Source organism: Eumetopias jubatus, unplaced genomic scaffold (genome assembly GCF_037043125.1).
Source record: "Eumetopias jubatus isolate StellerSeaLion01/CBP00866 unplaced genomic scaffold, mEumJub1_p1.0 scaffold_11, whole genome shotgun sequence".
Taxonomy (NCBI): domain Eukaryota; kingdom Metazoa; phylum Chordata; class Mammalia; order Carnivora; family Otariidae; genus Eumetopias; species Eumetopias jubatus.
Window position 1 is genome coordinate 3476077 of NW_028274817.1, and position 140585 is coordinate 3616661.

General features: G+C 51.9%; 7 protein-coding genes and 1 long non-coding RNA gene across 8 annotated transcripts in view; 3 read left to right on the forward strand and 5 right to left on the reverse strand.

The window, feature by feature from the left end:
• Window positions 1–1181, reverse strand: part of LOC114202771 (heat shock transcription factor, X-linked member 3-like) — a 1568-nt gene extending 387 nt beyond the window's left edge. Inside the window, exons 1-2 of the mRNA XM_088028610.1 lie at window positions 630–1181; window positions 1–201 (exon numbers count right to left, since the gene is read on the reverse strand). The exon at window positions 1–201 is cut by the window's left edge and continues 387 nt beyond it. Of these exons, the coding sequence (XP_087884736.1) occupies window positions 1–201; window positions 630–1118 (690 nt within the window). The 5' untranslated portion in view covers window positions 1119–1181. The remainder of the gene's footprint in view (window positions 202–629) is intronic.
• Window positions 1182–9920: 8739 nt separating this feature from the next.
• LOC148162961 (melanoma-associated antigen 8-like) lies at window positions 9921–14065 on the reverse strand. Its single transcript, XM_088028611.1, has 2 exons — window positions 13808–14065; window positions 9921–11017 (listed from the first exon to the last, which is right to left on the reverse strand). The coding sequence occupies exons 1-2, from the start codon at window positions 13983–13985 to the stop codon at window positions 9945–9947; spliced, it is 1251 nt and encodes a 416-aa protein (XP_087884737.1). The 5' UTR covers window positions 13986–14065; the 3' UTR covers window positions 9921–9944.
• Window positions 14066–16151: 2086 nt separating this feature from the next.
• On the forward strand, window positions 16152–19933 carry LOC148162962 (melanoma-associated antigen 8-like). The gene is made up of 2 exons (XM_088028612.1): window positions 16152–16741; window positions 18651–19933. The coding sequence occupies exon 2, from the start codon at window positions 18713–18715 to the stop codon at window positions 19784–19786; it is 1074 nt and encodes a 357-aa protein (XP_087884738.1). The 5' UTR covers window positions 16152–16741; window positions 18651–18712; the 3' UTR covers window positions 19787–19933.
• Window positions 19934–35887: 15954 nt separating this feature from the next.
• Window positions 35888–39664, reverse strand: LOC114203120 (heat shock transcription factor, X-linked-like). The gene is given in 5 exon segments (XM_028096526.2): window positions 35888–36568; window positions 37781–38013; window positions 38016–38365; window positions 39071–39141; window positions 39593–39664. Coding segments are annotated over 5 exon segments (1407 nt in total).
• Window positions 39665–39946: 282 nt separating this feature from the next.
• On the reverse strand, window positions 39947–74140 carry TMEM185A (transmembrane protein 185A). The gene is made up of 7 exons (XM_028096525.2): window positions 74008–74140; window positions 53933–54109; window positions 51655–51862; window positions 46608–46691; window positions 43348–43524; window positions 42692–42815; window positions 39947–41592 (listed from the first exon to the last, which is right to left on the reverse strand). The coding sequence occupies exons 1-7, from the start codon at window positions 74043–74045 to the stop codon at window positions 41348–41350; spliced, it is 1053 nt and encodes a 350-aa protein (XP_027952326.1). The 5' UTR covers window positions 74046–74140; the 3' UTR covers window positions 39947–41347.
• Window positions 74141–87622: 13482 nt separating this feature from the next.
• Window positions 87623–94091, forward strand: LOC148162963 (melanoma-associated antigen 8-like). Its single transcript, XM_088028615.1, has 3 exons — window positions 87623–88191; window positions 92273–92347; window positions 92528–94091. Exon 3 carries the CDS (start codon window positions 92549–92551, stop codon window positions 93548–93550), a length of 1002 nt encoding a protein of 333 aa, XP_087884741.1. The 5' UTR covers window positions 87623–88191; window positions 92273–92347; window positions 92528–92548; the 3' UTR covers window positions 93551–94091.
• Window positions 94092–113897: 19806 nt separating this feature from the next.
• On the reverse strand, window positions 113898–120561 carry LOC148162964 (uncharacterized). The gene is made up of 3 exons (XR_015769419.1): window positions 120502–120561; window positions 117755–117906; window positions 113898–114761 (listed from the first exon to the last, which is right to left on the reverse strand). It is a non-coding gene; the product is annotated as an uncharacterized LOC148162964 (long non-coding RNA).
• A 16248-nt stretch (window positions 120562–136809) lies between these two features.
• On the forward strand, window positions 136810–137828 carry LOC148162965 (heat shock transcription factor, X-linked-like). Its single transcript, XM_088028899.1, has 2 exons — window positions 136810–136929; window positions 137148–137828. The coding sequence occupies exons 1-2, from the start codon at window positions 136810–136812 to the stop codon at window positions 137826–137828; spliced, it is 801 nt and encodes a 266-aa protein (XP_087885025.1).
• The last annotated feature ends 2757 nt before the right edge of the window (window positions 137829–140585 follow it).

Below are 140585 nucleotides of genomic sequence, written 5' to 3' on the forward strand. Positions count from 1 at the left end.
TTCTCTGGGGCCCGCCTTGTCCTCGTTGCTGGATTCGCTGTGATGGAATCGTGGGGAACGTCTTGTCGCCGCCGCCACCTGCTTCTTTCTCTTTAGAGGTGTTGCACCGCTTCCTAGCCACCTGGTTCTCGGATCACCTTTCCTCTGAATATTCTCGAGCAGCACGGGCCTGTCTCGCTGGAAGTTGGAGTTGCGGTACATCTGAAACGAGATTCGTCCTTTTAGTCATTCTGGAAGGAAAGAATCGTGTCCTCTGCTGCCGCCGCCGCTGCCACGGCCACCGCGGCCACCACCAGGGCCACCACTACTCCCTGCCCCTCCCGCCCCCGAGGACATAATGGCCTAGATAATGGCCTAGCTCTACTATGGAGGAGAGGTCCTCTGAGGCTGCCTGCGAGGTTCCTTACGCCCTAGAGCCTGAGCTCACCAACGACACGGCGTGCATAGGTTAAGGTGTTCACGCACCTATCTGACGTTCCCTGGCTTCTGTCTAGGCATAGAGAAATACGTTACTAAAAGATTACTAAGAAATTAAACCCTTTCGGGAGATCCTTCATCTGGGTCTACTAGGAAGCTGTTGGAAGGACAGAAGACGGGGGCGGGGGAGACGCGAGGACTTTCTACTTTACCGTCATCCTCCCGTTCCCCGGGGCGCGAACCGAAGGGCTGTCTGGGCGTATTTTGCTGAACCCGTACAGGTTCATTAGGCAGATGAACCCCTTCAAGCTGTCAGTGTCAAAGATTCTCTCTGGGCCCCTCCGGGGAAGAATCTCCCTCTGGAAAAGCTCTTCATCGATGATCACGGTGTCGCCGTCGTCATTCCAGCGCACGGACGTGAAGGCGTCGTCCTCCACGATGCTCCAGAGCTTTCTCGGGAAGGAAAGCCCGAGAATGTTTTGTCCCACATTGGCGGCACCCAGGTTTGGGGCCTCTGGCTGTGGGTTGTCTTGGGGATCTGGATCTCGGCTCACAGCCGGGTCCTCGTGCTTCTCTAAAACCTCCCTGGAATCCAAATTTGGACCCAGGGAGGAAGTCGATGGGACCGCTGTGGGTGACTCTCCGTCACCAGGCGGAGCCAGCTTGACCGGGCGTATCTCGTCGGTACTCTGACTAGCCATGGCGCTAAGTCTAGATCAGGAGCATTTTCACCCCGAGACCGTCTCACTTGACTCTCGAGTCAGAAATGCCTTCGGCCGGTACAGGGGTGCCCCATATACACTGTCCCCCAAATTCTGGAGTCTCGTAGTCGGGCAACCGGGTGCCTGAGTCATCGCCCCCTTTATTTGTCATGTGATGTCACAAAGGCGGCTCTGAGCTGGTCTGGAGAGGGAGCCCTGGCCAAGTGTGGGGCAGGGGAGGGGTACAGGCCCCTAGCTTCTCTCTTTTCTACAAGTACACAAAAGTATGGTTTGAGTTCCCCAGGAAGGCTCCTGTCTACAACCAGGCACAATGCCTCCCGGGCCCAGGCCCTGGATGGGTAGAGAAACCACAATCCTAGGTGCACTCCCACTCCCTGAGGACCGGCGGCGGGGGGCGGGGGGGGACCTGTTGGTGGCCTCTCTGATTAGCTCAAGGGCCAGGCCCTGGTTAGCCCTGGCTTGGCTACCACCACGTCGGCCTGGGTCAGATGGGCCCTTGGGAGACTGTCTCTCTCAGAAGATGGCAGCCCCTAGCGGTCTGGTTGGCCTAGTCTCAGTTGGTAGCCCTCCCCCTTCTTCCTGCCCCCCCCCCGCACTTCCTGCTTTGGTCTCTTCCACCTGCTCCTGCTGGTTAGTTGGTCCTGCTCAGATGGGCCTGAACCAAGAACCCTGTTTCCTTGCCCCTGGGTCAAATTGTCCCCGGAGTAGGGCTGTGCGAGAGCAACGGTGAGAGCGTTGCTCTCGTTCCTCAACCTCAGTGTTACCCACAGCACCTCAGACACACTGCTAACCCAGAGCTCCGGCTTTGTCGGTGACTGGCCGCCGCCTCTGCCGAGCTTGAGGGTCTCCTGTTGAGCTCTGCTTGTCCCCAGATCTCATCCCTCGCCAGATCACGATGGGATTGTCTTTAGTCTCCGTTTGTTCCCTATAGGAACTGTCCTCGTGGCCCAAGATGTGCTCACTTTGGGGACACTTGTGCTCGCCCTTTGCACATGTCCTCCCGCGGACAGGCCGATTCAGCCTCCCTTGAGGCTGCCTCGAAAGCCCTCTCTCCTTTCTTCAGTGGAGTGGTTTGGCTTCAGCTCTCCCAGATTTCTGGCCACCCGCTTCCAAATTGGATCTCCCTTGGCACTTCCCCTTTTAATTACTTGATTTTGGGGTTCAGCATATAGTCTGTTCTGTGGAAACAAAGCATTTCACGGACCCACGGCCATGCCAGCCCTGCTCCCCTTGCCCCGAGCCCACCCCCACCCCTGACTCCTGTGGTCCCTCTCCTGCCATGACCTTGATGGTAGATACAGTGAGTAGTGTCGTTTGCTCTGCGGTTACTTTTCCAAGGGCCTGTTGTATACAGACTCACTCCCCAGGAAAACTCCTCCTTGTTTAGCTCGCCGTGACCAGAGGAAGCCAATATGCAGTATCTGGAAATAGAGGAGAGTCTGGGTGTGGGATGGGACACAAACCTAAATGAAAGTCATCTTCACCATAGATGAGAGGATGGGACGGTGGTTGGAGGGATACATGCTCCCTAGCCACCTGGACAGCTTTGTTCTCAATCTCCGCTCTGGTGCCATGGAAAGGCCCCCGCCTGCGAGGATCCTAGCTCCTTGAGCCAGCTCTGCCACCGAGGAGGGTCATTCGCCCTCTCTGAGGGTCAATGCTTTGTGTCTAAATGGGGAGCGCCAAGAGGGTTCGGGAGAGGGTCTCCCGGGGGGACTTTCCGTCCAAGGGCTGGGACCCTCGATGGAGCCCCCAGGTCTAGAATCGGGCTGGCTTCGTGGTCTCCGGGCTTCTTGACAGTTTACCAAGTGTTCATTCCAGAAGTCAGTGCGTGCTGTGGGGGCCTGCCACGAGAGGCTAAGGATTTACACAGGAGCTTAGAAAAGGGCCACCATTTAAAAGCCATTGGCGGCTTCTCAGAAGGGGGCTCCTAGAGTCTCTGGTTAAACAGCCCAGCTTCCTTCAGTTGCGTACCTAAGAATTTTCTCCTCAATGAGCTCTTTAAAGAACGAAAATGATATTTTGCCGTGGCCTTTGCGAGCCCCTGCGCTCTGCTGTTTACTTAGAGGGACCGGACCGTGGTGGGGGGGGGGGGACGTGGGAGCGATGACCAGCCGGGAACCCACAGTCTGGCGCTCCACACCGATCGGGCAGTGATTTGATTTGACTTGTTTTAGGCACTCTCAGGTCCTACGTCTGGTGTAGGACCGTTGCCTAACGTTCTTGCTCTCAAGTCCCCAAATCTCCTCTGGGGCTCAGCATCTAGGACAGCAGGCTCATCTTGTCCCCTGAAGAGGAAATAGCCACAGTGCCGTCTTCAGTCTAGTTGGAGGGCAGGATGGACATTTCAGCCTCCCTCAGCTAAGCCTTCTCAATCCCGGCATTTCCAACCCTAGGACCTGTGGCTGCCACTGCAGACAGTCTTTCTTAGACAGCTTCCATGCTCAAGACCCTTGGAGAGAAATGACTGCTCGTCGGTGCTCCAAAGGCCCCAGAGATGACCGGGGCGGGTGGCCGCCTTACGCGGGGCCAAAGCCCCAGTCAGGCGACTCGGCAGAGCACAGCTGAGGGGGCTGCGAGGACAGCCACCCCGAAGGGGCTCGCCACAGCTTCTGCGCAGCCCTGTGGCCATCGAGAAAGGGGCCGAGCGCTGGGCTATGGGGCCCAAGGCCCGGCGCCTCCGCCAAGCGAGCCTGGCTCTGTGGCCTTGCCTGCCGCCCCTGCCTTCGGGCCTCCGTCCTTCAAGCCGTCCGTTGCTCCCTGGGTCCCGGGAGCTGCCCCCTTCCTGGTCTCCATGCCCGGCAGGCACCGCCCTTCCCCTGCGGTTGGCTCAGGTCCCAGCCGAGGGGACTTTCTCAGCCACGGCTCAGAAGGAACGCATCCGTGGCTGGACACAAGCCGTGAGGCATACGTCGCAGGCCCGCCCTCTCCCGCCCCCCCCCCCCCCCCCCCCGGGCCCGCAGCCGCCAGCCCAGAGGCCCTCCGGCGGCTTTCACTCATGGTGTGTGGGGCACCAGCCCCCGGCCCCCGCCGCGGTGCCTGTCAGCACTGCTCTCTCATACACCTGGAGCTCCTGTCAGGGGCGGACCCCGAGCTGCCCCCTCCTGTGGTGCTGCCTCCGTGAGGCCCCCCTCTGGGGCCCGGGCCCCTTCAAGTCTCCCCTCCTGGCGCACCCATACCCGGCCCCCAGCTCCCACATGCAATCCCAGGCGAGATGCACCTGTCTCCCGCTCCAGACTAGGAAGGCGGTCCTTGAGGACAGCAGAGACCACCATGTGAACCTGGTCCCCGAAAGTTCTGTGCCCCCCAGCAGCAGCTGGGCGGGCTTTCGCGTCCTGGAAAACAGCTCTGTGTTGTAACGGGGCAGGAGGAGCCGTCGGCGAGGACACCCGCCTCACCGTGGCCGTGCTGAGCACTCCTGGGGTCTGGGCCATTCACTCGGGACCACGGTCCCTCGGGCAGGTATCAGGAAAGGCCCAGCCGAGGCCGTGGCAGGTGGGGTCAGGGGCCCAGGTTCCACCTGAGCAAGTGGAGCCAGGCCCTTCTGTCTGCCTTGAAGCCATGAAGCCTTCCCCCTCCCCCCCCTCCGGTACGCTGGGGGGGCAAGCAGCAAAGGACGCTTCCTGGTCTGGTGGTGTCACGTTTCTGTAGCGTCCGAGTCTCAGGGGACAAGGGGAAGCATGTCCTTAGAGGCTAAGCATGGCACGGGGCCGTCGGGTAAAACGTGCCTTTCTAGAGGAGCCACGTGCGAGCTTGGTTCCCAGCCAGCTTCCGTCCCTGGCTGTACACAGGGGGGCCCGGATTCTCCCGGTTCCCGCTGGCTGGCCCTGCGGCAGTCGGCCAGACGCGTCTCCTTCACGGACCTTCTCCCACCGGGAGCCGTGGCGTCACAGTCACTCCACCACGGTCTCTCTCTGCTGTGAACTCTGAAATTCGGAAACAGAACCCGTCTCCTGGCGCGTCCTGCCTGCTGGAGCCCCTGGAAAAGGAGGGCCACGTGGGAGGGAGAGGCAGCCTGCCGAGAGACAGAGACTTTGAGAGACTGGAGAAGCAGGGTTCAGGCCGTGTTCCCAAAATGAGCCAAACGGGTCCTGTGTGCGCGGGCCCCTAGGTGCTGGATTTCATCACAGCCGACTGCCTCCCGTCGGCTCCAACGGCCCCCGGCGCCCAGCTCAAATTTTCTTTCATGTTGACGATTGCCCCAAATGTAGCTCAAAGCGGCAGACTTCAGGCCATTCGGAGCCTGCCTGCTTGCCATACCCCACCAGGCCTCACGCCACGTCGGCTAAGAATACAGAAGAGAGAGCTTTGTGGTTCTCAGAGCCCCAGCCGGTCCCCCGAGCTGCTGAGCTGAGCCCCCTCCCCGAGCAGATCCTTCCCTGCCCTTTGTCCATTAGCCCACGGGGCCGCTGTAGCAAAACGCCACAGCCTGAGCGGCTCAGGCATACGGGACATCGCTCTCTCTCCTGGTGCTGGAGGTGCAAGGTGCCAACACGGTGCCAGCAAGGTGGAGTGAGAGCCCCCCTCCTGGTTCACAGCTGCCACCTTCTCACTGTGTCCCCTCCTGGTGGAAGGGGCCGGGGAACTCTCTGGAGCCTCTCGTACAAGGCGCTCCCTCCCATCCACGAGGCTTCCACCTTCTTGACCTAAACACCTCCCAAAGGCCCCACCTCCAAAGACCATCATGTTTGGTGCCTAGGATTTCAACAGATGTATCTGGGGGAGGGGGGCGGAACTCACTGAGACCGTAGCACTGCCATCCTGCATCGTGCCCCCCCCCGCCCCCCGACCGTAAGGCCCTGGGCAGTCTCACGCTGTGAGGGGGCTCCCCTGTAATGGGACTCCGTTCAGGCGCCACCCAGGAGAGCCGCTTGTGTGTTGCTGCCTGTCCTGGTCTTGTCCTCTTCCTGGACCAGCCCCCAATCCCTGGAGCCCCCTGCAGTTTGCTCATGAGCTCTTGGGACATCACAGGTCTGATCCTTAGAGGCTGATGTTGATCCAAGGCGAGGTGCAGGGTTTTCAGCCCAGCTCCGGGGGAGACGCGAAGGAGGGCAAGGCCAGAAAGGCTCGGGAAAGCGTCTGCTCGTCACGGGGACTTGGGCAGCCGCTGTCTGGCCTGGCAGTGTCTCGACTTGCTGCCCGAAAGCCACTGACTTTGTTAGCCCCCGAGCTCCCAAAGCCTAGTTGGCTGCCTTGCACGCTGAGCCCAAAGCTGCAAGCGTACACTGTGGGTGGGCCTGTTCAGCCTCAGCACCAGCTGTGCTGAAAGGAAGTCAGGCAAAGCTCCACGAACAGATCTTGAGCTCTGGGATCCTTGCAGATTTGGGACCCTCCCTCTGGGGTGGGGGGTGGGGGGGGGGTCCCAAATCTGTCCGCACATCTTGGGGGCCGTCCTGGACCGTCGCGGTCCCTTGCAGACGTGCACGATAGAGGGCCTGTTCTCTCCTGCGACCAAGGGAGACAGAGCTGCCCGGGGGCGTGGCATTTCCGACACAGACCAGTGAGTGCACTCCTGACTCGGGATGCCCACGGAAGCCGCACGTCCCCGGGGGGCCCATCCCCGGGACCGGGAGGCCTCCATGCGCTCTGGACAGATCCAACGCAGACCCCTGTGCCTTGGACTCACCGTGCGGGCCTAGCCTGGCTAGCTGTAGTCTGCAACAAGGACTGCCTGCCTGGGCCCCTCGGCCTGCTCCTGCTGCACCCACCAGGCGGTGAGGGTGTTCACCCAGCCTTCCCGGGAAGGCCTTGCTCTTTCCTCTCCCCCTCACGCGATAAACGATCGGGATGCAAAGGGTTATGGACACCCGTTTCAAAACCTGCTGGAAAGGGGCGCCGGGGCGGCTCAGTTGGTTAAGCGACTGCCTTCGGCTCAGGTCATGATCTTGGAGTCCCAGGATCGAGTCCCACATCGGGCTCCCTGCTCAGCGGGGGGGGACTGCTTCTCCCTCTGACCCTCTGACCCTCTTCCCTCTCCTGCTCTCTCTCACTCTCTCAAATAAATAAATCTTTAAAAAAAAAAAATGCTGGAAATTCAAGATGTCGTCATCCTGCCCACCTCTTGACAATGACGAGTCTTTTCGGTTCCCTTCTAGGACAACGCTGGTCTGTGAAAATGCTTTAGACCCTCTTGCACAGGAGCCCTGTAGACAAGAGGGCCTGGGGGAGAAGGGGGGGGGACGAAACAATGCAGTTTGATTACTGAACGGACACGCTGACTTTGGAACCATGGAGGAAAGACCAGCCCTACACCCGGGACGTGCGGGGCAGGGGGAGGGCTCCGTGATCCCGGTTTCCCAGAAGCGCGCCTAGAAGCTTGCCCCCTCCTGAGGAACGCTCCCGTGCTGCCCCTGGAGCGGCCACAAGGCGGGCAATCGAAACGGACAGCCGACGGCCGAGCCTGCGAGCAGCCGGACAGCAGTGTGACACAGCGGGGGTGGCTCCGGCAGCGCGGCCACCGGTCACCTCCCTTCTGCCATTCTCCACCCGGAGACAGCAGCGCGTTCCACAGGCTAAGGGCCCAGTCCTACCAGGCGGCCCACCCCACTCCTGCCCGTCGCAAGCCCTAGGCTCTTCTGGGTGCTCGTGACCAAAAGGCCCTAAAGCAGAGGTTCCCAGGACCCCGTCCGCCGGTGCCCTGAGCGGGCTGGAGCAGCTCACGGAACTCAGGCACACAACTCACTGACGAGACCCCCGGCTGCTTGCCAACGGATGTAGCTTGGGAATAGCCAGACGCGAGAGCTGCGTGGGCCACGGGAGGCGGGCAGGGGTGCGGAGAAGCTTGCATGCCCTCTGAGTGCGCCCCTCCGCCCGCATCTCCATGTCACCCACCTGAAAGCTCTCTGAGCCTGTCCCTTTGGGGTTTTATGGAGGCTCCCCCACTCAATCGGCAGCCCTTCTGCCCTCCCCCCGTGGTCAGGGGGTGGGGGGACTGAAAGGTCCCACCCGCTAACCCCCTAGCTGGTGCACTTGGCAATCAGGCCCCCTCCCTAGGTGCTTCTCAAAGTCACCTCAGGCACGTAACAAAAGACACCTTCATCACTCTCCAGGGTTTGGAATTGCAAGAGGGTTTGGGGAGCTCAGAGCCAGGACTCTGGACCAAGACCAAATATATAGGAGAAATGCATTTTGGTCATTGAATGCCCAACCATATATCTGCGTTATGAATCACATGAACGTACCTACATTTCAACTATCAGGAATCCTGTTGCCGTGAACATGGGTACACAGAGGAGTTTTGAGACCCAGCCTTCAAGACCTTAACTGTAGGGGCGCCTGGGTGGCTCAGTTGGTTAGACCGCTGCCTTCGGCTCAGGCCATGGTCCCGGGGTCCTGGGATCGAGTCCCGCATCGGGCTCCCTGCTCATGCGGGAAGTCTGCTTCTCCCTCTGCCTGCCGCTCCCCCTGCTTGTGCTCTCTCCCCCCCCCCTCTGTGTGTGTCAAATAAATAAATAAAATCTTAAAAAAAAAAAAAAGATCTTAACTGTACGCCCAGAATTGGGATTGCTGGCTCATACAGTCATTTCCATTTCTAATTTTTTGAGGCCCCGTCACACACTTTTCCAGAGCAGCTGTTATCGGGTTACGTTCCCACAAGGGTGTACAAGGGTTCCGATCTCTCCACAGACCCTATGTTGGAAAGGCAACAGAACTCTCTTTCTTGTGCTCACCATTTCTGAGGCAGTTGAAAGGCAGCAAACACCCTTCCTTCCTGTCACAGGGAGTGCTCTGTCTTCTCCAGGACCAATGGGTATTCTCAGAGCAATTAATCCATTTCAGACTCTGCTCCCACACCCGAGGCACCCCTTCTCCAAGGAGGACCGCTGTCATACCCCAGCGTGCCGGGGACCAGCCGCACAGAAGCCATCACGGGGACCAGGCACGCCCAGCCGCCAGGACTCAGGGCACCTCCAACGCAGTGCTCGCCCCGGGAGCCGCCCCCGCTCACCCTGCCTCCGTTTCTTCTGCAGAACTCAGGGCTCCCCTCCCCACCTTCCTGCCAGGACTGCGGCCCCTAGACTCAGTCCCCTGTGGCTGGGACGTGTCCTGCTTCTGCTGGTGTCCTCACTGCTCACGCCCAGGGCCTTCCAGAGAGCAGAGCTCAGCCCACGTGTGGGAATCAAGGAGCCAGTGAGCAGGGCTCCCTCTCTGCTGGGAGGACGTCTCCCCTCCACTCTGGAAGAACCAGGCCAACGCAGGAGCACACCGGTGCGTGCCTTTGGTATTCGCGGAATGATGGACAGGAAGGCATCAGAAGCAAGAACCAACAAACTTTTCCTTTTATTTCTCTATTTCCTGACCCCCATCCCTTCCCTCCTCCTTTCTTTCGCCTTTTCAACCCATCGCTAGACCGGTGCCCTGTGATTTTGGTCCGGAGCAGAAACGAGGAGGCAAGGGGTCCCAAATGGTTTCCGGGACATGACAAAACTCTTAACTCTTGAACTGGGTACGGACAAACGCTGCGGGGTGGATGTCACTCACACATTCAGCCGCTGAAACGGATGAGACCTTCTATGGCAAGGAACCCCACAGGGGAGCTTTCTCCAGGACACCAGCTCTGGATGTGGGAGTCATCCCAGGGAACTGCCCCCCCCCCCCGCCAACCCCAGGAGGCTCCTGGCCCTGCTTTCTGCTCCCACCCTCCCCGGCCCTGCACTCTTTACGACGCCCAGGGCTCTGTCTTCACGCACACGCGCGCACACACACACGCACACACGCCCCAGGGAAGAACCAACAAGCGGCCTCCCTTCACGCCCAGCACCATGGAGGAGAAGCTGCCGACCCCAGCGAAGCAGCCCCCAGGGCTCAGGCCCCCTCTCCCTCATCTCTCACAGCCTCTTCACACAGGGCCAGCGCGGAAGCCAACTGCCCAGGATTGACCCGGAGCAAATACTCCTCCATTTGCAACTGGCTGGTTTCCGCGTGGGCCCTGGGACCCCACAGGAACTCGTAGCGGGCAGGGTCGCTGCCGGGCACCTGCCGGTACTCCACGTACCCTTCCTGCACCCAGACCTTGGTGAGGAGCTCCCTGGGCTCCCCGTAGATGATGTGCTCCTGGCCGGCATACACCCCCACGAACGCCAGCGCTTCCCACACCTCCTCCTCGGGGGCACGGTCATCCTCCACGAGGATCACCCCCAGGACGTAAACCAGGAGGCCGTTCTTGGGCATGCCCTGCTCACCGCTCAGCATCCCGTCACAGGTGAGGCCCAGGACCGGGACCAGGATGTAGGAGTGGTCGCTGGGGTCCACTTCCTTCACATGCACGCCAAAGACCAGCTGCATGCAGTGGGAGGCCCGGCCCAAGATCACAGGGAAGGCATCCTGGGCGTCGTTGCCGATGACCTCCAGCATCTCCGCCTGGCTGGTGGGCTGCTGGGTGCGATACTTGAGGAGCAGGAAGGCCACCAGGTGGGCCGCCTTCAGGTGGAGTGTGGTTTGCAGCGGGGGCGGGGCCGCTCCAGGCTCCAGCCCAGGGCCAGAGCCCTCCTCCTCCGGGGCTGAGCCTGAGAGATCTTCAGACAGGCTCCAGGGAGCGGCTGCCCCGGCACTGGGCGGCGGGCAGGCACTCAGAGGGCTCTGGGGAGGGCTTGGAGACCCAGCGGCAGACCGGTCCTCTGGGGTGTCAAGGAACAGGGCAAAGGAGGAGGAGGAGGAGGACCTTGAGGAGGGGGAGGGAGAGGGGGAGGAGGGGGAGAGGAACTCCTCGGCCTCCGCAGCCCAGGACAGCGGTGCGGGAGGCAGGTGCTCGGCCTCTCTCGGGTCCTGAAGCTCTGCCTCCAACTTCTGGAGCTCCTTGCTCTCACCCAGAGGCATGATGACTTCCGTCTGGCGGCAGGCACCCGGTGCGGCCCGGTGGGCGCAGGCGACCCAAAGGCCTGGGAGAGAGACGGGGCGGGAGGAGCCTCGGCTGAGGAAGGGCCCCGTGGCAGCTGTGACAACGGCGACTCCGGGTCTCCGTGCGGGCACTCCCTGGCCTCACAGGGGTCTCTCCCCATGGGCCGCCTGTCCTCTGAGAGACCCAAGGGGGAAGCCAAGGCCTCCTCCCTCTGCCCTCTGACCTTAGGAGTCCTGCCTGACACCAAGGCCTTCGCCTCCCAGGTCCTGAGTCCCCTGCAGGAGGGAAGGAGGGGGCACCTCAGGGCGCAGACTGGGAGTGCAGCCCAGGGTCCCCGGGGGCAGGCAGGAGGGCTGGGTCTGACTCCAGGAGGTCCCCACTGCGGGATACCGGGGGGGGGGGGGGTCGGGGGGTGAGTGGGGGGGTGGTCCCCACTCGGCGCACTCGGGGGACTCACCTCTGCCCTGGCAGGGCCCGGGCCCCATCCCTCTGCTCGCCTGAAGCAAAAGCCTCAGCACAAGACCACACAGCCCTGAGCCTGAACAGAAGGACGGGAGGGCGGCCCCATCTGACCGCACTGCCCGGGGCCTCCCAGGTTCCCGGGGAAGGGGAGGCTGCCGCGTCCTTGACTCCTGCCAGGGCCCAGGATCCTGCCTCCGCTGACCTGAGTTCAGACCCTCAGACCAAGGCCTTTGCCTCCCTGAGAGCAGGGATCTGGAAGGAAGAAGGGGCTCAGCCCCAGACTGGCCCCGCACAGAGTTCCCAGGGCTGACAGTGGGGGCAGGCCAGGCTTCTGGGGCGGGTCCCCTCCTCGTTCTGGCAATTGGGGTCCACTCCCTTCCCTCGGGGTCCTCACCTGGGACTCCTGTTACCCAGGTGGGCTTCCTCAGATGACCTGATGCTGTCCTCTCAGAGCATGGTCCTCGCCTCCCTGAGAGCTCCCAAGAGCCTGAAAAGGCACCTTGGATACTGTGATTTATAAGTAAATGTAGGTTTTGCTCTTTGTCCACAGGCGCTGGCTCTCTGCTCTCAAACTCTTGCAATTTCCAAAGTGTGGGGAATGATAAATGTGTCGTTTGTTAATGTCCAGGAGGTGACTTTGGGCAGCACCTTTGGATGGGGGCTGGGTGCCAGGAGAACCAGCCAGGGGGCTAGAGGGTGGGAACTTTCAGTCCCCCCACCCCCTGAGCACAGGAGAGCGCAGAGGGGGGTAGCCATTGAGTGAGGGAGCCTCCATCAATCCCCAAAGGGACAGGCTCAGAGAGCTTTCAGGTGGGTGACATGGAGGTGTGGGGGAGGGGCGCACTCAGAGGGCATGGAAGCTTCTCCACACCCGTGCCCTCCCGTGGCCCACGCAGCTCTCGCGTCTGGCTGTTCCCGAGCTACATCCGTTGGCAAGCACCCGGGGGTCTACTGAGTGAGTTGTGTGCCTGAGTTCCGTGAGCTGCTCCAGCCCGTTCGGGGCAGCGGCGGACGGGGTCCTGGGAACCTCTGCTTTAGGGCCTTTTGTCACAAGCACCCAGAACAACCCAGGGCTGGCCAAGTGACCACCCAATGGTGGGACGTTCTTGTAGGCCCGAGCACCTACTCTGTGGGGAAGCTGCTGCTATCTCTGGATAGAGCCTCAGAGCTGCCTTGAATTCCTAGACTCTTTGTGGGCGGGCGAGACCCACTGTCGTGGGCAACGCCCCCTCCATCTTGCAGTTGGTACCAAAAGGCATCTCCACCACACGCGGTTGGTACCAAAAGGTATCTACACCACATCTACACCATATGCAAGATCACAAAAGGCTGGCTGTGGGGCCCGGCCCCCCTCTCCTGGGTTGGGGAGACCCTCAATCTCCGAGTAGGTTCCTCTTTCTTCCTGCCAGGGCCTGCCCTTCCTCCCGGCCCCCGACCTGAGACAGAAGCCATGTGCCCCTCAGACCAAGACCTCAACTCCCCAAGGACTCCCCACCTTCCGGCCCATGGGACAAGTGAGCATGCCACCTAGGGCCACCGCTGACTGTTCCTTCCGGGGCTGACACCAGGGCAGAGGTGGACTCTGTGCAGTCCTTTCTTTTCTGAGATGGGGGCGGGGGTAAGGTCAGCCCTCCTTCAGGGTCCTCGTACGGCTGCCTGGGGGATCCTGGGATCCTCCCTCTGCCGCCTTGATGTTTCCCACAGGCCAAGGGCCTCACGTTCCGGAGCACCCCCAGGCCCAACCATGCGGCAGAGGAGCCACATCCAGCCATCCCTGCTAGGCCCTCCCTGGGCTGAGAACGGGGAACCTGGACTCTCGTTAAGGTCCCTTCTCTTTCGAAGTGGGGGGAAACGTTCATACCCTCCATCCTCCCAAAGGGTCCTTTTCTTGAGTCCTGGCCGATCTTTGAAGTCTTTTCTCTGCTGACCAGGTATGGCTCCCTCTGTTGAGCTGAAATCAGCCCTCTGAACAGAATCTCACCTCCCTGACAGCGGCAGGGAGTGGGTGCACCACCCGCAGCCTTCCCTGCCTCCGCCCTCGGAGGGTGCCGAGCGTGGGAGAGTGGGGCCCACTCTGCCTGGATGGGAAATGCCCTCAGCATCCTTCAGGGGTGCATACTGATTCCCATCAGGGCCTGCCACTCTCCCTTCTGACCCACAGCGTCCTGCAGAGCACGTCCCTCAGAACCTGAGGAAAGGTGTGGGACGGCTCCTCAGGGTGCGGCCCAGGCAGCAGAGGCCTGAAGCCCCGGAGCTGACAGTGCGCTGCGTCGGACTTGGGTGCTGAGTGGCCCCGTCTGCGGTGGGACGGGCGAGCCCCTGGCTCCACGCTCAGAGCAAGTACCTCACCTTGACCACTGGCACTCACCTGCACCTCCCCTGCTCTGGGACCTTAGAGGCTCCTGCCTCGGACCTAGGCCTCCACTCTGAGCTCTGGAAGCCCCTGGAGGAGAAAAGCAGGTGTCACTTCGGGGTGCAGACACAGAGCACGGCACAAGGGCCCCAGTGGGGCAGGAGGGCTGGGGCGGACTCTGTGAGGTCCCCATCCGTCCAAGCTGGGCGGTCCCCTCCTTGGCCCCTCAGGGGACTGCTATTTCCCCTGGCAGGGCCTGGGCCCCACCCCCGCAGCCTGAGGCCACAGGGTCACAACAAGGCCACGCAGCCCTGGGACCCCACAGAAGGTAAGCGAGGGGGCCCACCTCTGCCCACGCCTGCCAGAGGTCTAAGGGCTCGTCTCGGGATCCCAGGGACGGCCAAGCTCGGGTGCCGGTCTGTGCTGGGTTGGGCGCACCTCTCCGTCTAGTCCTTGACCCCACGGAAGGCCTGGGAAAACTCCCTGTGTTGACCCGAGGCCACCCTCCTGGTGTCAAGGCCTCCTCCCTGGGAGACGCCAGAAGGAAATGTCAAGAGAAACAACTTGGCCCACCGATCGCCTGTCTCCCCAGGGCTGGCAGCAGCGGCAGGGTAGGCCCGGGCCCTAAGGATCCTGCTGTGGGAGGCAGCCCCTCATTTCTCAAGTCCCCATCAAGGACTCCTGTCCCGCCCCCCCCGCCGCCCCCCCCCCCCCCCCCCGGCCCCAGGCCCAGAGCCAGAGCCAAGGCCCCTGACTCCTCTGCTACCTGAGTCCAGGTCCTCAGCCCAGGCCCTCCCCTCCCTTAGACCAGGGAGCTGGAGAGGAGGAGGGGTTCAGCCTGACACGCCCCACCCAGGGTTCCCAGGGCTGCCAGGTAGGGGCTGCACCGATTTCGGGGCCATCCCCTCCGTGTCCCGAGGGGTGCGGTGGGAGCCACTTACCCCTCCCTCAGGGGGTCCCCACACTGACTCTTGGCAGGAGCAGGGACTCCTGTGTGTCTCCCAGGTGGGCTTCCCCAGATGACCTGACTGCAACCTCTCCCAGCATGATCCTCACCCTCCGAGAGGAGGGTGAGGAGGCAGCACTCCATGCCCTCCCCCTGCACCCCACCCAATTCACAAAGAGCTGAGATCGGGGTCGGCCCGTCTGTCCTGGGGTGGGAGTCCACTCTTTGTCCGCAAGGTGCTCCTGTTTACTTTCGGCGGGACCTGGAACTATCCCTTCTTCTAACCCCAGGATGCATCCTGCAGGCCAAGGCCACCCACCCGCTGAGACCCAGAGGAGAAAGTGGGGCCCTTACTTTTCTTGACACCTGGCCTGGCCTCGCAGGACTGACCACTGGGGCAGGACTTCATTGGGAACCCTGTGTCTGGGTGGGTGTCTGCTCAGGCCTCCCTCAGGGTCTTGGGACTCCACCCTCTGCTGACCTGAGGCCCCACTCCTCAGACCAAGGCTCACCTCCTTCAGACCCGGGCTGCAGACGTCAGTCAATACCTCAGCTGCTCCCCCCCACCTTGGGGCACATGGAAGAAGGAGCCCAAGGGCAACAAAATCATTGTCTGTTTCAGGCTCTATGGTCTTCAGCTCTCAGCCGGCCTCCCTCCTGGTCTCCAACAAGACGTGGGGCCCTGCCCTCTGCTGTCCCGAGTCCTTTCCCCTCTGACCGCCCCGCACATCCCTGAGATCCAAGGCCAAATTCGGGGGTGCGCCTCAGGCGGACGGCTGCTCCAGAGCCTCCCGTCTATGACTCTGTTCTGGGGTCCAGGGCCCCCTCAGTTCTCCCTCAGTGTTCTCACCTGGATTCCAGCAGGAACGGAGCCCTCCCTGCTGCTGACCTGAAGACCTGCCTCCTACCCCAGCCCCCAGCCTCTCTGAGACCCGGATGTGGAAGTCTGGACACGCCACTCGTCCTCCTCCCGCTCAGGGGCCTCCCAGGACTGATTCCCTACTGGGTCCAGGGTCCTTCATTCCTCCCTCTGCTCCTCACCTTGACTCCTGACAGAACCTGGGCCCTCCTCCCCCCGCACCCCCCCCCCCCGGCCTGCCCACTAGAGGCCCTGCTCCTTACACCAGACCTCCGGACTCTCTGAGACCCAGCACCTGAAGTCGGCACTCGCGACGTATCCCCATGGACCCCAGAGAGCTTCCGGGACAGACACTATGGCCCACCGTCTGGGAGACCTCCTCTGTCCTTCCCCAGAGTTCATACCTTGACTCCGGTTACTGCTGGGCCCTCTCCTCTGCCCACCCGACGGAGGCCCCGCTCCTTCCTCCAAGGACCCACCGCCTGGGAGACCGGATGCGAATATCCGGACTCACCACGTGCTCCCATCTGCCCCCCCCCCCCCCCCCCCCCGTCACGGACCTTCCAGGACCGAGGCTGTGCTGGGGTCCAGGGTCCCTCAGTCCTCCCTCGGCATCCTCACCGTAAAGCCCAGCAGGACCTGCGGCCTTCCCTCTGCCCAACGGAGGGAGGCCCTGCTCCTTCGGCCACGGCCCCAGCGTCTGTGAGACCCGGATGCGGAAGTGCGGACTCACCACGTGCTCCCATCCACGCCGCCACGCCCCCCCCCGTCACGATCTTCCAGGACCCAGGCTGTGCTGGGGTCCAGGGTCCCTCCCTCCTCCGTCTGCATCCTCACCGTGAAGCACAGCAGAACCTGAGCCCGGCCCTCTGCCCAACGGAGGGAGGCCCCGCTCCTTCGGCCACGGCCCCAGCGTCTGTGAGACCCGGATGCGGAAGTCCGGACTCGGCACGCCGCTCCCCTCTCCTGCCCCACGTAGCCCACCCCGGAACCCATCTGCGCCCCACGTGCTGGCACCCTACGGGACCCCTTCCTGTGGGGTCCGGATGTGACGAGCGCCGACTTCCGCCTCGGAGGCCTGAGAGACGCCGGGACCTCCGTGAGTGGGAGGACGGCCCTCGGTCGGGAGACGCCAGGCGTGCAGGTAGACGCACCCGTGAGGGAGCACAGAGTGCGGGGTCCCCCAGGAGCCAGGTCGCCATGCCGGCAGCCCCGAGCGACCCCGCCAGGGGACAGCGTCGTCCCGCTGAGCCCCTCCCGCCGCGGCCCGGGGCACTGGACAGGGGTCCCCAGATGGACGGGCCCGGGCCCTCCCTGGAGCGGGTTGCGGGGGGAGAGGGAGGACTGTGGGGGCCACTCCTCCCCGCTCAGGTCCAGCCACTCGGGCCCTGCCGCGGCCCGGCCCTGGGGGCCCCCCCGGGGAGGGTGGCCACAGGTGGGTGCGTCCGGTGAAATGCGCGGCGGGGGTCTGAGGGAGCTGAGGACCTGGGTCAGAGGGGAAGGGTGCCAGGTCGGGACGGGGCAGGGGCACAGGCAGCCCCAGGGAGTCCGAGTGGTGCCGGGGTGGGGATCGATCGGGGGCAGGACCGAGGGACTCAGGAGCCCAGGACAGAGGGGACCTCACCGAGGTCGGGCCCCAGGGTGAGTCCGGGAAGGCCGCAGGGCGGGAAGGGGCCACGCGGCCAGTGCGGCGGACTGCTGCATCCGGGTCTCCCGAGAGTCTAGGGGCCTTGGCAGAAGGGGCAGGGCCTCCCTCGGGTGGACAGAGGGCGGGCCCCGGTCCTGCTGGCTTCACGCTGAGGATGCAGAGGGAGGAGTGAGGGACCCTGGACCCCAGCACAGCGTCAGTCAGGGAAGGTCCGCCGGGGTAGGGGGGGATGGGAACACGTGCAGAGTCCGCACTTCCGCATCCGGGTCTCAAAGACGCTGGGGGCCTTGGCGGGAGGATCAGGGCCTCCATCTGGTCGGCAGAGGGGCGGTCTCAGATCCAGCTGCGCTTTTCGGTGAGGATGCAGAGGGAGGACTGTGGGACCCTGGACCCCAGCACAGCGTCAATCCTCGAAGGTCCGTGAGGGGGGGGGAGGGGGCGGCGGATATGGGAGCACGTGGTGAGTCTGGACTTGTATATCCAGGTATCAAAGACTCTGGGGGCCTTGGCAGAAGGGGCTGGGTCTCACACGCCTGGACAGAGGGCGGGCCCCGGTCCTGCTGGCTTCACGCTGAGGATGCAGAGGGAGGAGTGAGGGACCCTGCACCCCAGCACAGCGTCAGTCAGGAATGGTCCGCGGGGGAGAGGCGGGCGGGTTGGTAGCACCTGGTGAGTCCCGACTTGCACATCCAGGTCTCAAAGACTCTGGGGGCCTTGGCAGAAGGAGCAGGGCCTCCCTCGGGTGGGTAGAGGGCCGGGCTCAGGTCCTGCTGGGCTTCGTGTTAAGATTGCGGAGGGAGGAGTGAAGGACCCTGGACCCCAGCACAGCGTCAGACAGGGAAGGTCCATTGGGGGCAGGGGGGTGATTGGAACCCGTAGTGAGTCTGGACTTCCGAATCCGGGTCTCAGAGAGACTGAGGTGAGGGCCTGATGAAAGGAGCAGATGCTCACGTGGGCAGAGGGGAGGGCCCTGGACCCCCAGTGGCGGGGGGTGGCGTGCAGAAACCAGGGTCAAAACCTGAGGGAGGACCACCCCCCCTCACCCCCCCCCCCGGTGTCCCGCAGTGGGGACCTCCCGGAGTCAGACCCAGCCCTCCTGCCTGCCCCCGGGGACCCTGGGCTGCACTCCCAGTCTGCGCCCTGAGGTGCCCCCTCCTTCCCTCCTGCAGGGGACTCAGGACCTGGGAGGCGAAGGCCTTGGTGTCAGGCAGGACTCCTAAGATCACAGGGCAGAGGGAGGAGGCCCTTGGCTTCCCCCTTGGGTCTCTCGGAGGACAGGCGGCCCATGGGGAGAGACCCCTGTGAGGCCAGGGAGTGCCCACACGGAGACCCGGAGTCGCCGTTGTCACAGCTGCCACGGGGCCCTTCCTCAGCCGAGGCTCCTCCCGCCCCGTCTCTCTCCCAGGCCTTTGGGTCGCCTGCGCCCACCGGGTCGCACCGGGTGCCTGCCGCCAGACGGAAGTCATCATGCCTCTGGGTGAGAGCAAGGAGCTCCAGAAGTTGGAGGCAGAGCTTCAGGACCCGAGAGAGGCCGAGCACCTGCCTCCCGCACCGCTGTCCTGGGCTGCGGAGGCCGAGGAGTTCCTCTCCCCCTCCTCCCCCTCCCCCTCCCCCTCCCCCTCCTCCTCCTCCCCCTCCTCCTCCTCCTCCCCCTCCTCCTCCTCCTCCTCCTCACTGTCCTCCTCCTCCTCTTACTTTTCCCTGTTCCTCGACACCCCAGACACCCCAGAGGACGGGTCTGCCGCTGGGTCTCCAAGCCCTCCCCAGAGCCCTCTGAGTGCCTGCCCGCCGCCCAGTGCCGGGGCAGCCGCTCCCTGGAGCCTGTCTGAAGATATCTCAGGCTCAGCCCTGGAGGAGGAGGGCTCTGGCACTGGGCTGGAGCCTGGAGCGGCCCCGCCCCCGCTGCAAACCACACTCCACCTGAAGGCGGCCCACCTGGTGGCCTTCCTGCTCCTCAAGTATCGCACCCAGCAGCCCACCAGCCAGGTGGAGATGCTGGAGGTCATCGGCAACGACGCCCAGGTTGCCTTCCCTGTGATCTTGGGCCAGGCCTCCCAGTGCATGCAGCTGGTCTTTGGCGTGCATGTGAAGGAAGTGGACCCCAGCGACCACTCCTACGTCCTGGTCCCGGTCCTGGGCCTCACCTGTGACGGGATGCTGAGCGGTGAGCAGGGCATGCCCAAGAACGGCCTCCTGGTTTACGTCCTGGGGGTGATCCTCGTGGAGGATGACCGTGCCCCCGAGGAGGAGGTGTGGGAAGCGCTGGCCTTCATGGGGGTGTATGCAGGCCAGGAGCACATCATCTACGGGGAGCCCAGGGAGCTCCTCACCAAGGTCTGGGTGCAGGAAGGGTACGTGGAGTACCGGCAGGTGCCCGGCAGCGACCCTGCCCGCTACGAGTTCCTGTGGGGTCCCAGGGCCCACGCCGAAACCAGCCCGTTGCAAATGGAGGAGTATTTCCTCCGGCTCAATCCTGGGCAGTCGGCTTCTGCGCTGGCCCTGTCTGAAGAGGCTGTGAGAGATGAGGGAGAGGGGGCCTGAGCCCCGGGGGCAGCTTCGCTGGGGTCGGCAGCTTCTCCTCCAGGGTGCTGGGCGTGAAGCGAGGCTGCTTGTTGCTTCTTCCCTGGGGCGTGTGTGCGTGTGTGTGTGCGCACGTGTGCGTGAAGACAGAGCCCTGGGCGTCGTAAAGAGTGCAGGGCCGGGGAGGGTGGGAGAAGAAAGCAGGGCCAGGAGCCTCCCGGGGGTGGCGGGGGGGGGGGGGGCAGTTCCCTGGGATGACTCCCACATCCAGAGCTTGGTGTCCTGGAGAAAGCTCCCCTGTGGGGTTCCTGGCCATAGAAGGTTTCATCCGTTTCAGCGGCTGAGTGTGTGAGTGACATCCACCCCGCAGCGTTTGTCCGTACCCAGTTCAAGAGTTAAGAGTTTTGTCATGTCCTGGAAACCATTTGGGACCCCTTGCCTCCTCGTTTCTGCTCCGGACCAAAATCACAGGGCACCGGTCTAGCGATGGGTTGAAAAGGCGAAAGAAAGGAGGAGGGAAGGGATGGGGGTCAGGAAATAGAGAAATAAAAGGAAAAGTTTGTTGGTTCTTGTTTCTGATGCCTTCCTGTCCGTGATTCCGCGAATACCAAAGGCACGCACCGGTGTGCTCCTGCGTTGGCCTGGTTCTTCCAGAGTGGAGGGGAGACGTCCTCCCAGCAGAGAGGGAGCCCTGCTCACTGGCTCCTTGATTCCCACACGTGGGCTGAGCTCTGCTCTCTGGAAGGCCCTGGGCGTGAGCAGTGAGGACACTACCAGAAGCAGGACACGTCCCAGCCACAGGGGACTGAGTCTAGGGGCCGCAGTCCTGGCAGGAAGGTGGGGAGGGGAGCCCTGATTCCTGCAGAAGAAACGGAGGCAGGGTGAGCGGGGGCGGCTCCCGGGGCGAGCCGTGGCGGGGGGGGGGGGAGGCTGGGGTGATCACAGTGTCCCCGTGATTGCTTCTGCGTAGCTGGTCCCCGGGAAGCGGATCTGTGACTCTGGCCCTGTTTGGAGATGGGGTGCCTTTTGGGGGGGGGGAGGCATTTCCGAAATGGATAAGTGCTCTGAGCGGTTTGCTTTGGAGTCTGGAGAGGGCCGAGTACTCTCCTGTGGCAGGAAGCGTCAGTGTGCTGGGCCCTCGTCACCTGCCATTTGAACCCAGTGAAGATTTAGTGGCTTTATTCCTGTCATCTCCAGTGGTTCTGTGAACGACCGTCTCTTTGCACGAGGGAATGCAGAGGTCCCGGACGGCCCCGTTCTCCCTGGACTGGGGGAATCCCCGCTGTCTCCTAGGCCTTGAGAATTTATTTGGGTCTCCCGAGTTCCCCATGGCCCGTCCTACACAGTGGCTGGGTGTTAGTGGGAGGAAATGCAGGCGTCTCAGAGGTGTGAATGGAAGAGAAGCGCCAAAGAGGAATCGAGTTGCTCTTTTCCTGTTACTGGGGGACCTTTGTGGGAGTTGCAGCCAGCGGGGCAAGAACCCCTGCCCCACCCTCACCCTAATGGAATGATCCATCCTCCTGGAGGTACATATGCAGAGAGCGCATTCTGCTTCGTTTCTCTGAGGTTCCACTTGAACTCCAATTCTGTGATATGTCACGGCAACGGAAAACCTTTAGACGAGGGAGTGTGGTGGGTGGAGGTTACATTAACCCTGGACGGATCTCCCAATCACTAAAGGTCCTCCTACGCCAGTGTGCACGTCTTCTGGCCTCTTCCAGATGGGGTCAGTAGCAGCGACTCACAGGTTAAGATTCTGACCTTGCATCAGAGGAAGGAGAACATTCTCAGCCCCCTGAGATTTCGGAGGTCATTGCCATGGGAAGTGCAGAAAGGGCCTAGGGCCTGAGGAGGGCGATCTCCCCCCCGCTGAGATGTAGCGAACAACCAGAGCCACGTGACTGTGCAGACTCCTGATAAATAGGTGCGATCCTGCACTTGAGGCCCCCGCCCCTTGGTGGGTGGGCACTTGGCCAAGGTGGACAACTTCAAGGCAAATTGGACTTTCTCAGGGACTCCTCCCAGAAATGAGGGGCGTTTTGGCACAACAAAGTAGAAAAGCTGCTTTGGGTTGAGTCTGTAGTACACAAGAGTGAGTCAGAGAGATGTCCAGGGCTCGGGCCCCTCTTGTCTTCGCCCCCTGTGCCCAGACTGAGGGGGACACTGCGTCGCCAGTCCCCCTGCGCTCAGGAAGGCTCAGGTGCAGAATCCTGTGTGGCCCGGGGATGTCTGCCGACGGTGCCCCAGGGCCCATGGATTACTTCCTTAGCTATGACAGCAGAGAGCACCCTGTCTCCTCAGCCAGACTCTGGTGTCAGGCCCATTTACCCGTCGGGGTGACATGCCCGACGTGTGTGCCTGACGGCCCTGGGCCGGGCGGCCGGCGTTCCCCAGAGGAGCCAGCGCTCGGGAAACGGGCCGTGGGAATCCTTCGTGCCCCCGGCACCGTCAGGTCCCTGAGCTACCCCGTCAGTCCCCTCAGGGCCGAGGTGAGTCCCTCTCGGGAGCCCAGCAGCCGGCTGCCGTTGGCCTTGTTGTAAGTGGTGGTGGTGGTGGTGGGCGGGTCCTCTGCCTGGGGCCTGGCCCGCAGCCCCCAGGTGCCCTGCAGCCGGCACTGCCCCGTGTCTCCTGACCCTGGCCTCAGTCTGCAACGTCTGGGGTTTTGTCCTCCTGTCTCCCCACTGCCAAGCGCTCCCTCCCCAGTGCTGATGTTCACTTGCCCTCATCGGGCTCTGGGCGTCCCCAGACACGAATGCCCTCCCAGCGAGCCTGTGTTTCTGCTAGAGCTGACTAGACACCCCGGTGGGGAGTGTCCGGGGGCCTCCTCGTAAACGACAGTCACTGCCCGGTGACTCTGTGAGACTGTGTCCGATGACGAGTTATGTTCGGAGAAGTCCGGTGTAGCACCAACTGTTGCATGAAGCTGGGCGCCTTGCGAAGGTGACTCTGAGATGGCGCTTCCTGAGGCTGAGCCAGAGAAGGCGTGTGTACCTGTCAGCCGCCCCCAGCCGGGACCCTGCTGTCTGCCGTCGGGCCGTTGGAGCAGAGGACAGACTAGCAGATGACGGCGGTGGTCCCCGGGACGCTCCCTGCCCACACACCCCAGACATCCCCAGACTCAAACGAGGAGTTTGAAAGCAGCCGAGCAGGAGGGGCCTTCGGGTTCCCGGGCGGCAGGCTGTGCCGAGGCTCGGCCGCCCTAGGAGACGTGGAAGGAGGAGCACCCCCGCCAGAGCCCATCTGGACTGCCCCGCGCTGAGCAGGGGAGGGTCATGGGAGCTCAGACGAGGCCGAGGGGAGCTGGAGCCTGGGCGACTTCAGGAACCGGGTGCTCCTGGCCCAAGTCCCCGGACCAGAGGATGGAAGCAGGGCCACCACGTACTGTCCTGGGAGGGAACGGACTTGGAGGGTGAGGGCCGGTGTTTGCTCCAGGCCATCGTGGACTGCTGGCATGTAGCACTGTGGACACCCCAAGCACCAGCACTAGGGTCCCGCAGGGAGGCATTTCCTGGGGGCAACGTTCTCTCCATCGTGTCTGTGTGGGCTGACACACATCACCCAGGTGCCCTGCCGTTGTGGCCAGGGCTGGGCAGAGCAGGCAGCAGCCCCCTTGCGCATCAGCCGGACGACGTGCCGCCCTCTAGATGGCCTGAGCCTCCCCCGGTGAGGGGCTGGCGTGGGGTGTCTCCGTCACGGTCCTGCTCCTCTCAGAAGCCCCCGTTGCCCGGCCACGGCCAAGCGTGCCCTGAAACCAGCCTCCTCCGCAGGGGTCTGACCTTCAGTCTGTCCCCCACCCACCTGCCCTCCTCTGGGACATGCATCGCCGGCACCCGCCCCCAGGGCCCTTCCTGAGCGAGTCATGGGCCTCTCTGCCTGGACTCAGGCGCTGAGCGGGGCCCGAGCACAGGGATAGGGCTGGGCCGGTGGCGGGGGGCAGCGTGTGAGACCGAGGGACATCCACAGGACAGTGTGACGGGGCAAAGCCACGTGTCCCGAGCCCCCGGCCGGAGGGTCTGTGCAAAGTGTCCCCCAGACACTCACGCTGCAGGGGAGGCGGGGAGAGTCCTGAGACCCGGCGGGTGGGTGTTTTGAACCGCTGGCCTGCTGTGTGCCTGACGTCCAGCCTGCCCAGGGGAGTGAGCCTGCAGGACAACGTTGGGCCCCCCAGCCGGCTGGGAGAGAAGGGGACCAGACCGGGCAGGGGCATGGGAGAGCCGGGGCCATGCCTCCACGCCAGGGCAGCCTTCGGTGGGCCGTCGCTCCTACATCCACGTGCGAGTGGGCTTTCTCCGACCTTACACACCCCATCCCGGCCCCACTTAAGCCCCCAGGGCATGGAATCCCTCTCGGACAGACGGTGACCGCAAGGCCACGGGAGAGGCCACGTGGGCAGGGTCCCGTGTCAGGCTCTTGGTGGCACCGTTGCCTGGCTTTGCTGCGGTGGTCCCCCTCGGTCCTGGGACAGGAAGCAGCGGGCATGACGTCCCCGCGCAGGGCGGCCGGAACCGTGCGGGTTGCGGGGAGGGGCCCTCGGGCCGGTGCGGGGCCCGGGCTTTGCTCCCGGAGCGAGCTGGGTCGGAACATGAGTTCTGGCGCGCCCACGCTTCAGCTCCCTAGGGCTCGACTGCTGGGCGGGGAAACCGGGCGTGGTCTGAGTACAAGTCCAAGGCCTTGATGTGCGTCGTACACGCTGCCACACGTCCCTAAGATGCCCGGCCCAGAGTAGGTGCCCGTAGACTTAGCTACCGTTACTGCCTGCAGAAGGTGTCCCTTTTCCCCGGACCGTGAAGACGCCGAAGCAGGGTCTGTCTGCTGATCCCCGCGTCCGTAGACTCACGGAGTTCTTTCCTTCCCGCTGACAATCTGTGCCCCGGGCTAGTTCCTCTCACGTGTCCGGACCGAGCCAACACGGTCCAAGGTGTTCTAGAGCCGGCCGGCGGGACGGTCCGCGCTGCTAGGCTGGGCACGCAGAGGACAGGGCGCTGGGGCAGGCATCTGACCTCCCCCAGGACGCCTCTCCTGCCGGGCATGTTGTCAGCCCAGAGCCCCGCGAGCCTTGTGCGGTGCCCGGGTTGAGGCCGTGTGCGCGAGAACTGCTCGCGTGGACACCCCGGGGGGCGGTCTGACTCCCCCTTCGTGTTTATGGGCACCTCCTGAGCATCGATGTCCGACCAGGCTGCAGGCACGCGGGGAGGGGAGCAGCTAGCTCATGGGGTCCTGAGCTGAGTCCCGTTGGCGCAGAGGCCGAGGAGAGCGCCCGCTGACTACAAGCCGGGGCCGGGGCAGGGCCGGGCGTGGGGACCCTGCTGTCCGCGGGGCTGGTCCCACGAGGCCTTGGAGGCCCGGCCCAGGCCCGGCGGGGCTTCTTCAACTGAGTAGGATGCCGAGGAGCTTTGTGCGGACGCAGGACGCCATCGCTCTTGTGTTCTGGAAGGCCACTCGGGAGACTGACGTGGGGGCTGCAGATGGAGCGGGACCCCGAGGGGCTCCTGCCGTGGTCCAGATGAGACGAACGCGAGGCTGCTCTAGGCCTGGCCAGGGGCCGGAGGGGAGGGATGGGGTCCTGAGTTGCAAGCGAGGCGGAGGAGGCCAGAGTGGTGGACGAATCGGGCTCGGAGGCTCATGGGGGGCAAGGGGCTGGGGTCTTCCGGAGGAAGGTGATACTTCCCGCTGCCTGGTTCTGTGTGCGTGTGTTTTTGCTTGATTCCTTGCTTTTCTAAAATAGGTTCATCGTCCATTTGCTCTTTTTCAGTTTCCGTGGGCTTGATGTTGGGGAGGTTTAGATGGACAGAAAGCCGGCACGCCTCGTGCCCAGAGGCGCCATATACCGCCGCCCCAGCTCCCCCGGTACTAACATCTCAGACCGGTAGGGTCCTCGAGTTACAGCTTGGGAGCCCACGTTGACGCGATAATATTAACTAAAGTTGGCCACGTTACTCAGATGTCCTTAGTCTTCTACCTGATGTCCGTTTTTCCATGCCAGCCTCCCATCCAGGATGGCCCCATCCCATCGAGTTGTCGTGTCTTCCCAGGACTCCTCTCGGCCGTGGGAGTTTCTCAGACTTCATTGCGGATGACCTTGAGGTTATTATTATTATTATTTTTTTTTTGAGAAGTCCTGGTCAGATACACTGTAGGATGTGTGTCCGTTGGGGTTTGTCTCCCAGATTTCTCAGCCTTGGACCGGGGCCACAGGTTTCTGAGAGGAAGGCCACAGAGGAAAGAGATTCCCAGCACATCGTATGGAGGGGGTATATGGATAAGGAATGCGGTTTGTCCCTGTTGATGTTGACCTTGAGCACGTGGCTGAGGTAGAGGCTGTCAGGCGTTGCCCCACGGTAAAGTGACTCTTATTTGCCCGTTCCACGTTGTCCTGTTTGGAAGGAAGTCACTCTGCAGAGCCCTCACCGCCGCGGTGACCGACTGTGCTCCTCCTCCTTGAGGCAGCGGTGTCTGCTTTGGTTCTTTGGAATCCTGCTGCAGGGGAAATGGGGTCTACTCCCGTGCCTCTGTTCCTTTACCATTCGATCGTGTGTTTCTCTCACTGTGGACTCAAGGATGTTTCATTTTATAGCTTAGGTCACATTCCAATATTACCTTATTTGGTTGCTCCGATCGTTCCAGTGTTGGTCATTGGAAGGGGTCTCAGTTAGCTTCCGAGTCCCTTTGATGTACCGAGTGGTTTCTTGTTGTTGTCGTCGTCGTCCATGCCCCTGCTTTCTGGCGCTACCAGATGCTCTAGGCTCCTTGTGAAATATTCAGATATGGATCGCTCGCTTTCATCTCTATCTCCGTATTTTGTCTGTCTGTCTGTCTGTCTCTCTCTCTGTCCTTATGTGGATTATACGGGTCTCTGGCTCTGGTTCCCGACACAGGGCTCTGAGATCCCTTGTAAATAGGGGTGCTAGGAGACTCTTTTGTCCTAACATGTAGTCTTTGGTCCCGTGTTTGACACAGGGCTCCTGAAACCCTTGTCGATTCCCAAGCGACAGGAGCCCTAGGAGCATCTTTTGTTCTGGCCAGGTGACCCTAGGTGGGCTCCTGGATGGCTCCTGGGTGGGGGCGACAGCTCCCCAGAGAGACCAAGCCATGACTAGAGGCTTGGAACGTTCAGCCCCATTCTCCATTCTCCAGAGCGGGGAGGGGCCCCGACGTGGCGTCAAGAATCCATCATGCCAACGCGAGGAAGCCTCCATCCAATCTCAATCGTATAGGGGCTTGGGGGAGCTTCCAGGTGGGTGAACGCATCCACATCCCGGGAGAGCGGTGCCACCCAAGTCCACGGGGACGGATGAGCCTGTGCTCGGGACCCTACCAGACCTCCCCTGATGGGCGCCTTCATCTGGCCGTTCCTGCCCTTCGACAAAGTGACGAACATAAGTGTTATGTGAGCTGCTCTAGCAAACTGTCAACTCCACGGTGGGCAGGCCAAGGGAATCTCCAATCTGTAGCCCACCCAGAGCTGTGGGTGACCTGGAGACCTACTACCTGTGACTGGCACCTAAAGTGGGAGGCAGTCTTGTGGGACAGAGCCCTTACCCCGCGAGATCTGGTGCCGTCTCCGAGGAGAGAGTGTCGGAAGTGAATCAGTAACTGAATCAGGACACCCAGCCGGTGTGGCCGAGACGTGCTTGGTGCGGGGGCGGGGGGCGCCCACAGAAGTGTCAGAAGGGTTGTGAGTGCCGTAGCGGTGTGGGAGTACAGGACGAACACGTAGCAGGAAGAGTGAGAATTTGTTAGTCACTCCTGTTGCGTATTTCCGGCCCCGGTCCTGGAATCGTCCGTACATCGGAGGAGCCCTGCTTCCTTTCCCTGAGGAATGGATTTAGAAACCAACACCTGCGTGTTCGCCGTGCCCGTGCTGCTGGGGTGCGTTTAGTTAGGGGCCCTCTCGCTGACAGAGGGAGGAAACGTATGCGGGTGTACTCACCCCTGTGTACACCTGCACCTATAAACATTTCCACGCGTAATCCCCTGTTTCTAGAGGAAGCTACCCATGGCCTCATGCTGATGACTCCTACTCTCATCTGGTACGCCCTGGATCATTCCAGCCTCCTGCCCTTGTTTATAAGTAAACGCCCCCTCCGACAGCGAGAAACCTGGCTCCCACCGTTGGCCACCCGTTTGCATATTTGTTCGTGTCAAGTGGACCTTTACAGCAGTATCAGAATTGTTAACCTGGATGTACCGCCTCGGAAAACAGCTCCATGAACTAGAACACGGTGGTTGTGTCATTCCCTGGGCCTTTAGTCTTACAGACTCCCTCACTTCCTTTTTTTTTTTTTTTAAGTTTTTATTTATTTGACAGAGAGAGAGAGAGAGAGAACCAGAGAGGGAACACAAGCAGGGGGAGTGGGAGAGGGAGAAGAAGGCTTCCCACCGAGCAGGGAGCCCGATGCGGGGCTCGATCCCAGGACCCTGGGGTCATGACCTGAACCGAAGGCAGACGCTTCACCACTGAGCCACCCAGGCGCCCCTCCCTCACTTCCACAGTGACTTAGGTCAGCACCTGTCCCCGCCCCCCTCCCGTAAGGGTGTCTCCTACGTTTGTAAAACATTGGCCAGAGCTGGATTCCTCGGACAGGCTGCATTATTCCTCCCTGGGATGGCACCGACCGCCCATGTGACTTTGTGCATGTGTGTAATTTGCCTGCCTGAAGGTACACTCTTGTGCTGTAAGGTTCAGTGTGTTTTGACAAATGCATAATACCCTAGAGTCCCAATGCAGGATGATACAGAATGGTTTCACTGTCCTGAACTCTCCCCTGCCTTCACCTAGTTGGTCCTTCCTCCCTTCTCCCAAACCCGTGGCAGTTGCCGATCTTTTGAACCGGTTCTATAAGTTTGCCTTTTCCAGATGCCGTAGACCTGGAAGCATAGAGTATGCAGCCTTTCGGAATGATTTGTAACCATTTGAATCCTCTGTCTTCTTCTCTCAGGGAGTCAAGCTAAAGGTTGGTCACGTCTCTTCACCTTTTCGCAGAACAGACTTTTGTCTGCCCCGATTTTCTCTATTGTTTTTCTATTAGGAATTTTAGTGACAGGTAGTCTCCACACCCAGCGTGGGGCTGGAACGCACGGCTCCAAGACGAAGAGTCGCACGCTCCACCGACCGAGCCAGCCAGGGCCCCTCTTGGTTCTCTATTCTCTGTTTCATCTCCCCGCACTAGGTTCTCTCTTACTGCCTTCCTCGTGCTTGCTCCGTGTTCCCATTGCTCGTTCTATAGCGGGCCGATGCTGCAGGCTGGAGTTCGGGTTGCTTGGTTGGTTTGCTTGCTTGCTTGCTGGTCTCGGCGTGGGCCTTTACAGCTGTCAATGTCTCAGCGCCGCTGTTGCCCCATCCCATAAGCTTTGGCACGGTTGCTATAGTGGTTGTTCATTTCAACGCATTTTTCCGGTTTCCCTTTGTTTCCCCGGTGTGACCCATCGGTTACTGTTACGGCCCGAACTGCGGTCCGCACCGAATTCATAGGTTGCCGCCAGGCCCCCAGCACCTCACAGTGTGACTGTTGCTGGAGATAGGGCCTCTCAAGTGGTGACTGAGTTCAAAGGAAGCCCGTTAAAATGAGCTCTCATCCAGTACGGCTGGTGTCCTCAGGAAAGGAGTAGACCAGGACATAGGGAAGGAGACACCGGGGGCGGGGCGTGCACGCACGCAGGGGCGGCCGTGGGAAGGGGCAGCGAGAGGGCGGCCACCTGCAAGCCAGGGAGAGAGGCCGTCAGAAGCACCCAGGCCTCCGGCACCTGGATCGTGGACTCGCGGTCTTCAGAAGTGCGAGGAATCAACGTCGGTTGTTCAAGCCACGCAGTGTGTGGTCTTTTGCGGGGCCGACTGACACGGTTATCTGGGAACGCGCTGCTTGACCTCCACCTATTTGCAAGTCTCCCGCGTTGCCTTCTGTGATGCAGGACTACTCTCCTTCCTTTGTGGCCAGAGAACATGCCTCGTTGGATGTCAATCCTTTGGAATCCTCTTCGGTTTCTGGAGGGATGTGCTGTGGTCAGGCACGTGGACTTCCCTGGAGAGAGTGCACTGGAGAAGCCCCTTTAGGCTGTGGGTGGGGGGCGTTCTCCATAGCCGCCCTGAGATCCCGTTGTTTCCAGGGCCGTTCGAGTCTTCGGGTCCCTTGCTGAGCTTCCGGCCGGGCACTCTCTCCTTCACCGAAAGCGGGCTGTGTCGGCCGCCTCGGGCTGCTTAACGGGATGCCGCACACTGGGCGGCTTACCCAGCCCGCGTTCACGTCCTCACAGTTCTGGAGGCCAGAAGTCCCAGACCCAGGGCTCGGAAAACTTGTTTTCCGGTGACGGAAGGCCTCTCTCTCCCTGGGTGCAGAAGGCCGCCTTCTCGCTGTGTCCCTTCCCGTGGCCTCTTTTCTGTTCACCGATGGGGCGGGGGGAAGAGACAGAGAGAGAGAGAGAGAGAGAGAGAGGTCTCTGCTGTGTCTCCCTCTTCTTACAAGGACACTAGTGCCATCAGATTAGGGCTTATGACCCTTATGACCTCCTTTACCCTTAGTTAGCTCCCTAAGGGCCCTCTCTCCAAATGCAGGCCCATCAGGGCTTAGGGCGGCAGCGTATGAATTTGGAAAGAGCACACACGATTTGGTCCCTCACACGGGGTAGTGAAGTCTCCGGCTTCGACTGGAGAACCGTCCTCTTCTTCCTGCACTTCTGCCTGGCTTTGCATTGTTCACTTTGGGGCTCTGGTAGGGTTCTCAGGAGATCCCCCCGGCCTCCGCCCGCTGTTGGCTGGTGAGCAGCAGGCGTGGGAGCTGCCACCAGGGGAGACTCAGGGCTCCTCGGGCTCGGCGTGCACATAGCAGCCCTGGTACCTAGGCTCAACTGTCCCCATAGCCCCGCTCCAGCAGTGTTTGGGAGAGGGCCCTGGCTGTCCCCCGGTCCCCGGAAACGCCAAGGGGTCCTGCCCAGGTCTTCGGCTTCCCTCGGTGCCCTGGGGAGGCGGCATGCCCTTAGCCGTCGCTGCGCCGGCTCCTTCGGTGCTCTTGAGTCATCCCCCGTGCGGCGGACCATTCTGCGGCTCGTTGTCCTCACCGAGCAGACGGGCTGGGGCCCGTCCGGCTCAGCTGGGACCCAGCACATTTCTAGAACGTAGGCCGTGGACCAGTGAGAGCTCGGTCCGTTGAGTCTGTGGAGACTTCGTGCTGAGGGCTCGGGGGCCTCGTCCCATCTTGTGTGAGAACCGCAGGCCCCCAGCGAAGTGCGACAGCAGCTGAAGGGACGGCCTGGCACCCTGGGGCGACCAGCGGGGCGACAAGCTGCCCTGCCTCCTCATCAGGTGGCTGTGAGGGGATCGCCCAACCATCGTTGCCCCAAACAAACTGAGCGTTTCTTTTGAGTGAGGGCCCGCACCATGCAGGAGTGAGTGCATGGGGACCGTCGCTCCTACTTGGGACAGCAAGAAGGTGTGCAAACTTTTCAGCAAGCGCCCAGGCAAGACGTAAGCCCGACAAGCTCCGGCGCGGCGCTCCCGGTGAGCATTGATTCTGCCCTCCCCAGGAGTGCCAGTGAGGTGCCGCGCTGTTGGCCTATCTGCTGAGGAACTAAAGAGGCTGGCGGCCTCGGCTCCAAGGGGCGGGACAGAAGGCACCCCCCGCCCCCGCCGCCGCCTTCGGGGTGGGATCAGAGGCAGCTGTCCACAGAAGCCGGGCTGCAGCCTCCCCCCGGGGGAGAACGCCCCCCACGGGGCGCTCGGGAAGCTACTCCAGGCTCCTGTCTCCCCGGTGCCCCCGCCTCCCTTGTGCTCCTCATAGGCACTAAGGCAGGAGGACAGGGTCCCTAATGGGTGACAAGGTGACAAGTAAGAGGGCTGGCAGTGCAGGCTCACATCAGCCTGAGGCAGTGAGGGCAGCCCCGGCTGTGCGCCGAGCGCTCCGAGGGGCCCCTGACTCTCTTCGCGGCCCTCGGGAAGAAGGAAAGGCCGAGGCCCCCGCGCGCCTCCTTCCCTGGTGGTCTGGAGAGACGGTTTTCCTGGCCCCTCTTGTCCATAATGGCATGAGGTGGCCTCAGTTGTGGGAGAGGGGGTGGGCGAACACGTGAGCGGCCTGGGTCCGGGACCCCGTTTGTCCGGCTCTCCCCACGGAGAAGGCGGTGGACCGAGGAGGTGGGTTCCCGGCTGCCCTGTCCCCATCCACAGGGAGGTTCCTGGGCGGCTGGGGCTGCCTCTGGGCCGGGGCTGGGACAAAACCCGCGAGTCCCATCCTCCCGGTGGCCTGGGTCCCCACCCCCAAGCTGGACCCCTGGGCCATCACAGATGTCAGAGGTAGTGGAGAAGTTGGGGGTCTGCCGAAGAGCAGGTCGGACTTCTTTGCCAGGACCACTCTGGGCGCAAAGAGGCTCCTCTGCCGGGTTGGTGTGTGTGTGTGTGTGTGTGTTTGTGTGTGTGAGAGTGTGTGTGTATGTGTGTGTGTGTGTGTGTGTCTGTGTGTGTGTGTCTCAAGGGTCCCAGGGACGGGCCGGGGGCGGGGGAAGCACACTGGGCCCCGACCTCCGGGGGCCCGTCGGCGAGATCGGTCAGTGACCGCGTGGACCTCCCCTGCCCATCTCTGAGCTTCTGCCCCAGGCCGAAGGCTGTAGCCCGGGACCCGTCTCTGCGCCTTGTCACCGCGCCAGGGACCTTGCTTGTGCTGGAGGTGTGGACCAGGCTCTGGCTGTGGCTCTAATCAGCCCTGCCTGTCGGTCTGTAGAGCACGATTCGTTTTGGCGTCTTTGCTCATAAAGGTTCCCGCCGAACCCCGCCAACTTTCGTCCCCCGAGAGCTCGGCGCCAAGGCGCCGGCCGGCGTCAGTCACCAGAGGCAGAGCCCCGTTTGGTCCCAAAGCCTGACGTGGCTTGACTGCAAATCCAGCTGAAGAACTAAGAAGGTCAGAGCCGACGAACCTCCAGGATTCAGCCAAGAACAAAGGAACCAGGGTGTCCCCGGCCCCTGCGATGTAGCCGTTTCCTAAGAGCTGTTGGGCACTCACACTCTGCAGTAGCGTCCTCCTGTATTCGTAGGCGCCCTGGGACGTCTCCGAAATGGGTTCCTAACAGTGGCATTGATGCGTGGCGACCTGCACTTCCCACACTTGAACCTGCAGTGTCATCCTGTGGAGCGGACCTTTTCAGCTGGTTTGTGTATTTGGGAAGGGGAGGGTGAGGTCCTTCCTCCGGATCCCGCCTCGCAAACTGAGGCGTCCAGAGCCTCACGGTATCTGGTGGAAGCACGAGGCGGTCGGGCGAGGGGGGTGGGGGTGCGGGCCACACTCGGGGCCGGGGTCTGCGCTTGGAGGCCCTGTGGGCCCTGGGGCCTGGTCCTCCTTTGCGTGGGGCGCTGTGCTGGCCCCTGCAGGCCGTCCCGCCGCCTCCCTGGTCTCTGCCCCCCGGTTGGCAGGACCGTCCCCTCCCCCCTCCGCCCCGCTCCCCAGCGGGGACCTCGGGAATCTCTCCAGCCCTTGCCCTGTGTCCCCAGCTGGGGGATCGCCCTGGTGTGAGGGGTTGGCACTAGGTGAGGAGCGCTCTTCCTGGGGACTGAGCTGGGATTTCCACGGCTTTGCTCGGGAACGAGGTCTCAGCTGTTGGTGCCTCTCTCAGACAGCCCTCTCTGGGGTCGCTGCTTCACGTGCTGTCACAGAACCACGTGACAGCCCATGCCCTGCTTTGGGGCGACGACCCGGAGCACCCGGGCGGTCTCTCTGCACTGGTGACCCGGGTTTCACACGGTGGCTCTCGTGATGAGCGTGAACCTCAATCCTCCCCACGCGCCCCAGGGCACCCAGGCAGAAAACGGCCCGCATGGCTCCACAGGACACGCGCTCCGGGACGGATGATGACAGCACTTCTTTCCCCTGGGGTTGGCCGTTCAGTGGGGGAAAGGCTCCGGCTCCTCCCCGCTCCCGCCGTCACCGCTTGGCACCTTCACCCAAGGAGGGACAGAGAGAACGGGAGCCTAGCGGAGATGGTGGGGGCCCACTGAGGAACAGAGCTGACCCCAGCCCAGCAGGAAGGAGGCTTGGGCAGCGTTCTGTGGGACGTGAGCCCGCGGCCACCAGACCCGCCCGGCTCTACCACTTGGGCATCAAGGGTCCCATCTCTGGTACTTTGGAGCCCACTTCCCACGGCCCTCCTTACGCAGCCTTTGCTGTTCGAATCCATTCTCACTTTCCTAGATGCTCTCACCTAGGACGGTATCCTGGGCACAAAAGTTAAGATCCAGGGCGCGCCTGGGGGGCTCAGTCGACTGAGTGTCCGACTCTTGGTTTCCAGCCGGGGCATGAGCTCAGGGTCCTGGGATCCACCTGCGTCAGGTTCCGAGCCCAGCGTGGAGTCTGCGTGGGATTCCTTCCCCCTCCCTCCGCCTGCCCTTCAGCTCCTCCCCCAGCCCTCGCTTGCTCTCTCTCTCTCTCTCTCTCTCTCTCTCTCTCTCATAAATAAATAGAATCTTAAAAGAAAGTCAACTGCAGTGCTCTGGGCCTGCACGGCCCCTCCCCTGTTTCCCGGAGCACAGGTTGTTTCCAAGACTTTCTTTGGCCGTCTGGGCCCAGCCCATGGGAAGCCTTTCACGCTCAGTTCCCTCCTGGGCGAGCTGCGAGTGCTGCCTGCTGGCCCGGCCCAGGAGGGCTCGGGGCCAGCCCGTTGCCATCAGCAGCGTTAGGGCCGACAGGCAGACGTGACTGCGTGGTGTGAAGGAAGCGTGGGGCGGGTCTGCCCCTGGCGTCCCACGCAGTCTAGGCTTTGTGCGTAACGGCCACACGCTCTTTAGGGAGCGCGGACAGTGGAGGTGCCAGATGGGCACACCTGCCCCTTTCTGTAGAGATTTGCTGACGTCAGCAAGTTTCCCACGGGTTTGAGTCTATAGGAGCCGGTGGTGGTCCAAACAGTCTGGGCTTCGGGATCGGGAGGCATACGGAAGTCCGCGATACAGAGGGAAAACGACAAAGGCCGCTCTCAAGAGCTCGGGAGTTCCCAGGTTGATGACGCTTTGAAAGGGGAGGAGGCCCCGTTCGTGAGCGTCAGTTCATCAGGGAGCAGGCTGGCGCAGGCTAGATTTGGCGGCGGTCACCTGAGCGCTAGTCTCGGGGTGACGGGTGCCCCTGTTCCTCCGTCGCCGTGTGCTCATTCTCTTGCGGGCTCTCCCCCCTTCTCACGGGGCCCCCCCACCCGCTGTCCGGTGGAGAGTGGAGGAGAGCCGTGTCTCTTGTTCGGGTGGACGGCTGCTTTTCCCTCCGCCCGGCTTCGGAGCCCTTCCTGCGCTGTCTGTGCCCCTTTGGTGCTACGGTGAGAGCACGGATGCCCGAATGCCGGTGCTCCTTGAGAAAATCGCTCCTTAAAAGAGGCTCGGCGAGGACAGCGTGCATTCTATGGACGCTGGACACCCCAGCAACCAGAGGTTGCTTCTTCCCAAGTCGAAGCGTGGCACGCTTGACGTCTTTAGTTCCAAAGAGGAAGAGAAGGAACGGGAAGGAAAAGGGGGAATGTCACCAGCTCCTGTACCTGCAGGCGAGCCAACCATAAATCCTGTGGTCCGGACCCCAGCGAGCCCCCTCCGCACTGACAAGCTGTAGGACCCTGGCGGCAACTGTCCCCCCCCTCACCCGGGCGCTGGAGAACGGTCAGGGCCCCTTGTAGCCCTCTTACGAGGAGAGCCTGGACCTCTTCTCGTGGGTAAAGTGAAGGTCCTGTCACACAAGGGCCCCAGCACGACAGGGAAACGTGCCTGCTTGGCCGGGAAAACATCGCCATCGTGCTCACCAGGCCACCGATGCTCGGTTCTGGTACCCGTCAAGCGCCATAAAGAGCCTTGTTAACCACGGGATGCGGAGCCTCCGAGGGGCCCGACCGGGGGTCTCCTGGGCCCCTGTGTTCTGCCGGGAGGGGCGTTGTGCTTACTTCTTCACCACGCCAGCAGAAAGCGAGCGGAGGGCTAGCCAGCTGCTGAGAAAGAGACATTGCGGTGGCCACGAGCACTGGGTTCATCGCGGAGGCCACGGGCACGGGGGGTCATCGCGGAGGCCACGGGCACGGGGGGTTCATCGCCGAGGCCACGGGCATGGGGGTTCTTCAGAAAAGGGCTCCCTTTCTGAAACGTGTTATTGGCCTGCCTGTTTTCCGACGACAAGACCGCCCCTAGCTGCTGTAGTGTGTGCAGTGGGGGTACTCGGGGGGCCCGTCGGTAGGTGGCAGGTGTTTGGGGGAACAGCGGCCGTCCGGACAGCAGTGGAAGGGGTTTCGGGGGTGAGGAATCACAGTCCCGGGGGCGGCAGGTGCAGCAGCCCCGCCGGGCGCCCGGGGGTGGCACACGGGCAGCAGCCCGGCCCCGGGGAGCTGCGTGGTGGGCACGGGGAGCAGCACGGGGGGCCCGGCGGCCAGGCCCAGCAGCGGCCCGCAAGGGTGCACCTGCCCGGAAGGCAGGGGGAGACAGACCCAGGGGAACGGCGCTGCCTCGGCCCCGTCGGCCGCGAGGGTGATGGGCGCCTGGGCACCCTGGGGCCGGCCGACTGCCGCGGGGGGCTCTGTCAGGGTGGGCCTGGCCGCCGCCCCGAGCGTGGCCGGAGGGGCCGACTGGCTCCTGCCCCGGGCGGTGGGGCCGCCCCGCTGTCGGCTGCTCACCGGCTCCCGCTGGTCCCCAGCAGAGGACGGGACTCCCTCTGGGCGCGGGCTGGCTCTAGGTGCTGCCGGGGGGACGCCCGGGGCTTCGGGCTCGCTCTCCGTCTGCCTCGACGCGGATTTAACGCCCACTCTCCTCTTCATCCTCACCAGCAGGTGCGGGCAGTCTCTCTGACAGGAGGGGCCCCTGTAGAACTGTAACTGGGTGCAACATGGAAAGAGGAAAAGAAAGACCCCGTCACAACAGAGCTGACGGCAAGCGGCCACCAGATCGAGGCCCCTCCGCGGCCTCACCCAGCGGTCGGCCCCGAGGCCTCTTGCGAGAAGGTCACAGTCCCCACAGGAAGCCGCGCGCTCGCTTCCGCACCCTCAACGCTCCCTCGCTCAGGACTCCCACGGCACCCGTGGGCAAGGACTACAGGTGGCCGGCTGCGGTCAGCGTCCGAGTCCGAAGAGGGGGGGCGTGGAGTTTGCAGACGGGGCAGGAGATGCGGCGGCTTTCGGAGCCCACGGCGGCTGGCCGCAGAATCGCGCGCCATCCCCCCCCACCTCCCCCCCCCACTCCCCCCACCTCCCCCCGCACCCCCCCCACCCCAGCACCCCCCCCCCGGGGTGGGAGTCCCTGGCTCTGGGCCTCCAGGGGCCCGCTGAGCTGGGGAAGCACGCCCATTCGTTCAACCCTCGACATGCTTCCCAAAGTGCTTTTGGGGCTAGCACGGCCCCCAGACGCCCAGGGGACACTGCTGGCTCACCCAACGGGGCCCGCCCACCCGCCTCCGGGGACGGCTTAGAGCCGCGGGGTCACGCGTGCGCACACACAGCCCCTGCGGACGCGTGGTCCCCGCCCCCCGGGCCGCGGGGCAGGAGGGTCCAGTGATTCCCGGGCTTTATGGGGAGGCGCTGCACAGGCAGCCCTCCTTTGGGGGTGGACAGAACGATGCCTTCCCTTACATGTGCTGTGAAGCGGTGACCACGGCGAGTTTAGCTGATGCGCAGCATCTCACAGAGATACCCCAGCAAAAGAAGCTAACTCAAAGAAATAGGAAAAGGGGGCGAGGGTGGCAGGAGAAAGGAAGGAAAATAGGAAAAGATCCTTTCTTCCTTGTGAGGAGAACTCTTAGGACCCATTCTCCTACCCATTCCCGGTGCACCTTCCCCGCCCCCAAGTGTCAGCTGTGGTCAGCATGGGCTACAGAGCGTGTGTCCTTGAAGGAAACACCCCCGACACACTTGGCACCATCCTGAGCACTCTCCCCACGTTCAGTCTCAGTCGCTGTCACCAGCACCCAGAGGGGGACACGGGCACCCGACTCCCAAGAGGCGGTCCTGGGGGCTCCCGCCCCCCCCCAACCCCAGCACCCCAGAGCCTGGCAGCCCATGCCCCCCCGCAGGGGCGGGGGCGTCCACCGTTACCTTGCTCAGGACGTGGACGGGTGCCCCTCCGGTGAGAAAGTGGGTAAGGCCCACGGATGTGTGAACGTCCTGGCGCAGTTTGCTGAATCCATAGAGGTTGAGCTGGCGGACGAAACTCTTCATACCGTCCATTTCAAACACTTTGTTGGGGCCACCCCTCTCCAAGATCTCCCTCTGAAACAGCTGCTCGTTGACGCCTATCCAAGTGCCATCGTTGTCCCAGCAAATGGTGCAAACTGGTCGTTGTTGAGGATTTCCCACAGCTTCTTGGGGCGGGGCAGGCAGAGGAGATGGCCCGCCCCCACGGACTGGGCGTCCCGGGTGGTGCGGGGCCTTTTGAACAGAGGCTCTTGGGGCAAGGCTCGGAAAGCGTTTTCCTGGAGCAGCAGCCTGAAGCCAGGGTCCCCAGCGGACACCGGCTGGGCCAGCGTGGCGGCAGGGGTGGCTGGAGGAGCGCCGCTTTCCGAGCCCAGGGCGGGAGCCGTGGCTCCGGCGGGGAAGGGCAGCGGCGGGCGGCCCGGCGCCCGGCCCGGTCGGTGACTCTCCTCCTCGCCGGCCGTGCTCAGCGGCGGCGTGTCCTGCCTCCTGGAGACCCGGGAGTGCGGCCTGGCCCGCAGCACCCCTTGATAACAGTGCAGCTCGGGACACCACAGAGGGGCTCGGGTTACTTGGGGGTGACATCACAACACAGCCAGCCGGGTTGACCTGACAAAGGGCCAGGCACACGAGTGACCTGTCAGTGCGCCAACGTTCTGGTCACTCACGGTCCCTTCACCGGGACAGCGGACGCTCGCCTGCCGCGTTAAAGCAACACGCCAAACATTCGGGGCAAACCGCAAGCCGTCTTTGCGTCTTGCATCCCCCTCTCCCGGGCCCGGCCGACCCACACCGACGGGCCGCCTAAAGGAGGTCAGAGGTCATTCTCTGAGCCCGTGGGCCTCGAGAGCCCCGAACAAGATGCACGCTTTCAAGCCCGGAGCAAAGGCCCCGGGGGGCGGGCCGGGGCCGGGCAGGGGGGCTCTGGGGGGGGGGCGTCCCCGGTCCAGGGTGCGGGCCACATGGTCCTTTTAGCATTGTCCCAGCCAGGGCGCTGAGGTCCTACCCGGAGACCCTCCCAGTTCACCCACGCCCTGGGTCCCCAGAGGCCACATGGCCGACTGCTGCTTAGGGGACTGCGTTAGCCAGGTGTCCCACCGCCCCCTTGCAGAGCAAGGAGGAGGAGGAAGAGGAGGAGGAGGAGGAGGAGGAGGAGGAGCGGGAGCAGCGGGAGGAGGCCTTCTCCTTCCTTGCCTCTCGTCAGCCTGCACGCGGCCCCCTCCCCAGCCCGCCGCCGCCGCCTCCCGGGCTGACTCCCGGGCCCGCTGGGACAGGCCAGGAGCCGCTGGCCCCACACTGGCTTACTGTCCCTTCCTTGACCGACCACGGCAGGGACACCCGCCCCGGTCGGTGCCCAGGGCTTGAGCTCCGCCATCCTTCTTTGGGCTGTGGGGCTGGGAGCATCAGTGAGAGGCGGCCTTGCAGAGAAGCCTCTCTAGCACGTTCTCCCCACGTGCAGGGCCACCTCCCCCAAAGCACCCCCTCCCCAACTCCATTCTGGGCATGGAACTCGATGATCTTCCAGAGATTTCCATGAAGCAGAAATGCCTCCAAGCTTGAGGCTATTTTGTCTGAAAGAGAGTCTGTGGCCTTTGGCTCCCTGCAGGGCCTCGGTCCACCCCCAGGTACAAACCGTGGGCTGAAACGCCGCCTGCGTTGAGTGCCCGGTAAAATGCAGGCACAGCCAGGGCCGGCCAGACAGAAATCACAGGGTACTTTATGCAACTGGAAGCCGTACTCAGCCGCTGGTGTCACCGGGCAATGCCCCAGGACCACTAAAATGCCCATTGCGGGTTTAGACTGCCTTGGGCCTCGAGAATACTCTCGTAAGGCTCCTAAGCTGTCGCGGTGTTGGCAGGGTGTTCCCCAGCCACTGGTCGAGTCTCCAGGGTGTCCGTCTTTCCCTCCGCACTCTGTACGTTCAGGCTGTGGCCGAAGACTCATTAGAGATGTTCACCCACCCCCCCAGGCGCCTTGGCTGCCCGTGGCCAGTGGAGGGTGTTTTCATGCTGGCTGAGAGAGTTCCAGTGGCCCGGCCGACACCTAAAGTAAGATGCACACAGTACCATGGAAAAGGAGGAACCAGTTTATTGAACAGCTGCAGGGAGCAAAAATAGTGGATTGCGCTACATTTGTTACACACCAAGCAGGAAACGCTTTGCCATCCCGATGTCCTCCCCCCCGCCCCGCCCCGCCGGCCCGCAGGCTCGAGGCCGTGCCAGGTGGTCTTGTGTGTGCTGGACACCAGTTGAGCCCGGGTTAGACATGGCAGCAGCTGCCCGCGCTCAACCCTGCCCCCTTGTCCGGGGTGACAGCGTCAGGGCTCCTTTTCCCTCCTGGAACGAACGGCCCTTAGCCTGGAGCGTCTGCTTGCTTCTGCTTTGCCTCCTTGGGCCATGGCACTCCCAGTTCAAGGCCCGGGCCCAGCCGGCACGATTTCTGTTGCGGACAGACACGACGCCTCAGACCTTAACAAATCCACCCTTCCAGTGCCTGTTTCTAGTCTCAGCCACTTTGTCCAGTGTTTCCAGCTTCAGGTCACGCCCGGTGGTTGTCTGCCAGCCAGTGTTCCCAGGGTGCAGGAAAAGCCCCGAGCGTTTCTTGCTTCCTGTGGCTGTTCTGGCAGTGGCAGCCACGGTGTGTGTGGAGGATTCCAAGGGGGAAATGCTGATGTCCCATGAAGGCATGACAGCCCCGCACCCCGGGCACGACAGGTGTGCCCGCAGCATCTACGTCTGCAACAGAACACGTATGTCTCCAATACAAGCTCGTAAAAAAATACTTTAACAGAATATACTGTACAGAACTAGGATTTGACACGGTATATTACAAGGCTAAAAGATTTGTATAAATACTATACAGGCACAGAGTCACTCCATTAGAAAGGGCTCACCGAGGGGGCCGGGAACACCTGCCATCAGCATCGCCCGAAGAGAACTGACTCCCGCCGCCGGAACACAAACAGCAAGGACGGCGTGGGCACGCGCGGTGCCACCGCGGTGTAGCTACACTTCCTCCTGACTACGCCCCGACGGCAGACTCTAAGCTACGTGGTGAGGCCAGCCTGCTTCAGATAACGTTTCCAAAGAACACTTTTGATGGGAACTGTAGCACTTTGAAAACCAGTTCCTTCCCTGGCCTAATTAGCCACCCCTAACAGAGCCCAGCCAGCTCCTGAGGCACCCGGCCGGAGGAGGGGATCGCTCTCTCCTTCTCACACGCGCTGCCCCCATCATGCCCATAGCCGCTGACACCCACCCCCCCAGCCCACACTGCGCGTGCCCGTCCCCTGCCATGTGTGCGTCCGTCACGGTGAGTCACTGGTAGGTGTTGAGTGCAAACAAGGCATGAGATGGAAGTCCCCGGAGCCCCAGCTCCAGTCCCAGTTCCGGGTGGGGAAACAAAGAGGCAGAGGAGGCTAGGAGACAGCGAGCGTCCTGGTCCCCCTGCGTTCCGTTCCGGGGGTGGCGTCTAATCTGGCATTTCGATATTCAATTTGGGAGGCGGGAGGACGTATTTCCCAGGGCTCTGGGTGATAACCACCCTGGTCTTCTTCCGAAACATTGGAGCAATTTTAGGAGGTTCTGGAACTGGGGTTTCTTCTGTTTCCTCATTATCTTCATGATGGAGGTCATAGGAAATGTTTCCATATTCTCTCAAAAACGGGAAGATTTCAAGCAGAAACTGACAGAAATCCTTGCGAATCCCAAACCACCCTGAAAAGGAAGGACGTACTTTTTTAAACACTGGCCTCCACTGAATTCCTGTCACTTTACTTTCCTGATCATGAAGTTTTATTCGTACAACGTAATGCTTCACCCTGATGCCTCAGAAACGAAGGCCGCGCAAGGCCTGGACACCCACGAAGGGCAAGAAGAAAGGCCCTGCAAGCGGGCTGCTCAGACCAGCAGCGACCACAGGGCGCGCTGCAACCTTGCCGGAGTCAGGCAGCGGCTGCGGCACGGGTGCCCACCGGCACAGACCTCCCGGGCCCTCTGACGGAGGCTCCGGGGCACAGGCCTGCTCTAGCACCTCTCAGACGGGCGCCTGCGGCATCAAGGCCACGTCACCATACTGTGACATATGTGCCAAGTATGTCAACCAGAAAAGGGACTTCTGTCAGCATCTGGCAGCCACGCTGGTCCAGGCTGGCAGGCAGCCTGAGCTCCCGGGGCCCCCTCAACGCCACTTCTCTGGGGCCTGCTCCTGCTGTCTGTAGCACGGGACCGTCAGCTCAGTGCTGGCTCTCCCAGGGCACACCCCCCCCCCCCCACTGCCCAGCCTCCTGGCTTCCAGAATGGCACGCTCTGGCACTACCTGCAAAGAGGCTTACAGTCTAGTAAGGAAGGAACCGTTCTCAAAGATCGCTTCAAAACTGAATGTGCCATCGTGCAGGTGGGGAGGAGAGAGGGCAAGCAGGTCACCACTGACAAGCCACAGTGATGTCAGCAATGTCACTGGGGAGAGCCAGGAGGACACAGAACCGAAGAGCAGTCCCGGGGTTTGGTGGGTGACATGGATTTTTATCTAATCCTTGGGAGCCCCCGGGAAGCAGGGCTAAGAGGCTACCGACCACGCTCAGCCCTATGTCAGATGGCAGAGTGCACCATTAGGGAGGTCATGGTACAGGGCACGGAGAGCAAGGTTGACAGCACACCCTTCCCTTGGAAGGTTCCAGGTCTTCCTTGGGCGACCTCCTTAACTGGGACCCTCAGGCTCATCCTTTCACAGAGTGGGGCCGCACACGCGCGCGCGCACACACACACACACACACACACACACAGGTCAAGGGCTTCTGAAGTGCTGAGTACGTACAGTGGTTTCCTCCCTTCTGTCCAAATGTGGTTGCCATCAGAGTGATCAAGGAAAGCCAAAGAGGGACAAATATCGGGATGCAAGAGAACGCGTTGTGGCCGTCCAGTTTGTGAACCAACAGGATCTGAGGAAAGAGAAATAGCTGAAGTTCTATTGATAAAGCACCTGAGGATGGATAATGGCTGAGGTCAGTCCACCCTTCCCTTGTCAGGTCTCATAAGGGGGAAGGTCGGCTCCGCAGGAGACTAGAGAAACCCTCTACTCTGGGGGGAAGCGCGACGTAAACTCTCATATCCCTCTTTAGGACGAAGCAAAATCTGTCCACTTGGGAAGTTTCCACCACCAGGCTTGTTGTGGGAAGCTCCTGCTGGTGTTCGTTCTGAAGCGTCAACAGTGCCCAGTCTCTGATTCTGCACGGAACTCAATATGAAAACCCACCAACTCCCTCTTCCTAGATGTAGACCCATCAACATACACTGATGCATCACGGCTACGGAGACTCACTTCTCACCCCCTTCCGCAAAAGAAAGGACGCTCTAATTCTACCGTCACCCTCTCCATCCCTCCATCCTCTGCGGTGCTTCTTGAGGGCCGGCACAGGGAAGGGTGGGGTTCAGGGCCTGAAGACCTGAAGAGTTCTGCTCTCGAAAGCTTACCTCAAAAGTAAGGAGAGGCACGACGATGGTCATCCAGCTCAGTGCCATTGTTATGTGTGTCCTTCGCTGTTCTGCAATCACATCCATGGAACGCAGGAACAGGACAGACCACACGATGTAATAGAGGACCACCAGGCACAGAAAGGACATGAGAATCCACAGAGGGACACACACGACCTGAGGGAAGGAGACCAAAACGTCGGTCGGGTCTGTGCCCAGCACCTGAAGGCGGGCCTAGCCACGCCCTTGGCGGACGTCCGCAGCTAGGACGGCGCCAGCCACCCCCGCAGCCCAGCTCGGCGGCACTGAGGACGGCCCGGGGCTGCCGCCGCTCCGGGACATGCTCTGCCACGGGCCACGCTCCGGGTGGAGGGCCCAGCAGCTGCCCTTCTAAGGCAGGACCTCACTCGGCCCACACCGGGCTCTGCCCCAAGGGAACCAGGGCGGCCTGCGCCCCCCTGCATGCTTGCCCCACCTGACCCTGCCCCCCTGCCCCCCCCCACAGCTGTTTGCCTGCCCGGCCTGACGCTGTCCCCCACTCACGCGCGGGACACCAGGAGGGCTCTGCCGCCCGGTCCCTGCCACCTCGCCCAGGCGGCTTCCACGCCTGCGGCTGCCGTACCACGGACAGCTTGCTTCACTCCCACACGAGCGCACATGAGCCCCTGGGGCCTCCCCAGGCTTCCCTGCGCGGTCTTCCTCCCTCCTGCACTGCCCCTTGGATCCGTCTGGCATCCGTCTCGCTATCAAGCAGTAAATGGACTGTTTTCCCTTGGTGGACAGGTCTGTGACTTTTCACACACGCATGTGCAGAGCTGTGTATCCCCAGGCAGGACACAGGACAGCTGCTTTACCCCACAGGACTCCCTCGTGCGGTCCTTCACGGTGTCATACCCTCACCCCACCCCCAACGCCTGGCACCCACTGACCCATGCCCTCTCGCTACGCTTGGGTTGTTTCAAGAGCATCCCACGGCACCGCCGTCTGAGGCTGCCTTCTTCCCTCAAGCCACAGTGTCTGTGAGGCTCCCCGCCCCCTTGCTGCGGGTGACGACAGGCTGTTTCTTTTTATTGCCAAGTGGCATTCCAGAGGATGGATGCGCCACTGCCCGTGCGTCCAGCACCCGTGGAAGGAAACTGCAGTGCTTTCCCGCTTTTGGCTGTCCCGAATAAAGTTGCTACCAACACTCAGGCACGGGTTTTTGTCCGGCCCTACAGCACCATTCCTCTAGGGGACATACCCTGGATTGGCCCTGCTAAATCATGTATCAACTCCATGTTTAACTTGCCATGAAACGGCCAAACTGTTTTTCGGAGTGCCTCTACAACTCGGCATCCCCACCAGCGATGTGCAAGTGTCCCCGTCTCTCCCCACCCTCCCCTGCGCTCCGCTTCGTGTTTTAGCTCTGCCTTCTGATGAGCGTCATCTGGGACCTCATCCTGACCTTGATTTGCCCTTCCCTACTGGGTAATGATGTCCTGTCGTCCTGTCCGTGTGCTTATTTGCCATATGTATATCCTCTTTGTGAATTGTCTTTTCAAGTCTTCTGTCAATTTTAAAAATTAGGTTGTTTGTTTTATGAGTTTTGAGAGTTAAGATGTTTTGGATACAAGTGCTCGTTTGGACACGTGCTTTGTGAATATTTTCTTTTACTCTGTGGCCTTTTCATTCATTTCATTTCAATTCTGAGCTGCTTTTATGGGCCTTGTTGCTCGTGCCACTTGCAGGGACTCCTGATCTAACCCCAGGTTCCCAAAGATTTTCTCCTATGCTTTCTTCAGACAGTGCTTCGGTTTTCCAATTTGTTTTTAGAACTATGACTTGAGTTGGTGTGTGATTTTTAATCCTCTCAACTAGCCTGGAGTTCCTGATGGTAGGTTTTGCTGTACAATCTATGGAGGGTCTCTTCCCAGGGCCCCTCCTCATTTAGCAGCGCTCACTTAGCCACCCTCCCCCCGCCCTGGGTCATAGCAGCCTCCCTCGGTCTCTCCTGATCACTGTGAGAAGCATGCCATCAGACTGTTCCATCTGCTCACTGGGGCTGGAAAAACCTCTCTGCTCACCTACAAAAAACACTTATAATTCATCTTTTTTTTTTTTCCTGATTGCACCTTATACTAAAATGTTTGGTCTTACTTAGATTTCTTTCTTCCACATCACAACAGAAAATCCTGAACCCGATTACCTTTCTCCAGATACACCACCCTAAAGATGGAGGACAGGTACCCGAACATTTTGTATTATGACTGTTTTATCAAAGACTTTGGGCAGAGATGATGAGTTCTGCCTTTATTCATTATGGAGGTGACTATGTTCCCTTATTTGCTTCCCTGTCACCAAATGAATATTTTCTCTTTTTGCTATACTTGGTACTTTTTTTTTTTTAAGGTAAACCATGTTCATAACAGAAAATGTCTTATGTGCAAAAGTACACATCAAGCAGCGGTGGGAGTGGGGACCCAAAACCCCAGCGCGACCTCACCTCCCAGAGGCCACGCGCCCCATGTCGGTTCTCACCTGCCTTCTAGGCATTCATAGCAGGAAGTCCAAGCCCTACTGGCTTATCTGTAGCTTGCCATGAATATATAATGACATGTGTATGTACCTATACCCACCCCCCCTTCCCGCCCCCTTCTATCCAACTACACAGACGATTTCAACCAAACACCCAGGAACTGAAGCCACAGGTTCCAAGCAGGAGTGTACAGTGGCACAAGTTCTTTTTTTGAAAAGCAAGTTGGGAGTGCAGTCTGTCTTCCAAAATCTCAAGTTCCCACCCTCTGGCCCAGTAATACTGTCTCTGGAGTCCTTTCTAAGAAAATAATGAAAAAAATCAGGCAAAGATTTTTAGGCACAAAAATATATGTTACGTCATGATTTCTAATCACACTGGTATCAACTTCAATATTTGGAAGGGGATGTTTGGTAAATGCATTTGAAGAATATTGCATCAATTAAACTTTAAAAATTATGTTTATAAAGACCTTTTACTGCCAGGGGAAAATGCTCATGATGCATGAGGATGAGAGCGCAGTGCGCAAGACCGTGCGCGCAGCACAGGCTCGGCTACCTTCACGGAGCGGTAACACCCGGCCCAGGAAACCCCGCACACCGGCCGTGCCCTCTCCCAGTGGGTCACGGGAGACTATCATTCCATCACCTAAGCTTGTCTGTCTCTTCCAAGTTTTCTACAATGAACACAAATTACTTTTATAATTAAAAAAAGAAAAGTTTATTTAAGGATTTAAAAAGTTACATACAAGCCAGGGCCAGTGGATGATCTTGTCCAGTCTTAAGGCAATGAATATAAACTGCAGGATGTTGACAGAACACAGTATTTCTAACTAAAAATGAAGAGAAGAATCAGTTAAGCAAAGTAAAAGTTGTATTGAATACTGCAATTATTTGGTTAACACACTAAAAGGCAATGCAAATTATAATACGGGAAAAGTCTGATGAAGTTATACTAGGACCTCCTGATTTTCTGCCCCGGGGAGCGAAGCAACGCAGCGAACAGCAAGAAACGTGCCTGCCGGTCTCCTGCCCCGGCCCCTCTGCCTCGCGGCTGCCTGCCCTTTTTGCTCTACCAAACAACAGCTTCGTTTCCGGGCTCGCCGGGTAGAGGCAATCCGTGGCGGACAGCGCAAGTGTCCTTCCTGCCCCTACCCACAGACATCTCTATTCCATACCTGCACTTCTTTCTTGTACCCAGGACTCAGCTCTCCACCCCTTCCTTTCTGGCTCCTTGAGGACCTTGTCACATCAAGACATCAATTACAGATTCTTTACTGCATCGCTAACCTCTCCTGTTCCACTGATCCCTCCCAGAAGCACAGACACAAGTTCAACTCATTCCCATTAAACACAAAAGAGCCCCAAGACCAAATGAGCCCCTCCCTCCCTGGAGCCAGCGGCCGCTCCCAGCCCTAGCACTTTGTTACCATCCAGCTCTGTGAGACAGCACGTATGCTCCAGCCTGTGGCCTCCCCTGCCATTCCAAACTCCCAGCACTGCGATCCGGCCTCCAGCCCTGACCACTGGCAGCTGCTCTGTCAAGGTCGTCAGTAACCTCTACGGCATCAGACCACCTGTGTCAGCTCATCCTACGGGGCATCTGTGTGGCATCTCTTTCCAGGAGCCCGGCACAGTCTCGCCCTCCTCCTGGTGCTCTTGCAGCTCCTTTTCAGTCTCCTCCTCTCCTTGAACCCTGATGCCCCCCAGAGCCTTCAACTTGGTCTTCTGTCCCCACTAGAGAGACACGGACACAAACACACAGGCTTCCCCTCGCTGGCCCTGCCGTCTACCCAGCCCCAGCTTGGGTGGCCTCCTGCTGACTGTTTCACCCAGCTCTGTCTCTGACTGAGCCTTCCTGCTGTGGCCCAGACCCAGCTCTCCTAGAGATGCTTCAGCCAGAGCCAGTCCCAGACTGAGTCCATTAGCCCCTCACACCTTTACCCCGTCCCCCTCCCTTCCAGAGCCTCCCGCCTTGCTGTAAGGCACCGCGGCGGCCCAGGGACCCAAGCCACACCGCCAGCAAGCACCATCTACTCCTTTTCCCACTCTTGCACGCTCCGTCACCACGCCCTGTCCTCTCTACCAGCCCGACGACTACTGCCTCATCAGGCCTTTCTCTCTTCACCAGCCACCCCCCCAATGCCTCCAACAGCCCCCTGACTAACCTCCCAGCCTCTAGTCTGGAAGGCTCTCTGCTCCCAAACACCCCCCAGGCCGTCTTCCTTCTGGCAGCAGCACTCGCTACTCTTCCGCGGCTTGCCACTGCCTACAAAATGAAAATCACAGGAAGCCGTCTGATCTGGCCCAGAGCTTCCCCAGAGATCTCCGCTCACAGGGCATTTTGTGAGGGAGCAATTCTTTCCGAGGCCTCTGGGCTGAAAGAAATCCTTAACAGCTCCACTGGGTTAAGTAATTAGATCTAAATACTAAAATACTAAAAAAAATAAATAAATAACTCCCATAAATCAAAAGAAAAATATGATTTTTACTTCATTCCTAAATAACCACGACTAATTCCCACAAGGACGTGTGTGCCTGTTGGGTGCCACACCATTTCTTAAGACACTGCCATCCTCATCAGCTGTTCTCCAAACAGTTTTGCACAGAATGACCTTCTCCTCACAGCAACTGCCAACAACCCAGCTTCTTCTCCAATATCATCCAAACTAATGTAGGGTGACCTAATAATAAAACTGGAAACTACCTGGAGGTATCCCCACAGCTGGTTAGTATCATCGCTTTTCCCTCCAAAATGTCCAATATCCCATGGTGCCCTGGGAGTTCACTATGGCACCCTGTGGCAGCTCAGCGCATGCCTGAGAACTGAGGATCTGGCCCCTACTTGGCCCAGTTCCTCTCTACAGCCTTCCTTTCCCCCAACTCCCACCACTCTCTCCTTTCCACTTCATGCTCCGGGCAATTTTTTTTTATTGTGGTAAAATACACACAGCAGAAAACTTACCGTCTTAACTAACCATCTTTAGCTGTACAGCTCGGCGACAGCACTAAGTACATTCATACTGTTGCGCGACTGTCACCAACAGCCATCTCTAGAAGGCTTTGCCTCTTGCAAAACCGTGCTCCAGTCACATTGGAGTCACCAGAGTTCACTCAGCGTGACGGATTTTCTCCTGCCTCTACGCCTTTGTATGTGTGAGTCCCTCTGCCTGGAAAACATCATCCCCTACCCCACCTGCAGAGGGCGCCCTGGCAACCCCCACTCTTCCTTCATGTCTCTGTGCAAGCCTATCCCCAGGCACCCCCTAGCAAACGTAGTACTCTTCCTCCTGGGACATAAGCGCCAAGAGGGAGCTCGACTCTGGACATGGCGTTTCTTCCCCTAGGTAGGAACACCCAGTGTGACTACATGAACGACTTAGTTTTTGTAATTCTGCATTAGGAAAATATGGTTTCATGCCCAATGTAATCCTGGCCCTTGTATATACTTTTACTTTTTAAGAAACAAAGTTCCAAATTTCTACATGTATCTTAAACTTCCTCCTCAGTCCCTGTCCAGCCACATTTAGATGGCTCTCTCCGTGCTTTTCGATCTGGGCGACACGGCCCCTGCCCCAGGAAGAGGCTAGGAATGGTGCAGGGGTGCCCCCGGGTCTCTCACAAACTTATGGGGAGAGCCTCTCCACCAGCATTTAGTGGGCAGAGGTCCGGCAGAAGCGTCCCACAACGCATAAGACAGTCCTGTTCAACAAAACATTTCCCATCCCAAAGGCCAACAGCACATGTCCCTCCCCCACTGAGAAATGTTGAGCCAAATAGGGAATACCTGGAATGTGTGATCTCAGTGACTGTTTTATGTAAGCTTTCGCAAATCATTTTTAAAGCTTGGTTTTGCTTCATCTGCGCAGGTAATAGAGAAACCATGCAAAGCAACAGGTGGAAATGGTGCCTTTGACCAGCACAGAGATACAGAGTCGGGCGACGATGGAAAAGGAGTCCAGAGCTGGCATCAAAACCTGAGTTCGAGCACGTGAATTCAGGAGGCGACAGCATGGAAGTGGCAGCAGAGACAGGAAGTAAGCAAGATCATCCACAGTGTGGATCACAAGTATGCCCAAGTGAGGACAGAAAATGCCCAAGCCTAGAATCCTAAGCAGCAACAAAGGAGCCAAAGCAGAGGGGGGCCAGTCTAGTCAAAGGCCCAGGAGTGACGTGGCTGGTGGCCAAAAAAAAAGGACTGGAAGGGCCCACTGGATCTGGCCAGTGTCCTGGGAGTGGGGGAGCTGAGTGGGGAGCCAGAGGTCAGAAGGGCTCTGCTGGAGGGAGCCTTTCTGTGAACGAAGAGAAAGGCACAAGAGCCAGACAGAGGACTGAGAAGCTTTTGCTGCTGTCGTTTTGCTTTCTCTTTCAGATGTGAGAGCCCAGTGTTACCAGACAAGAGCGTGGATGGACGCAGGAACAAATGCTCAGAGGAACCGGAAGGGGTGAGGGTCTGCCTGCAGCGGGAAGGAGCACCATGCAGAGGCCTGACAGGTACCAGGTTGCCCGGGGACAAGGAGGGTCTCTGGGCTTCCCTCAGATGGCCCTCCCTCCATGGTCGCTGCTGTGGGGCCGGCCATGCTCCCCTGTGCCCGTGCCCTCTCCCCGGTGGAGACTAAGCGTCCTGGCACTCAGGGCCCAGGGTCCCGTTCCATTGGGTTCCCACAGAGCCTTGCTCCCTCACCAGCCCTCTCTACGGGAAGCCTTCCAGCCCACTGCCACTCTCCTTCCTCCACTTGTTACTCACCCAGCTCAAAACCAAGCCTCCCTAGCATCCAGTTCTCCTCTCGCCCCATCTGTATAGAGCTTTGGACCCTCAGCTTCCATGCGGTTCGGTGTGCAGGCTCTGGAGTCGGGCTGACTGACATGTGATCCTGGCCCCGGCCCTGCCCCTTAACGAATGGCCAGGAACAAATCCCTTCCCCTGTCATAAAACAGGGGTGGCTGCTGCATCTACTTCACGGGGTTGTTGTGCATCTTCACCAAGACACTACTGCCTGGGAAGAAACCAGCCCGGTGCCTGGCGCACAGTAAGTGCTCAATAAATGTGACCTGTCATCATTTTCCATACTGGTATTAGTACTGCTCACACCGCTTTTGGGTTCAGCTGCGTCTCCCCTATGTCGAGGCACAACGGGCTCAAAGCGAACCAGAGAGCAGATGAAGTGCCAGATCACAGGGTCTGCGGTGGCGTGGCGCTCGCTCTGAGGTGCCCGTGTGCCTGGGCTACACAGGACCGCTTCCTGAAGCAAGCACGAGTCTAGGTATTGCTGTGAAAGGACTGCCTTTCAGTAAAGACTATGCTCGAGACTGTGGGTGGTTGCATCAAATGAGTTAGAAAGCCTGAGGTTTCTTGGAGAGGACGAAATTCTGTTTCAAGACGCCAGCATCAACTCGGGCTGCATCTTCAGCCTACCGGTCCGCCCTATGAATTTCAGACTTGTCAGCCCTACTGGTCCATGAGCCAGATCCTTAAAATTAATCAATTGCACTCTCTCTCCCCCTCCCTCCCTTCCTTCCTCCCTCCCCCCTTTCCCCACCTCTCCTATTGGCTCTGTTTCTCAGGAGAAGCCTGACCAACACCGGGGACCAGGTAAAGCCACGGAGCTGGACGGAGCCTGCGTCCTAAGTCAAGAAAGAGAACCATGATTATTTCCATTAGCTTTTGTTTCCTTATGTACCATAATCTAGAGTTACAGACTAATCTCTTCCTAACAAAGGGCAAGAAACGTACATTACAATAACAGACCAAAAGATTTTACTTTTTAAAACATTCTTGAATATATGAAATCTCACCTCTAGTGACCTGTCATGTCGAAAGCCCCAAACACAAGCTGCAACGGACACCGGGGAGACAAAGAACAGCGGCATGAAGACCAGAAGCCAGAAATGGCTTCCTCTTTCAATCCTGTCACAGACCAGAACTTCAAACATCAACAGGAGCAAGTGGATGCCCACTGCAATTAACATGGCTTTAAACTCCACACACGTTTCTCCTTCTGCTCTAAAAAGGGACATCAGAGGAAGAAGAAGAAAAATACTCAGTTCAGAATCTCCAAAACAGGCAGGCAGTCCAGGGCAAATATCAACAAAACTTATATTGATACTATGAACAATATTTATAAATCGAACAAAAAGCAAAGGAAGTTAGGTAAAGAGTGAACTTACACTTAATCTTTAATAGGCAATCTTTCAAACGCCAAAGAACTACTACATGACAATAAATGAACATTACAATCAAACCAGACAAAGTTTTAACTGGATAACGACATTCTCAGAAGTGACAGCCAGAGTTATTACTGCCCTGACAGTAAACATAAATGCTTGTGTTCAAAACTTTAAACTACTCCCAAGATTATTCAAGCTGATTGCTTCTACTACTAAAAACGGACAAACATCCCTTAAATCTCATGATCCTCATCTCTCAACAAATTAAAAACCATGTAAATCACATTTCATGCAATACTATAAAAATAACTAGCTTTATGAATAAGTGTGGGTTATATTTCAAGAAAATATAGTAACTATTGTTAGGTGCTATTTTAAAAATGCCGATAAAATTATGAACGTCTTTTTATTTTCCTTTCTATTCCATGAGGATGAATTAACACCTGCAGATGAAAGAGAAGGAAGAGCAGTTAAAACTGTTTTTAAACAAAATCAGGTTAATTAGCTGTTTAAGCACCATGCAGGAACTCATCAGATTAACAACTGAAAAATAATTAGGTCGCTAAACAGGGAAATGCTAAAAAATGCATGTGGAAGGCCTACAGTGTTTCATTCAAAATACAGATAAACATTTATGATGTATCTTCTAGGTGATAAATAATACCTGAGGTTAGGACAGAGAGAAAATGAAGCCAGTGGTCACCTGTACAGGACCCACCAACATTCCACCAAAGGACCACCCCTGCACACTCACTACATTCAACTACACACACACAGTTCCTTTCCTCGCTCCAAAAATCTTAAATTAAACCAACAGGGCAAAGCTCAAATAGGTTCTCAATATCAATTAGTGGAACCTAAAATGTTTAGGTATTTAACTTTTCATTCTTTGAGTCATAAATATTAGGTATCTGAAAATATCTCATAAAAAAGAAAAGATTTGCCAGCTGAACAGGTAATCTTAAAAAAGAAAAAAGGAAGTCTAAGGACCTTAAAACAGCTACAACACAAATGTCCCCCATCTGCCAAGGCTCTCTGTAGGACTATTTTAAAGTTCCTAGCTATGCGTGTGGCAATGTATGTGACGTGGGCTAATCAAGACTGAAACACCTGCACTTCTTGCACGTGAGCAGCTGCCCACGTGGCACTCCTTCCCTCCCCGTCTTCCTGCTGAGGGTTGAGAACAGCCCCTCAAGTCTCCCTTTTCCCTTTCTGAAGTGCCAGCCTCTGAGAGGGAGAAGAGACTCTCTGGGCCCCAGCAGCACTAGGCTGCACACCGGAGCTGAGCCAACTCCAGGAACCTGAAAGGGCTGCGGCAGCCGAGAAGAAAGGCACAGAGTGAAGGTAAAGCTTACCCCTCTGCCTGGCCCCCAAAGGCTCTGCTCTCCTTCACAGCATCTGGGCCTCATCTTGCCCTGTCTCAGCGACATACTGTTTCCTGGCCAAGCTACCCTCCCAACACACATACTGCTAACAGTCCTAAAACCCCAGGATTAGGAGATTGGGACAAGGGGAACCCCAATTCCAGGACTGAACTGGAGACAGATATATCCCTGATGATCAAAGCCAGGCTTCTGTTTTATAGAACTGCTCCTGCAAACATGATAGTTTTATACTTCCTAGCCCAGCATGGTACAACAGTTCGATATTTTGGATGCATTTTCTACTACGTTGGCTTTTGTGGGCTGGCTAGGATCTTAAGCACCCGAAACGACACTGCTTTTATTTAAAAATGCGTATCAAACCCCTAATTTTTAAACTACTTAGAAGAGAACTCAGTTTGCCTATATTATAGTTCTTACAAAACCCCAGATAGGCTGAAAAAAAATAGTCCTTAATCAAAAGTGAAAAACAAGATATTGCTCCCTCAGGGTAGAGACCAGCGGGTTTTATAAAGCAGTATTACCGATATTGGGGATTTCGTGCCCAGACTCCAGTTCCAACTGAGGCTCCAACAATGACCATCAACTTCCACAGCCATATTGGAGCAAAGACAGCCCAGTAACTCCACTGAATGATGCCATCCAGACGAAGGGCCAGCAGCACAGAGAACAGCAGGAGACAGGCATAGATGAGGAATTTACTAGGAGAAAAGTAAAATGATTAAAGATGACTCACTTTTACAACTATGTGATACTGAAAGGGAGAGTCATAACAGCAGTATTTTTGAGCACGTGTAAAGAGTCACTAATTCAACAATCATGTATTGAAAAGCTCTATGTAGTAGACATACTGTGTTAGGGGATCCTGGAAACATAAAGGAGACTAAAATAAACGTTCCCTGCTTTCCAGGGCTTTCTGGTAGGAGGGAGGCCACACAGAAACATAGAATTTTAATACAGCCTATGGTGCGTGCCGGAATGGTGAGCGTGCAGAGCATGACGGGAGCCCAGAAGAACAAATCTGGGTTCTGTCTGGGGGCACTAGGAAGCAGAGAAGTGATGCCCCTGGAACTGGTTCCAGAAGATACACGGAAAGCTGCCAGGCAAGAAAGCTGAGAAGAGGAAGCATTCCAAGCAGAAGGAACAAGATGTACCAAAACATGGAGACTGAAAAAGGCTGACATGTTTAGGATATGGTCAGGTTTTGTCACTGGCTAATTATTTGATTCTATTTTTAAAAAGATATGGCATTTTTAATCTGCTGTGTTCAGATACAGTAACATTTTAGTACCTGTATTATACTTTCTGTGGCTGAACAGATTATATACACACACATACACACACTCACATTTCACATAAAAGGGACTTCCTGCAGAGGATGTCCTTAAAATATTAATTAGAAATTACACTGTTGAGGACTTCTAGTTCTAGCTTTGATGAAGTAAGAGGAATGGGGCTTTTCTTCCCACCTTAAACAATAAACTGGACAAAATATAGGAAACAAGAGTTTTCAGATACTGGACAACAAAGGCTGTGTCCAGCAAAGGACTGTGATGACAGGAAGGAAAGAAGGAAAGAAAGAAAGGAGGTGAGTTTAATTACTGCTCCAGCTTACTGCCTAGAGGCAGTTCCTAGGACCAGCAAGAAGGTATAACACCCAACCCTATTGACGATTACATGAAATGTAAATGGTTTACCAGTTAAAAGACAAAGACTGTCGGATTGGATTAAAAAGCAGGACGACTATATGCTATCTAAAAGAAACCCACTTCATCTGTCTATAAAATCACAGATTAAAACTAAAAGGACAGAAAAAGTTATACCTAGCAAGCACTAACCAAAAGAAACCTGGAGTGACATATTAATATGTTTCAGTCTTCTACTGTTGCTCTAAGAAATCACCACAAACTTAGCAGGTTAAAACAATACAACTTTCTTATCTCACAGTTATATATGTCAGAAGTCCAGACAAGCTTGGTTAGTTTTGCTGCTCAGATGCTTATAAGGCTGAAATCAAGATGTCAGTTGGCTGGCCTCTTATCAAGGGATTCTGGGAAGAATCTGCTTCCAAGTTCATTCAGGTTGCTGGCAATTTGGTTTCTTGTGGCTGTAGGACTGAGATCCCAGTTTCTTCACTAGCTGTCAGCTTGGGGCTGCCCCTCGATCCTAGAGGTCTCTCTCTGACGAAGCCTTTGCATCTCGAAGCCAGCAACAGCATATTGAATCTTTCTCACACGTAGGTTTCTTCTGACTTCTCCTTCTACCACATTGCTCCTGCTTCCAGCAAAAGTTCTCTGCTTAAGAGCTCATGTGATTAGACTGGGTCCACCTGGATAATCCAGGATACTATTCCTATCAAGTCCATAACTGTGGTGGGCAGAATTCTAAAGATATTCCCCAAAATTCCTGTCCCCTGGTTATTCAATCAAACACTAATCTAGGCACTACCAAGAAAGGACTTTGTAGATGGAATTAAGGTTACTAATCAGGGGACCTTAAAATAGGGAGATGAACCTAGATTATCCAGGTGAGCCCAATGTAATCATATGAATCCTTAAAAGCAGAAAAAGGAGGCCTACAAGTGGAGAGATGTAGCAGAAGAGGAGAGACGGGTTGGAAGGGGAGGTCCGAAAAATTCTAAACATGAGAAGGATTCAACCTGCCTTTGCTGGCTTTGAAGATGGAGGAAGGGAGCCATGAGCCAAGGAATGCAGGCAGATTCTAGAAATTGAGGATGATTCCTGCTGACAGCCAGTAAGAAAAATGGGGTTCTCAGCCCTACAACCGCAAGGAACTAAATTCTGACAACAACCCAAAAGGGTCTGGAAGCAGATTAATCCCCAGAGCCCCAGAAAGGAATGCTGCCCTGCCCACACCTTGATTTTGGCCTTGTGAGACTCTAAGCAGAAAATCCAATTTAGCCCTGCTATACCTGTACTTCTGACCCACAGAAGTGTGAGATAATAAGTTCTGTGTAGTTTTAAGACACTCAATCTGTGGTAATTTGTCATGGAAACAATAGAAACTAGCACTATAACCTTAGATACTTCTGCAAAGTCCCCCTTACCATGTAACAGGACAGTCAGAGGTTCCAGGGCTTAGGGCCTGGATATCTTTGGGGGGTCACTCTGCCTGCCACAATATAAGGCAAGTATGTTTCTGAATAAGAAATATTACCAGGGACAAATAGGGGCAGTTCATAACGATAAAGAGGTCAATTTGTTGAAGAGGATCTAACAACTGTACATACTTGTGTACCTAATAACAAAGCTTCACAATATATGTAGAAAATATTAAGGAAAAATAGAAAAATCCATAATTATTGAAAATTAACACTTCTCTCTCAATAACTGATAGAACACATAGAAATTACTAAAACTGTATCAACCAACATGACCTAATTGATACTGATAAAGCATTCCTCCTACAACAGCAGAATACAAATTCCTTTCAAATGCAGCACATGGAATATTCACCAAGACAGACTGAACTCTGGGTCATAAAACAAGACTCAACAAATTTAAAAGGATCAAAATCATACAAAGTAAATCTCTATACACAATGAAATTAAACTAAAAATCAACAACAGAAAGATATCTGGAAAATTCTCAAAATGCTTGCAAATTAAACAACACTATTCTAAATAATCCATAGGTAAAACAAACACAAGGAGAATTTGAAAAATTCCAGACTAAATGAAAGTGGACATACAGCTTACTAAAATTTGTGAGCTCCAACTAAAGCAGTACTTAAGGGAACGTTATAGCATCAAATGTTTTTGTTAGAAAAGATCTAAAGTCAGTGATCTAAGATGCCCCTTAAGACACTAGGAAGAGGGGCACCTGAGTGGTTCAGTTGGTTGGGCATCTGCCTTTGGCTCAGGTGCTCAGCGGGGTGTCTGCTTCTCCCTCTCCCTCTGCCCCTCCCCCTACTTTTGCACCCTCTCCAGTTCCCTCTCTCTCAAATAAATAAATAAAATCCTTTTTAAAAAAAGAAAGTAGGAAAAGAAGGAAATTTTAAAAAGTAAGCAGAAGGAAGGAAATGATAAATACAAGTGCAGAAAAAAAATCAATGAATCTAAAACCTGGTTCTTTGAAAAGATCAAGAAAAAGAGTAAATCTGTAGCCAGAGTGATCAGACAAAAATAGTAGACAAAAATCACCAATATCAGAAATGAAAGCAGGGACATTACTACAAATCCTACAAACATTACAGAGATTAGAAGGGGATATTATGAACAACTTTACGCAAGTAAATTTCTTGAAAGAAAGACATTATCAAAGTTCACACAAGAAGAAATACTTTCACATCCCTATATCTATGAAATAAATTAAAATTGTAGTTAAAATCCTTCTCATGAAGAAAATGTCAAGCTCTGAAAAAAACCTATCAAATACATAAAGAAGAAATAGTACCAACTTTGCACAAATTCTTACAGAAAAAGATGGGAGAGGGGTATTTCCCAATTTATTTTATGAGGCCAGCATTACCCTGATACCAAAACCTGATCAAGAAAGAAAACTATAAACCAATACCCTTCATGAACATAGACGCAAAAACCCTTCAAAAATTATCAAACTGGGGTGTCTGGGTGGCTCAGTCATTAAGCGTCTGCCTTCGGCTCAGGTCATGATCCCGGGGTCCTGGGATCGAGCCCTGCATCGGGCTCCCTGCTCAGCGGGAAGCCTGCTTCTCCCTCTCCCACTTCCCCTGCTTGTGTTCCCTCTCTCGCTGTGTCTCTCTGTCAAATAAATAAATAAAAATCTTTTTAAAAAAATTATCAAACTGAATCCAGCGATATATAAAAAGGATATTACAGTATGACCAAGTGTGGTTTAGTCAGGATTGCAAGCTTGGCTTAACATTTGAAACGAATAATGTAATTCACTGTATTAACAGAATGAAAAAAAATGATTATCTCAACAGTTTCAGCAAAAGCATTTGACATAATTCACTACCCATTCAACATAAAAGCTCTAAACAAATTAAGAATAGAAGGGTATCTATGAAAATAATGTTTAATGGTGCAAGACTGAACATTTTCCCTATAGAAACAAGGCAAGTACCTCCACTTCAATACACCTATTCAGCATTGTACTGGAGGTCCTAGCCATAACAATAATACATGAAAAAGAAATAAGAGCAATAAAGAATTGAAAGGAAGGAGTAAATCTGATACTTGCAGACAACATGACTATCTGTGTAGAAAATCCTCACTAATCTACCCCCCAAAAAACCCATTTCCAAATCAAATAAGTGAATTTAGCAAAGTTGCAGGGTACAAAGTAAATGTACAAAAAATATTACTGTATTTCTTTATGCTAGCAATGAAAAACTGGACACTGAGATTTAAAAAAAAAACAACTATCATTTACTGGGGCGCCTGGGTGGCTCAGTCATTGGGCATCTGCCTTCGGCTCAGGTCATGATCCCCGGGTCCTGGGATCGAGCCCCGTGTCGGGCTTCCTGCTCCGTGGGAAGCCTGCTTCCTCCTCTCCCACTCCCCCTGCTTGTGTTCCCTCTCTCGCTGTCTCTGTCAAATAAATAAAATCGTTTTTTAAAAAACCTATCATTTACTGCAACTTTCCTATAAATCTAAAACTATTCTAAAATTAAAAGTTCATGAAAAAACTGCCATTTACAAACATCATCAAAATATGAAACACTGAAATAAACAAAATATGTGCAAGACTTGGACACTGAAACCTACCAAACACTATCGAGAAAAATTAAAGATCTAAATAAACGGAGAGATATACCATGTTTATAGATTAGAAAATGGAATACTGTTAAGATTTACATACTCTGTGTATTAATTTCCTATGGCTCCTATAACAAATTACCACCAACTTGGTGGCTTAAAATAATAGACATTTATTCTCTTATAGTTCTGGAGGCCAGAGGTCCAAAATAGATTTCACTGTTTTCACTAAGATGTCAGCAGGGCCCATTCCCTCCGGAGACCTGGGGGAGAATCCATTCCTTGCCTTTTTCAGTTTCTATAACTATATTCCTTGCACTCCTTAGGCCTCTTTCTCCATCATCAAAACCAGCAGTGCAGCATCTTCAAATCTTTTTCTTTGATCACATCACATTGCCTTCTTGTGTTAATAGTACGTCCTTCTGCCTCCTTCTTATATGGAAACCCATGATTGCATTTAGGACCCACCTAGATAATCCTAGATACTGTCCCCATCTCAAGATCTTTAACTTAATCACATATTTTATGACATAAGCTAATATTCACCTTTTTGCCACAGAAGGTAATATTCACAAGTTCCATGGATAGGAAGTGGTTATCGTTGACAGCCATTATTTAGCCTACCACACCCAACAAAGTACTCTAAAAATTCAACACAATCCCAATGAAAATTCCTCTGTAGAAACTGACACAGTGATTCTAAAAGTTATGTGAAAATGAAAGGACCCACTGCATGGAGCACTGGGTGTTATGCACAAACAATGAATCATGGAACACTACATCAAAAACTAATGATGTAATGTATGGTGATTAACATAACAATAAAAAACTTAAAGAAAATTAAAGGACCCATAATGGGCAAAATAATTGTGAGAAAGAACAAAGTTGGAGAATCTACACTACATGCTTTCAAGGCTTATTATAAAGTTACAATAATCAAGACGATGTGGTATTAGCATCAGGACAGATACAGAGAACAGAATGGAATCCAAAAACAGACTCATACATATATGGTCAGTGAATTTTTGACAAAGGTGCCAAGGCAATTCAATGGAGAAAGGATTGTTTCAACAAATGGTGTTGAAACGGATGGATAGATAAGGAACATGCACCTACACTCTCAACCTCATGGCTTATACAAACATTTATGTGAAATCGATCCCAGACCTACACATAATAGCCAAAACTGTAAAACATCTAGGAAACATAGGAGGGGAAAACACTTGCCACCTAACGTTAGGAAAAAATTTCTTAGATGGGATACAAAACTGGACTTCTTCAAAATTAAAAACCATCAATCTCCAAAAGAGACAATTTAAAAAATGAAAACCCACAAGCCACAAACTGGGAGAACCTATTGTGAAAATATATATCTGACAAAGTACCTGTACCTAGTACATATAAAGGACTTTTACAACTAAAAAATAAGGAAACAATCTAATTTAAAAATGGCCAGAAAAGATAAGAACAGACACTCCATCAGAGAAGTTATATAAAAGGCAAATAAGCTCATGAAAAGATACTCAATATTTCCAGGCATTAAGGAAATACAATATCAATGCAATAAAATAACAAGATAAAACTACACATTCACAATGGCTAAAATTAAAATGATCAACTTAGACAATTATTGCTAAGGATGTGGAACTGGGATCCTCATGTATTGCTGCTGAGAATGCAAAACAGTATAGCCACTTTAGAAAACACTTTGGCAGTTTTTTTTAAAGGACATACTCTATGGCCCAGCAATCCCAGGCCTAGGTCGTTACTCAAGAAAATGAAAAGTGTAGTCCACACAAAGACTTGCATTCAAATGTTCAAAGCAGCTTTATTTGTAATAGCCACTGGCACCAACCCAAATGTCCATCAACTGGTGAACAGTTAAACTAATGGTGGTATATCTGTTCAATGGAATACTAATCAGCAGTAAAAAGGAACAAAGTAGGGATGCATGCAACAACACGCATAAACCTCAAATGCACTATGCTAAGTAAAGTAACTCAAACTGAAAACAACATACTGTACAACTCCATTTAGTTGATGTTCTGAAAAAGGCAAAAAGTATAGATACAGAAAATATATCAGTGTGGTTACCAGTGGGTTTCTGGGAGGAAAAAGTTGACTACAAAGGGACATGAGGGAATTGTTTTTGCAGTGATGGAACTGTGCTGTATCTAGCTCTTCGGGTGGTGGTTACACAAACAGATGCATTTATCAAAATGCAGAGGAATATGCACTAAAAAAGGATAAATTTTACTGCATGTAAAATATAGTTCAATAAAGCTGGCATATCTATTGATGTACCTGTGTGTACACACCCCCCTCAGTAGCTGACATTTACAGGACGTTTATGACATGTCAAGACTGAGCTGCTTTTCATGCACTATCTCACTTCAGCCTCACAGCAGGCCTTGCGAAGGAGGCACCTTCACTATTCCCATTTTACAGATGAGGAACGAAGGCTGAGAAGTTAAATAACTTGTCCAAAGAGCTAGCAGTTCACAGAGCTGGGATTCACACTAAGATCTATTTGACATTTGACCCCAAAGTCCTTTTAATACTGACATTATACTGATAATTCAACATTCTTGGAAAAGCATCTGCAGAGATACACACTGAGAATTAACAATGATCTCCAGTGGGGAGGATTAAGGACAGTCTTTACATTCTTATGACTAGTTTTTTTTCAAGGTACACGTACTGTACTTGCATTATGAAAAACAATGTAAGAAACTTCAATTGGAAAAAAGGGGGAGGTTCTAAGGAGACGGGACCTACAAAAGTCAACTCAGAAGCAAACCTCCAAGAATGTAAACCACAGTGGGAGGACCATCGGATTTGGAAAGGTTGCTAACTAGAATATATATATTGCCTTTTTGTGCCATAGTATTCTCGTGTATAAAATCAGAGTAATATATACCTCATAAGGTGGTTGTGAGTACAAGATAATGAATATGAAAAGTGCTTTGTGTAAAGCACTACATTAGAGGTTCTCAAAATTTTTTGTATCAGGACTCCTTTACATTCTTAAAAATTACTGAGGAACCCAAAGAGCTTTGTTTATATGGGTTATACCCACTATTATTTACTGTATCAGATTTTTAAACTTATTTTTTGAAATACTTATTCATTTAAAATAACAAGTCATTATATATTAACATAAGTAACATAATTTTAATGAAAAAATCATTTTCCAAAATTTGTACAGGTTTGAAAATTTTTTAAATGTTTGGCTTCATAAAAGACACCTAGGTTTTAATATCTACATCTGCATTCATTCTATTGCAATATGTTGTTTTGGTTCAAGCATATGAAGAAAATCTGGCTTCACAGAGATTTGTAGTTAGAAACAAACTGAGTATTTTAATAGCTCTTTCAGATAATGGTGGATATTCTTCTTTGACAGGATACCAAAAGTCAACCAGTGGTAGTTTCCTGAAGGTTAACTGTGATGTGGAATCTGAAACCCTATCAACTGAACTTTTTGTAGTCTGGTACATTAAAATCCATTGGTCTCTCTGGCACTTTGAAGGAATGTTTTGTCCCTGCATATTTATAATAGCATGTAGGTTGATTGGAAAATATGAGTTCGCTAATAAAGATCTTTCAAATGCTGACACATGTCACTATACAAAGGCAAAAATCACATTAGTTGTTGTCATAACCCATTTCATCAGAAATATGTAAGTATTGGGAGGCTGTCAAGTTCATGGGGGTAGACAAAACTTTTCAGAAATTCTGATTTTCCCTTGAAAGCTCAAATTTTTTGAGCTTTTGCTGTTTGCAAAAACACCATCAGTTGTTCTCCTTGTTGAAAACACTGAAGGCACTCCAACAAGTTTTCTTTTACATTTTAAGTTAGATTTGTGTTTATTATGTATCAGTGCTGTTATTTCCAAGTTACAGGTTCACTTGGATTTTCAAGAAAAATGTCTGCCAAGTGCCCTAACACAAACAGCCACAGTCTTGCCTGTGAGTTGTCCTCCCAGGTAAAAACGGTATTCCACGAAGAAAGGCAGCTTGCAGCCCAGGCACACAAGTGGCGGTTTTTTTGTTGTCATCGTTTGGTTTTCTTGTTGTTGTTGCTGTTGTTGAAGTAATCTCTGCACCCAACGTGGGGCCTGAACTTACAACCCTGAGATCAAGAGTCAGAGGCTCTACTGAATGAGCCAACTGGGCACCCCCACAAGTGTTTTCCCTTGAGTCAACCACTGTACTTCAGTATACAGCTGACAGCCTTTCTGCATTCTTTCTATTTTGTCACACAGAATATTAAAAAAATGGATGTATACTCAAGGTCAGTATTTAGTGAGACTGGTATTTTTGTATGCTTTAAGGACATCCTTAGGGGAAGCTGGCTTTTTTTTTTTTTCCACTGCAAGCGTACTGCATTGAAGAATCCAGTGACTATTGGTACAGTTTCATGTCACCAGCTTGATTTGTGCTCAGGTGGCAGCAGTTTACCCAGCACTGCTTTGTCCCGTCAGTGCAAATGTCAATCCAGAGAGAGGCAAACAACATCTCAGTATTATGAAAACAGCTATGGCCTTGCAGAGCCCTAGAAAGGTTCTCGAGCGCCCCCCCCCAGGGGTCTGTGAAAAACGGTTTGCTAACTGCTGCACTGAATACATGTTAGTTATGATTATTAATGCTCAAAACTAAGGGAGGTTTTTACGAGCTGCTACAAAGACAAAGAGAGGTACCACTGAAAGACACCTAGGTAAGAAGGGCCTCACCACTAGACGCTGGAGAAGAGAAAGGCTTGAGGGGGACGCACAAGCTAATAGAAATGGAGTGATCACCACAGAGAAAGGAATCAGCACAAGCGACTTTTTCTTCTCTGAAAGCCCAGGGCGGAAGAGTGCAAAAACTAGAAAACCAGAACCAATTTGTCAACCAAAGCCTATGGCTACACATGTCATTACCAGAAACAATGGACTTGAAAACAGATTTTTGTTTAAAAAAAATAAGTGAATTAGAACATTAACAAATGCAAGGACAATGGTAAACATAGGATTCATAGGTAAATTAAATAATACATGGAGGTAAAATTTTTCTAAAGGATTTTCAAACTATAAACAAAAAATAGATGAGGTGCAGGGAGAGTAAACCCTCTGAGCTAAATTCATGATCTTCCCTAAAAGAGAGGTGTTTTTTTTTTTATTTAATTGAAGAAAATACTAGAAATATCAAAACGTTTAAAATGTTGGGGAAGTGATTACTTTATAATTTTTGATGTAATTTAAAAGGAAATTAAGAGTTCAGGGTCTATTACATGAAAAACGAAAAACAGAAACTTAGAACAGATAATAATACAAAAATATAATTCCTACTTCAAATACTGGGGTTGAAAAATTATAAATAGGATGAAATGTTCTTGTATTACTCTCCTATTGCTGTCATACAAAGTTACCACCAACCTTGTGGTTTAAAAAGCATAAACTCATTATCTTTACTGTTCCAGACATCAAACGTCTGAAATGATTCTCTCACTGGGCTAAAATCAAGGTACCACCAGAGCTGTGATCCTTCCAGAGCCTCTAGAAAAGACTGTTTCCCTGCCTGACCAGCTTCTAGAGGCTGCTTGTAGCCCGTTGGCTCATGGCCCCTTGCTCCAGTTTCAGAGCCAGCAGGAGAGAGTCCAGTCCTCCTTACAGCGACTCACTCTGACCTCCTGCCCTTCCTCTTCTACATTTAAGACTTGTGATTATCAGCCTCGCCAGGGAATCCAGAATAATCTCCCTATTTTCAGGTCAGCTGATTAGCAACCTTAATTCCATCTGCTACATTAATTCCTCTTTGCCATGTAATGGAATATATTCCCAGGTTTCTAGAATTAGGATGTGGGTATATTTGGGGGATCATTATTCTGCTTACCAGAGACCTATTATAAGACAGTTCACTTACTGGATTAAAAAATAAAATCTAAATCTGTTGCATTTAAGAGTCACATTTGCAACTGATATCAAAAGTCAAACCAACTACAAGAAAGTAGAGGACAAAGGTTTATCATGTTTGGGTAAGGACAAGAGAAGCAGTTTACTAGTATAGCAATTTGGTAGATTTCAAAGATAAACTATTAAAATACTCAAATGACTAACAATGAAAATGTAAACAATGGAAGACTAGCAACTTGGCCATAGAAGATGGCAATAATCTGACCATTTTTCTATTAAGAATATACAGAGATTTCTTCATTGTGGGCTTCTTTCTACATGCTACTATTAAAATAATCACAGAGAAAGTAGAAAAAATTCCTAAGTAAACTATGGAAATGAACACTACAGTAGACAAAAAATAGCATGGTTCTATAGAGAGAGTCAAGTAGCAGGACAAAAATTACACTTCCTTTACATACATACAGATTTTTCCAGATGGAGGAGAAAAAGGATCATGGGCACTGATACACAATAAACACAAATGTAACGGGGGCACATGATGGAATGAGCCCTGGGTATTGTATGCAACTGATGAACCACACTAAATTCTACCCCTGAAACTAGTAATACACTCTATGTTAACTAACTTCAATTTAAATAAAATCTTTAAAAAATTAAATTAAAAACTGTTTGAGTGCCTTCAATGTAAGGAATGTATAAAAATGAGGGGCGCCTGGGTGGCTCAGTTGCTGGGCGTCTGCCTTCGGCTCAGGTCATGATCCCGGGGTCCTGGGGTTGAGCCCCGCATCGGGCTCCCTGCTCCACGGGAAGCCTGCTTCTCCCTCTCCCACTCCCCCTGCTGGTGTTCCCTCTCTCACTGTCTCGCTGTCAAATAAATAAATAAACTCTTTTAAAAAAAAAAAAAGAGGAACATATAAAAATGAGAAAGGAAGTCTCTGCCCTTTAGTTGCTCAAAGACTAATAGGAACAAAGGGAGGTGATCGATCAACATGTAACTATGTATCACTGTACACCAGTACATGGAAAATTGGTTTCTCTGGGAGAGCTGGGAAGGGAGGTGGGATTTGGGCAGTAAATTGGGGACAGGGAATTCCAGACAAAGGGATAAGATCGTATAAAGTATGAAACAGTTTTGTTGTATCCCAGGGGACTGGAACATGCAGAGTAAATTGTAAATCTTGGGGGGTGAGGAGCTAGGCAGATAGGAGGAAAGGCACCAGAGAAAATAAGAGGAAAGTATGCTGGGGTAACAAGGTAGGGGGATTTGAATATTAAGATAAAGTCCTTGGAATTTATTATTAGGCAATGGGAAGCCACTGAAGATTTTCTGAGCAAAAGAAAGGTATAGAAGGCATAGAAGAATGTGTAAGGTAGATTATAATTGGCAGAGACTGGAAGCAGAAAATCTACACAATTCATAATAAACTGACAACAATGGATTTAACATTGCCTAACCATATGGATCTTTCTAATTGTTCACTTGTGAAGCAGTGCAGCAGAGCTGAAGAGATCATTTGTGCAACTCTGTTTGAACTTTCGGTTCTTCATGAGCAAAATGCAGATAATACTATCTCTACAAGGCAGTGCTGAGGTAAGAATTAAATAATCTATCAGAAAGCCCCTATTGCAAGGCTTGGCACCAAGCAGGTAATACTCAATAAATGTTTGTTTCCCTCCTTAAGTAATGACTAAATCCATGATGAAACAGAACACTACTGGAGAATATTTAAAATACTAGTAAAACCAAACAAATACCAAAACATCCAGGCTGCTCCCAAAGCAAAACTCAGAGAAAACATATCCAAAAGTGGAACTAAAAGCAAAGAAGAAAAGAAAGAAAAAAAGGCAAACGGAAAACTAGTGAACTAAGTTTCTATCTAAGAAATTTAGGGGGAAAAATACCAAAGGAGCTGAAATATGGAAGTAATAAAACTAAAAGCAGAAATACAGATACAAAAGTGGAACCAATCAGTAACAACAAGAGCTGGTTCTTTGAAAAAATGAACAACTACAAAGTTGATCAAATAAATTAATATATTCAAATTTTAGAAGATGTAATTTATACACACATTTGTAATTGGGGGAGAAGGAACAGTATGTCAACTATACCAACACATTTGAGAGCCAAGTAAAAAAGATGACTGCATATCAAAGAGGGAATTCCAAACCTGATTGGCAAGCAGAAAATATGATGCAGCAATAACACAATGACAAGAAATTTTTAAAAACGTCACAAAGCCTAAACTACTTTGACTCACTTTTCAAGAAACATTTAGACCAGAGTCCAAGTATAAAAATAGACTTTGCTTAATTCTCCACAAACCAGCAAATAGAGGTTCCGCTGGATACTGTGGCATCAACCACTACTTCCTCGATTTCACTTTCCAATTACACCTTTAAAATGGATGTATTCCACTCTATCAATCTGCAATGCTAGTACACAGTCACTAAATAGTTCCACAGGGGTCAAACTACAAAGCTAGCGTCCTCTCTGAAATGTATATGGAGCTTTCTTGCTTGAGGCTCAAATTCCCCCTCTCCACTTGGCCCAGAAGGGAAAGGGACGGAGGGAAGGAGAGAACATACCTAGGAAAGAGAGGACTCTGGTGTAAAAGTTCTAGTATCTGTTTTCTGCAAATCAAAAGAATACAACTTGGGGTGCCTGGGTGGCTCAGTTGGTTAAGCGTCTGCCTTTAGCTCAGGTCAAGATCTCCAGGTCCTGGGATGGAGGCCCCGCATCAGACTCCCTGCTCAGCGGGGAGTCTGCTTTTCTCTCTCTCTCTCTCTCTCTCTCTCTCTCTCTCTCCCTCTGCCCCTCCTCTCTGCTCATTCTCTCTAATAAATAAAATCTTTAAAAACAAACAAACAAAAAACCCCAAAAAATGCAACTGGACTCAGCTTAGATCAGTCTTTTCCAGTTAAATGCAGCAGGCACACATGCACACACGCGCGGCGCGCAAACACGCTCTGGGTGACACATCCCTGTGGGTGCTTCTCTGTCTACAACTTCAGAGAATGGCTCCAACTGACATACTGCTAACTGATACTCTCCCAAACTGTGAAAGGGACTGTATCTCTTACACTGAGCAGAACCTTACTGACAAAATTTAAGTTCTTCTAGTGGCGATTTTAACTGGTTTTATTTAGATGAAAAATGTTTAAGAGCATCTAACCAGAAGATATAAGAAAGCACAAAAGCCCAATAAAAACAAATCACTCTTAAGGAGGACTAGAATGAGGCCAGGCCGGAAGTTTATCAGCTACGCAATTGCGAGAGGAGGGGGTATCACTCTCTCCCTAAGCCTATCTCCTCCTGGGTTTGTTCACATATTAATTCACTAAGACTGGGGGATGTGGAAGCCCTGTGTAAATGATCAACTTTTCCTATTTTTTGCTGCTATTAGTATTCTACAAGAGAAAAGTTGTAACAATCTCACTTAGCAATCGTTATTTCTCACTACTAGGCCATAGCTGACAAAGTACGAATCATTAGATATAAAGAGCCTATCTCAAGTTCTTTTCAAGACTTTCATCTTGAATTCTAGTACAGGTATAGCCTATGATCAGGCAAGGCAATTAGAAACCCCGAGCTCAATATTGGGAAGCTCAACTCCTAGAGTCATAGGAAACCATCTAAAACTCCTCCTACCCACTCTCTCTCCCCTACAACAGAGTCTCCAATGGTACATGTCTATTTGTTCTCAACGTCTGCTCATTCAGCACATTTAGTGAATGCCTCAATATCCTGGACTTCAAAGGTCTCAAAGACAAGAGAAATATGTGTGTAATTATCAAGTAATGGGAATGATACTTTTAAAACCAGAAATTATGCATTCAAATGGGACTTGAGTCCCCCTGAGAGGCAATGAGCTAATTCCACTTCATTGCTCAAACCACCTTTGGAACTTTCCTCCTGGAATCGTCTTGAGAGCCTGCAGTCTGTCCTTCTGAATATCCTCAATGGTGCCAACTCTTCACTGCGAATGAATTTGATTTTTGGAAATGGCCAAAAGTCAGTCAGAGCCAAGTTTAGTGAATAAGATGTATGATCAAACTAGGTGGCACTATTTGGGTTCAAAAATGATCCATGATTACAAAGCAATGAGACGGATTTCCTTATATGATTTATAATCTGACTCCAAAGGAAATTTCAGATGAGTAACAAGGAATATGAGCAGTGGAATAGGTATATACATATTCCTCTTTTTCCTAAGTAACCTCTTTGAGGGATAACACTCATTTGGATGTGTAAGCTCAGATATAAGGTTTGCTTTGTGTAATCACAACTCATAAACAGAAGGCTCCTTGGGATATTGGACCCAATGTGGCATGGGCGGGCCTGTCACTAAATTAGAGAGGTAGCATGGCACGCAGGAATGAGCGCAGGCTTCAGAAAGAAACCGACTGACTCACTTTAGAATCCTGACCTGGCCCTTTGCTGCCTGTGCGACTCAAGGGAAGTCACAAGCTCGCTAAGACTGCGAAACAGGGCTGATCATCTAACTTGCAGGGTTGCTGCAAAGATCTGAGATAACGCTGAAAGCACCGACACTGTGCCCAACCCATGCTAGGTGCCCCATAAGTCATACCCATTATCAATAACAACCTCACTATAACTGAGAGGTTTTTCTTGCTCTGGGTGGCTTAAGATGACAGAACGACAGATAAACAGACGTGTGGGTGGTGGGTGAGTAGTTCATGAACAGTACCAACATGCGCTCACTACAAATGGATCTGGAGTGGCTTTAAGAAAAACTCAGTAATATGTAAATGATATTTGCAGTAATCATTCACACTACAGGTACTATTTTTAAATCATATGACATGTGTCACCTGCGGCGCTGCCACCACACAGACCTGTCACCACTGTCTGAGCATGCCAGGCCCTCTCATGAACCCTGTGCCTCTGCATCCTCTGTCCCTCCTCACTTGCCTTTCCTGCCCTCTGGGCTGAAAAAAACCCTACAATTATATCCCTCAAGACAGCTGTGGAACCTTCCCTGACTGCTCTGACAGAAGTGGAGGCTCTGCCCCTCGTGCTCCCACAGCATTTGGTTCCTGTCTCTGGAATGTCTCTTCCTGTGTTGAATTCTAATTTCTCTTCCCATTTCTGCTTCTCCTGCCAGGCTTGAGCATGGAGAGGAATTATATCTCACTTATTTTTGTACTTAAAGCACCTAGCACATCTCTTGGCACATAGTAGGAACTCAGGAGATGTTTGATGAATGAATGCTTTTTTTTTAAAGATTTTGTTTATTTGACAGAGAGAGACAGCAAGAGAGGGAACACAAGCAGGGGGAGTGGGAGAGGGAGAAGCAGGCTTCCTGCTGAGCAGGGAGCCCGATGTGGGACTCGATCCCAGGACCCTGGGATCATGACTTGAGCTGAAGGCAGACGCTTAATGACTGAGCCACCCAGGCGCCCAAATGAATGCTTTAAATATAAATATTTTACAAATGACTGGTAAAGGCCAGCCAGCTGTCTTTTGTTAACGATTACCAGAAATCGCATCTATTTTTCCTAAATTCAAAGAAGAGACAACTTACATAGAATGGTTTTAGAAGTTGCAGCATATGGAACTTTCTAAACACTACTGACCTCCTTAGTACTCCATGCTCACAGGACAGAACATCCAGAGCAGCATCCCTCAGCCTTCGTCCCAGTCCAGCACACCTGTGGGATGCACCTCACTGTCAGGAGCTCACTGCAGATGACTCAGAGAGCCTAGCAGAGTTCTCACCGCCTTCCAGCACTGCCTGGCTACCAGGGCTGAAGGGCCTTCTCCAAGCCAGCAACTCCAGCAAGTTAGCAGAAAATCCCAAGGCTCCATGGTGTGGCCAGGGTGCTGGCTTAATGCCACCTACTCCCAAATCCCCACCTTCCTACAAGCACCTCAGAATCAGTCCGCCAATTCTGTATATTGCTGGTAGTTGCCTGTTCAATGAGTAAGGCTCCCTCGCTGTTATGTGAGGAAGCCTCAGGCATTCAGACAAGGACTTGGTGGGTCCAGTGTGCCTGTTTCAGCGAGTCTTAACCTGTGTAACTAAAAAGAAGCTCACGATCAACCAGTTCTCCGCCAGAGCAAAATAGGCAGAGGGTCAGCCGGCAGCCCTGTGCACCTGAGCACTGACGTCTGGGAATCATTCTCTGCTACTGCAGTTTTCCAGAGCCTGGGCAATACAGCAGTGGGTTCAGACTCACCAAGATCAAAAGGTTGAAAAGGAGAGCTGGAGCCATGGCCCATGCCTTGGGAACCATAAAACCATGATAGTGACTATTTTTGTGACACACATAATCCACAAAGTAAAGGCAGCCACATTCTGCCTTAGTGTCATGGTCTGTCCTGTCTCTCTAATGGAATGGCTGCATTGTGAAGGAAGGAAGATGAGAAAAGGGACCAGGCCATAGACCACCACCAGGAAAGCAGAGATTGGAAGAAGCCATTTTAGATTTCTCCTATAGGCTCTGTAGAGTCATTCATTCATTCATTCATCCATCCATTCATTCCACAAATATTTAATAAGTCAGGTACGATTGCAGGTATACAGGATACCATAATGGACAGAATCATGGCCCTGGCCCCATGGAGCTTATAGTTTAGTAGGGGAGACAGACATTAATCAAATAAGCATACAAAGATAAGGGTACAAATAAGTGCTATAATGGAAGAATTCAGCATGCTACAGATATTGTATAAACAGGTATCAGTGGACTTAGGCAAGTCAGAAAGGCTTCTCTCAGCAAGTAACAAGTGAGCTGAGATCTCAAGGATAAATAAGAGTTAACTAGGTCAGGAGGAGAGGAGAGGGAAACATTCCTGACAACGAGAACAGCATGTGCCAAGGTCCTGGGGTAGGAGGGAGATGTTGAACTGGCTCCAAATTAGAGGCAGGGATAAAGGCAGCAGCACCAAGGTTAGAGGCCCTGGCCCCAGGTATCTTCCTGTCTACACCCCCTGGTTTGCACTCCAGCTGTCTAGAAGGCCCTCCTCAGCATGGAACAAGACTAACGAACAATGCCAAAAACTGGGTGTGCCCATGAGACACGACACATCATTAGCTAAAAAATCAGACTTGCCAATATTACCTGACCACTGTCTTAGCAGTCACCACTGTGAGGCAACACTGCTCACTCCCACTGAAGCAACACTGTATCAGGAAACTGGCGCCCTAAGAAAGGTCTTTAAACTTAGAGATGCATTTCAATCCCAGTAGAATTATTGATAAATATATAGATGGTTATTATAAATCTGTTTAGATAGCTAATATTTCATTGTAATTTTCATATTCCAAAGTTTTGGGGGTCGGGGAGAAGCTACAGGAAAAGAAAATGGTTAAGGATGTTCTGTGCAGCACCATTGTGCTTTGGCAACTGTTAGCCAGTTAGAACACCTGAGGCAGTTCTTGGGTTCTGAATTATCTGTCATCTTGCAAAATAGTCCTGGAACTATCTATGTGTAAAGCACTTTGCAATCAATCATTAATTTGGCTTCCCATCCTGCTGAGATTATATTCATTCTACAGATATAACAGGTAAGCGACTGGCTCAAGGATACAAAACAATTCAGGTTTTACTTACCTTCCTTACTACCCTTGCCAGTGTAGACACACAAGGCCCTTCCAACTCCAGCGCCAATCCTGCTACCCTGTAGATCAATCCTCACCCCTAGGAGCAGCAGAGGAAGGTGCTGCAGTCCCTTCTCCCTTACCTCCTCTCAACATGCTCCTCGATGCAGAATGCCTTCAAGGCCAACAACGATAATGACTGCACTGTGATTAGGACATTAGCACTCCAGACTAGAATATGAACTCAGCAGTGCTCAAAGAGGAATAGAGCACCTAGGAAGCCACAATGACTTGTAGCTTAAAATGGCACTGTCCCCAGGGAGACTGCGCTCCCAAGACTTCCCTTCATCCCCCACAAGCAGCGCAGGCAGTGGTCTCCACTGGGCTCCCACAGTACAACACCGCACAGTGCTGTAAATCATCTATTTACTTGTCTTTCTCCATCCACAAGCTGGAACCTCCCAGCATCTGAAGCACCTCACCTAGGACCTAGCATACAAAAGGCTGACTGAGGGCACAGCTTCCCACCAGCAACTAAGGGAAACAGGTACTCCCTTCACAAACTAGTGGTCTTAGAAGATCAATTAAGCCAACTCCTTATTTTTCAGATGAGCAGAGAATATGTAACTCAGTCACATGGGGCCTGGTCCCCAATCCAGATCTTTTGGCTCAGTTTAGTTCCACAAACATTTTATAAGGGCCTGCTCTGTTTCAAATGCCGTGGGAGGTGCTGGGGATAGTGAGATGTGCAGGAGACAGTCTCTGCTTCAGGGAGCACACAGCCTGGGGGAGGGAAGAGAGTTACAGAACACTTGGGCAAGTGCAAGGACAGGCGCTCCATTCCTTAATCAGTGTTCTCTCCGCACTGTCCACTGGATATTCCCCAGCTGGGAAATAGAACAATACTATCTACTTCCTGCAAATAAACTTACAGTGAAGACTGATGAGAAACCGCGTATGGAAAATCGTCAGGTTCATCCCCAGAGGCATTATGTAAGGTATTGCCATACCCTGACACTGACTCCGAGGATTCAACGTCCTTTCAGATATCACTCGACAAAGCAGCAAACAAGCGAGGGGTGGGCATACATCCAAGGAAAACCTCAAGGGCTCAGAGGAACTGGAGGAAACAGCTGGGGGGGGGGTAGGGGTGTTGGGTCAAGCGAAACGGCCCCGGTGCGGGGAACGGAGAACTGGCAGCGGGGTGCGGGGAGAGGGGACGGGAAGGGGGCGCTGGGCCAGCAGCGAGGGTGGGCTGGCCGAGAGGAACGCGGTTCCCGCGGGGCCGACGTCGGGCGGGGGGGGGGGAGGCGCTGAAGGCACCGGGCGCGGGAGCGGGAAGCACTGCCCAGCGAGCCGCTCGCACCGCGGGGAGCTGCCCCGCCGCCCGCCGCAGCCTCACGCGCGCCGCGCCTTCCCCGGCGGCGCCTCACCTCGGGTTGAAGTCCTGGAAGAGGCCCCTCAGGTTCATGGCGGAGAACTTCGCCGCGGCGGCCTCCTCCTCCCCCCTCCCCCCGCGCCGCGCTGCCTGCGCGTTACAGCGGGTTCATGGTGCCGGCGCGAGCCGCGTCCCCACCACCACCACCACCGCCGCCGCCGCCGCCGCCGCCGCCGCCGCCGCCGCCGCCGCCGCCGCCGCCGCCGCCGCCGCCACCGCCGCCACCGCCGCCGCCCGGAGAAACCTGAGCCACCGCCTCCCGCCCTTCCTTCCGGGCTTCCGTACGGCAGCGGCGCATGCGCCCCAGCCCCGCCCCGCCGTCCCGGGAAGCGCCGCGAGCCGCGTGCGACACCGCCTTCCTGGCTGGCGGCGCCCGGAGGCCGCGGCCCTGGGGACGGCGGGGGGTACGTGGAGGCTGGGAGAGACGGGGAGCCTGGGGGAGGCGGCGGAGAGCCAAGCAGGGAAGCCGACTCGGCGCAGGCCTGCGGGAAGGGAGCGCGCCACCCAGGAATCCCACGGGGAGGTCTTCGCAGACACCTGTCACCTTAGTCTGCGCTGCCTTCGGGAAGTTTCCCCTGAGCCTGGGCGGGAAGGGGGATAGTGGCCACGGTGACTCGTTGCATTTTGGCGTTCTCATCCCAGGCTTCACCTGTTAGACCTGTCGGTGACTCCCAAGTCTGCATCTCAATTTCCCTCCCAAGGCCCAGGCTAGCATATGGATACATGCTGGCGGTCCCACACTCAGGTTACCCTGCGCCACAGTCATCTTTCCTCCTAACCACCTTACCCTCCTGGGTTGCCCTCTCCGTTGGCAGCAGACCTATTTACGGGCGCATGCCAAACTGGAAATCTGGTAGTCATCCTCCCATTTGCTAACCTAGTTCAGAGACTCCTTGGCCCCTGCCTAGACTTTGGGGTCACTTCTCACCTGGCCTCATCCTCCACTCCAGACCATCCTGTTTATAACTGCCACGTTCATCTCCCTTGGACAAGTCAACATCTTTGGCCTCAATTTTTCTCCTCTGCAAAATGGAGATGATAAAACCGACTTCCTAAACTTGGATAAGATAGTGTGCATAACACTGGTCCACACCAAGTGCTCAGAGAACGCTCTTGCTCTCTGGTGCTCTTTCCGGTTCCTACCTCCTTAAAAGTCTATTTACTTTTGGAATTAACTGGATAAGTTCACAGCAGGTGACCTAGTCTACCTTCTTCACTTCCGGCTTATTTAAGAGTTTTCCATGAGCACAGCAATACCTTAGACATTAGTCTAGTATCATTATGGATAATAGTTGTACTTTGTTACAATAACAGAGTTTCATGGATGGCAGTTTTTATATGAGTTATCCCTGGGGGCAGCTTGAGAAGATCACAATTATTATGATAGTCATACCTTGCCGTGATGTATCACCTTTCTTCTGAGAAATTGAAAACGTTTCACAAGTGGTAATTAGGCTTTCCAAACCCACTGGAGAATGGATATTATTATAGGAGCTGCTTTTAAGGATGAGTAACCTGAATCAGGTTTGTCAGCCACTGAAGCACCAGAACCCAGTCCCAGAGTTTTTGGTCCAGTTTCCTTGCCCATCCTCTGGGCAGAGTCCAGTGTCTACTACCCCTGAGGAGGTTCCCAATGAACATTTAAATACAGAAGAGAAAGCTGAGACAAAGAGAATCTTGTCTGATGTGCCCTGAGCTATCCAGCTAGTAGAGGGACAGGAGCAAAGAGGCAACTAGGGGTCCTGCTAAAACTGCAGCCCGCACTCTGTGAAGAAGAGGTACTTGCCAGTGGCCACATTGGCCAGCACCATCTTAAGTACTGGTGACCTCCCCATAAACAGGTATTAAGACTGAGATTGTTTATCAGTTAAGATACTTCAACAGGTACTGTTGCCCTTTCAAAAACTTCACCAACCGAGACCAGGCAGGCTGCTCAGAGTTCAGAGTCTTGATGGCAGGCACTACTTTGGTGAGGTCCCAGGGAGTCCCAGAGCTGACCCACTGCTCTGCCGCTCACGGTCCCCCAGACATGCCCAGGTTGTGAGGGCTGCCCAGCCCAGGGAATAGAACACTAATACACAAACCAATTGTCAATGTAATCTTTTGCTCTGACAAGCCAAATTGCCAAGGGGAGCTTATAAGCCTGTCCATGGGAATATAAGAGAAGAACCGGACTACCCCAAGGCCTCATATCACCAATCTTCATGAAGTGGATGTATCTGGACTGCTGCAGCTTCACTGGAGGCCCAGCCCTGTACTCTACTGGTGCTCTCATGGAAATAAAAATCAGAATATCCAGGGGTGCCTGCCTTCGGCTCAGGTCATGGATCCTGGAATTGAGTCCCATGTCGGGCTCCCTGCTCAGTGGGGAGCCTGCTTCTCCCTCTCCCCCTGCCTGCTGCTCCCCCTGCTTGTGCTCTCTCTCTCTGTGTCAAATAAATAAATTCTTTAAAAAAACCATCAGAATATCCAGGTGTCCCTCTTGTCCTCTCTCCAGCAAGTGCAAAAGACCCTGCTGCCAATCTGCTGCCAATCTCAGATCCCTCATTCAGTGTCCCACCCTGAGCAAAGGCCCAAAGCTGCACTGGCTTGCGTGTACAGACCCATGAGTGACCCATTGAGGAAAGACTCTGAAACATACACAGGTTGATGCCCTCATCATCTTCCATAGCAAACTTTGACTTGCTACCAAATTTCAGGGCCATCTTACTACAGACTCAACATTCCTTATACAAAGGCATGAAATGGCTCAGGATTGAAAAAGCATGACCCCAAACAAGCCAGAAAGCATACCCATGTGGCTTTGGAGTGGGTACATGTTACAGTGTCCCAGAAGCATCAGTGTATTTCTGGACCATGGTTTTGAAGACTACCTTGGATTTGTAACACCCTTCTGATAAGTTGGTGGCTTGTCCAATTCAACATTCACATTGGCTCCAGTGTGATGGGGTGGAGGGCAGGCTTCTGAAGAGCAGGGATGTGAAGGAGAGAATCCTGGTACATTCAGACACTTTGGTCACGGAAGACCTGGGTTAGGGGAAAGAAGTGGCTGTGGCCCAACTCTCACACCACTGGGGCTCCTCCCCTGGGCTGCAGCAGGGTGGGGAGAGCATGGAATTAGAAGACTCAGACCAGCTTCACCGTTGCTCCAGTGGAAGGAGGGACAGCGGGGATTCAATCCGGGGGAAAAGCCGGCAGGCCTACTAAACTTCCTGGGGGACCAGCTTGGTAACTTCTTCAGCCAGGAGACGCAAGGTGCTGGCTGAAGTCTGACCCTCTCTCATCCTGAAATTCTCCACTCTAAGTTCCCTGAAGTCCATACCCCAAATTCTACCAATTAGAAATCACTGGGGACTCCACTTGCAAAATGCACCCCTTGCTTCCTGAGAGGGCCCTTTGTTTCTGGCTACTTTAAGTTGGCCTGGGTAAATGTGTAGTCTTTCTGTTCCTGAGATCTCCCTGGGAGATGGTTGGAGTCTAGACATAGCTGGATCTGGAGGCTCGAGGAACTTGGGGTGGAGGCTGGGAGCAATGGAAGAGACCAAGAAGGTAATATGTATGGTTCTGCTTGGATTTGTAGCTGCCCCTGGTCTTCTTCAAGAGCCCACAAAGGAGCCCCTCTTCATGATGGAGGTGTCCCTGAGGACAAGTGGGTCAGCATCCTTTCTGGAGCAAGCTTCCCAGCAAAGGGAGGAGGAGAGTAGGGACTATTTCCTGTTGGGAAGTGGAGTGGGCAGGCTGTGTCTGGGCCCACAGAGCCATCATGGTGTCCCTGTGTTATCCCCCCTTGACCTCTTCTGTCACCATGGGCTCCAGGAAGGCTTCCCAGGTGGGGAGGAGGCTCCTGGGATCCCCTCCTCCCGTGAGATGTGCCTGGCAAGCCCAGGTCAAGCACACTTGGCCAGGCCTCTTGGGACAGGAAGAAACGTGCCTGTGAGAGGTCACCAACCGGCTGCCCACACAATTCCCTTCTCTCCTCAGCCCCGTCCTATTCACATTCCTGTGTCTCCATTCACTGCTTGCCTTTTGCCCTTCGTGCTTCCACATTGGCTTTCTGTTCACTTTTCTCTGGGACCCTCTGCCCTTACTAACAAGATGCCCCCTTCTTCCCCATGTCATCTCCTGATGCGCCCTTTTGGCTGGGGCAGCCTGCAACCTTCTTTGCTCCTCTGTTACCCTCAGCTAATGTCTTTTCTGACGCGTCCACTTTGTGTCAGGTGTTGGGGGAAGCACTGCTAACACAGAGTGTTGTATGTGATAAGCTTCCAGTACAGGGGAACCGCTGAGCTGAACCTGAAAGGACACAGAAGATTTCCAGCCAGGAAGAGAAGAAAGGGGATTGTAGGCAGAAGTGCCTTCTTGCAAAGGCACAGAAGTCAGCCGTGGAGGTAGGTGAACCTTTCGGGAGAAAAATGTCCTCTGTATTCATTCTCTGTGGAGTCTCTGGAACACCTTCCCTTCAGGTAGGCCTCTAGTCTGGGCTCTGAGAGCTCATTGCAAAAATGTTTTTCCCAGACTGACCCCTGGACCAGAACAGGACTCAACAGAGGCCATGCTAGATTCTGTGTGTAAACACAGCATACAGAACCAGGCAATGTGAAGCAACATCTCAGTGAGGTTGTTCCATACACTTCTAATACAAGTAGATTGCTTTGTCTCAGTCTCCGGTCTAGCCTGGGATCCTGTGGCCTCCTAAAATGATTGTTTTCTCTGGCTCAATGTACAGCACGCTCCCCTGCCCTGGCCTACTTACAACCCTAGGCCTATGGGCAGTGAGGACTCAGCTCAGGAAGCCTGGTCAGGGTGTGCTCATGAAATGAATGCAGGAGTCTGGCCATCCCCAAATCCCTTCAAACAAGCAGGCCTCCTTCCCCATGCCTCATACTGGGCCCCCAACATCTGCCAGAACAATGATCTATTATTCCTCAATTTGTAGTAGCTGCAGGCATGATCTATGGACTCCCACTCTCCCTTTTTCCTACCACATTCTCCAGGTCGTTGACATGCTGAGGGTTTTTGAGTCTTGTTATAAAATAAGTTATACCATGTTTGCACATGGCCATCTGTTTGAGATGGGCCATCCACTTAATAACTGATTGGCAAAGGAAAAAACACTGCATCAATCAATTTACATGTGGATTGTAAGACATAAACTGGTTCAACAACATTAAAATGTGGGGAAGAACGTACACCTTAGATGCTTAGTAATAATAGCTCCTTCTTACTAACTACCTACTTTGAGCCAGTCATTTTATATACAGATGATACCTTGTATAATCTTTGTTAGGGTTTGAATTATACTCCCCCTAAAATTATGCTGAACTACTAATCCCCAGGACCAGGGAAGGTGACCTTATTTGGACATAGGATCTTTGCAGATGTACTCGAGTTCAGGTGAGGTCATTAGAGTGGGCCATAATGAATCTGACTGGTGTCCTCATAAGAAGAGGGAAAGTTGGACATACACATGTACAGAGGGAAAACAGCCATGTGAGAAGGAAGAGACTAGGGTGATGTGACCACAAGCCAAGGAAAACCTGAGGACACCAGATACTGGAAGGGGCAAGAATAGAACCCCCTCCAGAGCCTTCACAAGGGAACATGGCCCTACCAACACCTTGACTATGGACTGTGAGCATCCATAAATGTGAGAGAAGAAATGCCCCCACATCCACTTTGTGGTACCTTGGTAGGCAGTCCTAGGAAATGAGTACAATCTCACATCAAGGCACAGAGGTTGTACTGTTTTATCTTCCCCATTTTACAGAAGAGAAAACTGAGAGCCAGATACTGGACCAGCCCATGTGTCCTTTCCCAACCCCATTGGATCACCATCTATCCTGAAATGGAGATAAGGAGCAGTGGGCTCTAAGACAGAGGGTGTAAGGATAAAGTTTCTACCTGGAGGTGAGTGTTGGAACTATGGCCACCGAAGGCTGCTCTGGGGTTCAGGCATGGCCCCGGCTCTCCCATTCACCTGTCCAGTCTGGTCCCCTTCTCTCCCAGCCGGCTGGGTGGCCCAATGTTGTCCTGCAGGCTCACTCCCCTGGGCAGGCTGGACGTCAGGCACACAGCAGGCCAGCGGTTCAAAACACCCACCCACCGGGTCTAAAGACTCTTACTGCCTCCCCACAGCGTAAGTGTCTGAAGGGGTCTTTGGGCAGACCCTTCATCTGAGTGCTAGGTAAATGTGACTTTGCCCCCGGATGCTGTCTTGTGGGTGTCCCTTGGTGTCACACCCCATACTTGCTCATGAAGAGCCCCAGGGTAGCTGTCAGTGACATCTGCCACAGAAGAGGGCAGGTGAGAGCCAGGCAGGAAGTCAACCCCTTGCCAAGGAGGCTGGAGTTTAGAGCAGGCTTTGTCATGCCTGGGGGATGGGGGCTTCTCAGAGAAGCAGCATCATGGCTGAGATGCCTCACAGCAGCCTGTCAGGGGCAGGCTCAGGGCATCTACAGAATATCAGATCTTCCTGCTAATGATCAGAGGCTCTCCTGTCTGGTATGCCTCACCCTGGCCACAACTGCTGGGGACTTGGGTGATGTGTGTCAGCCCAGACATGATGCAGAGAACTTGCACCCTGGAAATGCCTCCCTGAAGAACCCTTGTGGTGGTGTGTGGGGCATTGTGAGTGCTACACCCCAGCAGTCCATGATGGCCTGGATCAAACACCAGCTCACACCCTCTAAGTCCATTCCCTCCAAGGACAGCACGCAGTGGCCCTGCTTCCATCCTGGAGTGCTCCCCGGGCTCGGGTCCCGGGACTTGGGCCAAGAGCACCCAGTTCATGATGCCATCTAGGCTCTAGCTCACTTTAGCCTCATCTGTGCTCCCATGACCCTCCAGTGCTCAGCCCAGGGCAGTCCAGATGGGATCTGGTGGGTGTTCCTCCTTCCACCTCTCCTGGGGCAGCCGACCCTCTGCACAGCCTGCCGCCTGGGAACCCAAAACTCCCTCTTACTCTGCTGCTTTCAAAATCCTCATTTGAGTCTGGGGGTGTCTGGGGTGTGTGTGGGGGAGCGTCCCGGGGACCACCGCCGTCATCTGCTAGTCTGTCCTCTGTTCCAACTGTCTGATTGCAGACAGCAGGGTCCTAGCTGGGGATGGCTGACAGGTACACACCCCCTCTCTGGCTTAGCCTCAGAAAGCAAAATCTCAGAGTCACCTTCACAAGGCCCCCAGCTTCATGGAACATTTGGTATTACGTAGGGAGTTATTAGAAAATAACTCATAATCATAGCGATTTGTCACACAGTCACATGGCAATGATTATTATTTACCAACTTCTAGGAGACTCACCAAGATGCTACATCAGGGGGCACCTGGGTGGCTCAGTCATTAAGCATCTGCCTTCGGCTCAGGTCATGATCCCGGGGTCCTGGGATCGAGCCCCGCATCGGGCTCCCTGCTCCGTGGGAGGCCTGCTTCTCCCTCTCCCACTCCCCCTGCTTGTGTTCCCTCTCTGGCTGTCTTTCTCTCTGTCAAATAAATAAAATCTTAAAAAAAAAAGATGCTACATCGAGTCATGCTGACTCTACCTGAACCACAGCAATTGTGAAAGGGCATTTTCCCCCCTGCTCTGTCAAATGAAGGTAATTGTTTATGAACATCAACATTGAGGACTGAGAGGTTGGCGGTGGGAAGACAGGAGGACAAAGCCCCAAGCTCTGCAGACTGAAGCAAGGTCCAGGAGAGACTGGGCAGTATGGGCAGCAAGGGGGATGGGGGCTGCCAGCTGGGCCCTAGGGGGAGGACCCCTCCTTTCCAGCATGGCCACTTGGATGCCTGTCCTGAGCCTTGCTGGACATTATGGTTCTCAGGAGCCTGATGGGTGCAGCTCTGGTCCCTAGAGAGTATTGAAAGTACCCCACCAATTCCTGCAGGCAGCTTCCTGTGGGGCAGCTCCTTTTTTAAACACCTCCATCCCTGCCTTGCACCTTAAGGGTGCAGAATCTGGAGTCTCACACCTAAAAATCTTATGTGCATGACTTAAGTCCCTGAGTATGAGAACAGAGTGGACTGTGCTCTGTGATCTCATGGTATGGTAATGAAACCCATGGCTCCTGAGGCTTCTATAGAAACAGCCTCATGTACCTTCCTATGCCCCCAGCTTCATGGTCAACATTCTCCAACTATCAGGACCCAGTTCCCCATCCTTGTCACTCATTTTCTCTCACTGGGGTAGAGAGGATGCTTGATCCTACAAGGAGGAAAGTGGGGAGAGAGGAGTACACTGTCCTCATGGGTGGTCTTGTCTTTGCAGCTCAGCCACACACTCCTGTGTATGTTCCATTTGAGCACCTGTAATTGTCCTGAGTGGTGGTGCAGTCGGAAGGACCATAGAATGGCCAAGACCACTCCTGGGGGCAAAGGAGCAGGGATGTGCCCTTTTCCTTTCCAACCCAGGATGCCGCATTACATGCAGTCATTATGTCCCCTTAATGTCTTCCAATCTGTGATAGTTTCTTAGTAATTCCAGTTTCATTGAAACTGTATTATTTCCCTAATGCTGATGTAACATATCACCACAAACTTAGTGGTACAACACAAATTTATTAGTGGAATAACACAAATGTATTCTGTGACTGTTCTGGAAATCAGAAGTCCAAAAATGGTCTCACTGGGCTAAAATCAAGCTGTCAGCAGGGCTATGATCCTTTTGGAAGTTTCTAGGGTGAAAAGTATTTTCATGACTTTTCCAGCAACCAGAGGGTGACCACGATCTTTGGCTCATGGACTCTTCCTCCATCTTCAAAGCCAGCAATGGGCAGTTGAGTCTTTCTCACATGGCCTCCCTCTTCCACATTTGGACCATTGTATTAACATTGGGTCTACCTGGATTATCTTGAACAATCTCCCTATCTTAAGGTCAAGTGATTAGTAACTTTAATTCCATCTTCAACTTTAATTCCACTTTGATGTGTAACTTAACATTTTCCAGCTCAGGGCATTAGGATGTGGACATCTCTGGGAGACCAGTGTTCTGCTTATATCACTGGCGTTGACACTTCTGAGGAGTACTGGTCCAGTTTTGGTAGAATGTCCCTCAGTCTGAGGGTGTCTGATGTCTTCTCATGATTAGGCTGGCCTTTGGCATTATCATGGAGGACAGCACAGAGAGGAAGAGCCCTTCTCATTGCAAGTACAGTATTTCCAACACCTTGAGATGCAAGGAACAGTATGTGCAAAGACGAGGAGGCACCTGTATTCTGGCAATGGGGAGAAATCCTAGTGGTTGGGAGTATTTTGGGTTTGAAAGTAACCTTGCAAACCATCTTGGCTACCCCCCTTCCTACTCTGTCTAGGGAAGTCTCATCAAGGTCATTGGTGAATATGGGTGTGCTCTCTGGACCATACCCAGGAACCAACAGGCATGTGCTGTGTGAACTGGCTATTTGTAAAACATTTTGTGGCCCAACCCAAACCCAAGGATGTGTGAGTCCTTGACTATAGCAACTTATAGATCCAAGCCAACAGGAAAGAGGAGCAGAGCATAGGGGTGAAGGCCATAGCTGCCTGCTGGCAGGAGAGAATGTGCAGTCAGCCATAGGTGTTTGGAATCCTGACATGCTGACTTCCCCAGAATACCAGGAGCACAAACCAGGGATTGGGGCAAGGGGTCTCCAGAATTCCCAGTAAGCTCAGTTACTTACCTTGTCCATGATCCAATAATAAGAGGATGGTGGAAATCATTCAAACTTTGCCTGTTTGGGTGGTTGTGGGGGTTAAAAATGCCAAGGGGGTTTAGGGAAGAGAGGCTCCAAATACTAGCAGCTTGGAGGCGGCAGTTCTTTATTCATTCTCAAAATGAATGGTGAGCATGTACCATGTGCCAGGCACTGCTCGAGGCTCTAAGGATACGGCACTGAACAAATTCACTGCCTCTGTAGTGCTTATAATCTAGTGTGTATAAGGATGTAGACTTGAAATGAACCGTGGACTAAAGTAAAAGGTGAAGTAGGTTGAATAGTGATCAATGCTATGGAAACAAATTGAATCCACAGAATTGAATAAGGAGGGTTGGGGATGGAGTGGGAGGAGGGATTGTAATTTAGGATCAGGTATTCATAGAAGGACTCATGGAAAAGGTGACATTGAGAGAGAGACCTGAGGCTGTCTCAGGAGGAATACTAGCAGCCTGACAAAAGCAGATGCCCAGGGGAGAACAACACATGCAGTAGCTCAGGGTCCTGCAACAGAGAGTAGGAGGCAGAGCTCTAGAGAGGCTAGTTTGGAGGCCTGATCCTCCAAGCCAAGGGTAGCCTTGCAGCAAGATCAGTGGCACTGGTACCATGAACTGGCTTGTTGCATTCAGGGTTTTATCTTAGGTTTCTGGCTTAACCTAGGGGATAGGGAGCAAATGTAGGTCTAAGCATCCAGGGACCATTCTCCCAGGATAAAGGGAAAGGCAGACACCATTGACTTAGAATAGGCAAGGCTGTTGGCCTATATTGTGGCATCACTGTGGTAGGCAGGACAATGGTGCCTTTCTTGAGCAGACTGGGTGCAAAACAAAGCAAACACCTTTCTGCTGATGCCTAGAGCTCTTGTCACAGAACAGACCCTGTGCCTTCACTGAGAGGCATGGTCACTTTAACAGAGAGCTGTATTTCCTGTCACCATAAGTTCACCCCAGCAGGAGGCCCGAAGCAAGTCCAACTTTCTTGGGAGAAAAGTACTCCTAGGTGGTACCGTGTTCTTCCTAGTGCGTTCTAATGGAAGGCATATCACTTCAGGTTCTTCCACTGTTGATCAGAGTGTCATTGAACAGAAGATTCAGGTGATGACACCTCATGCCTTCATTGTAGAGTGCCTCACCAAATGGTTGCATCCATCAATTATCGTGGACTACACCAGTTACATTCCTGGGCTTGCAAATGGTCATTTTCTTTTTCCTATCATACTTTGCACTTTTCTCACTTAGAATCCTCCAGTAAGAACTCTACTGCATTTACTACAGCTATTGTGATATCCAGTAATAGAGTTAGTAGAAGAAAAGCAAGATAAAAGCTTAGTTCCCTTGGACGGTCAATTCTCAGAGGAAGAAATGATTGCCCTTGTTACTTCCAATGGGGTCCAATGAGTAACTTTTATTACATTTTTTTATTTTAAAAAAGTTTTCAATTTACAAAATTATCATAAACACAGTACAGAGAATTCTCATATACCTTGCATCCAGTTTCCCCTATTGTCATCATCTTATGTTATTATTGTACGTTTGTCATAATACAAGAGAGAGGACAAAAACAAGGACACTGGAGGAATTGAAGCCTCTGGCACCTATAGCTATGAGAAATAACACCCAACTCCTAGCCAGATTAACATAAAACAACACGTGAGGCATAATGATCTCTGTTACTACTACCCCACACAACACATTCAACTCTAAACAAAATATTACAAGGCACACTAAAAAGTAAGAAAATACATGATTTGGACAGACAATACAAGCATCAGAACTAGACTAAAATATGACACATACGTTGGAATTAACAGACTCAAATATGACAATAATTTTAAGATTAACAGAGGATGTAAAATAACTATGTTTAAGATGTAAAGCGGCTCTACTGGGAAAAAAATGGATGACATGGAAAGACAAATGAATAATGTCAAGGAGAGAAATGTTGCATTCACTGAAATCCACACAATGGGAAACTGGACAGAAGACAAGGGGTGTTTTATTTTCAACAAAATATTTGCCAAGCAAGAGGTGATGAGGGAGAGCTTGTATATGTAAAAAGACTTAGGGATGTGAACAATCAAAATGTACAGAACATATTTTGATACTGATTCAAAGAAACTTCATAAAAAGGATCGTATGCTTGCCAGAAAGGTGTGAAAAATAAATACATTTCACTGTATTAAAGAGTTATTTAGTGATAATCATGATGAGATTATGTTTTATAGAAGAGCACTTATCTTTTCGAAATGCATACTAAAGTACTGAGTAATGAAAAGGCACACCCTGGATATACTCTACAATATTCCAGCACCTGAGATACTAGGTAGGTAGGCATATAGTTGGCACCCGATTGGCCATGTATAGAAGACTGTTGACCCCGGGTGTCAGGTATATGGGGTTCATTATACTATTGCCTACTGTTTACATGTTTGAGACTTTCTGTAATACAATTTTATTTGTAAATATCATGCTATTAAGTTTGAAAAGCTAAGTAAAATGGATTATGTTTTTTAGACAAAAAAATTGACAAATTGCTCCATAAAGAAATAGAAAACCTTAATTGTACATTATAAACTGAATCCGTATCATGAGTTCAAGCAACCCTCAGATGTTCCAGGGCAAGGCAGTTTTTGAGGCTAGTTCTACCAAATGGTTGGGGAAAACTTGTCATTTTAGGTAAACTCTTTCAAACGTGAGAAAAATCCGGGCAATTTTTTCAATTCATTTTCCCAGGCTAGTGCTCCTGGATGTAAATGCTAGAGGAGAAACCCACCTTGCAAGAACACTTAAGCAAAAATCACACATATAGCAGCAAACATCCTAAATAAATGTATGCATATTTAACATAGTAGTGAATTAAATGGGCAATAGGCTGTGCCCAATGAACACAAATATGCCCTAACATTGGAAAAATCTTTCAACTATATTTATCTACATTAACAAAATAATGGAACTAAAAATATATGATCACAAATGGGTACAGAAAAATCCTTTGAAAGATATTCAACACTAGATAATGGAAAAAACTTGGATCAGAGTAAGATGAGAAAGGAATTCCCTTTTTCATTTCTGTGCAACTAAAACTACCCTTAAAAAAATGAAGTCTTGAAAAACACACAGAGAATCAACAACAATGTCTGAACAATAAAATAGGAGAAAGCCCTGGGGAAAACTGAAAACTGCTGAGCTGGTATATCTGTTTGGGTTGGGGACTCAGGTCACATCAGGGATGTGGGGACGGAATATAGGCTGCATAAATGCAGACGACGGGATTGATAGGGGGACCAATTTTCAACTTATGCTTCTGCTTCCCTGCACAAATCTGAGGCAGGATCTCAGAGCACGTGTGACGGTAGCCCTGGGGTAATAAAAGGACACAGGGAAAGGTGGGATGAATGAGGCATTTGACTCCAGAGTCTGTGCTAATAACCACCTGAAAGAATCTTAGTGGTAAGGAATGCCCATTCAAAAAATTATTTAAATAGAATATAAAGAATCAACCTGAAATACAATAGCGAGTATCAAAGCAAATCATATAGTAAGAAAAGGTATTTTTTTCATAAAGTATATAAACACTCTACAGATATATAAATACATAATTATAAACACATAAAGTGAACTTATATGTACATATATATGTCTGTGTCCATATCTATGTGATATGCACATACATGTGTATTTAAACACATATAATCTACACACCTTATATATAAGTATATAGTACAAAAGCTAAGTACAGATGGACAGTGTATTTCTAACGATGATGGAGCGTGACTAAGGACAACTCGCTGCAGCAGACCCTACAAGAGTGGATAACCCTAAAAACGTCGGACCTAGCCCCAAACCTCCTGCAGCTGCTCAGGCTCTTCAGGAAACTCAATCTTTAACAGAATGTTTCTGAAGTCGGGCTGCTGGCCAAGGGAGCCCTCGGGAAGGACAGATTCTCCTCTGATGCTCCCGGGGTCAAATGCACTACAGCTTCACGTCAGGCAACCGTCCCATGACTGCGTGTGTCACACAAGGGTAGAGGAGGGTCTCCTGGGTGAAGACTGAGGGGTCACACGTCCCAGAACACTGGGGGCCACCGAACTCCGCTGTGTCCCTGCCAGCGGCCCTGAGAGAACCCGGACCCTGTGAGCAGGCGAGGCACAAGCCCCGCAAACCATCCCTCAAGTGCTCAGTGATGTCGGACACTGAGAGCCTTGGTCTAAGGGGCACAGACTCGGGGCTGCAGAGTGCGGGGGCTCCATCCTACCAGAGTCCAGGGGAGGAGCCCAGGGAGGACCGAGGGACCCCGGCCTGCCCGCTCCCCTCTCCTGCCCCACGTAGCCCACCCCGGAACCCATCTGCGCCCCACGTGCTGGCACCCTACGGGACCCCTTCCTGTGGGGTCCGGATGTGACGAGCGCCGACTTCCGCCTCGGAGGCCTGAGAGACGCCGGGACCTCCGTGAGTGGGAGGACGGCCCTCGGTCGGGAGACGCCAGGCGTGCAGGTAGACGCACCCGTGAGGGAGCACAGAGTGCGGGGTCCCCCAGGAGCCAGGTCGCCATGCCGGCAGCCCCGAGCGACCCCGCCAGGGGACAGCGTCGTCCCGCTGAGCCCCTCCCGCCGCGGCCCGGGGCACTGGACAGGGGTCCCCAGATGGACGGGCCCGGGCCCTCCCTGGAGCGGGTTGCGGGGGGAGAGGGAGGACTGTGGGGGCCACTGCTCCCCGCTCAGGTCCGGCCACTCGGGCCCTGCCGCGGCCCGGCCCTGGGGGCCCCCCCGGGGAGGGTGGCCACGGGTGGGTGCGTCCGGTGAAATGCGCGGCGGGGGTCTGAGGGAGCTGAGGACCTGGGTCAGAGGGGAAGGGTGCCAGGTCGGGACGGGGCAGGGGCACAGGCAGCCCCAGGGAGTCCGAGTGGTGCCGGGGTGGGGATCGATCGGGGGCAGGACCGAGGGACTCAGGAGCCCAGGACAGAGGGGACCTCACCGAGGTCGGGCCCCAGGGTGAGTCCGGGAAGGCCGCAGGGCGGGAAGGGGCCACGCGGCCAGTGCGGCGGACTGCTGCATCCGGGTCTCCCGAGAGTCTAGGGGCCTTGGCAGAAGGGGCAGGGCCTCCCTCGGGTGGACAGACGGCGGGCCCCGGTCCTGCTGGCTTCACGCTGAGGATGCAGAGGGAGGAGTGAGGGACCCTGGACCCCAGCACAGCGTCAGTCAGGGAAGGTCCGTGGAGGGGGGGAAGGGAGCACGTGCAGAGTCCGGACTTCCGCATCCGGGTCTCAAAGACGCTGGGGGCCTTGGCGGGAGGATCAGGGCCTCCATCTGGTCGGCAGAGGGGCGGTCTCAGATCCAGCTGCGCTTTTCGGTGAGGATGCAGAGGGAGGACTGAGGGACCCTGGACCCCAGCACAGCGTCAATGCTCGAAGGTCCGTGAGGGGGGGGGAGGGGGCGGCGGATATGGGAGCACGTGGTGAGTCTGGACTTGTATATCCAGGTATCAAAGACTCTGGGGGCCTTGGCAGAAGGGGCTGGGTCTCACACGCCTGGACAGAGGGCGGGCCCCGGTCCTGCTGGCTTCACGCTGAGGATGCAGGGGGAGGAGTGAGGGACCCTGCACCCCAGCACAGCGTCAGTCAGGGAAGGCCCGAGACGGGGGTGGGGGGGGGGATGGGAGCACGTTGTGAGTCCGGACTTGCACATCTGGGTCTCAAAGACTCTGGGGGCCTTGGCAGAAGGAGCAGGGCCTCCCTCGGGTGGGTAGAGGGCCGGGCTCAGGTCCTGCTGGGCTTCGTGTTAAGATTGCGGAGGGAGGAGTGAAGGACCCTGGACCCCGGCACAGCGTCAGTCAGGGAAGGTCCATTGGGGGGAGGGGGGTGATTGGAACCCGTAGTGAGTCTGGACTTCCGAATCCGGGCCTCAGAGAGACGGAGGTGAGGGCCTGATGAAAGGAGCAGATGCTCACGTGGGCAGAGGGGAGGGCCCTGGTCCCCCAGTGGCGGGGGGTGGCGTGCAGAGGCCAGGGTTAAACCCTGTGGGAGGACAGAGGGGAGCCCCGCAGAAGCCCACCCATGAGGTCAGTCTAGGGAGGCCCCCCTGGGCGGGATGGGGACACGTGGCCAGTGCGGCCGGACTTCTGCATCTGAGTCTCCCGAGAACCTGGGGTCCTTGGTGGATCGAAGGAGCAGGGCCTCCCTCAGCGGGGCAGAGGGGCAGGCCCAGGTCCTGTTGGGCTTTACGCTGAAGTTGCAGAGGGAGGGCTGAGAGACCCTGGACCCCAGCCCGGAGTCAGTCCCTAGAGGCCCAAGTGGAGGACGGGGACACCTCGTGCGTGCGCTTCTGTGTCCCCCACTTGCCCATCCGGGTGTCCCAGACACGGGATGCCCCGGTGCCCGGGAGCCGATCCGCAGGCAGTAGGGACAGGCGGAGGCATAGGCACCCAGGGAGTCCTGGTGGAGATCAGAAGAAGGCCCGAGAGACCTGGACGCCCCATCTCAGCCTTGGGAAGCCCTGGGCTTCGTGGCCGCACGTGTTGGCCACAGACTTACCCCGGTGGGCTCAGGGCAGGGAGGGCCTTGGGGTTGGCAGACCAGCTTGGGGACAGCAGCCGGAGGGGCCTAGGACCTGCCAGGGCTCGAAGCGAGGACCCCCAAGGGACTCCCCAGGGAGCCCGCGGGACCGCGGCCCTGCTTCAGCTAGGGGAGTCTCCTGGGATGGAAGAGCCCACACAGTGCGTGGCCACTTTGGCCTCAGGGCCTCCGAGACCCCGTGGCCGTTTGCATGGAGCCCTGCCTCGAGTATGCGGGTGGGGGGCGGTGGCCCACGTGTTGCTGGGTGGCAAGGCGAGGACCGGAAGGAGGACTGCGGGATCGGGGACAGCGAACAGATTCGGTCCCGGGAGGCCCCGGGGCCGGATGGGCACCTAGGGCGTGCCCTGACTTCCCAGCCACGTCTCCTAGAGCCTGGGGTCTGGGTGGAAGGAGCCGGCTTCAGGGCCGCCCAAGCTGAGCCCGGTCCTGCCAGGATGGAAGGGGAGGACCAGAGGGAGGACTGACTGGGCCGCAGTACGGACAGGCCAGGGAGGAGGCCCCTGGTGGAGGAGGAGCCCATGCCTCCTGTCCGGGGGTCCACATCCGCCTGTTAGAGCCTGAGGGCCTGTGGTGAGAAGGAGCGGGCCTGGGGTGGGGCGGGCCTGTGTGCGTGTGAGGGTGGAGTGCGGGGTCGGGGGGGCGGGGCACGGGTCCGGTTGGGAGTCAGGGTGAGGACCCTGGGGGAGGACTGGCCGTACCCCCTCCACCCCATCTCAGCAAAGAAGCCAGGGCACCGGAGTCTGGCCAGGCCCGATCCAGGGAGGATCGGTCAGTGGGGGCCCAACCTGGCACGCATGCTCACTTGTCTCATGGGCCAGAAGGCGGGAGTCCTCGGGGAGCTGAGGTCTTGGTCTGAGGGGCACATGGCTTCTGTCTCACGTTGGGGACCTGGAAGAAGGGCAGGCCCTGGCAGGAAGAAAGATTAGCGTCCTGGGGGCCTGAGGGCATCCCCATCCCAGGACAGAGGGGCCGATCCCTACAACCAGCCCTTTGGGATCTTGCCGGGGGCTGAGGGGCGGGATGGAGACGTGGCCATGGATGAGGACGTGCTGGCTCCTCCCCCTTTTCTCGGAGCTCTCAGGGTGCTGAGGACCATGCTGGGAGACGTCGGGGTCAGGTCATCTGGGGAAGCCCATCTGGGAGACACACAGGAGCCCCTGCTCCTGCCAAGAGTCAATGTGGGGACACCCGGGGGAGCAGTGAGTGACTCCCAACCCACCCCTCGGGACCAGGAAGGATGGCCCAGAAATCTGTGCCACCCCTACCTGGTGGCCCTGGGAACCCCGGGTGGGGCCTGTCAGGCTGAGTCCCTCCTCCTCTCCAGATCCTTCCTCTCAGGATGGGGAGGGCCCGGGCCTGAGGGTCTGCACTCAGGTAGCAGAGGACGCAGGTGCCCTGGCTCTGGGTCTGGCCCTGATGGTGGGGGCAGATGAGAAATGAGGGGCTGCCTCCCACAGCAGGATCCTTAGGGCCCGGGCCTACCCTGCCGCTGCTGCCAGCCCTGGGGAGATGGGCGATCGGTGGGCCAAGTTGTGTCTCCTGACTTTTCCTTCTGGCATCTCCCAGAGATGAGGCCTCGGCACCAGGAGGGTGGCCTCGGGTCAACACAGGGAGTTTTCCCAGGCCTTCCGTGGGGGTCCAGGTATAGATGGAGAGGTGCGCCCATCCCAGCACAGACGGCACCCGAGCTTGGCCGTCCCTGGGATCCCGAGACGAGCCCTTAGACCTCTGGCAGGCGTGGGCAGAGGTGGGCCCCCTCGCTTACCTTCTGTGGGGTCCCAGGGCTGCGAGGTCTTGCTGTGACCCTGTGGCCTCAGGCTGCGGGGGGGGCGGCCCAGGCCCTGCCAGGGGAAATAGCAGTCCCCTGAGGGGCCAAGGAGGGGACCGCCCAGCTTGGACGGATGGGGACCTCACAGAGTCCGCCCCAGCCCTCCTGCCCCACTGGGGCCCTTGTGCCGTGCTCTGTGTCTGCACCCCGAAGTGACACCTGCTTTTCTCCTCCAGGGGCTTCCAGAGCTCAGAGTTGAAGCCTAGGTCCGAGGCAGGAGCCTCTAAGGTCCCAGAGCAGGGGAGGCGCAGGTGAGTGCCAGTGGTCAAGGTGAGGTACTTGCTCTGAGCGTGGAGCCAGGGGCTCGCTCGTCCCACCCCAGACGGGGCCCCTCAGCACCCAAGTCCGACGCAGCGCACTGTCAGCTCCGGGGCTTCAGGCCTCTGCTGCCTGGGCCGCACCCTGAGGAGCCGTCCCACCTCTTTCTTCAGGGTCAGCCCGACACAAACGCCATGCCCCTGGGTCAGAGGGGTGAGCTCTGGAAGCTGGAGGAAGACCCGGGCCCAGCCCAGGGCCTGGTGGAGGCACAGCTGTCGGGGGCTGGGGAGGAGGAGGTCCCCCGCGCCCCCTCCTCCTTCTCCGCTTCGGCCTCCTCCCAGTCCGAGGCCACATCTGGCTCCTGCTCTGCTCTGTTTCTGGTCCCCTCGGAGGAGGGGTCAGCTGCTGGGTTCCAGAGGCGTCCCCAGAGCTCTAGTACCCGCCCCTCCCCCACTGCCCGGGCAGCCACTGCCTGCAGCCAGCCTGACCAGGGCTCCAGCAGCTCCGATGAGGAGGGGACGAGCCCCTGCGTGGAGCCCGAAGAACCCCAGCCGGGGCTCCAAAACCTACTCCAGGGGAAGCTGGCCAAGCTGGTGGAGTTCCTGCTCCTCAAGTATCACACCAAGGAGCCGACCAGCCAGGCAGAGATGCTGGAGATCGTCGGTAAGGATGCCCAGGATGCCTTCCCTGTGATCTTGGGCCAGGCCTCCCACTGCATGCAGCTGGTCTTTGGTATGGATGTGAAGGAAGTGGACCCCAGCGACCACTCCTACGTCCTGGTCCCCGTCCTGGGCCTCACCTATGATGGGACGCTGAGCGGTGAGCAGGGAGTGCCCAAGACCGGCCTCCTGGTGGTGCTCCTGGGGGTGATCCTCCGGCATGGCGACCATGCCCCCGAGGAGGAGGTGTGGGAAACGCTGGGGGTCATGGGGGTGTATGCCGGCCAGGAGCACGTCATCTACGGGGAGCCCAGGGAGCTCCTCACCAAGGTCTGGGTGCAGGAAGGGTACGTGGAGTACCGGCAGGTGCCCGGCAGCGACCCTGCCCGCTACGAGTTCCTGTGGGGTCCCAGGGCCCACGCCGAAACCAGCAAGTTGAAAATGCTGGAGTATTTGCTCCGGGTCAGGTGCGGGCAGCCGGCTTCCTCCCTGGCCCTGTCTGAAGAGGCTGTGAGAGATGAGGAAGAGGGGGCCTGAGCCCCGGGGTCCGCCAGGCCCTTTCCAGGCTTTGCTGGGTTCGGCAGCCTCTCTCGCGGGGTGCTGGGCATGAAGTGAGGCCGCTTGCTGGTTCTTCCCTGTGTGTGTGTTTGTGTGTGCGCGTCAAGTCAGAGCCCTGGGCGTTTTAAGGAGTGCAGGGCCAGGGAGGGTTGGGAGAAGAAAGCAGGGCAAGGAGCCTCCTGGGGGTGGGGGGGGTTGTTTCCTGGGATGACTCCCACATCCAGAGCTTGGTGTCCTTGCGGAAGCTCTCCTGTGGGGTTCCTTGCCATAGAAGGTTTCAGCCGCTTCGGGGGCTGACTGTGTGAGTACCATCCACTCCGCAGCATTTGTTCTTACCCAGTTCAAGAGTTAAGAGTTTTATCATATACCCGGGGCGCCTGGGTCCTCTGTTGTTTAAGCATCTGCCATCGGCTCAGGTCATGATCTCAGGATCCTGGGATCGCACCCCACATGGGGCTCCCCGCTCGGTGGAGACCCTGCTTCTCTCTCTCCCTCTGTGTGTGCTTTTCTTTCTCAAATAAATAAGTACTTTCAAGAAAAAAAAGAGTTTTTTTCATGTCCTGGACACCATCCTGGACTCCTCGCCTACTTGGGTGGGCTCTGGACCGAAATCACAGGGCTTTGGCCTAGGGATGGGTTTGGAAAGGCGCAAGAACGGAAGAAGCAAGGGACGGGGGTCAGAAGCTGGAGAGATAGAAGTTTGTTGGTTCTTGCTTCGGATGCCTTCCTGACCATCGTTGTGCAAAGGCCAAAGGCAAGCCCGCGCACACACCCGCTCCTGCGTTGGCCTGGTTGTTCCAGAGTGGAGGGGAAGCGTCCTCCCAGCAGAGAGGGAGCCCTGCTCACTGGCTCCTTGATTCCCACACGTGGGCTGAGCTCTGCTCTCTGGAAGGCCCTGGGCGTGAGCAGTGAGGACACTAGCAGAAGCAGGACACGTCCCAGCCACAGGGGACTGAGTCTAGGGGCCGCAGTCCCGGCAGGAAGGTGGGGAGGGGAGCCCTGAGTCCTGCAGAAGAAACGGAGGCAGGGTGAGCAGAGACAGCTCCCGGGGCGAGCACTGCAGTGGAAATGGCCCCGGCCTGGGCCGTGGAGGCGGGGGGAGGCTGGGGTGACCAGAGGGTCCCCGTGATTGCTTCTGGGTAGCTGGTCCCCGGGAAGCGGATCTGTGACTCTGGCCCTGTTTGGAGATGGAGTGCCTTTCGGGGGGGGGAGCCATTTCCAAAATGGATAAATGCTCTGAGCGGTTTGCTTTGGAGTCTGGAGAGGGCCGAGTACTCTCCTGTGGCAGGAAGCGTCAGTGTGCTGGGCCCTCGTCACCTGCCATTTGAACCCAGTGAAGATTTAGTGGCTTTATTCCTGTCATCTCCAGTGGTTCTGTGAACGACCGTCTCTTTGCACGAGGGAATGCAGAGGTCCCGGACGGCCCCGTTCTCCCTGGACTGGGGGAATCCCCGCTGTCTCCTAGGCCTTGAGAATTTATTTGGGTCTCCCGAGTTCCCCATGGCCCGTCCTACACAGTGGCGGGGTGTTTGTGGGAGGAAATGCAGGCGTCTCAGAGGTGTGAATGGAAGAGAAGCGCCAAAGAGGAATCGAGTTGCTCTTTTTCTGTTACTGGGGGACCTTTGTGGGAGTTGCAGCCAGCGGGGCAAGAACCCCTGCCCCACCCTCACCCTAACGGAATGAGCCGTCCTCCTGCAGGTACGCATGCAGAGAGCGCGTTCTGCTTCGTTTCTCTGAGGTTCCACTTGAACTCCAATTCTGTGATATGTCAGGGCAACGGAAAACCTTTAGATGAGGGAGTGTGCTGGGTGGAGGTTACATTAACCCTGGACGGACCTCCCAATCACTAAAGGTCCTCCTACGCCAGTGTGCACGTCTTCTGGCCTCTTCCAGATGGGGTCAGTAGCAGCGACTCACAGGTTAAGATTCTGATCTTGCATCAGAGGAAGGAGAACATTCTCAGCCCCCTGAGATTTTGGAGGTCATTGCCATGGGAAGTGCAGAAAGGGCCTAGGGCCTGAGGAGGGCGATCTCCCCCCGCTGAGATGTAGCCAACAACCAGAGCCAAGTGACTGTGCAGACTCCTGATAAATAGGTGTGATCCTGCACTTGAGGCCCCCGCCCCTTGGTGGGTGGGCACTTGGCCAAGGTGGACAACTTCAAGGCAAATTGGACTTTCTCAGGGACTCCTCCCAGAAATGAGGGGCGTTTTGGCACAACAAAGTAGAAAAGCTGCTTTGGGCTGAGTCTGTAGTACACAAGAGTGAGTCAGAGAGATGTCCAGGGCTCGGGCCCCTCTTGTCTTCCCCCCCTGTGCCCAGACTGAGGGGGACACTGCGTCGCCAGTCCCCCTGCGCTCAGGAAGGCTCAGGTGCAGAATCCTGCGTGGCCCGGGGATGTCTGCCGACGGTGCCCCAGGGCCCATGGATTACTTCCTTAGCTATGACAGCAGAGAGCACCCTGTCTCCTCAGCCAGACTCTGGTGTCAGGCCCATTTACCCGTCGGGGTGACATGCCCGACGTGTGTGCCTGACGGCCCTGGGCCGGGCGGGCGGCGTTCCCCAGAGGAGCCAGCGCTCGGGAAATGGGCCGTGGGAATCCTTCGTGCCCCCGGCACCGTCAGGTCCCTGAGCTACCCCGTCAGTCCCCTCAGGGCCGCGGTGAGTCCCTGTCGGGAGCCCAGCAGCCGGCTGCCGTTGGCCTTGTTGGAAGTGGTGGTGGTGGGGGGGGGGGTCCTCTGCCTGGGGCCTGGCCCGCAGCCCCCATGTGCCCTGCAGCCGGCACTGCCCCGTGTCTCCTGACCCTGGCCTCAGTCTGCAACGTCTGGGGTTTTGTCCTCCTGTCTCCCCACTGCCAAGCGCTCCCTCCCCAGTGCTGATGTTCACTTGCCCTCATCGGGCTCTGGGCGTCCCCAGACACGAATGCCCTCCCAGCGAGCCTGTGTTTCCGCTAGAGCTGACTAGACACCCCGGTGGGGAGTGTCCCGGGGCCTCCTCGTAAACGACAGTCACCGCCCGGTGACTCTGTGAGACTGTGTCCGATGACGAGTTATGTTCGGAGAAGTCCGGTGTAGCACCAACTGTTGCATGAAGCTGGGCGCCTTGCGAAGGTGACTCTGAGATGGCGCTTCCTGAGGCTGAGCCAGAGAAGGCGTGTGTACCTGTCAGCCGCCCCCAGCCGGGACCCTGCTGTCTGCCGTCGGGCCGTTGGAGCAGAGGACAGACTAGCAGATGACGGCGGTGGTCCCCGGGACGCTCCCCCCCCACACACCCCAGACATCCCCAGACTCAAACGAGGAGTTTGAAAGCAGCCGAGCAGGAGGGGCCTTCGGGTTCCCGGGCGGCAGGCTGTGCCGAGGCTCGGCCGCCCTAGGAGACGTGGAAGGAGGAGCACCCCCGCCAGAGCCCATCTGGACTGCCCCGCGCTGAGCAGGGGAGGGTCATGGGAGCTCAGACGAGGCCGAGGGGAGCTGGAGCCTGGGCGACCTCAGGAACTGGGTGCTCTTGGCCCAAGTCCTAGCATCGGAAGCTGTGGGGTACTCCAGGATGGAAACAGGGACACCTTTGCCAATAGGGCCTTCCCATGTTCCTTGCTGTGGGCAACTATTCGGTCCAGTAGTGTTCCTGCTCAGGATGGATACAGATTAGAGGGTGCAGCAGCTAGGACTAGCCCCAGGCCTTCTACCCACTTTTTTGGAGTCATTTTTAGGCTGCAGCTCTTTCGCCAGAGCTTCCCGTGTGGGCCCTTGCCCCCCAGGTCCTGAGCTGCTCTAACCTGGGCCAGGCAAATCAGGCAGGAGCCCCCCAGCCTTGCGGACTCTCAGTCAGTATCTGTTTCTGCTCTGAGAAGCCGATGTTTTTGCCCAGGCATAGCTACAGCCTGCTCGGCACTCTAGTGTTCTTTGCAAGGAGCTGAGTTCCTGCCTGGCTCTTGCCAGACCTCTCCTGTGGCAGATATTGCTGCAGTTGTCTTACAGCCCTTCTCGGGCAAATAAGTGTTTGCAGGTCTACATCTGGCATCATTGGGAGCCCCCTGCCATAACCAAGGGAGGACATCTGTGAGGCCAGCTTCAGACAGTGGTTGCAGGGCTTGAGAAAAGGAATGGATTCCAGAGATGTTTATGAGATGGAAGAACCCAGACTTGTGTATGATACGGGCTTGGGCGTTAAAAGAGAGAAAAGAAGTAAAGAATATTCAGGAAGGTTTTTTTCCCACACTGTCTGGTTTTGTGTGCTTGTGTTTACTTTTCTTTCTTTCTTTATTTAACCTACCCATTATGTTTTGTTCAGTTTCTTTTTGTCCTTTTTATTTTAAAATTTTCAATGAACCATTTATTTTAAACTATTTTATTTTAAGATTTGTAAAATAATTTGCCAAGATAGTACAGAATTTCTTTATGCCCCTCACCCGGTTTCCCACTATTAACATCATCCATTAATATGGTACACTTATTACAATTAATGAGCTAATATTGATGCATTATTTATTATTAACTAAAGTCATCCTTTACTCAGATGTCTGCCGTGTTTACCTAGAGTCTGTTTTCTGTTCCAGGATCCCAGCCAACATACGCGTTACATTATTTGTAATACTTCCTTGGCTATGGTGGTTTCTTTGTTTTTGATGAGCTTGACTGTTTGGGGGAGGAGTGATTAGGTATTTCGTACATTGTCCCTCAATCGGGAAATTTTATGATGTTCTCCTCTATGATTGGTCTCGAGTTATGTGTTTTAGGAAAGACGACCATGGCGGTAAAGTCAGGACATCATATCAACAGCACATACTATGAGCGCGATTTATCACTGATGGTGTTTACCTTGATCACCTGGCTGAGTTAATACCCATGAGGTGTCTCCACTGTAAAGTTACTGTTTTTGGCCCCCTGTCCATACTGTGCTCCTCGGAAGGAAGTCACCAGGTGTGGCCCATACTTCAGGGCCACTTGAAGTGGAGGTATCCGCATAAACTGAAATTTTTCTCCATTGGAGATTTTGTCTATTCTCCCGTGTTTATGTGTTTAATCAGTCACTTATTTTTTCTCAGTACAGACACATGGGTGTCTACGTTACACTTTGGGTTAAAATCCAACACAACTTTATGTATTTCTGTTGCTTAAATTGTTCCAGGTTTGGCCACCAGGAGCTCTTCCTGTTCGCCCCCTCTGTATATGACCTTTGTCATAGCCCTGGAAATGTTTGTGTGTGTTTGTGTTTTAAGCACTTGTTTATTTTCAGGCATTATAAGATGCTTCAGGCTTATCTTGCATATTTCCTGCCCCAGTTCTAGAATCAGTGATTTCTCAGTGGAGCACTTGTTCCTTTTCCTGTAAAATAGTATGAGAAACCTAGATCTGTGCACTAAGTATGCTCATTGCGACTGAGGTGTCATTGCTTCTAGGGTTCCTTGGTTGACAGAGGAAGGAATTACATGTGTGCTCACTAGCCTGTGTGTATTCACATATCTACACATATTTTTGGATGTAATCATCAATGTCTGTGTTAAGCTAAATAAGGGTTTTTACTGACGTCTATGGCTCTAATCCCCCACCACATAGATCAGTATAGCCTCCTCCTCTACAGTGAAAAACCTGGAGATTTATAAGTTGTTTATATGTCAGCATCCTATTGTCTCTGCTGGGTAGCCCCCAAGGCCTGGTTATCTCTGGAGGAACTGCTAAAATGGAATTTGTGGGCCTGCAAAGCAGCAGTTCAGCTCCAGAACCCCTAGAACCTCACCAGTGTTATGCCTGCCTTGTAGGCTCTGGACTCGAAGAAGCCTACCTGGCCCCTGTCTATGAAGCTCTTGAAAGGTCAAGCTTATCTGTTATTCGAGTGTCTGAACCGAAGAACAATCTGGCTCTTGATACTTCTGGGGGTTGAGGCCACCTATGGCTGAGTTTGGTCTTTCTAATCTGTCTGGAAAGTACTTCTTACCAGAACATGAGCTACAGAGTAAGCAAGACCCCAAGATGAGTTTTTGTTTCCTCACCTTTAATTAAGCTATGTGGCTCAGGGCATGTTATCTAAGATTTTTTGTGCCTCAGTTCTTTCTCTCAATTCTGTCTTTGAATATTCACTAGGAAGCTTCTCAGGGCTGGAAATTGGACTCTACCCAGAGGGTGTTCAGGATAGCTGGATGAAAAACAGAGCCCCTCAGATTCAACAGCTGATAAACTTGCTCTATGTTACTCATCCTTAAAACAAACTTATATAATAAGATACATTCCCCAGTGAGTGTTGGGAAGCCTAACTGGAAATGGGAAATGTTTTCAAGTTCTCAGATTAAAGGTGATACATCATGGGAAATCATGAGTTGATACTTTGATCAATCATGATCAGTTAAAAATGATACTCTCAAGCTGTGCCTAAAATAAACAGCATAAAATTGCCTATTGTGAAACTCTGCTGTTGTGTAAAGTATGACTATTTTCCATAATAATATGGAAATGAATGTTGAAGGTATTGCTGTATTCACAAGAACTCTCAAATTGGCTGGAAATGAGGACAGTATAGTAGGTCACGTTCTGTGGTGTGGTGTAGTGTGGTGTGGTCCAGCACATACAAGAAGAACACCTGCGAAGGTTGGGATTTTCATTTTGGTTCCAAACATTTAAGGGAATTTCTGTCAAAGGTGATCTTAACTAAGAAAAGCTCTTTCTTTGAAAAGATCTACAATATTGATGAACCTTTAGTAAGACCAAGAGAAAAAAGAAGAGTCAATTACTAAAATAAAAGGAGAAGTGGGAATAGTATAACAGATGTGAAAGAAATAAAAAGGATTGTTAGAGAATACTCTGCACAATTATGCTTCAAGAAATTATATAACCTAAATGAAATGGATAAATTTTTAAAAACAGAAACAACCAAAATTGACTCAAGAAAAAAATAAAATTCAAACAGACCAAACAGGTAAGGAGAATGAATCAGTCACCAAAAATCTCACAAGAAAGAACATCCCAAGCCCAGGTGACTTCACTGGTGAATTCTACCAGTAGTTGAAAGAACTTATACAACTCTTCAATTTCTCCCCAAAATATAGAAGAGGAGCAAATACTTCCTATCTCATTCTGTGAGGTCAGAATTACCCAGGTAGTAAACCCAGACAAAGACATCAAAAGATAATAAACTATCCAACATTCTTCCATGATATAAAAACTTTCAACAAACTAGAAATAGAAGAAAACTTTCTTAACATGAAAAAGGCATTCATGCAAATCCCACATGTAACATACTCGATGGTCAAAGACTGAAATTTTCCCATTAAGCCAAGAAATAAAAAATAAGCCAAGGGGTGCCCGGGTGGCTCAGTCAGTTAAGCATGTGGCTCTTGATTTCTACTCAGGTCATGCGCTTTGGGCTGTGAGATCCAGCCCCACGTTGGGCACCATGCTCAGTGGGGAGTCTGCTTGAGATTCTCTCTCCCTCTCCCGTTGTCCCTTCTCCCTCTCTCTAAAATAAATAATAAATAAACCTTTTTTTTAAAAAAAGATCCCACAATTCCTGCTTTTGCCACTTTTATTTTATTGTACTGGAAGTGCTAGCCAGAGTGATTAGGCAAAAATAAAAACATACAACGTGGAAAAAAAAAAAGTAAAAAGGAGAAGAAAGTACTTAAAAGTAAGTTTATCTAAGGAAGTACAAGACTGGTACACTAAAAACTACAAACCAGGGGCGCCTGGGTGGCTTAGTAGGTTAAGCGGCGACCTTTGGCTCAGGTCATGATCGCAGGTCCTGGGATGGAGCCCCGTGTTGGGCTCCTTGCTCAGCCGGGAGTCTGCTTCTCCCTCTCCCTCTGCCCCTCCCCCTGCTTGTGTGCTCTCTCAAGCTCTCCCTCTCTCTCAAATAAATTAACCAAAATTAAAAAAATGAAAACTACAAATCATTGCTCAAAGAAATTAAAGAAGACTTCAGCATATGGAAAGACCTTTTGCATTCATGGATTTGAAGACTTAATTTGTTAAGATAGCAATCCTACCAAAGCAATTTACCGATTCAATACCATCTCTATAAGAAATCCCAACAACCCTTTTTGAAGAAATGGAAAAGCTGATTCTAAAGTGTATATGGAGTGCAGGTGCCCCTTTGGATCACTACGTTTGTATCCTTTGGGTAAATACCTAGTAGGAAAGAGCCCAGATGGCCATCGACAGATGAATGGATAAAGAAGATGTGGGGTATATATATACACACACACACACACACACACACACACACACACACACACACACACACACACACACACCATGGAATATTACTCAGCCATCAAAAAGATGAAACCTTACCATTTGCCATGATGTGGATGGAATTAAAGGGTATTCTGCAAAGTGAAATAAGTCAATCAGAGAAAGACAATTACCATATGATCTCACTCATGTGGAATTTAAGAAACGAAACAGAGGATCATAGGGGAAGAAAGGGATTAAATAAGACAAAATCCGAGAGGGAGACAAACCATAAGAGGCTCTTAAGTACAGGAAACAAACTGAGGGCTGCTGGAGGGGAGGTGGGTGGGGGGATGGGGTGACTGGGTGACGGGCATTCAGGACGGCGGGCGATATAATGAGCCCTGGGAGTTACAAGGATGGCATGTGATGTAATGAGCACTGGGTGTTCAGACTCCCTGAACTCTACATCTAAAACTAGTAATACACTCTATGTGAATCACTTGAATTTAAGTAAAATAAAATAATAAAGTGTATATGGAATCTCACGGGGCCCAGAATAGGCAAAACAGTCTTGAAAAAGAACAAAGTTGGGGGACTCAGATTTCCTAGTTTCAAAACTTACTACAAAGCTATAGTAACAAAATGACATGGTATTGGTATGAAGATAGACACGCAGAAAGTGGAATAGAATGGGCATCCCAGAAATCAACGCTCTCCTATGAGGTCAAATGATTTTTGACAAGGGTGTCAAGAACATGCAGTGGGTAAGGACAGTCCTTCCAACAGATGATGCTGGAGAAACTAGATATCCACATGCAAACGAGTGAAGTTGGACACTTACCTTACACCGCATACAAAAATTAACTCAAACTGGATCAGAGACCTCAGCTTAATAGCTACAAGTATAAAACTCTCAGAAGAAAACATAGAGGGAAACCTTCATGGCATTGGATCTGGCAATGATTTCATGGATATGACACCAAAAACACAGCCAATGAAAGAAAAAAGAGATCAATTGGGTTTCATCAAAAGTAAAACCTTCTGTGCATCAGCAGACGCAAGCGAGACAGCTACCATACGATGCAGTAATCCCACTTCTAGGTACATACCCAAAGGAAATGGAAGCAGATTATTGAAAAGATATCTGCGCTCCCATGTTTGTTGCACTATTATTCACCATAGCCAACACATGGAAACCACGTAAGTGCCCATCAATGGATGAATGAATAAAGAAAATGTGGTTTATATACACAGTGGAATATTATTTGGTCATGAGAAAGTAGGAAATCCCGCCATTTGTAGCAACTTGCATGGAGCTTGAGGACACGATGCTACGTGAAATAAGCCAGACAGAAAAATACCGCATGGTGTCACTTATATGTGGACTCCAAAAAGGACAAACTCAGAGAAACAGAGATCAGAGCACGTTAATGTAAAGCATGGTGATTATAGCTAATAATACTGTGTCTTATCCTTGAGTGTTGCTGAGAGTAGCTCTTAAATGTTCTCCAAAATAGAAATGATAAGTATGTGTGACGAGAGAGAGGTGGCAGCTAATGCTCCGGTGATAATCATTTTGCAGTTCATAGATCTATCAAGTCAACATGTTGTACCCCTTAAACTTCAGATGTTATGTGTCAATTATATCTCAGTAGAGCTGGGAAGAAAATTTTAAAAGATAAGGTACAACTTGCAGAATGGACAAAAGTGTCAATAAATCATATGTCTGATAATAGTCTGTTATTCACAATTTATACAGAACTCTTTCAACTCAACACACACACACACAATTTAAAAATGAGCAAAAAGTCTTGAATAGACATTTTTTACAGTAAGATACACAAATGACTAAAAAGCATATGAAAACATGTTCAACATCATTCGTCATTAGGGAAATGCAAATCAAACCCAAATGGGCTACTACTTCATACCTGCTAGAATGGCAATCATCATCATCATCATCATCATTTGACAAGTAAAAAGTGTTTGTGAGGATATGAATAAATTGAAACCCTTGTACACTGGTGGTAGGAATGAAAAACGGTGCAGCCGTTGTGAAAAATGTTTGTCAGTGCTAAAAGGCTGTCAGTTTGTCAGAAAGTTAAACGTAGAATTACTATGTGACTTATCAATACATACTTCCGTGTATATGCTCAAAATAATTGAAAACAGGTATTCAAACAAATACTTGTGTACAGGTGTTCATCAAAGCACAATTCGCAGCAGCGAAAGGTAGAAACAACCCAAATGTCCATCAGTTTGTGAATGAATAAGCAAAATGTATAGGCTTTTAAAGAAATACTCAGCCACGGAAAACGATGAAGTCCTGATACGTGCTACAGCATGGATGAACCTTGAAAACTTGGCTGAATGCAAGAAGCCAGACATAAAGATAACATATTGCAAATTCCACTTATATGAGATACACAGAATAGGGAAATTCATAGAGAAAGCAGGTTAGTGGTGGACAGGGGTTGGGGAGCAGGGAATGGGGAGTGTGACTACGTAATGGACATGAGGTTTGCTTTTGGGGTGATGAAAACATTTTGGAACCAGACAGTGGGGATAGTCATACAACTGCAAACGTACTAAATGGCACTGAACTGGACACTCTAAAATGAATTCATGTTATGTGAATTTTACCTCAAGTAAAATAAATGAATGAACGGATGAAAAATAAATACTATAAAAAATAAAGCATTAATCTGCTTAAAACCAAGTAGTGCCTTCCCCTTCTCTCCATTGTCCTTTGCCCTCGACATAAAGTCAAGCTCCCCGGCCTAACATGCTGGGTTAAAGATCTAGCTTCTGTCTCTCTGTCTAGCCTCATCTGCCAACCACCAGCCTTTCTTTTTCGTTACATGTAATGGATTCTTTTTCTCTGACACTGAGCACCCTGGCCCTCATTATCTCAAATAGGTTCACTATTCATTCCCACCTAGTAAACGTATAAGCAGTTGCAGAATTGCTAAGTCCTGGTCCTGTGAGAACCAGATAGACTGACTGGGGTACAGAACTTGGGTAACCTTCGGTGTGGTTTTGCTCTTCCTAGAAGAAATATACACAGTAACAGATGAGTCTAACCATGTAACAAGAGATTGGCACTTACACCGGACCTTCTGTTAGCCGAGTGGCCGGTGAATCTAAGGGGCAAGGGACTAGATCCGAGGACACTGGTGAGAGGGCGAGCAGTGACAAGGGTCCAATTCAGGCTGCTGGCCATAGGCATGGGAAAGATGGACAGCTGGACACAGGCTCGCAGTACAAACTTACTTGGGGGCCAGTGAATAGTTTCAAGCCTGGTTGAGTCTTGACTAGCCAGGCATTCCAACACACGCTCCCGGCTGCGGGGCAGAGGTCAGGGAGTGGCTTGAGGCAACGTGACTGAGCAGGAGAGAAAGAACAGATCATCTGTCCACGAGTGAGCCGCTGAGAGCATGAGTAAAACAGGGCCTGGGAGTGGGGAGGAGAGCGACCCAGAATGCACTCGTGAGCCCTCACTGCTTTCCGCGGAGAGGTCCCTTTTCCAACAGTGGCTTGCTGCCCACAAACTTCACTTCCTCTTCACCTCTGGAGCCGCATAAACTGATTGGAGACTAGATTTTTGCTTGAACTTCATCCTTCCTTGCCAGTGAGGCCTCTCTTTTAATTGAGTAAACCTAACTGCAGTTGTGGTTTCATTCACCCGTGTGGCACTCCTAGATTTCAGCAGGAAGGAGTTCACAGTTGTGAGCAAAACTTTAAAAACATCCCTAAAGAGGTACTGTGTCCCTTCTATCCCCAATCCGGCATCTCAGATGACACACTGGAAACTAGTCTGCAGGTTATAATCCTTTTCAGGTTGTTGAAATTTTTTAAAATTGCAATCTTTAAATTGGCAAACATTTTCTTCCTTCAAAATCCCTTGCCATCCCTGAATGAACAGCAGGAAACACGGAACCAGAGAACACTGACTGGTAATAATTGCTTTTCTGGTTCAAAGCTCTCAACGTGTCACCTTTCTCATTCATGCACACGCAGATAAATGTCAATACATCTCCCAGCTTCCACAGTTATCACCAAATAGTCAAATTTAATAAGCACCCTGTGATAAAGCAAGACGTCACACAGCAGAGCACACGGGTGAACGCTGGCTGTGTCTCTACGGCACTCTGCCCTCCTACAGCCATATCATAAATTCGGCACTCGCCTACAGCCCTCAAGTGTAATGTGTCTTGTATATTTTCGGCAATTAAACTCCCTTTGCAATGAGCTTGAAACACACTTGATCCACCAGGAGCTAGACTCTCCCCCAAAGAGATGGCCTGCTATGTTCCAACATCTGCAGAGAGACTAAACAGAGACGTTCATTCTCGATGTGGAGGAGTCCTCTGTTGTAGATTACATTGTCCCAACCCTGGGCTTCTCAGGCCATTTCGCCAGCTAGAGGTTGAACCCAAAGCCCAAGTTCATAGAAATCAGGGAAAGGACTACCCTAATCCCCACCCCCTTCACCGAGCGGACTATGGGTGCTTCCCACTCTCCCTCCACAAAACCCTTTTGCCAACCACTGCCAACTGTGGGAGGTCCACCCAGAACAGGATCTCTAGGGTGAGGTCTTGAGGAAATTGCCTTCCCTCTCTGAGAACTTGAGAAACTATCTAAAATGGGAACTCTCATGTTTCCCACAGACTGTCGGCAGTTGCTGTTAAGATGAGTAAAACACCAATGCCCACAGAAGCTGTTCCGAATCGCGAGTGGCTGTAATATCGAGCTCCCATTGCTTTCTCGTAGGGGCCCATGGATTGTCTTTTAATGTGAGAAAAGGACCATGGTACCCAAACATGTTTATACCTTCACCTCCCCCGCCCCCCCCGCCACCCGGTGGATGCTCAAGAATGTCTTGAGTATGTGAAGCTCAAGAGTCAGGTAACAAGGGATAGAAGAGGACTCATGGTGGCAGCCTAGTTGGACTTTGAAACTCTCGGGCACTGTAAATGTCGGTATTGTGGGGGGCTGGAACATCTGATCGGATTCTGGAAACAATGGAAGTGCCCTGTATTTCAAAAAACAAGTGACAACTATTCTTGTGCTCCTTTTCAGCTTTGGTTGTCAGCTGCACCCGCAGACGGCCAGACACATCCCACACACAGCCAGCCAGCCCCAGACATGTGAAGACGGCTCCTGCCGTCTCCTGCTGGGTTCAGGGAGAACTTCATGGAGTGAATACTCTCTTCACTTACCCAGGGAAGCGCTCTCTTGGGGATGCTTCAGTCTTCCCTTTCTGCAGGTCTCTTCCAGAAGACAGTTTCATTAGTGTTACTGAACCTAAATAGGACAGATGATCATGAATCATATTTACTGAAAAGCATGGGAGTAAATCTTCATGAAGTCATCTTAGGCAATAATTCCTTAGATATGACACAATCTTAGTCTGCTTGGGCTACCACAACAAAACACTATAGACTGGGTGGCTTAAATAATAGAAATCTCTTTCTCACAGCTCGGGAGACTGGTAGTCCAACAGCAGGTTCTGGCAGGGTTCCATATCCAGCAAGAATCCTTTTCTTGGCTTGTAGAGGGGCACTGTCTTTCTGCATCCTTATATGGTCTTTCCTCCATGCTCACACACAGAAAGAGAGTATAAGGGCACTAATCCCATCTTGGGAACCCCACCATCATAGACTCATCTAACTCTGTCTCCCAGAGGCCCATCTCCAAATACCATCACATGGGAGTAAGGCTTTAACATGAATTTGGGGCTAGGGACACAGTTCAGTCCACAGCAGGTACCGATACACAAGTGACTAAAAAAAAAAAAAGATGAATTGGATTTCATTGAAATTAAAAATGCTTGTGCTTCAAAGGACATCATTAAAAAAATAGAAGACCACCCACAGATTAGGGGAAAATACTTTTAATCGTATATATGACAAATGTGTTTAGTATCCAGAATATATAAAGAATTATTACAACTCAACAAAGAAAAATCAGCCAATTGTAAAAGGAGCGAAAATTTTGAATAGACATTTCTCCAAGTAAGATGTGTAAATAACCAACAAGCCCATGAAGAGATGCTCAACGGAATCGTTAGGGAAATGCAAATCAAAAACCGCAATGAGTAAGGACTTCAAACTTGCTGGCTAAAATAAAAAGACAGAGAGTAACAACTGTTGGCGATGTCATGGAGAAATGGAAATCTTCATACCTTGCTAGTGGGAACGTAAAATGGCGCAGTCACCGTGCAAGGCAGTCAGCAGTTCCTCAAAAAGTTAAACATGGAGTGTAACCATGTGACCCACTGATACTACCCCCAAGCATATATCCAAGGGAAGTGAAACCATATGTCCATACAAAAACCTATACAAAAATGTGCATAGCATCATTCCTTATACATAGTCACCAAAACTGGGAGACAATCCAAATGTCCACCAACTGATGAATGCGTTAAAATATGGTCTATCCATATAATGTAATATTATTCACCAATACAAATAGGTGAAATGCTGATACATGGTACAATATGGATGAACATTGAATAATTGCATGATTAGGCAGAGAAACCAGACAGAAAAGACCACATATTTTATTACTGTATTCATAGGAATTATCCAGAATAGGCAAATCAAGAGAGACAAATAGATTCGTGCTTGCCTAGGGCTAGGGAAAGGGGTAATGGGAAGTCACAGCCAATGAGTGATAGCTTCTTTCTGAGGTGATGAAAATGTTCTAGAGTTAGTGGTGATGGTCCACCATCTAGTGAATATACTAAAAAGCACTGAATCGGGTGCCTGGGTGGCTCAGTCATTAAGCGTCTGCCTTCGGCTCAGGTCATGATCCCGGGGTCCTGGGATCGAGCCCCGCATCGGGCTCCCTGCTCCGCGGGAGGCCTGCTTCTCCCTCCCCCACTCCCCCTGCTGGTGTTCCCTCTCTCGCTGTGTCTCTCTCTGTCAAATAAATAAATAAAATCTTCAAAAAAATAAAAAGAAAAAGCACTGAATTGTATACTCTAAAATGATAAATTATATGGTATATGAATTATATCTCAATAAAGAATAAGGAAGTGAACCCAGGAGTGGGAGAGGGAAAGTGCACAGATGGAGAGGCCCTCTGTGGTGCAACCTGCGGAGACTGCAGCGGAGGCAGCAGGGACTCTGGGAAAACCCTGGCGTCACAGGCCCGACCGGAAGCACAGGGAAAGGCTGCTCCCCAGGGGAAGATTTTGCAGCTCATAGCAACAGTGGACCCCGGACCCGGCTAAACTACTGACTATATGTACTACTTCCCACACACTAACAGCCTAGTAGAAGAAAAGGCATGCCAATGTCCAGCCATAAATGCTATTGACCTCGGTCTCTGCTGTTCTCCCACAAATGATGTCTGGCTGGCATCCAATAAAAAAAAAAAAATTACAAAAACCCAACACTTCAAAATCCAGAACTGTCAATCCACTGGCAACAGAAAAAACAATAAATAGAACTGTACTCCAAGGTGGTCTATATGCTAGTTGTATTAGGAAGAAACTTTAAATCACCTATGATTAACATGTTAAATCATCTAGAAGAAAAGATGAATAATGCGCATAAAAAGATTGGTAATTTTAACACAGATATAAACAATAAGACAATGAAATGGAAATGCTAGAGTTAAAAAATAGTATCTGCTAAAAGGATTATAAACAGACTGAACATGGTAGAGGAAAGAGAACTAATTTGAGATAAGTAATTAGAAATTATTCAAATGAAATACCAAGAAGAAAAAAAGAACTGAAAAATAGAATAGAGCATCCAAAAGTGGTGAGGTAATAGAAAAGGATGTAGTTTGTGTGTTATTCTGAAGTTCCAGAATAAGAAAGAGGTAAAGAACATGGTAGAAGATGTATTTGAAGAGATTGTAGACAAGAATTTTCTAAAATAAGCAAAAGACAAAATACACACACACACAGAGCCAATTAGCTCATGAAACACTAACCAGGATACAAAGGACACATAATACCCAAACTACGGAAAACGAAAGAGAAGTTTACATGAAGAAAACAAGGGCAACAAGAAGAAAGAGAAATATTATGTATAGAGAAAAATGAGAATTACAGATTTTCATCCAGAAAGCAAAAAATAATGATCTTTAAAGTGTTAAAAGGAGGGGAAGACAACTTCTCAACCCCAAATCCTGTATCTAGTGAAAATTTTGTTTAAAAATGAATGGGGCGGGGGGGGGGGGGAGCCCTGGGTGGCTCAGCCAGCTGAGCATCCGACTCTTGATTTCGGTACAGGTCATGACCTCATGGGTCCTGGGATCCAGCACCACAGCAGGCTCCTCACTCAGCGGGGAGTCTGCTTGAAAAATTCTCTTCCTCTGCCCCTGCCTCCGCTTGTGCGGGTGTGTTCCCTCTCTCTAAAATAAATAAGTACATCTTTAAAAAAAGATGATGTGTCTCTTAAAAAAATGAATGGGAAATCATCTTACAGACAAACAAAAGCCGAGAAAATTCATTGCCAGCAATACACTGAGAAATTTTAAAGAAAATTCTTCATGCAGATGGAATATACTAGTATGTGTCAATGTGGATATATACAAAGAAATGACAAGTACCAGAAATTGTAAACATGAAGGTAAATGGAAAAGGCAGTTTTTTCTTATATTTAGACACCCTAAAAGACAATTGACGCTCTAAGGCAAAGGTCTGCAAACTGCTACCTGTAGGCCAAATCCAGACTGTGTTCAGCCTTTGAACCAAGAATAGTTTTAAAGGCTTATATATTTAATGGACTTTGCAGTCTGCAAAAACTACATATTTACTATCTGTCTTTTTATGGGAAAAGTGTGCTAGCTTCTGGTATAAAGCAAGTATAGCAACAATATATCGAAGGGAGGAAGTGGAAGTTTACTGTTTTCAGGATATTTTATTATGCCTGAATTGGTATAATATTACCTGAAGGTAGTCTAGTAAGTAGAACTTGATACTGCAAACATAGGGCAACCACAAAATTCCAAAAGATATATAACTATCAACCAATAGTGTGCATAAAACGGAATCATAAGAAATAGTCAATTTATCAGAATTTATCAGAGAAAGTTTGCAAAAAAGACAGGAGGAACAAAGACAAGATGGATGACTAGAAAGTAACAAGCAAATGGTATAATGGTATATAATTACATTAAATGTAAGTGGTCCAGGGTCAAGATGGATCAGGCATATTCTTCCTTGTCTGTTCCATTGAAAGTAACTACAAACCTTAAGGGAAAAAAATATCGAGCAGCTACCTGAGAACTACAAAAACTAAGTGTTACATATACACATATATCTTCTTGCTCTGTCAGCTGAGAAAGCCTAGAAGCAAGGACATACCAGTGGCAATGGATGCACGTAGTATCAATTTCTGATCTTATTTCCCAATAAAGAAAACCAGGGATCCTAAAAGAAATAAATGATTCTTAGGCTGGTACAGGAAATAGACAGATAAACCTGGGCCATCTTGTCATGCCAGAATATAAGGAAATGCTCAAAAGCAAACGAACAAAACAACGATGGGGGTATGTCAAAGGGCCACAGGAGTCAATGAAAAGAGCTCCCAATGGCCAAATCTGGAAGAATTTGAGCAAATAAACAAAACTTGCACTGCATTATAACCCAAAGCATAAAATAAATATCCATGAGCTCATAGTGAGAACAGAAAACTTTCTTATGCCAAAGAATTCCAAATCATTTATGTAGATACTCCCCCACTCAGGGAGATGAAACATAACCCTCGCTCCTTAACTGTGGCCTGCACAGAGTGCCTTCCAAATAATAGAGCGTGGAAAGAGAGAGAAAAGAACATTTGGGGGAGAAGCCTAACCAACACCATCTCGGCCAGGTGATCAAGATCAACGTCACCAGTGATGAGTCATATTGATAGAACGTAGTACCCTTGATGTGATGTGATGAGAAAAGCACTTTACCTTTCTGGTCTTACTCCCCAGACTCACAACAACAATCTACTTATAAGAAAGACACCAGACAAATTCAAATAGAGGGACGCTCGATAGTATACCTAACCAGTACTCCTCAAAATTGTCATCATCAAAAAGAATGGAAAGTCTGAGAAACTGTCACTGCAAAGAGAATCCTAAGGAAACATGACAGCTACATGGTATGTGGTATACTGACCATGATCCTGTAACCAAAAAAGGACATTGGGTAAACACTAAATATAACAATATAAATAATATTATAAATATCAAATAAATTAACAATTTAATATATAAATAAATTATAAATGTTAACAGAAATATACATCAAATTTAAATTGACGTTAATAGGAATATAATATGAAAACAAAACATAAAATCTATCTAGCTTAGAGAAAATATAGCCTTCAAAGCCAAAAGTGTTTAGAATCTAGCCGTTTATGGGAACTATCTGTTGATCTCTGGTGTAGAGCAAACTAGCATCAAGGTACTGAGGGAGGTATTACATAGGTGGCAGTAACGCCCCAGGCCCAAAGCGGAAACCCTGTGGTGGAGCCTCAGCGACAGCAGGCCAGGTATCTAAGACTTGGAGGGAGGGTAATATGTGTCTCTGGTAAAGAAAATCTTGGGTACAAAAAGGTGAGAGGTAACGACTTTGCTATTTTTCTCTCTCTAATTCCACCACTTGGCCACCTAGGCAAATCCGTTCAAAGGAAGTACACAACAGAGAGGGGAGATTATAGATCCCCTCCTAGTTAGAGGACCAGAAAAGCATCTCCTGGTAGCCAGAGAGTGAGGGGAAAATGGTGAAGAGGAACAAATCTGAGCAAGGATCTCATCAAGTTACGTAGGAAGTTCTGATTATACCTGAGCTGCTCATGCTGGAATCTCACCATAAATAGGATGCCAAGAGTTTAGAGAACTGAACCATCAGCAGGGCTCAGATGGGGCCCTGGGTTAATCACAAACACTATGGATCCAAATATCACTGCACCAACCCAGCAAAATGCACACTTATTTCCAGTACCTACGGAGCATTCACCAAGATAGACTATATCCTGTGTCATTCAAATGTTTTTTAAGTTTAAATGATCCAGAGTATATTTTCCGACAATTAAGGAATCAAATTAGAAATCAAACAGTAGTGGAAGGACAAGAAAAACCTCAAAACACTTGGAAATTAAACAGCATACCCTAAAATCATCTCCAGACCAAAGAAAAGATTTACTTCAATTTTATTTCTTTCTCTTCTGTTGTGTTGTTTCTTTGCTTATTTCTTTTCTTCTGATCGCTTTGGTTTTTTCCTTCTTTTTCTAAGTTAAGGTGGAAACAGATTATTGATTTGAGATTTCCTTTTTTTTTTTTAGATTTTATTTATTTATTTTGACAGAGAGAGAGAGAGAGAGAGAAAGACAGCGAGACAGCGAGAGAGGGAACACAAGCAGGGGGAGTGGGAGAGGGAGAAGCAGGCTTCCCGCCGAGCAGGGAGCCCGATGCGGGGCTCGATCCCAGGACCCCGGGATCATGACCTGAGCCGAAGGCAGACGCCCAACGACTGAGCCACGCAGGCGCCCCTGATTTGAGATCTTTCTTAATCTAAGCGTTAAATGCTATAATTTTCCCTCTTAACACTGACTGGCTGCATCCCATAAATTTTACAACTCTAGCCAGACAGACAAAGTAAAAAGAAGAGAAGACATACATGACCAATATCAAAACTGAAACTGGGTATCACTGCAAGCCCACAAGCATTACACCAGAGATGTTAGAAGGATAAAAGGGAAATACTAAGAACAAATCTATGGACGTTCAGTTCAAGAACTTAAATGAAATTGTGCAATTCCTCAAAAATCAGAAACTACTCAAGCTTATCCTAGATGAAATGCATAACCTGAGGAGTACTACAACTATTCAATAACCGATACCATAGTTTTAAATTTTTCTAAAAGGGATTTCTTTAGAACCACAGAAACATCAAAAAACCAAGCAGAAACTGTTAGAAGCAATCTTGTTAGGACTCTGGAAAACAGTCAAAGGTTTGTAGCAGCCATGCCACCACGATTGTCAGCTCCTTGGAGCAAGGGTCACATGCCGGGCTCTGTATTCCCGGGCCCAGCGTGGGCCTTGGCATTCAGTAGGAAATCAGGAAATATTTGCTAAATAAAATCATCTCACTCAAAACTCACACGGTCTTGTTGGATCAACTTTATTTGGCCTCATAATACACGCAACATATCAACACAACCATAAACATAGATAAGATCAGTAACACAAGTACACCTCCCTAAACATCTGTAGGAGAGGGGCCTGATACTTAACACAGCCAACAGTAGACAGAACCATCCTGGAATATGTGTAACTTTAAAAAGTCACATTTTTCATGAAAATCAGTACCATGCTGTGAAAGAATAAAATGATGGCAAGAGATTGCTCCCTGCAGAGTGAGCGAGCGGAGCCAGTGTCCTCCAAGTACTGGAGGGACAGCTCTACCGTTTAGGAAGAAATGACCAATTTAGGAAGAAATGGCACAGTAGGAAGTCAAATTAGGTTTGGGGGGGGGAAACAGTATTCCAGTGGGCTCCAGAAGTATAAAACCAAGTATTTTCGTAAAGTATCCCGTGGCACATTCAAGAGACAGAGACCTTTAACTCTCTTTCCTAATAGGAGAAACCTTCTGGCCCTTCTCCTGCTAGCATACACGTTCAGCAGCAGTACACAAGAAACAAGTGCCCGAGCAGCCCAAGTTCTGGGCCTCGCGCTCCTATCACTATTACTGGGAAGTGAGTGGGTGAAACAAGTACCTAGTAAGTTAGTTGACTTTCGCTTAAGTGAGAACCTAAGAATTTGTATTTGGTTAGCAACTCCACCATTCTAGTGACAGAAAAGTCACGCCAGTTAAGGTGATACCTATGCAGAGAAATAGGCCTACAACCAAGATTCAGATGGAAACTGTGATTGTGTACATGACCATGGGTTAGAGAATTCATGCTCTACAACGAGGGAACTCAGCTAGTGTTTTCAGTTCCTCATCAAGACTTCATGCTTGCCTGGGTTTGGGGCCATGATGTATAGCACAGCCACTGGATGGAGGTCAACCTGGAAGAGTAAAAAGGGAACACATGTAAAGCAAATGGGATTCTTTATTGAAATGTTTTGGTCTCAAAATGAGCAAACTGTTGTTCTCACATGGGAGTTTAAATGGCACCCTTCCGAGGTATTGATAAGTACCCGGTGAGGAAGGTGAGCAAACAGGCAGCACATGAGAAAACAGCTCCGACCCCCACTGCCAAGAAGAATGAAGGATGACGGGGGCCCGGATGTCATCGCGGCGTTCTGCTGCTTAATTCCCCGCCACCCATAAACTTAGGTTCACACGCTGTGCTCTGATGTTCAGGGTCCCTCTCAGCTGGGCCCAAACTCCCTTATCTTCTCTATACACACCATGAGCCTGTTCATTACTGTGCACGTTAGAAGATTTCTGTTACACTGTAAGAAGTCGAGGCTGAATTTTTTTTGTTGGGTTCTAATGTGTGCGACAGGTTAGCCATGGTTAGCACTGATGCCTGGGCAGGTGATTTAGGAAATTAGTCAAGGGCTGACCCCTCTCTTCTCTCCTTCCCTTATTTCTGCACCTGAGCTCAAGGGAAGGAGACACCTGACAAACACTACCACAATTGGTGATCAAGGTCAACATCAACAGTGACAAATCATGTTGATATTATGTACCCTTGATGTGATGTGGTAAGAATGGCACTTTCTCTCTCTGGTCTTCCTCACCAAAACCCATAATTCCAGTCTCATACTTTGGACTAACATCTCTTTTTTATGATGAATGGATGTTGATTTTTATCAGATACTTTTCTGTATCAATTTAGATCTGCTTTTTCTCCTTTAACCCGTTAATGCAATAAGGCAATCCTGGTCTCACTCACCGTGACCCAGACCCATCCCTCACTCTCCCTGCTCTGCTCTAGACTATGCAGGGGCTGACCCCTGCAGGCTACAATTCCTAAACTCGGCCAACGTTTGCTTGTCATTCTGGTTCAGCTAACTGAAGACACCATCCATCAAGAGATTAAAACCCAGAAGAATAGAGCAGTCAGAGATTTTCTCCTCCTTCCTCTACATCAAGGGGCATTTCCTTCAATGGCCACGTATTCTTCATGGCTCCAGCTACCATCAGATCGACCCACCATGGCTCCAGACTCTGTTGAATCCAAACTCCAGGATCTAGTAACACTATTTCCTCTTCTTGTTCTTCTAGCCTAGAGGTGGGAGAGACTTGCTCGTATTGCTAATTACTGGGTTTCCCAATTCTCCCCTGCTTGGCCTCTCTATCACTTGTATAACTAATTCCTTCCATTAAATTCCCTCCAGGCTGACTATTTACGGTGCTTTTGAATTTCCTGAACAATCCTGACTGCTACATGTGGCCAGTTATATTGATCGATCTTCTAGTGCTAAACTTCTTTGCTTCCCTGGGTTAAACCCAACTCTGTCACCAGCAGTTAATTATGTTTAAGTCTCTTCTGTAATTAATAACAAAATTAAAATAAAATACTGTCAAACCCTGAAACTTCCTCCAAATAACATTCTCTCATAATCTTCACAGTCTTCTCAAAATAATTTTTACACTTTCTAATTTTGAGATACACACTGAAAATATTCTAATAGCGTAAGTAATAGAATGATCTAGCCAACTTGTGAAAAATTCAAGCAATACAGGACACCTGGGTGGCTCAGTCAATTGAGCATCCAACTCTTGACTTTGGCTCAGGTCATGATCTCGGGGTCATGATACTGAAACCTGTGTTGGGCTCCACGCTCAGTGGGGAGTCTGCTGGAAATTCTCTCTCTCCCTCTGCCCCTTCCCACTCTCTAAAATAAAACCATAAATCTTTAAAAAAATTCAAGCAATACACATGCAGCTACATAGCATGACATGTGCAGTATAGCCCAGATGGTAATCAAAAATATATAGTCTTAAATAGATGTATCAGAAAAAGAAATAGTTAAAGCACCCAAGAAATTCAAGAAGCTAAGGAATGAACATTGTATTAAGCCCAAAGGAGTACAAGGTTGGAAAGAATGAAGATAAGTGTAGAAATAATGAATTAGAAAACAGTAAGACCAACTAACAAGTGCCAATTCTTTGAAAATACTTATAAAACAGACATTTTTTTTTTTTTTTTTTGCTGATATGACCAGGGACTAAAGAAAAAAATCACAAGTAAACACTGTAAGTTAAAACTGTACAAAATATTGATGCAGAAGATATTTAAATGATGTAAAAACACAACAAGTACATGATTCCCTCAAGATAACCAAATGGTGGACAAGGAAACTTTTCTACGTATAGAAGTTTTTCAGCTAATAAACTAAGAATGAATGAGAGAATTAGAAAATCATCACTCTGCAACCCCCAAGACACACATAAAGGTGATGTTCACTGAGGACTGCCAACTTCAGCACAAAGGACAATAAACATTATCTTCCTCATAATGGAAGTACACAGCATTACCTATGTAGCGGTCTTGTTAAAAAAAGAAAATATGGCAAACAAACAAACATGCAAACTTAATTTGATCAAGTTTCTACCTGCGACTATCAGTTTAAAGAAGTAGGAGGCCAAAGTACATGTTAAAGGACACTAAAGTGTTTTGTTCAACATAAGTCAGATTATGGGAAATGTCACGTAATTTGACCTGCTTTTTCCCCTGAAGAACAATAATTGCAAGGGGGGGGGAGGGGATGGTGGGGAATCTATTGATTAAAAAAGACTTAAGGGATATAACAAAAAATCACAAAATATAGACCCTATTTGTGATTCAAAGAAACTTAAATTTTTTTTACATATAATTTAAATGTGAAAAGTAACTGGATATTTGATACCAATAATAACTTATTTAAATTTGTATGAATGATAATTGGATTGAATCTATGTTTTACAAAAGATTCCTTGTCTTTTAGAAATGCATATTGAAATACTGATGAGATGCGATGAAATAGCATGATGTCTTGGATTATTTTCACATTATTCCTTTGGCAGAGATGCGGGGAAAGTGAGGGTATAATGGAACCAGACTTACCATGTACTGAAGATTATTGATACTGGTTATCAGGTATCATGGGTTTGTTATACTCTTCTCTACTGTTGTGTGTGTTTCAGATTTTCTATAATAAAGGCTTTGTTATAAATATCATGCAATTACATTTGAAATCCTGGGTGAAAGGGACAATACTAAAAAAAAAAAAATAAAGGACCAAATCAGTCCATAAAGAAATAGAAGACTTTAATTAAATAATACAAAGTGAAACTATATTCAACACCCAAGCTCTCCTGAACACCCGAACCACCCTGCTCCCGGACAGGCAGTTTGGGTGGTCAAGTCTACCAATGATCAGGAAAAACTAATCTCCATCTTAAGTCAAGTCTCCCAAAGCATACAAAAATATGGGGAATTATTTCACTCATTTTTCCAGGCTAGCTCTCTGTAAGTCTAACACCAGCTAAGCCCCCCATTTCCACACTGAAAAGAACCCTTGAGCCAAGTTCACTCTTAGAGTAGCACATATCCTAAGTAAATTGATAGCATATTCAATATAGCAGTGAACTGAGTGAACAGGCTGTGGCTAAGAAATGAAAATATGGTTTAAATTAGAAAATACTTTCACTTGTAATCCCCGTAATGGCAAATTAAGGGGACACATTGTGTCACTGTATCATGTATGATAAAAGCCTTTGGGAAAAAAATCAACATGAGTACAAGGTAAAAACTTTCAGCAACTTTCCTACTAGTTACCCCACACATACTTAAATGTGAAATGTTAGGTGGATTCCCTTTGAAGACAGGGACAAGACACAAATGTATGCTTTCACCTCTACCATTCAAAAGTACATTAGAACAGAGTCGAACTATGCGTCTCAAAATAAATGGCTATTGAAAAGGAAGATAACGTTTTGTAACAATAGGATCATCTATGTAGAGAATTCAAAGAAATAGGTACACGGGTCTTCTTCAACTTCTTTCATGAGTGTTCTGTAGTTGCTAGAGTATAGATCCTTTCCCTCTTTGGTTAGGTTTATTCCGAGGTACCTTCCGGTTTTTGGTGCTATTGTAAATGGACCTGGTTCTTTAATTTCTCCTTCTACAGTTGCATTGTTAGTGCATAAGAAAGCCACCGATTTCTGTGCATTGATTTTGTATCCTGCCACACGACTGAATTGCTGTATGAGTTCTAGTACTTTGGGGGTGGAGTCTTGGATCTTCCACATAAAATATCATGTCATCTCCGAAGAGAGAGATTTTGACTGCTTCTTTGCCAATTTGAATACCTTTTATTTCTTTTTGTTGTCTGATTGCTGCTGCTAGGACTTCTAGGATTCTGTTGAACGATAGTGGCGAGAGTGCGCATCCTTGGCGTGTTCCTGTTCTTAAGGGAAAGGCTCTCAGCTTTTCTCCATTGAGGATGGTATTTGCAAATGACACTACAGACAAAGGGCTGAGATCCAAGATCTATAAAGAACTTCTCAAACTCAACACCCCAAAAAACAAATAATCAAGTCAAAAAATGGGCAGAAGACATGAACAGACACTGCTCAAAAGAAGACAATATAAATGGCTAACAGACACACGAAAAAATGTTCATCATCATTGGCCATCAGAGAAATTCAAATCAAAACCACATTGTGATACCACCTTACACTGGTTAGAATGGCCCAAATGGACAAGGCAAGAAACAACAGATGTTGGAGAGGTTGTGGAGAAAGCAGAACCCTCTTACACTGTTGGTGGGAATGCAAGTTGGTACAGCCACTTTGGAAAACAGTGTGGAGGTGCCTCAAAAAATTAAAAGTAGAGCTACCCTATGACCCAGCAATTGCACTCCTGGGTATTTACCCCAAAGACACAGACGTAGTGAAAAGAAGGGCCATATGCACCCCAGTGTTCCTAGCAGCAATGTCCACAATAGCCAAACTGTGGAAAGAGCCGAGATGCCCTTCAACAGACGAATGGGTAAAGAAGATGTGGTCCATATCTACGATGGACTATGACTCAGCCATCAGAAAGGAGGAATACCCAACTTTTACATCCCCATGGATGGGACTGGAGGAGATGATGCTCAGTGAAATAAGTCAAGCAGGGGAAGTCAATGATCATATGGTTTCACTTATTTGTGGAACGTAAGGAATACCATGGAGGACATCAGGAGAAGGAAGGGAAAAATGAAGGGGGGGAATCGGAGGGGGAGACGAACCATGAGAGACTATGGACTCTGAGAAACCAACTGAGGGTTCTAGAGGGAAGGGGGGTAGGGGACGGGTTAGCCCGGTGATAGGTATTAAGGAGGGCACGTACTGCATGGAGCACTGGGTGTTCTATGAAAACAATGCAGCGTGGATCACTGCATCAAAAACTAATGATGTACTGTATGGTGACTAACAAAACATAATAAAATTAAATTAAATTAAAAAAAAAGAACTAGGTACGTGGGATATCTGAATTAATAAGAGACTTCAGAAAAATAGTGTATGGTAGATCACTATAGCAAGATCAAGAGCCTTGCCACACACACACACAAGTAATAATTATTTAGAAGATGTAATAGAGAATATCCCATTCCCAACAGAAGAAGCCGAAGAAATATATATAAGACCTTTACGGAGGCTTCTATACAAATTTACTGATAGATTCAGGTTAAAAAAAAAAAAAAAAGTCCCGAATAAATGGAGCAGTATACCATATTCATTGATGGAGAACCAAATGTTGTAAAGATGTCAATTCTGCTTTTTTTTTTTTTTTTTTTTTTTTTGTTTACAGATTAAGTGCCTTACTTGTAGCTGCCAAGATGACGGTGAAGTTCAGGCTGCTGTCTTCTGCTTCCAAAATCAAACCTGGAAAACTAGAGAAGGGAAAATGAAACCAATAAAAAACACAATATCAACAGCAAAAACTCAACAACAAAACATGAGAAACCTCTGGGGTAGATTGAAGACCGTTGAAGTGAATAACAACAACAAAATCTCAGAGGAGAGAGCGGAAGCTCCGGGATCAAAACAACATTCGAAATCACTGCCATTCATCAAAGTTCCAGTATATGCCAGGCACTGTGCAAGGTACTTCCCATACATTACATACATTCTTGCAGCCCTACAAGACAGGGTTTATCAAACCTGCTCACTTCACAAAGAACCTGAGGCTCACAGGGCTTGGTCATTTTCCCGGGATCACATGGCTAGTGAGTGACAGGGCAGAGACTAGAACCCTGGTCTGAACTCAGGTAGAGTCCACGCTGTTCCCATCCACCGCAGCCTATGGCCAACCTTCTAATTCATACTTTCTTTCTCTTCTAAGTATGGGATGATGTCTCTCAGGTGACAAAAAGTAGAAACCTGAGGCCCAGGTAGTAAAAGCAGACCTAAGGAAGGAAGGTGATAATGAGGATCAGGTACCATTTGGGGATTGTCTGAGTTTTGTTCAGAGCAGACTCTGCCAGGTGCCGCCACTGCCGTCCAGTGCCAACACTTTCCCACATGACCACAGCCCTACCCGGTCTTCCCCCACGCGCCCTCCAGTCCCCTTCTGGTACCTGGCCTGCTGGCCGGCTTATCACTGCTACACCTCTAACGGCCTCCCAGGGTCTTCTGCCCTCCCCTGACATAGAGTATGCCTACCCCCTGCAAAAGTACCCTCACAATTCTGCCCTCACCTTGGAATACCCCTGATAGCCATAGTCCCTTTGACCTCGGGTAGTGACCTTTAGACACCTGGTAATCCTTCTGGGCAACTTCAACACATTCTCAAAATGTTTTCCAACTGGGTTTGTGAGTAGTCTGATTTGTTGCATCATTGACTGGTTCTTTGGATACAAACCTGAGGTTAAAAAAGGGGTTTTGGAACCTCCTTGATATTGGCAGTATAATTTTAATGGGCTGTCTTATTTGGAACTGGCCACTAAGCACATATGCAGATGAATGAACCTACCTAGGAGCTCAAAACCCAACGTTTCCTTCGTAAGTCGTAGAGAGGAAAGACCGTGGAAGTCAATGTGGAGCAAACATCTACTGGGTTGAACTCTTAAAAACCTTCCAAGGAGGTGAAAAATGGTTCCTTGGTGGACATGCTAGCACAGATCCAAAGGGAAAAATAGTCATCCTTCTATGGCCTCTTCGCTCTGTACCAGCCCCACAGGGACGTTCTGGTTTTCAGAGTGCACAATGGCACTTGTGCAGGTGTTCAGGCAAATTCAGTCATGGGGAGGGTAGCAGAGACTCAGAGGTTAGGATTTTACTCATGTATCAAAAGGAAGGAGAAAATTCTCAGCCTACTGACATCATAGTGGACATTGCAAAGGGCAGTGTAGAAAGGTGCTATTGAGTAAAGAAGGGCAAATCCACCCTGCCGACATTTCCATGATCCTCTTAAAATTAGATGTGGTATTGTGTTGGAAAGCATCTGTCATATAGTAAGTGCTTGAAAATTTGGAGAATATCAAGGCAGATCTGGCCTTTTCAGAAACTCCTCCAAGAAATGAAGAAGGTCTGGGTCATAACAAATTACCGTGGTTACTCTTAGTCGAGTACCACTACTATGAAACAGTATGTGGGAGAGACTACAAGGACTCCTCCATATCTTGTCTTCCTTTCCCTCCTGGACACAGGGACACTACATTTCCAGGTGACTTGTAGTTAGGAAGGGTCATGTGACTAGCTGTTGTCATTGAGATATGAGCCGAAGCATTGTTTGTCACATCTGGAGCCAGTATGCCATTTCTGTGCTTTCTCTTTCACCCAGCAGCAAACATGGCGATCTTTTTTTTTTTTCTTTTTAAGATTTTTATCTACTGGGGCACCGGGGTGGCTCAGTCACTTAAGCATCTGCCTTTGGCTCAGGTCATAATCCCAAGGTCCTGGGATCTATGTCAGGGTCCTTGCTCAGCAGGGAGTCTGCTGGTCCCTCTTCCTCTGCCCCCTCCCCATGCTCTCTCATGCCCTCTCTCTCTCAGATAAAGATTTTATCTATTTCAAGAGGGAGAGTGAGAGCCTGAGGGAGCAGGGGGTGGGGCAGAGGAAGAGGGAGAGAGAATCCCAAGCCGACTCCGTGCTGAGCACAAAGCCGGACCAGGGACTCAATCTCACCATCATGACCTGAGCCCAAACCGAGTCAGACGCCTAACCAAATGAGCCACCCAGGTGCCCCCGAACATGGCCATCTTATGCTGAGATGGTGGCACTTCAAAACAGCTTGGAAACTTGCGTCCCTTAAGAGTGGTGAGACCCTGACAAACAGCATCAAAATTTATGTGTACAAAAAACAAACTTCTGCTGGGTCAAGCCATTCAAATTTCGGCTTTTGTCTGTTGCATCAGCTAGAGTTTGCCTTAGCTGACAAATACATGGCTACTATTTCTCTTGTTAAAGTTATTGTATTATTTTAATTACAGTGGTAATAGTTCATATATCCTTCTTGCAAAAAACTCTAAAAAATCAGACAAATCATTGTTCTCCCTTTGCAAAGTTTCTCCAAAATGCAGTCCTATCTTCAGAAATAACCACAATTAACAATCTGGTGTGTATTATTTTAAAGCTTATTCTAGGCTCTTTCATACATAAACGTTTGTGAGTTTGAGGATTTGGGGCTGAATAGGGAAGAGGATACTACTATGATGACACAGCAGCAGCATACAACAAGCTTTACTTGGGCAGTACTTTGACAGGATGGGAAATGATGGCAAGTCCGTTACAGCAGGAGACCTTGTATAGATAATGACAAAAGCTCACCACCCAGAAGAGGAAGAAGGCGAGGGATCTCCCAGAGGATAGGGAAATCAGTGTGGTATCACCCATCAGCACAACGTAAAGTCTCTGGGTCAGAGAACTCAGAAAAGGCAACAGGGGCTTGGGGTCTTAAAGCCCTAGAATTATCTTATCTATGCCTAGAAGATGTTGGGTACAGTGTTCTAGGGTACGCAAAGCAGGCAGGCTCTAAATGGCTAAAAATCAGCTTACTGGAATATATTTAAAGCAATTAGATGTGCAAAAATCTGAGTTTGTTTGAGGATATTTTAGGAAAGGCTTTGGTTTCACACTTCTGGAGCCATCAGAATCCTGTAGCACGCTCTACCCCTGCCCCCTCCCCCAGCTTAATTTGCTTTCTATTGCACTGGGTTGGGCATCTCTTTCTCAATGGTAGAGCTGTCCCTCCAGCACTTAGAGGACACTGATGCAGCTTGCTCACTCTGTGAGGAGCTCTCTCGCACCATCGTTTTGTCCTTTCACAGCATTGTACTGATTTCCATGAGAAAGGTGACTTTTTAAAGTTACACGTAGGCTAGGATGGTTCCGTTTCCTGTTGAGTGCGTAAGTATTAGGCACTTCTCCCACGGATGTTTTGGGATATGTCACTTGTGCTACTTATCTTGTTTGTGTCTATGGTTGTGTTGACATGTTATGTGTATTGGAGGCCAAATAAAGTTGATCCCACAAGATTGTGTGAGTTTTGAACAGGATGTGATTTAACAAACATTTCCTGGTCTTCCATTGGGTGGCAAAGCCCATGGTGGGCGCAAGGAGTGTGCACCATGACACGTGACCCCTGCCGTGAGTGGCTCACCCTCTAATAGGGTGGTATGGGCACATAAAGTTCTTTCTCTCTGGGTCCAGAAGTGCTACAGCACATGGACGACGACAATTTATAATTACAAGTGTGTTAGTTTCTGAGTGAGAAGAGTTTATTTAGTCAGACTCAGATGGAAAGGAGGCAGCAGAGCACATGGCTGAGAGCAGGGGCTCTGGACCCAGCCAGGCGGGGTTTGTCCCGACCGCCACTTCCTAGGTGGGTAATCTTGAGTAAGCTCCTGACCTCACTGTGCCTCAGTTCCCTCACCTGTAAACCATGGATAGCAATGGAACCTACCTAATGGGGCGGTGAGGAGGACAAAGCCAAGTAACACATGGAAAGCACATACAACAGTCCCGGCACATAGTAAATGCCAAATGAGTATTTATTAAAGCAGCAAATCCTGACCTCACTCGACACTCTTGTACAGCCTCAGGATAAGGTCAGTCAACTCATAGGAGGTTTGTAAAGCAGGGGTACTTCATAGAGCTGTGATGAATTGAAGCACTTAACCCCCTGTAGTGCACGGTATTATAGTTATTCTCATCCTTGGGGCTGGCCCTGAAGCCCTCTCTTAGATCCCCCAACGCTCCAGAAGGCACTACTGCATCTGTCAAGTATTCTCATTTGCAACCATCCAGTGGCCCGTTCTCATAAAATCGCTTAGGATCTTGAACGGCTTCTGCCATCATCGCCCAGTGCGGTGTGCTGTGCAGCAGTGTGCGGGTCACAGTCATTCTCTCCCCGGAGCCCTAAGGTAACCCAGGCCCTCTGGTCACAGATGCCGTGCTTGTCCACGACTACACTGACTTCCTGTGGGATACGCACATGGTTGTTATCACGAACAAAATAGCAACCTCTTACTAGAACTTTTCTATTTATACAGCGGGTCATGGAGATGATTTCATTTGCTAAAACAAGCCACAAGGCACAATAGGCTTAGCTTCTGGCTCTTGACTGAGCCCAGGCCAAACACCTAGGGATCTCTATTTCTGGAGTTCCTGACAAAATACAAGGATGGCCCCTTTATCCATGACTTGGGCTTCCAATAGCTAAGCCTCGGGGTCTAACTTGCATTTCATTCTGCCATTCACTTCTGCTGCCATTCCAGAATACAGTGGTCACAAGGAATTATCTGAAGCTGGACGTTGGCTACCCTGTAGCCTCTTCTCATTGAGATAAATGAGTAGATCAATATCCTGCTATCTGCTTCTCACCCCCAAATATTCATTCACATCGTTCCACCACCCTGTCATGATTTATGATTTAGGCAGGACAAGGCATGTGTTTTGCTGACCATCAAACACATCCCGTTGTTACTTGATAGGTAATTGGGAGCCTTGGCCCAGTTGAAAAATTAATGCCAACAGGGGTCTCGTGTTTGCGATCAGCCTCTAAATAGTGCTAAGCTAAGGAAATTCCATCATTTCCCTGCTCTTCTAAACCCAACCCTGGGTTTTCCCATACATCTGCTGCCCTGGTGCAGAAGGATGCATGCTGCTTTCTGACACTGGCTGTTAGTAGCCCAGGACAGCTAAAAGAACTCAGCACCTGAAAAGCCAGTTCCCTGCAGGGAAGGAGAAGTACCAGTGAGAGGAGCCGACAGGCAACTTCCTGAGAGGTTTCCAGAGAAACAGCTGTTGCGAGTAATGCCAATTCTGTTCTAGGGACCCCAAACCAGTTGCTTTTAAATTATTTGCGAATAAATTAAAACTGCTTATCACTCAAAATTGCCCAGCATCTTAAGAAACCTTGCAGGTACTGCCATGGGGCTCAATTCCCGACTTGTGTCAAGGGCTGCCGCACTGCCTGGCCCATTGGAGGGAGCCAGGGAACTGGGACCCAAGTTCCTGGGAGGGACCAGCTCGTGGAAGAGCGGGAGGAAACAAAAAAACCTGCCAGTAGATTTGTCCACAACGTATGCTTTGTCTCACTTGTAGCATAATGTAAACTGCTTCTTTCACCCTCTCTGCCACCTTGGCTTTTAGACGTGTATGGTGTTAAATCTGGAAGGGGCCTTACGGATTGTATCAACCAGGAAAAGCTAAGTTAATGCTGCCCGTCTATGAATTTTTTGACGCGATTTTCAATTATGCTGCTGCTCGCTCCTGGTATATATATTTGTATACTACGGTTTCCCTTTCTCTGGTTGAACTTTTACTGATACAACACCTAGAGGATGGGTATAATAAAAAAGGACGACATGAAACAATATTGATATGAAAAATACTGGAACCCACGTACATTGCCGATGGGAATGTAAAATGACGCAGCGACTTTGGAAAACGCTTAGGAAGATCCTCAAAAAGTTATCATACGACCTGGCAATTTCATTCCTTCATATATACTCAAGAGAATTGAAACACACGTCCACACAAAATCGTGTGCATGAATATTCAGAGCAGTATTATTCATCATACCCTAAATGTGGAAAAAACCCAAATGTACATCAACTGATGGATAGATAAACAAAATGTTGTATCATCTATACAATGACATATTCATGCATTAAAAAGGAATGAACTAAACACTTAGGAAAAAAAAAAAAGAAGGAAGTACTGACACTTGCTTCAACATGGATCAACCTTTCCAACATTGCTAAGTTAAAGTATCCAAAGCAGGCAAATCCACACACATAGAAAGTCGATCAGTCACTGTCAGGGTCTGTGGGTAAAAGGGAATTACCCTTAATGGATACAGGATCTCTTTTTGGAGTAATGAAAATATTCTGCAATTAGACAGTGGTGATGGTTTCACAATCATGTGAATATACTAAAACCACTAAATTATATATTTTAAAGGGGTAGGTTTAATTATGTGAATTATATCCAAATAAAATATTATTAATAAAAAAATAAGGCAGTTCTCCTAGTTGGGGTCTAAGACTGAGATGCAGTACCCTACTCATAAACTTGAATTACTGTCACTTGGGAGTAGGTGGATGGGTTGCCTTTGGAGAGAGGGACAGCAATACTCCTCTACCCACATTTCAATAGTGCTAAGCCATGGTCCCCAAGGCATGGGGTAATCCAGTCATTGACTATTAAGACTGTCCCTTCAAGAAAAGACTTGCTGCCCTGCTTCAAATATTGTGATTGGCTGACAGCCTGGTCGCTTCTTTGGGATATGCCTTTACTATATAATCAAACTCATGATCCTCGAGGGATAAGCACTGGCCAATGACTAAGCAATGCCATTGTAGCCAGGGCCACACACTTCTCAAAGAGGGCACCGGCTAGTGACGGAACAATCTAGGGGTACAAAATTGACAACCCTATAGTTAGATCACTCAGGAGAAAAGAAGGTTCAAATTACTTAGGTCAAGAACAAAAGAGGAGACGAGATACAAATAAAAAGGGTTAGATGTGAATACTGGGAATAACTATATGCTGACAAATTAGATAACATGAATAAGATATAGAGATTCCTAGAAGACACAAAGAACCAACACTGACTCAAGAAGATAGAAAGTCAGACTAGACCTATAACAAGTAAGAAACTGAGTTACGAGTCAAGAAGATTTCTACAAAAAAAAAAATCAGGGTCAGATGACTTCACTCGTGAATTCTACTTTTTGAAACTTTTCAAACTCCTCTTGGGAATGCTGTGAGGAATAACACATAAAGCACTTAGAACAGTGCCTGGCACGTAGTGACTGCTTGATTTGTATCATGAAAAGTCTGATGACTCAAGGGCTGAACAGATTAACGGGGCCACAAGATTGGAGGCGAAAGATACTGTGAATATTTGTGTTGCCCATTATCATAAGAGGCTGGGGCATGGCAGTGTTGAGAGCTCTGATCAGAATCCAAAGAGCTGGGCGCCTGGGTGGCTCAGCGACTGCCTTCGGCTCGGGTCATGATCCTGGAGTCCCGGGATCGAGTCCCGCGTCAGGCTCCCCGCTCAGCGGGGAGTCTGCTTCTCCCTCCGACCCTCCCCCCTCTCATGTGCTCTCCCTCTCTCTCTCATTCTCGCTCTCTCAAATAAATAAATAAAAAATAAAATCTTAAAAAAAAAAAACAAAACAATCCACAGAACTGGGACATAAAAGAACAGAAGGATGGGGTGACAAGCTGAAAGATGAGCAAATGGTAGTTAGCCCTGGGAAAGGGTCCAGAAACCAGAAACCAGGGTGGACCAGAAAGCAGCCTTTGAGGGAAGCAAGTTTGGCAACAGGAGTTGAAAAGCAGGCATCTTCACAGAAAACCCGAGGCTGAGATTATCACTAGACCCCTCTGAGAAATGAGTAAACTAAGGAACCATGAGTTTAGGTAATTGTTGGTGTGTAACCTTTTCAGGATTTCCTGGGTAATAATCTGAAACTGGCTCCCATCTGTGGAGAGCAGGGAGAGATCAAAGAAAGAGGCAAGCCACCCAAGATTGGTAGGTAGCAGGTTTAATAAGCAAGGGAACTTACATATGAGGCTTGTCTTGGGTGGCTGCAAGATGAGTAGATCCTATACCCTAACCCACCAGAATCCTAAGAGTTTATCTAGAGGCCTTAACAGGCTTCAGTCACGTCTACCATCCAGATAGTCGGAACACCACAATCTATCTCAAGGCTGCATCCTTTGGCAGCTTCTGGGAGCAGGGAAGGTAAGCAGAATGCACGGTCCAAGGACAGGGGAGGTGAGGAACCTCCCATTGCTGGGGTCCAGCTCATGGGTCAACTGGCAGTCCCATGCACTCTTGATGACCTCCTCCCACCGTAATTGGACCAAGACCCCATGATAACTGGTGGAGACAATCATAATGAAATAAAATATATTGAAAACAAAGGTAATGAATGCTCAAAACTCATCACTTCCTAATTATTTTCCTATAGTGTACTATTACCTATTCTCTTCCAAGTTATTTACATATATTATATATGAATGGTGGAATATTAAATTTTCAATGGACTGAGGAGCAATGAGGCAGCAGAAGCTCTGGACAAGCAGAAGGTAGAGGAGAAAGAAAATACACACAGAGGAGCGCCTGGGTGGCTCAGTCGTTAAGCGTCTGCCTTCGGCTCAGGTCATGGTCCCAGGGCCCTGGGATCGAGCCCCGCTTCGGGCTCCCTGCTCGGCAGGCTTCTCCACTCCCCGTGCTTGTGTTCCCTCTCTCGCTGTGTCTCTTTCTGTCAAATAAATAAATACGTCTTTTAAAAAAAGAAAAAGAAAATATGCATGGCCCAGAGGGAAACATAGGAGATTAGGCAGAAAGGTGGGTGGAAATAGAAGAAGATTTAAGATACAAGATCAAAAAGTTTTGTCATGGAGGTCCCTGGAGAGGTTGGAAGAGCTTTGAACCAGGGCACAGGGTCAGGATTAGCCTTCACAGGGTAGGGGCAGCCCCTTGTCCGAGACAAGCAGGTAGGATGAAAAGATGGTTTGGGATGGAGGAGGGAAGTTTGGAGCTAAGATCCCATGATCTACTGACTGAAGTTCCAAAATTACCTAAAAGGAAACATTTCTAAATCGTACATTTAAAGATTAAACAATGATGCTCTAAGAAATTGCATTACTGGAGTGCCCGGGTCGCTCAGTTGGTTGAACATCCAACTCTTGATATTTGGCTCAGGTCATGATCTTGGGGTCATGGGATCAAGCCCTGCATTGGGCTCCCATGCTGGGTGTGGAGACTCCCTGGGCTGGGCATGGAGCCTGCTTGGGATTCTCTCTCTCCCTCTTCCTTCTCCCTCTGACCCTACACCCGCTCATGCTCTCTCTCTCTCTCTCTCTCTCTCTCTCTCTCTCAAATAAATAAATAAATCTTGAAGAAAAAAAAAAAAAAGAAATCGTATTCCTAAATCCCAGAGAAGCAACACAGAACAGCAACGTTTTACCAGCTCCACCTCTGCAAAAATTCACTGTAGGAGAGTGTGACAGTATTTACAAATTTGACATGGCCACCATATCCTCGTCTCATAGGAATTCCAGAAAGAGTGCTGCAGAATCATGGAGAACTTCAGAATTCCTTGGAGCAAGTGTTAAGATGAAGCAGAGACTCTGCATTTCCCCCTAATAGCCACTTTCCTCTTCTTCTAGAATCATGAACCTTCACTTTCAGCTTCCTATAAGTATAGCCATGTGACTAAGTTCTAGCCAATGAGACACTAGCGTCATAGAAGTGTCATGGGAAAACTTGCAGAAGCCTTCCTGAAAGAGCCTGTGGGATGTGCCCTTTAACCTTCTTCTTCAGTTCCTCCTCATTCCTCTTGGCTGCAATGGCTAGAAGATGGCTGCAGTTGGAACAGCACCTTGGATCATGAGGGGACCTTGGGAATGGTGCCCACGTATGGTGAAAGAAAGATACTAGAAGGCGTCAGGGTTCCAAAGCACTTTGTGGAACAAAACCACCAAACCAGTCCCGAACTACCTACCTTTGGTCTTTCGCACGAGAGAGAAATAACCTTTCATTGTATGTGAGCTGCTGTTGTCTCCAGTTTCTGCTAATCACAGCTATACCTGATCTTAACTGACACAATAAACAACTGTATCAGGACCATAAATGCTCCCAGGGACCCGACAGACCATCCAGACTGTGTTCTGTTTCCAGCCTAGACAGAGGAAAACTGATCACATTTCAAACGCCGTGCAGATACTCGAGAGAGTGAAAGGAGTAGACTCAGGAGTGAGGCTGGGTCAAACGGTGTGAAGGGGATTCTATCCCACAGAAACCAGGATGTCCACTCCCCCTGCCAGAGACCAACTGACACTCATCAGACCACGGGACACTAAACCTCTGACCTCTGCTGTTCTCCCCTGCCCTCCCTCTTTCTCTCCTGCCTTACTGACAAAACTCTAAAGTCCTCAGGAGGAGAGATCAGCCTTCATACTCTTCTATAGCCCAGTGCCTAATCCTACGCTTTACACCCCCCCCCGCCCCATAGGCTCACAAATTACTGAAGAAGGGAAAAATGATGATGACATAGAACAGGAGAATTCCAACCAGGTATTTGACAGTCTCCTTTCAGAAATACCCCTCCTTATATTTAACTTAAACTCCTTTCTGCTTTAGTAGTTTGCTTGTCTCTGATTCAGCTGCAGCTTGCCTAAGGTTTCCAATCCAATGACAGGGCAGCAGAATTCTCAGTGACATGGCTTTTCCATATGAAGTTAATGTTTGCTGTGCAGGCTGAAGGGAAGTAACAAAAGCACAGATATTCTCAAGGCCAGTGCAAGGCATCTGCTCATTGTTTGTCAGCTGTGGTGTCAAGAGTAACAACACCACCCTAAACACATGGGTTCCCCAACACCCATCATGTTTGCTACATTCCTTGAATGCGTACCGATAGATGGTGGATGAGGCCAGTCTTGGATCAACACGTAGTGGCAAATAACACCTGTGCAGGTAGGTTGAGGTTCTGACCTGACTGACTTGCTTTAGGGATTCAGACCCCCTTGTTGAATGCTGTAAGGCGTGAGTTCATTCTTGAGGAGGAATTAGAAGGAAGAAAAATTACGTAATCCATCTCAAGCTATAGGGCTTGAATATGTGGTTGCGATTTGTTCAGGTGCTGTTCTGTAAACTGCGTTACAAGTTGAATGGCAGCTGGGGTCTGGATAGTTAGGCAGGGCTCTGTGTGTCTACATAAGCAGGCTTTCACACATATTCTAGTCAATAGGCCACAAACTGTGCAGACCCCATCGGTGGGCACGGAAGTCCTCACCAAGTGAGAACAAAGCCAGGTGGCCCTTACAGAGACCAAACCTACAAGTGAAACCTCATGAAATATGAATAGGCTACCATTTTATGAGCTTTTGCTATGAGCCAGGCCCTTGGTTAGATATCTGCCCATGTCAAGGTTTGGGATGGAAGGAAGGGAAGATCAAGGTGGCAATGGGTAGCCGACCAGGTAGGGCCCGGTAATACTGGCCTAAGGGAACCCATCTCTGTCCAGTGGGAGCCACTGACTTTTAATGACACCAGTGGCCTCTTACACTGCGAGGCTAGGCAGAACAGTATTAGCTTTGCTCTCCTCGCCTCTTCCCTACCCACCTCAATGCCTGGGCCTCCACGCTCACCCAGTCACCAAGGTCCACCAATTTTAACTCAGGCACAGCTTTAGCTCTCTTCCTCCCGTGGGCACTGTCTAAATTCATGTCCCAATCACTCCTTGCCTTCCGACTGCTCTCCTCTCTCAGGCTCTTCCGATCCCTCCTCCACACTACTGATGGGGAACTTTCTAGAAGCACTGACAAGACCACTGAGACAGGCTCTGGGCTTTCTGTACGTAAGGGGAAGAAGTCTCCCACTGAAGACAAGCCCATATGAACAGTGCTTCCGTGCAGTGACTCTGGTGCTCCACCCAGCACCCCAAGGGGCAGGACAACAGGGACCTTGCAGGTTGCCACCCTTAGAGGGAGTCAGAAGGCAAGAAGTGGGCAATGAAGAGAAGTGGGACACCCAGAAATGTGGGCCCGTTACCTCCTCTGACCTCTATGCAAATGTTCAGTGCTTTCTGCCTGACTCTTAAAAATAGTCTTTGCACTTCATCTAGCACCTTTCATCAGAGGGTCTCACAGAAGGAGCTCAAAACAGTCTCCTCACAGACCTCTTAAGCAGGCATCCCTCTCCCAGCAATGCCTAAGGGCGCAGGAAGAGAGGAGAACAGGGTTCCGGCACTTCCTTGAGAGATTTTCATTCTGCTTCTTAATTCCCTCCTGGTCCTCTGAAATCCAAAGTAGTATCCCATTGAATAGGAAGAAAATAAACAGACAGCATTCTGTGTGTGTGGGAGAGAACGAAAGGGGGTCGGGGTGGGAGCAAGGAAAGGCAGAAGGCAGGAGAACCAAACGGTTAACAATGGCTGTTACCTCCTCTGGGAGAACGGGCAAGGGCTGGAATGATCACTCCATTCACTTCTGGGCTGCATGATTTTTGGGTTGTTTTTTTTTTTTTTTTGCAAGAAGGTATAGTTATTTATTGCTTGGGTAATATCAGGAAGCAATTTCTTTGTAATGTAAAGTGTCATGAATATTGGTGAAAAAGGTAGTGAGGTACTTTGAGGGAGTAGTGTACCAGGACCGTACTATGGTTTCACTTATATGCAGAATCTAAAAAACAAAACCAATGAATAAACAAAGAAAAACCAGTTAATTGACTCATAAATACAGAGAACAAACCGGTGGTCACCAGAGGGGAGGAAGGGGGCCGGGCAAAATAGGTGAAGGGGATGAAGAGGTACAAACTTCCAGTTACAAAATAAATGTCACAAAGATGAAAAGTACAAATAGGGACTATAGTCAATAATGTTGTAATAACCTTGCGTGGTGACAGATGGGGACTACAATTATCACGGTGAGCCCTGAGTAATGTATAGAAATGTCGAAGCTCTATGTTGTACACCTGAAACTAATATAACATTGCATGTCAACTATACTTCATAATTTAAGAAAACTCAAACCTCCAAGATGGTAATTAATAGATATTTATATTGAATATAGATATAAATGAGTATTATACTTGTTTCTCCAAAACAAGTTTTAGAAGCTATTTTTCTCAGATTTAAAGATATTGAAAGGAAAAGATTTTTAATAACATGTTATCAGTAGAAGGTTCTTATATCTTGATTGTGATGATAGTTATACAGCTTAATGTCAAAACTCAGAACTGTACAGTAAAATATGGTGAAATTTACTGTGTGTCAATTAGGTCTCCCAAAATTAGTAAAACAATACCATTAGGGGTTAATTGTTCACAGGTAAGTACCACTTTTAATTGAGGATTTATTGGGTATAAGACTGTTGATCAGCTTAAATACAGCATTTCATGGTGAGCTTGATACTGTCATTAATGCCATTTTACAGATCAAAGAACAGATGCTCCGAGATGTAATTTGCCCAACGCATGACTAGTAAGCAGCTGGTCTGGGATTTGAGTTCACAACTGTGTGACATCCTGCACCTGTACCACCCTGGGAATGCCCTTTAATATAGCCCACTTGAGATGGTGCACTCCCTCCCATGCGGCTGTGTTTGCTGCCGGATGCCCTTGGCCTCTCTGGGGAGAATCTGGGGTGAACTCATTTCAAGTCTATGCTCAACTGTGTATTCAGGGTCCAAGGGATGCCAAGGCCACCGAAGGCAGTAACCCTGCGCTCCCCGCCCACATTTCCACCACCCTGTCCCAAAGCAGGCTTGGTGACTAATGCTGCAGGTGTCCACTTGGGCAAGGTCTGACCAACCGTCTGCCCACAGAGGAACCAGCCCCATCAAACCAGAATTCCTTTCCTAGAGGCAGGCAGGACACCTGGGAGGCTTGAGGGGGTTGTGAACAGGGTGCAGCCCGGGGCACTTGTGTGTCTAGAGAAAGCAGCAGGGTCTGAGGTCAGAAGAGGAAGTGGGATGGTGGTGGGGGGGGGGGGGTAAAGGGCCCTGAGCAGATTCCAGGGAATGACTTGGGATGGGGGGGAGGGGAGAGTATTCTGAGGAGGGGAGCGGGATCTGGGGAAAGGGTGCAGGATCAGGAGAGAGCCGCAGGGTCTTGGGCGGAGCCCAGGGTCCCGGGCTGATTTGGAGAGCACCGCGGAGGTCCAGGAGGGCAATGTGATCCAGGAAAAGGATTGAAAATGCAGGAGAAGGGCACAGGGTCCCGGGGAGGGGCTTGGGGTTTGGGGTAGGAGCGCGCGGGGTGAGAGATGGCCCTTGGGACTGGGACAGGGGCAGGGATCTGGGGAGGGGCGCAGGATCTAGGAAAGGAGGTCGGAGTCTAGGGGAAGGACACGGGGTCTAGGGAAGAAGTGCAGTGTCCAAGTCAGGCTCGCACAGAGTGTGGGGAGGGACGTGGGATTGGAACCGGGGTTAAGGATCCAGGAAAGGAACACAGAGCCCAGAGGAGGAGCGCCAGGTCCTGGGAAGGGACGCGGATTCCGGGGAAGGAACCCGAAGTCTCTGGGCAGTGGGGACACAGGGTGGGGTCTTAGGGGACTGAGCCAGCCCTTTACCTGCTTCAGATGTAGTCGTTGTCCACGTTCCGGCAAATGTACCACAGGATCACGTAGAGTATGGGCAGGATAGCAAAGAGGAACAGAGCCACGAAGATGGCCTTGGTCACTGGGGAGACCAGGGCTTGCACGGTCCCGCCGAGGGGGCGCCGCGGGGCCCTGAAGGAGGGACAGCGACAAGAGCGGCGCCAGCTACGCGTGCGGAGAGGAGCCGGTCTGACAGGGAGGCAACTTGCACGGGCCCGCGTTTCCCCGCAGCGCCCGCGCACTGCCCAGAGCGCCCGGGACCAAGGGCTTGGCCAGCGCAGGCGAAGACAGGGGTCTGGGCGACCCCCGGCCCGCGACCCTTTCTGGTAGGATGCAGCCAGGAGGCTCTGCCCCTGGCCCGTCGGAATTAAAGGAGCTAAGGGCTGAAAGAGGACTGTCAGGCACTGGCAGGGCTCCTCCAGAGTGGGCCTCGGGTCTCCTTGAGGACCCTAGGCTGGGGAGAAGTGTAGGGTCTCCCCTGTTTGCCCCAGTGTCCCTAAAGGATGATCCCACTCCTCTCTCTGGCACTTCGGCAACATACACAGCAGGGAGGTCATAAGCTAGCCCCATCTCCACTTCCACGCCCTGCCCAACTTTGCACACAGACATTCTCCTGCACACAATGACCGGTTCCCTGCTCTTTGTAACCATCTCTCAGGTGGATCCTTAAGCAGGAGGGAGGGGCAGCATGTGGCAGCGACTCAGTCCAGGGACCACTTGTCAAATCCCAAGCCTTCTGGAGGACTACCATGGCGTATCCATCATCCTCCTGGAGGAAGCCCAAGGCTGCTTTTTCCAGACTGCACCTCCCTCTTCTCTGCAAGGACATGACGTTGCTTATTTTGGGGCCAGATGTCACAGGTCTGACTTCCTTCCTCGACTCTGTTGTCCGCCAGTGGTTCTGACAAGTAGCATCTGCATCACGTGGGGGCTGGTTAGAAGCAGGATCTCAGGCCCCATTCAGCCCTGTGCGGCAGGAATCTGAGGATCAGCAAGGTTCCCAGGTGCCTCCAGTGCACATTACCACACACTCCTTGTGGCGAGGTGGTACTTTGGGCCTCTGCCTTCTGTAACCTCACTGGATTCAGGGGCCTTGTGTCTTCCACAGTCAGGAGTAATCAGGCAGGATTTCTTGAGTGGAGACTTTGTAAAATCTCCCATTACTGAGCACGTTCCACACAGCTAGAGCTATTCTGCCCGTGCAGCGCCTCCCCATAAAGCCCGGGAATCACTGGACCCTCCTGCCCCGCTGCCCGGGGGGCGGGGACCACGCGTCCGCAGGGGCTGTGTGTGCGCACGCGTGACCCCGCGGCTCTAAGCCGTCCCCGGAGGCGGGTGGGCGGGCCCCGTTGGGTGAGCCAGCAGTGTCCCCTGGGCGTCTGGGGGCCGTGCTAGCCCCAAAAGCACTTTGGGAAGCATGTCGAGGGTTGAACGAATGGGCGTGCTTCCCCAGCTCAGCGGGCCCCTGGAGGCCCAGAGCCAGGGACTCCCACCCCGGGGGGGGGGGTGGTGGGGTGGGGGGGGTGCGGGGGGAGGTGGGGGGAGTGGGGGGGGGAGGTGGGGGGGGATGGCGCGCGATTCTGCGGCCAGCCGCCGTGGGCTCCGAAAGCCGCCGCATCTCCTGCCCCGTCTGCAAACTCCACGCCCCCCCTCTTCGGACTCGGACGCTGACCGCAGCCGGCCACCTGTAGTCCTTGCCCACGGGTGCCGTGGGAGTCCTGAGCGAGGGAGCGTTGAGGGTGCGGAAGCGAGCGCGCGGCTTCCTGTGGGGACTGTGACCTTCTCGCAAGAGGCCTCGGGGCCGACCGCTGGGTGAGGCCGCGGAGGGGCCTCGATCTGGTGGCCGCTTGCCGTCAGCTCTGTTGTGACGGGGTCTTTCTTTTCCTCTTTCCATGTTGCACCCAGTTACAGTTCTACAGGGGCCCCTCCTGTCAGAGAGACTGCCCGCACCTGCTGGTGAGGATGAAGAGGAGAGTGGGCGTTAAATCCGCGTCGAGGCAGACGGAGAGCGAGCCCGAAGCCCCGGGCGTCCCCCCGGCAGCACCTAGAGCCAGCCCGCGCCCAGAGGGAGTCCCGTCCTCTGCTGGGGACCAGCGGGAGCCGGTGAGCAGCCGACAGCGGGGCGGCCCCACCGCCCGGGGCAGGAGCCAGTCGGCCCCTCCGGCCACGCTCGGGGCGGCGGCCAGGCCCACCCTGACAGAGCCCCCCGCGGCAGTCGGCCGGCCCCAGGGTGCCCAGGCGCCCATCACCCTCGCGGCCGACGGGGCCGAGGCAGCGCCGTTCCCCTGGGTCTGTCTCCCCCTGCCTTCCGGGCAGGTGCACCCTTGCGGGCCGCTGCTGGGCCTGGCCGCCGGGCCCCCCGTGCTGCTCCCCGTGCCCACCACGCAGCTCCCCGGGGCCGGGCTGCTGCCCGTGTGCCACCCCCGGGCGCCCGGCGGGGCTGCTGCACCTGCCGCCCCCGGGACTGTGATTCCTCACCCCCGAAACCCCTTCCACTGCTGTCCGGACGGCCGCTGTTCCCCCAAACACCTGCCACCTACCGACGGGCCCCCCGAGTACCCCCACTGCACACACTACAGCAGCTAGGGGCGGTCTTGTCGTCGGAAAACAGGCAGGCCAATAACACGTTTCAGAAAGGGAGCCCTTTTCTGATGAACCCCCGTGCTCGTGGCCTCGGCGATGAACCCCCCGTGCCCGTGGCCTCCGCGATGACCCCCCGTGCCCGTGGCCTCGGCGATGACCCCCCGTGCCCGTGGCCTCCGCGATGACCCCCCGTGCCCGTGGCCTCCGCGATGACCCCCCGTGCCCGTGGCCTCCGCGATGAACCCAGTGCTCGTGGCCACCGCAATGTCTCTTTCTCAGCAGCTGGCTAGCCCTCCGCTCGCTTTCTGCTGGCGTGGTGAAGAAGTAAGCACAACGCCCCTCCCGGCAGAACACAGGGGCCCAGGAGACCCCCGGTCGGGCCCCTCGGAGGCTCCGCATCCCGTGGTTAACAAGGCTCTTTATGGCGCTTGACGGGTACCAGAACCGAGCATCGGTGGCCTGGTGAGCACGATGGCGATGTTTTCCCGGCCAAGCAGGCACGTTTCCCTGTCGTGCTGGGGCCCTTGTGTGACAGGACCTTCACTTTACCCACGAGAAGAGGTCCAGGCTCTCCTCGTAAGAGGGCTACAAGGGGCCCTGACCGTTCTCCAGCGCCCGGGTGAGGGGGGGGACAGTTGCCGCCAGGGTCCTACAGCTTGTCAGTGCGGAGGGGGCTCGCTGGGGTCCGGACCACAGGATTTATGGTTGGCTCGCCTGCAGGTACAGGAGCTGGTGACATTCCCCCTTTTCCTTCCCGTTCCTTCTCTTCCTCTTTGGAACTAAAGACGTCAAGCGTGCCACGCTTCGACTTGGGAAGAAGCAACCTCTGGTTGCTGGGGTGTCCAGCGTCCATAGAATGCACGCTGTCCTCGCCGAGCCTCTTTTAAGGAGCGATTTTCTCAAGGAGCACCGGCATTCGGGCATCCGTGCTCTCACCGTAGCACCAAAGGGGCACAGACAGCGCAGGAAGGGCTCCGAAGCCGGGCGGAGGGAAAAGCAGCCGTCCACCCGAACAAGAGACACGGCTCTCCTCCACTCTCCACCGGACAGCGGGTGGGGGGGCCCCGTGAGAAGGGGGGAGAGCCCGCAAGAGAATGAGCACACGGCGACGGAGGAACAGGGGCACCCGTCACCCCGAGACTAGCGCTCAGGTGACCGCCGCCAAATCTAGCCTGCGCCAGCCTGCTCCCTGATGAACTGACGCTCACGAACGGGGCCTCCTCCCCTTTCAAAGCGTCATCAACCTGGGAACTCCCGAGCTCTTGAGAGCGGCCTTTGTCGTTTTCCCTCTGTATCGCGGACTTCCGTATGCCTCCCGATCCCGAAGCCCAGACTGTTTGGACCACCACCGGCTCCTATAGACTCAAACCCGTGGGAAACTTGCTGACGTCAGCAAATCTCTACAGAAAGGGGCAGGTGTGCCCATCTGGCACCTCCACTGTCCGCGCTCCCTAAAGAGCGTGTGGCCGTTACGCACAAAGCCTAGACTGCGTGGGATGCCAGGGGCAGACCCGCCCCACGCTTCCTTCACACCACGCAGTCACGTCTGCCTGTCGGCCCTAACGCTGCTGATGGCAACGGGCTGGCCCCGAGCCCTCCTGGGCCGGGCCAGCAGGCAGCACTCGCAGCTCGCCCAGGAGGGAACTGAGCGTGAAAGGCTTCCCATGGGCTGGGCCCAGACGGCCAAAGAAAGTCTTGGAAACAACCTGTGCTCCGGGAAACAGGGGAGGGGCCGTGCAGGCCCAGAGCACTGCAGTTGACTTTCTTTTAAGATTCTATTTATTTATGAGAGAGAGAGAGAGAGAGAGAGAGAGAGAGAGAGAGCAAGCGAGGGCTGGGGGAGGAGCTGAAGGGCAGGCGGAGGGAGGGGGAAGGAATCCCACGCAGACTCCACGCTGGGCTCGGAACCTGACGCAGGTGGATCCCAGGACCCTGAGCTCATGCCCCGGCTGGAAACCAAGAGTCGGACGCTCAGTCGACTGAGCCCCCCAGGCGCGCCCTGGATCTTAACTTTTGTGCCCAGGATACCGTCCTAGGTGAGAGCATCTAGGAAAGTGAGAATGGATTCGAACAGCAAAGGCTGCGTAAGGAGGGCCGTGGGAAGTGGGCTCCAAAGTACCAGAGATGGGACCCTTGATGCCCAAGTGGTAGAGCCGGGCGGGTCTGGTGGCCGCGGGCTCACGTCCCACAGAACGCTGCCCAAGCCTCCTTCCTGCTGGGCTGGGGTCAGCTCTGTTCCTCAGTGGGCCCCCACCATCTCCGCTAGGCTCCCGTTCTCTCTGTCCCTCCTTGGGTGAAGGTGCCAAGCGGTGACGGCGGGAGCGGGGAGGAGCCGGAGCCTTTCCCCCACTGAACGGCCAACCCCAGGGGAAAGAAGTGCTGTCATCATCCGTCCCGGAGCGCGTGTCCTGTGGAGCCATGCGGGCCGTTTTCTGCCTGGGTGCCCTGGGGCGCGTGGGGAGGATTGAGGTTCACGCTCATCACGAGAGCCACCGTGTGAAACCCGGGTCACCAGTGCAGAGAGACCGCCCGGGTGCTCCGGGTCGTCGCCCCAAAGCAGGGCATGGGCTGTCACGTGGTTCTGTGACAGCACGTAAAGCAGCGACCCCAGAGAGGGCTGTCTGAGAGAGGCACCAACAGCTGAGACCTCGTTCCCGAGCAAAGCCGTGGAAATCCCAGCTCAGTCCCCAGGAAGAGCGCTCCTCACCTAGTGCCAACCCCTCACACCAGGGCGATCCCCCAGCTGGGGACACAGGGCAA

What these genes read in the sequence shown, in the direction of transcription:
- LOC148162961 (XM_088028611.1), bottom strand. Translation starts at nt 13,985, where the DNA reads ATGGGGACCTCACAGAGTCCGCCCCAGCCCTCCTGCCCCACTGGGGCC. An exon ending in CCAGAGCAGGGGAGGTGCAG is followed by an intron (nt 11,018 to 13,807) that starts GTGAGTGCCAGT and finishes TCTCTCTCCCAG; the next exon opens with GCCTTTGGGTCGCCTGCGCC.
- LOC148162965 (XM_088028899.1), top strand. Translation starts at nt 136,810, where the DNA reads ATGGCGCGCGATTCTGCGGCCAGCCGCCGTGGGCTCCGAAAGCCGCCG. An exon ending in CTGACCGCAGCCGGCCACCT is followed by an intron (nt 136,930 to 137,147) that starts GTAGTCCTTGCC and finishes TGTTGCACCCAG; the next exon opens with TTACAGTTCTACAGGGGCCC.
- LOC148162963 (XM_088028615.1), top strand. Translation starts at nt 92,549, where the DNA reads ATGCCCCTGGGTCAGAGGGGTGAGCTCTGGAAGCTGGAGGAAGACCCG.
- LOC148162962 (XM_088028612.1), top strand. Translation starts at nt 18,713, where the DNA reads ATGCCTCTGGGTGAGAGCAAGGAGCTCCAGAAGTTGGAGGCAGAGCTT.
- TMEM185A (XM_028096525.2), bottom strand. Translation starts at nt 74,045, where the DNA reads ATGAACCTGAGGGGCCTCTTCCAGGACTTCAACCCGAG. An exon ending in TTCCAGGACTTCAACCCGAG is followed by an intron (nt 54,110 to 74,007) that starts GTGAGGCGCCGC and finishes CTTTTCTCCTAG; the next exon opens with TAAATTCCTCATCTATGCCT. An exon ending in ACAGAAGGGAGGAAACCACT is followed by an intron (nt 41,593 to 42,691) that starts GTACGTACTCAG and finishes CTTCCTTTTCAG; the next exon opens with GGTGGTTTGGGATTCGCAAG.